The sequence below is a fragment of the Siniperca chuatsi genome, linkage group LG18 (assembly GCF_020085105.1).
Source record: "Siniperca chuatsi isolate FFG_IHB_CAS linkage group LG18, ASM2008510v1, whole genome shotgun sequence".
NCBI lineage: Eukaryota > Metazoa > Chordata > Actinopteri > Centrarchiformes > Sinipercidae > Siniperca > Siniperca chuatsi.
In genome coordinates, this window is record NC_058059.1 from 7,460,014 (window position 1) to 7,573,073 (window position 113,060).

The 113,060-nt window shown below is 39.7% G+C and overlaps 4 protein-coding genes across 6 annotated transcripts; all 4 read left to right on the plus strand.

The window, feature by feature from the left end:
* The first annotated feature begins 9,769 nt into the window (after positions 1-9,769).
* On the plus strand, positions 9,770-31,155 carry map1b (microtubule-associated protein 1B). The gene is made up of 7 exons (XM_044175467.1): positions 9,770-10,160; positions 12,438-12,539; positions 20,951-21,033; positions 21,970-22,110; positions 22,535-27,755; positions 27,863-28,101; positions 28,687-31,155. The coding sequence occupies exons 1-7, from the start codon at positions 9,977-9,979 to the stop codon at positions 28,840-28,842; spliced, it is 6,126 nt and encodes a 2,041-aa protein (XP_044031402.1). The 5' UTR covers positions 9,770-9,976; the 3' UTR covers positions 28,843-31,155.
* A 4,594-nt stretch (positions 31,156-35,749) lies between these two features.
* On the plus strand, positions 35,750-39,211 carry ptcd2 (pentatricopeptide repeat domain 2). Of its 2 annotated transcripts, XM_044175469.1 has the most exons (11): positions 35,750-35,873; positions 35,984-36,104; positions 36,567-36,659; positions 36,750-36,879; positions 37,072-37,189; positions 37,307-37,385; positions 37,470-37,561; positions 37,706-37,819; positions 37,921-37,995; positions 38,101-38,214; positions 38,591-39,211. In XM_044175469.1, exons 2-11 carry the CDS (start codon positions 35,996-35,998, stop codon positions 38,810-38,812), a joined length of 1,146 nt encoding a protein of 381 aa, XP_044031404.1. In that variant the 5' UTR covers positions 35,750-35,873; positions 35,984-35,995; the 3' UTR covers positions 38,813-39,211. The 2 variants fall into 2 exon arrangements, with proteins under 2 accessions (XP_044031404.1, XP_044031403.1); XM_044175468.1 differs by lacking the exon at positions 35,750-35,873 and having other exon boundaries at positions 35,954-36,104.
* Positions 39,212-40,281: 1,070 nt separating this feature from the next.
* cacfd1 (calcium channel flower domain containing 1) lies at positions 40,282-48,257 on the plus strand. The gene is made up of 5 exons (XM_044175470.1): positions 40,282-40,904; positions 43,558-43,630; positions 44,695-44,820; positions 45,051-45,158; positions 45,628-48,257. The coding sequence occupies exons 1-5, from the start codon at positions 40,796-40,798 to the stop codon at positions 45,716-45,718; spliced, it is 507 nt and encodes a 168-aa protein (XP_044031405.1). The 5' UTR covers positions 40,282-40,795; the 3' UTR covers positions 45,719-48,257.
* A 7,643-nt stretch (positions 48,258-55,900) lies between these two features.
* si:dkey-34e4.1 (carboxyl-terminal PDZ ligand of neuronal nitric oxide synthase protein) lies at positions 55,901-112,801 on the plus strand. 2 transcript variants are annotated; one of them, XR_006375625.1, is made up of 12 exons: positions 55,901-56,445; positions 57,623-57,694; positions 79,675-79,767; positions 79,942-80,000; positions 86,201-86,309; positions 88,488-88,629; positions 90,866-91,038; positions 95,521-95,682; positions 96,730-96,934; positions 98,923-99,250; positions 106,060-106,380; positions 110,510-110,648. XR_006375625.1 is itself a non-coding variant. In XM_044175471.1 (11 exons), exons 1-11 carry the CDS (start codon positions 56,341-56,343, stop codon positions 111,072-111,074), a joined length of 2,013 nt encoding a protein of 670 aa, XP_044031406.1. In that variant the 5' UTR covers positions 55,903-56,340; the 3' UTR covers positions 111,075-112,801. The 2 variants fall into 2 exon arrangements, 1 of the variants encoding a protein (XP_044031406.1); XM_044175471.1 differs by lacking the exon at positions 106,060-106,380 and having other exon boundaries at positions 55,903-56,445; positions 110,510-112,801.
* Positions 112,802-113,060: the final 259 nt, after the last annotated feature.

A 113,060-nucleotide genomic window follows, 5' to 3' on the forward strand; every position in this document is an offset into this window, starting at 1 on the left:
AAGACTCCAGGAAGCCATGTGCCTGTCCAAGAAACAGTCTTGTGCATAACCCCCCATAAAACTTGTTTTTTACACTTCAGTTTTTGTAGGGATTAAACAAATGTGATTTAACGTGTTAATTAATTCACTAGAAGGCAGATTTTGTTACCTTTGGACAGAGCTAGTCTAGCTGTTTCCCCGTTTCCAGTCTTAATGCTAAGCTAAGCTAACCTGCTGCTAGCTTTATATTTACGTATATTATGTATTATGTAGTGGTATTGATCTTCTTGTCCAAGCAGTGACTACCTGGGGTCTTGTTGCACATTAGCTCCCGTAAAACAGTTGTTTTTTTGTAAAAATTGAACGAACATAATGTAACATGCTAAATAGTGAGCTTTAGAGGTGCTGATGTTATTATTTTACTGCTGGACAGAGCCAGGCTAACTTTTTCCCCCTGTTTCCAGTCTTTATGCTAAGCTAAACTAACTGGCTGCTGGCTGTAGCAGCAGACATTAGAGTGGTATCAATCTTCTCATCTAACGAAGCAATTAAGCATATTTCCTAAAATGTTAAACTACTCCTTTAAGGTAAAAATTAAGATTAAAATCAGATCTGATTAAATTATGCATTTAGTGCTGATGATTAAGCTTTGTAGGATGTAGGGAATGAATGTACTCATGCTCGTCTACATCAACACACATGTGCTAAGCTAACTGGCTGCTTAGCTGTAGCTTCATATTAACCATACAGATGTGAGAGTGGTATCACTTCTCTCAGCTAACTCTTTGCAAGACAGTGAATAAGCGTATTTCCCAAAATGTCCCAAAACTATTCCTTTAACTCCCTTTACCCTTAACGGTAAACTCAAATTCTAAAATTTTACTTTCCCAAACTGTGAGGATCAGTTTGAGATTTTGTCATTTATAGGGAGCACAAAGATAGATGTACAGAAATACACACACCCTTACAGGATATAGTAGTTTCCTTTCCTTCTGCAGGTGTCATTTCTTCATGTTATGGTACCACAGCTCCACACTCTGGTTGTATCTTAATTACAAATAACCTCAGAAATTCAGATAATTAGCAGGCTGACTTTGCAGTTAGCCTCCCTCAAATTGCTCCTTTGGAAAAACAGCTGACATATGGTTGGCTGATAATAAAAGCCTAGTGCAGTGCAAAAACAAGACCTCACAGATTGTACTCCTCTGTGCTTTCTGTAATTTAGGTAAAGGGCATTGCCAAACCTTCTACACTACAGGAAGTGCATGTTGTAATAATGGTCAAGGTTGTATCAGGGTGAAGTCAATAGTATATTTGTGACTCAGAGAGTCAAGCATATAGATAGTAAACTGAGCTCGCGGGGGCGGCCATGAAATGTATTAGCTGTAATTTCTTAAATTAATAAATAAAAACATTGTAAAATAAAATGTGTAAAAATGACATACTGTAGCAAAACAACAACATAACATAGTGGCCTCCTTTTACTAAACATGAAAAATGCATTTCTTCCGTAAACCTGTGGTTAAATAATGAGCTAACTATCATTTTTTTCATTCTTAATCAAATATAGTTTCACTAGGAATAAAGTTAGACAGGGTTTGTGTACATTTACTTAAAGCCAGTTTATACACTGGTTTATACACAAGTACAAATTTTAGGTACTTGTATTTGAGTATTTCAATTTCATCCCACTTTATACAGTTCAGAGCAAAATACTGTACTTGTTACTCCACTTCCTATATTTGAAAGCCATAATTACTACCTACTTTACAAATTAAGATTTTTCATACAAAATATGGGTTTATAAAATATAAAACAGCATACAAAGTATTCAAAGTTGGCTACACCTCAACCAACCACAACAGTAAAGGGCAACTTACACATTCATTCAGCAGCAATAATAATCTAATAATCTAATATAAAATATTATAACACTTACAGGGATAATTTTTCAGTATAATGAGTACTTTTGATACTTTTAGTACATTTTGCTGATAATACTTACATAGTTTTAGAAGTTTTTCAATGTAAGAATTTTAGTTGTAATGGAGTATTATTTCAGTGTGGTATTGCTACTTTGACTTAAGTAAAGGATCTTGATACTTTCTTCACCACTGCTTGAAATAAGCTCCAGCAGTATTTAATCTGCTACAAGAATGGGCTTAAAAATATTCAAAATGCAAGGTATAAGATTGTTTATCATCATTCTTTTGTGCTAAAGAGAACATAATATTATTTACTCTGGGACCAAAGTGCCAGAAATATAATAATTTAAAATAAGTGCAATAAAAATAAAAATATATTTTAAAAACCCCACAAAAATTCAAATCTGTATTCACATAGTAAGGTGGCTGTGGATAAAGAGAGTAGCAGTGATGTGTCCATAAAGTGACCCAGTGGCAGTATTACAGTAAAGAAAATACTAAGCAATAACTGAGACCAACTAAATAAATTCTTACCAGAAAATGTAAACTCTAACAACTGAAATTCTTTGTAGTAATTGTAGTAGGACCAGAATGTCGTTCTCTATCCTTGTCATGTTATCCCCACAAGAGGGAGCTGTCAGTCTAATTATGGCAAGGCCTCTCCTGCAACTCTCATCTGCAAGACACTGAACAGCTGCCCATATAGTCTAAACTTAAAACAATCTCCTATATATTAAAAACAGATGACATTATAAAACATGACTCCATATTTTTCTGCTGCATCATCCTAGAATTTCACAGCAATTTTGCACCACCGCAATGCACAGATTTTTTGTTAATTTAAGTTGTGAAACCTCTGTGGCATCTGGATATTGCTCTGCTCCTTAAATCAGAGCTAATGCGTCCTGGGATCGTTACCAAAAAGCCATTTCACCTCGCTACAGCCAATAATACCTTTCCTTTCTCAGTCTCGGCAGGAGATCACTTAGTAAAGTGCAGATTAAAGGGTCATGGAGGGATGCTATTGACTTTGCAATGACTTTGTCTCTGTTCCCCTGTGAGTGCCAGCCTAAAAAATATGACATGCTTTATCCTGAACTAACAAAGAAAACAACATTGCCAATGGTGGGAACAATCTCTTCTTTTCATATGTATTCATTTTGAGCTTTTAGTCAGCTTCATTAACATGTACATTTTCTGCAAGTGGTTTAATTATTACAAGAATAAGAGTCTACAGCCACGCTAGTGGTTATGTGAGGCTGTACTTTGGCACAGCAGTGCTTTGAGCTAAATGCTTACATCAGCATGCCAACATGCTCACAATGACATGTTTAGCAGGTATGATGTTCACTATCTTAGTTTATTATGTTAGCATGCTAACATTTGCTAATTAGCACTAAACATAAAGTACAGCTGAGGATGGTGGGAATGCCATTAGTTTTGTAGGTATTTGGTCATTTGACAAATTAAAATTCTGACCTGATGATGGCCCTAGATGAAAAGTTAAGAGATGAGAAGTTATTACATCCTGAGAGGAGCATGAATGCGTAATCCATTAGATATTGAGATATTTCACTGGATAAGTGAAAATTTTTACCTGCTGGTGGTGCTAGAGGAAAGAGTCAGGGGATCACCAAAGTCATAAGTTTTGTCCTCAACACAAATATTTGTATCCATCCAATAGTTGTTGAGCTATTTCAGTCTGGACCAAAGTGGTGGACAGACTGACAGACCAACATTGCCATCCCTAGAGCCATGTCACTAGCATGGCTAATAATCTTCAATTAGCTGGCTGGTTAGCCAGTCAGAAATCTAGGCAACCATGTTTGTACCCAGCAGTCATCTAAAACAGACACAACAGGGTTCAACTGGTTCAGACAGACACATACTCATACACAAACAAACACACACGCACGCACGCACGCACACACACACACACACACCATTGCTGTGCACAGGGTTAGCTTGTCTTTGTGAGTCGTGTCCAGAAAAACAGGTCAGACACTATTATTTTCTGCCAGGCATTTTCAACAAATTCTATTCCTGGACACAATGCTGGACAGGACAAGGTCTGGTAATAATAGAAAGGTAAAACTTACTTCTGATGTACTGAATCCTGCATGTATACTGTATAGAATGTCATAACTGAGCATGCAAAACTCATTTGAACTTTGATTGATTGAACTCTGCCTCACTTCCCCTCTGTCTCTCCATTTCTGTCTCTCTCAGTCAATTGCATGTTCAGACACCCACGCACTCACACACACACACACACACACACACACACACAATGGGTTGACACATTGGTGTTGTCAGCTCAGCAGGGTGTAGGCTGGCCCAGAGAAATACCACAGAGATCCCAGGCAGGGCAGAGCGAGGGACTCCTCAGTGATGGAGGGTAGTCTGTGCACCTGTGCTTTCCTCTGTAGGAAAAATGTATTTTGTCCTTGTGTTTGCTTCAAGACCCATAGTCATTAATTAATGCAGTGTCTGCTGTAGAAAACCAGTTTTTCCTTCATTTTGTTGTTCTCTTTGGAGATGTGCACTAATTGCTGTAAAACACATTTATATGTTACTTTGTTTTTCACAGAACTTTGCAGTACCAGCATCAGTGTGTGTTTTTTGATTATAATTCACAATCCCCCACACCACACCATCCAAGATGTCAATGTTGAGTGGTCAGATCCTTTTCTAAAGTATCAGAATCAGAAATACTTTATTGATCCCTGAGGGGAAACTCTTTAAGTAGCAACTGTAGAAGTACTTCATTAAATAAGGGTTCTGCATTCCAATTCTTACTGAAGTAGAAGTACAGAAGTATTTGCAGCAAAATGTACATGTACTTAAAGTATCAAATGTAGGTGAGTAGAATTACAAAGTAGTATAAAATGTTACCTTTTTTTTCTTACAGTACTTGAGTTACTTTCCACCACTGGTAATTGATCCAAGTACTACCTTAATTTCCTTCATTAATATTAATGTTTAGGTGGTTTAAGTGCTCAAATTCAAACACTGATGTGATGTCTGTATTTTAAAGATGCATTGCATATCAACCTTTCTCAAGGTGAACAGTTTTACTTGTCAAACACATGGCGCCTGTTGGCTGTGTCACTGCTGGGCCTTGGTATTGTGAAGTTGGCACTCGTGTGACTTACTGGGACACCTAAATTAAATGTTTTTAGTTATACCTGTGCTTTTCCTGCTATGTTAAAGGTCTATAGTGATTTATAGCAATTAAAGTGTATGACTGAAACAAATGTATTTAATATTGCAATTAATATAAATGTCAATAACTGTCATGCACATATGTGCCATTATGAACATTGTGTGCCAACTCCGCACAGGAGGAGCCACCGAGATGCAGCCAGTGAAAAGATGTTTTACCCACAAAGCCACTCTCTCTCTTGAGCAGCACCATGGCAATAAGGTCTTAATTGTGGCCCCAAGCCAAGTCAGGGCAGATGGCTGTCCTTATGCCAACTAATCATGAAAATAAACCCTGTCATATCAGATGTTATTATGTTGCTTTACAGGTATTTGTCACTAATATATTTGATTTAGGGGTATCTTGTGCTAGTGCAAGTCTGGTAAGTATTGTGGGCATTTTTATGCAATATAATTATAATAAGAACTTTGTCTTCATTTTCATTTAAACAGAGTTTAGAAAAGAAAGTGTTTGACAATAAAACAAACAGTAAGCAAGAAAATATGCTAAAATAATCAGAATATTTTAAAGGTACAACATAGAAAAAAACATACACAAAAATGAGGAGCATACAAAAATTAACAGGTTAAAACAGTAAAATTTAAGAAAAGGCTTTCGGATTAAAGTGACTTTTTTTGAAGCAGTTTTTTAAAAAGTTAAAATTTAGCTAGCCTAAAATGGACAAATGACATATTTTGTTAGAGGTGGAAATCACAAATCACTTCATTCAATTCAGTTTAAAGATTTGTAGTCTCTGACTATGTAGTTTGTTCACTTTTTTCCTAAGCTAAGCAGTCACATCATGGTTCAAATGTACTTCAATACGCACTTCACTGAGTCAACATATCACTGTTCAAAGGCATTCCAGTACGTACAACAGTAAGTGAAAGCATCATACGCCGACCTTCAGTCAGACTGATTCAGACTGTCTTCAGATTAGTAGTACGTTCAGTCTGTTGCTAGTCCAAACTGTCACGTTCAGGGTCAGTACAAAACTAGCCTGTACAAGCACGGTACATGAGGTTAATAGCTCAGCAGCCTATTATTTACAATATATTTTAATGAAGAAGTAACATACTGTGAATTGGCCACCAGGGGGAGCTCCACTGTAAAAGCTACTGATTTGGTCTGTGACAATGGTGATTCAGTATAATCAGTTCACCTTGAAAATTCTTTGATAAAGATTTGGTGGTACATGTACTCAACACCTCTAATTTGAAGGAGTTGTTGAAAATAAAAGAGGACCTTAAATTGATCCTCGGGGGACACCACAGATGAGGAAGGCAGATGTGGCAGAGGCCCTCCCAATTTCAACAGTGTAATTTCTATCACAAAGGTAGGAGTGAAACCAGTCAAGAGCTATATCCTTAATGCTAACCCACTTTTACAAACAGTTACTTACAATTGAGTGGTCGATAGTATCAAACACAGAACTCAAATCAAGCAGGATTAATATCGAACACTGAACAAAATACAGTCACGTTGCTGAGTGGGGTTTCAGTGCTATGATAGGAACAAAAGCCACGCTGAGCAGTAGACAAAAAAAAGAAAAGAAAAGGATTAACTCTAAGGTAGTATCCACACAACATTTGTACTTTGCTAACACTGAAGCAACGCAATCAGACTTAAAAACACTGCTACCAAGGTGTGTCACATTAGGTTGAATGTCAATTAGCAGCATTTGCCAGCTGAAAGAGGTGTGGCAGGCAACACTTTGATATGTGAATTTTCAAAGCAACATGAGCCAACAAAGAGAGCTCCCACAGAGCAGGTGCATTGTTAAATAAAAATTATATGAAAAGGACAACATTTTCGAATACAAACAGACTAGAGACCAGACAGAATAATCAACAATGTGAAAGACATATAAAATGTAAAATCACTTTTTATTAAGCGTTCACATCATTTTGTCCTTACAAATACTGTTGTCTGTATATGTATACATTTCTTTCTCTGTATTGTATGTTGTCCTGTGTTTCTTTGCTGAATACATCTCTCTGGTTTCCAGACTCACCCAGTGCATTATACAGCAAATCTCATTTCTTTGTTGTTTTTATAAGTGACCTGAGGCATCACAGGATTTGATGTTTTGTAAGACCCATACGGGTTTAAGGTTTTTGAATTATTAAAATCCTTCCATGCTCATTTTTGAACTGCCTGTCTACACACGGACAGAGACACAAATGCATGTGCGCAAGCAAAATTCTATAGCGATCTTATCCATCAATCCTCCTCCTGAAAACAACACACACACACACACACACACACACACACATTCATTCCATCCTTATCTGTGTCTGGGAGACTTTTGGTGGCAGCCTGTTGTATTTTTAATGCCTTTCTTCTTTCCCAGCTGTGTATGATGAATGTTTGATTCGACCTCCCATGGCCGTAGGAGAATATGATCAAGCCCAGCCCACCAGGCCACAAAGGCCCTGAAATATTCACATCCAGGAGCTGCTGAGTGGACTCCTGTTCCTGATAGCCTTTTTAAATTCAATAACCCACCTGCAGTGACCCCATCCATGAGACCAAATCACATCAATGAGGCTTGCCAGAGGGAAATCCAGCGTGAAAGTCAGGGTTTGCATGTGTGTGCATGTGTTTATTCTTTTGTGCATCCTCTTGTATCTATGCATCCTGTGCTGTCTCTGTCAAATTTGTGACATTTGTTATTGCAACAGTTGGCTACAGTTCTGAAGTCTGTCTGCTTTCACAGAGGGTAAAGTTTTAGCTGCTTCTTTAGATTATCCTCCTGGGGAAACTGAGCATCTTTTATGTTTATATCATAAGATAGAATGGCTTATTATTCACTGCCAACTGCATTTAATATCGCCACACGCACACACACACACACACACACACACACACACAGTTTCCTTTCAAGTAAAATATGACTGGAATCCAGTGATCTCTGTTCTTTTCATTTGTTATCCATTTGTAGTTGTCCATCTTTAATCCCCTTCTGATTTGATATTTCTTTCATATTAAAACTTGCTTTTTGTTAGATGGAAGCTTTCCACAATCAAAAAGGGTTTTTTTCTCCCAAGGGAATCTCTTGAAACTCCATATTAGACTATGAGGGACCAACATGAGTAAGATCAAATATGGATACTGTGATCAGACATCTACATCCGTTATCTCTACATACTGTATGAAGGATACTGGTAGGGTAAGCAGCCAAACACTTTATGCATATATGGGGGTAAGTGAATATAGACAGAAACAATTGTTTGGACAATGGCAGCTATTAACCCCATCTCCTGGCTGTGAATTACTCTGAATACTCTTACTCTGAATGATTCTAAAACTAAAATTAAATTAGATTGGATTAAATAAAGATTTACACATAGGTCAGTTTAAGGGTTTGGCAATGACCATTTTCTGTCATCACTGGACTTGTTACTCTACTGTGAACTCTCTAATAAAGGCATTAAATGCCATATAAAAAACAACTTTTATTTTACTTTATTATATGTGACTACTACAACATTTTTATGTAATAATTACTTATTTTAATTGCACAATGGCACTGTATGTACAAAACTGTGGCATTAAAGTGGAGTAAAAAAGAAAACAGTATAGTATCACCCGGAATTATACTAAATCTCTTATGCTATGAACCTTTGTGTCCATATTATTAAAACAAAGCAATCATCACACCAGAGCATTGAGTTGTACACAGAGAATAAACCTCTGAGATCATATTTATAGGAGCATCACCTCTGATGCAAAAATGTCCTCAGAAAACTGATCTTAAACCATTTTTAACACCAATGACATAGAAAAATAGATCACAATGCTCAAAACCGATGTATAGCAGAGGCCAAGTACTCCTCATGATGAGTAAGCTACTCTTCATGTGTAAAATTGGTTGAGCGCTCCTTTAACAATTTCAGTTCAAAGTGCTTTATTCAGAAGACAATAACGACACAAAAATAGTGAGTAAAATCAATACAGAAAAACCTTGTCTAAAGTGATTTTCAATGTCAATGTCAAATTTATTTATATAGCACATTTAAAACAACCACTGTTGACTAAATGCTGAATAGGATAAAATACAAAATAAACAAACACACAAGTTAATAACAAATACATAAAATGAAAAGAAAACAATAAATATAATAAAAGAACAGCAGCACAATAGAAAATGAAGTCAAGGTGTCAAGCTCAACTAGAATTGAATGCCAACGACAGTGATTTCCAAGTGTCAGCAGTCTCACAACCCTTCTGCTCCCCCTCTTTTCAGAGCCTCACCCATATAATTTCTGTTTCAATCTTTGAGATAAAAAAAAACAAAGTCAAGAGTATCAGCATGAGAATCATCTATGAAGCCTTTCCTAAGCAGAGCATACTCAAGTGCAAACCCCTGAATACCTATTAAAACCATCAAATCAATCTTTAAATCAAGTCTCTTTTTTTGTAGAGGTTAAAGTGGTTTTAAAACCGCTTTTGATTTTATTTTGAAGAACTGCAGTGGTTAAACAAATACTCCCAGTATGAAAGTAGTCCTGTCTAATGGAGTATTTGTAATGATGAGTAACAAGTAATAAGGAGTGCAGCACTGATGAATATGTACAATACAAAGCATCAAACCTCAGTGACTTCCGGAGGCGTTTGATTCGTTGCGGATGACATCAGCTGTGGAGTGAGTGTGCGAAAAAACGCCGGCGCCCTCTTCTCTCCCCGGTTACCGAATATGACACAATGTCTGCTGGTATAAAAAGCTAGGGCCACTCCTATCAAGGCTCCACTTGCATGTCTGGAGACCACTCCGGTGCTCTGCAGCGAATAAAGGGAGGAGGCTGCTGTTGGGATCCTGCGCGCTTGTACTGGAGATACGAGAGAGAGAGAGACAGAGGAGAGGATGGCCACCCTGGTAGAATCTGCAGATATGGAGACTTTAGGCGGCCAAAGCAACACCGGGACATCTCCGACTTCCTCCAGTCCCTCGCAGCACTTCAACGACAGCAAATTTTACCTGCTGGTGGTTATCGGGGAGATCCTAACGGAGGATCACCTAAAGTGTGCCATTGCGGACATAGAGAAAGGTAAGATGGAGCTACGTGAGGTGGGTGTAGGCCACCGAGTACTGAACTTAACATCATCATAACAACTTGAAAAGAGATGTATAGCTTAGAAGTGGGTCTTACAGCTTTAAAAGTTATGTAGGCTGTCGATGCACCTGTTTGTAACGCCATATTTTACGCACGAACATTATGCCTGAACATATTACGCATATTAATGAGCCATTAACAGTATGTGAGCCTTATCTATCGGGTAACTCTTTGAACTAGAAGTGATGTTGTTCATAATAAGGATAATGAACAGCCCCTCCCAGTAACATCAACAGAAGCTGTCGCCAAAACGCTCCTCACATCTTTTAACCCACAGGTACCTGCCTTGCAACCCACCCACTGTGTTTAGGAGTAGTTTAGCTCTGTATAATTGTTTTTGTTCTCTGTCATATTAATGTCAGTAGGCCCAATTGTTGTCATCCACACACGTGGGACAGGTCCTCTAATGAAGCTGACAACAATGATTCAGCATTAAATCTGGTCTATGCGTCAATAATGCAGCGCATAGCATTTCTTTGGCTCCAGTGCAGCTGCGTTTTTCTACCACAGCACCTTGCCAGGCTTTATTCAGGTGCGTCAGGCTTTGTTCCAGGAGAACAGAGGGTCCCACGGATCAATTTACAGTCAGGAAGAGACAACGGGGTTTACAGCAGCTTTCTCTCTTTTTGTGTTGCTGTGGAAGAAAGCTTGTCTTTGCTGACAAAGCTGAATAAATGCGCTTTGTGTTTTGAGACTGAAATGATTGCTTGGCTATGATAACAGAATAGCAATACATTAATTCCCCGTTCATCCTGTGGGAATATCTCTCCATCATCATCATCATCATCATCATCATCATCACCCTGCATCCAGTTCTCTCATCCCTCACCGGCTGGTGGGCGTGGCTCGGTCCGCACTGCGGTCCCTACGGAAAGCCACAAGGAACGATTTTCAAACTGAGCAGGGCGTTTTAGAAATGCTACAGCTGCTGTGGTGGCCTGTCTCCCTGGCCTGAATGTACTGTTTGTGTGAGAGATGAGAGGGAAGGGGAGAATATGGCGCAGTTACTGTGTGGGTGTAAAATCAAGTGAGGTTTTTTTCTATAAGAAGAAGGACTTTGCTACACTGATGAAACCAAATACAGATCAGGTGTGATTAAAAAGCTGCTTTACAGAGATGAAAAAAGTGTTTACTTTTTTTTATCACCAGATATTAGGATCCCTCATTAACTACAGTTTAACCTGTCGGAGTCACAGTAGTCCATTTTGTTTTTCTATTATTTTATTAATGCAGTAGATTATTATGTTGGCCCTAACTATGTCAGATCTTGAGACTGAAAGTTTACTCTTGACCTTGGAAAAATCTAAACACGCTATCCTTTAGTAGCTGTTCTGGTTCATATAGCTTTTGGTTGTATCGCACAGCCTTCCTCTGCAGATGGAGTTTGCTCAGTTTTTATGGAATTGTAGATTTTTTTCTGAGCATTTTAAGGGCTTTTCTTTTATTCTTTTTTAAAATTTAGTTTTATTTACAATTTTCATTCTTCTAATCTATTTTGTATTAACATGTGACATTATTCTCGCTCCTTCTGTAGCTTAGTGATAGGACAAAGAAAAACTACATTTTATCATCTTCATCACTGTTGCTCATGTTAATCGATTAATGGTCTCATATTACTGCCACGCCCTTTGTTTTCCTACTGAAATAAATACAGTTTCAACAAATAATATTGTGAGTGAAATAAACATTTATATCCACCTTTCGTGTGCAGTTTGCCTCACAGAAAAACACTACATTCTCTGTTTTAAGTCATTTTGTCTTCATTCATGTCATCACCTAACTTTACAGAGGCCTTCAGTAGGCCTTTACTCTGCATAATTATGGAGAGAGGATGATAGCACCATGACTCAGCCAAGTGCGTCTGGCCCATGGCAAAACAGAAATGGGGCTATAGATATTTCCTATTATAGATTTATTTTCTCATGCCAAACCAGTAACAAGTCTATACATGTTCACTCTAAGATTTTCCAATGAACTGGAGGCAAAGGATCAGTGAAATAGATGTGTGGATGAGGGTGAGACTTTGCACATTTGTTAGACCTGTTGCCAAGTTCTTGGTGTAATATCTTGTGTGATTCATTTTCAGACAGCAGAGCTAACATATGTTTTTCTTCTCTGGTGTCCTTCCTTGTACTTACTCTTGTTTATTTTCTTGTTGATTTGTGTGTGTGTGTGTGTGTGTGTGTGTGTGTGTGTATGTTTATCTTGCAGGGATCCGCTCATGGGACACCAACCTTATTGACTGCAACCTGGACCAGGAACTCAAGCTGTTTGTCTCCAGACACTCAGCTCGTTTCTCTGCAGATGTCAGAGGTAAACTGATCATTTACACTAGCAGACTGATTAATGCCTACGTTTCTAATGTTATGACCCTGAAAAATGGGGAGAAATACAATGAGGAAAATACCGCGATTTCCTCAGGTATGTGGGTAGAGACCGAAGTAATCGATCTCCGGATCTTAGATCAAGACCACATTGTAGATTACAGATCACTTTTACATCTTAAATTTAATAATAAGGAATGAAGTCAACAATGTAATATATTTTTTAGCATTTTAACCCAAATTAAACATATGACAGATTTTGACTACATTACCCAATGTTATGGCTTTAGGAAATCATTATGAACTATGAATTAACATCACAGACCATGAACTTACTATACCTTTTAACTTACCAACAGGCTATCAGTGTATTATCATTTAACTAAAGTCCTGCTTTCAAAATCTTACTTAAGTAAAAGTACATGAGTATTAATAGTCAAATAAACAAAGTTTTAAAGTAAAAGTACTCATTACATAGAATATGTTATATATACTATAGTATATTTTGTTGTTGTTGGTTGAGGTGACCAGCAGTTTAATCTGCCGAACCTCCAAACTTGTAAATACTTTTCTATCTAAAACTGAATCCTAAAAACCTTATTTTGCAGTGCAGTCTGAATATTTCAATGTGTTTTTAATTCAAATGTTTAAAAAATGTCCTAGAAATGAGTGTCTGTTTCCTGAAACGAGACAAAATGCGGCAGGTTGTGGCACTAGAATTATGAAAAATTTGATATTAGAAAATGTTAGTAGTTAATTGAAATATTCCTACTAGATCTTTTTCATTTTTAATAAGAAAATGAAACTTAAATTACAGATTAAAATGACTTGATAAGAGGAAGATTTTCTTCTCTGAACAATGAATGCTGTTTTAAAAGCTATTGTTTAATATGAAAAATAATCTGCAAAATAAACATGGCGGAGTAAAAAGTACAATATTAAGTAGAAGCATAAAATTTAAATACTCAAGTAAAGTACAATAACCTGTACAATACTTGAGTAAATATACTTAGTTACATTCCACCGCTGCACCGCAGCGTATACTGTCACATCGCAGTCAGCTATAACTTCCATGCAGTACACTAAGCAGAGGGGTTTTATTACCTATCCCCGGAAAGGCCCTCTCAGCATTTTGTTGCATGGTGCTTTTATAGCTGTATCATTTGCAAGGTGAGGGAGAGGCTCTATAAAGATGGAACAGATCCAGTGTGGCAGGACATTTGGTCTATCAGTGGGCAGCATGGCCTTGACGGTCAGCAGCAGTTACAGTAAAGCCTCTGCTTGGCTCTGCTCCATATTGGATATGACCAGCAGGGCTTTATACTATCTACAATAGATTGATCCAGCCAACAACTGCTGCTACGGACTAAATCAGGTGATTTATTTTATCCAGCCAACAACTGCTGCTACGGACTAAATCAGGTGATTTATTTTAATTTTAATGGAATATTCCTGTATCAAATCTCAGAATTGGGCTTACAGAGGTGAATACAATAGGTTGAGAAGGAGGTGAAACAGGGTGATTTATCTATAATAGCATTCAAAGAGACTCTAAATCCCCACTCCCTTTCATCCCACCGTGTTTTTACCATTTCCCATTCTTCTCTCTTTCTTCCTCCATGTGTGCTGTTGCCTTGCAACCCAGTACTAGATGCACAGTTGATTTGGGAGTAATTAGTGTAGAATCCCCAGTGGCAAGTGTCTGTCCATGAAAATAAAGAAGGGAGGGGAACAGAGAGGACTCGGGCAATAGAGAGGGTGGGGGAAAAGAAAGAGGATGAGAGAAAAGCAAACAAGGGAGCAAAGGGGGGAGGGGGATGAGGGGGGTGAGGTACTGTAGGAAAGAGGAAAACAGAGTAGGTTAGTAAGAAAAAATAGGGTGACGATAGATGCCAGTGGTAAAAAAGCTGCGACGCAGAGACAGAAATGCAGTTCTGATCAGTGAATTAATGAAGCCAAGACTTTGAGAGTTAATGCTGCATAAGCAGTAAAACTGGAATAATATTGTTCTCTTATATTCCAGGCTTCAGGCTTTTTGCCAAGTCTCTTTCTCAAGGGGAGGATTTTCATTGTCTTTTAAACTTTTAATACATGAACTGCTTTGGGCTTCCTAGGAAACTATTATATTTAGCTTGACATTGACAGGACTTTTATGTTTATTAAGGACAGTTCCCATGCATAAAGTTATTATTTTTTCTGTACTTAAGTGTACTTTAAATCTAAACTTGTGAATTACCCTTGTATCACTGTGTGAAACACAAAATAAACAGCTTTAAAACAATAGTTCAACATTTTTGGCAAATGCGCTTATTTGCTTTCTTTTCCAAGAGTTAGACAAGAAGCTCAATATACCACTCTCATATCAGCCAACAGCAGGTTAGCTTATCTTAGCATAAAGACTGGAGACAGGAGAGCTAGTCTGGCTCTTTCCGAAGGTAACAAAATCTGCCTACCAGCATCTCCAAAGCTCACTAACACACAAAACACCAATCAAACGATAAGTGCATTTTTTAGGATAAAGATGGTTGATTAGGAAGCTAAGCTGCCGACTTAATGTAAGGTATAATTTGAACATTAGTTGTAGTAAAGACAAATCTATGAAATATCTGTATATGCATAGAGTTTTTTTTGTTTACTTTGTTAACTATCAGTGCTTACAGGAAAACATAAACCAGCAGGTGGAACTGTATCAGGCGAAGGAGGACGAATGCAATTATCTGTCTGCTTGATAGATGACATGCCATCAATCACACTGCATTAGTGCACGGGAAGCATGAACCCCACAGTGAGGAGGAGAAAGGAGGAAAAAATGGGCAAGACAGGAGACCCCCGGTGTCTCCCTGATGGATATATGATACTTCTGGTTACATATAGATTTCCCAGCACTCTGCATGCAGTGCAGACAGTACTGAAGCCTAAACAGCAACTGGAGAGTTAAAAGGCTGTCTCTAAACCGCAAATCCATTCACTGATCAATAGTTATAAAGAATTGTGTTGACTTTCATGAATGAATTTGTTCGAGATAAAGATCCTCCTGATATTTTTCACAAATACGATCCTGTTTTCTCTCGAGGTCTATTAAACAGCTGATCCTGACTGGTCGGTTCTGTAGCTGTAAATCAGCAGATTGATTGATCAGTCATGCATCTATCAAGCCATATTGCCCTTCATCTTCATAGATGGAAGAATTGGGGGAAAGTGGTGGGAAGACACAATAATGTTGTAATTATTGTCTTTCTCCTGCCAGGTTGTCATTTGTTTTGACATGCTAATTCTTAAGATAATGGCTGTAAAGGAGTTTAAAACTGAGGCATCAATACTGCGACACAGGTGATTGACTGTTCTGTGAATCAGACGGCTTAACATCAGTGGCAGTGTCATTAGCTCTATGCCCAGACATATTACATATATTAGTTCCCTTTTTAATCCAGTTATGCGGCGACACGGAAACAAGTAACCTTGAAAACTGTGCTCAGGGGGCACCCATCTTTGCTGCTGAAAGTCACCGTGGTCAATTATTCTGTTGTAGTGGAAAAGGAAATGACAGCAAGGAGAAAGGTGTTGACACATACAGGGAATCCAAAAGGAGAGGAGATCAAATTATAATACTTATGTGCTTTTTTTGATTCAAAAGGAAGGAGGCACTGAATTTAGTTGTTCCACTGATCTATTTTTGGTTTTTGCGATTCACACTGATGTCTGGCCCTGTCTGGTTTAGTCTGTGGCAGACAGGCTATACCAGTCTTGCACTTTCTATTCAGCCAGAAGGAGAATGCTCAGTGATGCATGTCACATTACCTTGCCTCCCACTGAGACAGAGACACGCTGAGCGTTAAGGAGTTTTATATCAATCAAGGTAATTGTCAGGGTCAATCAAGCTCCAGTGCATCATTTTATGACGAGGTAGCTTAGACACATGGCAATTTGGCACGGTGATTGTGGTGGTGATGGTGGCTGTCTTGTAGTTCGCTAGTCCTTAACATGTACAGACTACTGTATTTTCTGTTTCATCACATAAAAGGCCAGTAAGTGGGGCGAACCCCACAGAGAGACAAACAAAGGAAAATACGAAAAACAAGTTGCTCTTCTATTACATTAGCAATTACAGATATGGCTTGTGTACAGCATCATGAACAAGATAAACGATAGACCTCCATGATTGATTGTTCTCTCATTTCACAGACCACTGAAAACCATTTCCTCAGTCATTTGTTCTTATGGAGGAGCTCTGGACATCAGTTTAAGACTGCTGTCTCTTCAGAACAAAGCTGAGTGAAGCTGGTTTCTCCCAGTGTCAATTGGGATTTTGATGATGGTGGTATTAGGGTGACACAAATCTCTGCTTCAAACTGCTAATAAAATGCACATGCAAAGGGAGTAGGCTTCCATGAGGAGCTGTTTCAAAAATGTATGTATGTAAATCAAGACATGACGGCTCTTAGGATTTTCATCAGGTAGAACACTATGTAAATCACAAACACTATCTTTATATTTAAAGGACTCTGAACAGATGCAAAAAACTAAGATAGCACATATCAGATCTGAAATAAAACCATTATAATCTTAGCGTCAATCACTGTAATAAAAGTTCACCTTAATTACATCTTACACTTTTTCATGACACTATCACTTCAATCTAGAACTAGAATAACAGCCATGCTAGCTGCTCTATGAGGCTGTATTTATAGGTACAGCAGTGCTTTGAGCTAAGTGCTAATGCTAGCATGCAACATGCTCACAATGACAATGCTTACATTTTGATGTTTCAGGTGTAATGTTTACCATATTCACTATCTTGGTTTAGCATGTTAGCATGCAAACATTTGCTAATTAACACTAAACACAAAGTACAGCTGAGGCTGATGGGAATGCCATTAGTTTTGCAGGTATTTGGTCATAAACCAGAGTTTAGGACAGATTGAGATTTTGACCTGCTGATGATGCTAGAGGAAAAGTCAGGGAATCACCAAAGTAAGAGGGCTTCATCCGCTGGGGATCATAGATGTCCATATCAAATGTCATGGTAATTACCATGCAATAGTTGTCGAGACATTTCACTCAAAAGTACAAATGTCAACCTCCTGGTGGCGCTAGAGAAAAAGTCAGGGGATCGCCAAAAAACATCAGGATTCATCATCTGGGGACCATGAATGTCTGTACAAAATTTTCTGCCAATCCATCAAGTAAATCTCGAGGTATTTCTCAGGATAAGTGAAAACTTTCATCTACTGGTGGCACAGTCAGGGGATCACCAATGTAAGAGACTTCATCCACTGGGGATCATGCATGTCTGAACAAAATTTCAGTTTCATTTTAGTTTAAATTGCTTTTAAACTATGCTATCTTATACTTGAAGCAATAATTTGACTTTTCAATGTAAGCTAACAAAATATCAGTCACCGCTTGATTACCTCAGGTAACAATGTGTTACCTTATTTTTTTAGTCTTTCTTAAAACTGAGGTAGTCAGAAACCTTTACAGTCACTGGTTTATTTGTGTTGGCCTGTTCATTTACGTGAACTGACCTTCAGTTTATTGATTTTAAATAAATTTGATTAAATAATGACATTGTCATTCACTTTAAAAGAGACACAACAAGATCTTAAGACATTTTGATGTAAAACTTGCAGAAAATAATTACTTAAAAAAACAAACACTCCCCTTTCCCCCCACCCATCGCATCTACTTACGAATAAGTAGATGCGGCCATTTTTGTCATATAAGCATCTGTAATGAAATCAAATTTATAGGACAGCTCAAAGTCACACTAGGAATATTTTCCCCTCCAGACAACTAACTCCATTAAAAAAATAAGATGCCATATCAGAACTGCTAAAGGGTTGGCGAGTCCCAGGGAAATAAACAAACCAAGAGTCATTATTTCTACCTTCACTAAACTCCCCAGAATATTAGAGGCTAATAGTCATGTACTGTTTAGGAGCCACTATTAACAGCAGTGAATGAAAGAGTTCTTCCATATGGAGTGACGGCCCTCTGGGAGGAAGTGGCAGTCTTAATGGCTATGTGCTCCATAATGAGAATCTGCTATATGAAATATGTATGGAGGAATCGGCCCAGCAGCCAGATAGCTGCTGCAGTGTCACGTCTCTGGAGACGAGGCACACTCTGTCCTCGATACTATGCTGCTGAATTTAAAGCTTATAGCCAAATACTGCCCTCTGAAACTGACAGGGAACATAGTCTTGTTTGTCTTATTCTTAGAATGTTAGTGACAGCATTTCCTTTGGTTTTACCAGCAGAAATTGATCTAAATTAACTAAATAAAACCTGTGTCTCTCAGTTGGCTCTAGGGGAATTCATTGATTCCTGTATTTAAAAAGAAATGTGATAACAAGAAGAAGAAACAAAGACAGATTGTTGGGTTGAGTGAGTGAAGCCTGGTGTGTTGGGGTGAAAAATGATGCTAGAGATAACCTGTCCATGTCTCGTCAGCTGGACCAGAGGATAACCCCCTAAGACACTCAGTGAGATCAAAGTCATTATCATAATCAATCATCCAAAACCTAGGGAGATTGATTATGAGCCTGTCACACCCCATTGTTCATTTTCTATGTAACCGCTCTGTCTTATGAAGGGAAAATGTTACTTATGGCAAAGTGTGGTAGACTGAACCATGTTTAGTCCTCATTATACAGAGAGACCAAACAATTATCGGGTCTTGTCTATATTGTTTTTCATCTCAAAGGGGCTCAGTCCATAGAAAAGTCAAGTAGCACTGAAACGATTAGTTGATTGATTGAGTCGTCGATCGTCAGAAAATTAATCAGCAACTATTTTGAAAAAAGATTAATCATTTGAGTAATTTTTATAGCAAAACTGCCAAAACTTCCCTCCTTCTAGCTTTTTTTAGTCTTCTATGATAATAAATTGAATATTTTCAGGTTTTGGACTGTCAGACAAAACTAGACATTGGAAGATGTCATCATTAGTTCTAGGAAATTGTGATGACATTTTTACTACTTTTTGATATTTTATAGACCAAATAATTAAACGATTAATCTATAAACTAATCGTCAGAAAAATCAATAATGAAAATAACTGTTAGTTGCAGCCCTAAAGTCAAAGTTTATTTGTTTTTATTTCTAATGGCCTAAGCATGGTCATTTTGATTTATCACAATGCATAAACACTGAAAATACATGTTACAAAGATGTTAGTATCACAACTTTAAAGCTGCACTAATCAATTATTTTTATTATTAACAATGAATCAAATTACTATGTATAATGTGAAAGTTATTGCTCAGAGTGAAAAACCCACAGAGAATTCTCACCTGGCTCTGCTGTTCCCCTTAGCCCGATAGAGCATTTTAGTGTTTTTTAACTAATTGTTGTAATAAGTTAGCAACTAGCTGCTGAACATAGTGAAGCATTTATCAGCTAAAGGGACAGACATTTCCCTTAAGAGTGGATGGAGACCAAAACAGAGCTAAAAGTAGAGTGAATATTGTACTCCAAATGAAAGCTAATGTTGCTCCATATCTGCTGGATGTGTAAATAAGCCACTGTTTGCTACACGTTCAAAATCAACTTTATAAAGAGATAATATGTTAGTGTTGTGTTTACAGCTTGTTGCGCTGCCCCAAAGTTGTCAAAAAATCAATTATTGCAGGTTTAAGTACTGTTGATGAATAAGATTGAAATGTTCTGTGTTCTTGAATGAATTAATAATAAATAAATGAAAGGAACATAATGATGTGGTTTAATTACGCTACAAAAAATCCAGCACCACGGAGTTAAGCAAGATGATGTCTTATAACAAAGGGACAGAGAGAGACTTGTTGTGGTTTTATGTTTTCAAGCACATTTTAACAAATTTTCTATAGTTACTACACACTAGGGCTGCAACTAACGATTATTTTCACTATCAATTAATTTGCCCATTATTTTCTCAATTAATCGACTAATTGTTTGGTCTATAAAATGCCAGAATATAGTAAACACTGCCCCTCCCACTTTTCTGATCCCCAAGATGATGTCTTAAATGTCTCTTTTTATCCAACCGTCCAAAACCTGAAGATATTCAATTTACTATCGCATAAGACAAAGTAAAGCATCAAATCCTCATTTTTGAGAAGTTAGAAGTGAGGTATTTTTGGCATCTTTGCTAGAAATCTAAGCTGATAAATCAATTATGAAAACTGATTGAAAATTGTTTAGAAAATAAATGTTCTGTTGATCAACTAATCGAATAATCCTTTCATCTCTAATACGCACATTTAATTTGTGAGACATCTGATTAATTTATGACAGGGGAGTTAGTAGTGTTAGCACCATATCAAAAACAATCCCATTTCTTGGTATGATGAAATGAATTACATGACTATGAAATTTGTTGGGGTTTTTTCATTTGCAACAATTTTTCTATTTTGTTTTGCAGGGCAGAGAATTCTTCACCATAAAAGTAATGTCCTGGAGACGGTGGTGCTTATCAACCCTTCAGATGAAGCAGTCAGTACCGAGGTAAAATAAGCTGTAATTGTTGTTGACAATTTATTATATTATTATAACCTCTTCCTTATTCTTTCTGTAATTTGGAATTTCATCTTCCATCCTCCCATCAAGGAGGGATGATTCACAAATACATTTTAAAATGCACATTTACAAAGCAATTACAGCTCGAAAAGGATCATTATTCAGCCTTGACTGTCCACCATGTTTGGCCAATTACCCACCCTCTTAATATGAATTGCTGTGTGTTGCTGTTGGTTGGAATAAAAAATAGGAGCAATTAGGAGCTCAAGGGACAAGACTAATGTTGTGTTGTACTGCTAGAATAACAAGTACAGCCTTTTACCTTTTGCTATTGCAGTAAAGCTTTTTCTGAATTTTGATGGGAAGAAAGGCATAGGAGTGTTAGGACCATGGATGACACATGATTTTCTCTTGTGTCACTGCTCCTTTTCACTGTTGCCTCCACCCCCAAGCCAAGTCTGCAGTCAAACTGTGCAATAATAATATCTCACAGCACAGCAGGATTGACAAGGCCAGCCACCCATAACAGCTGATGTTGCTGAAGTAGAAAAAAAAAAGACCAACAGAAAGGGGAGAGGGAAGAGATAGAGGGATGAAAGGAAACATAGCAGAGTGGACAGCAAGAGAACAAGTCAGCTAATTAGATAACAGGTGATATTTTAAATGCACTAAATCATTAAGCTGATTGCTGCAGCAGCAAGGTTTTATATTCTTTGTCTCTGTTCCCAGTAATAGTATTACTGTATAGTATCATTTCTCTTTCTTAAGCAGTTGCAATAAATAAATTACTTGTTTCTTTTTTTTTAAGTGTGATACATGCTTTTCTCAATGTTTCTTTAACTTACTGTCCATTTACTTTCAACCAAAGTCAGTGGTACTCTATCATAGAAAATAATGATGAATAAATCTTCTTTTAATTTTCAGGTCCGTTTGATGATCTCAGACACTGCCAGACACAAGCTTCTGGTTCTCTCAGGGCAATGCTCTGAAAACACCGGGGAGCTGATTCTTCAGTCCGGATCTTTCTCTTTCTTCAACTTCATCGACATATTCACTGACCAAGAGGTGAGGTTTTTTTATAAGAACCCAAATTTCCCATATGACCTATGACACTGTATTATAATAGTTTTCCTCATGTTCATACCCATATGTTGTTGCCATGAAAAAACAACCTACAGTTTTGGCAATTTTGATTTTTTTTTACATTAATGGAAGGCTTCCATGGTCTTTTTATAGGATCAGAAAATGATATATTTTTGTCTACAAAACCTTTTCAATAAATTCACAAATGCATGGTGGTTGCCCTCTCTAAAAGCTGCCATTCTAGCATTACATAATAGTCTCAAAACTTACTAACATACATACTGTACAGGTATGTACACATATACACAGACACGTACACATACTGAAACTGCGATTGCAAAGCACTATTCGTTTCATTACTCCAGTATGTTAAAAATTAAAATCACTTAATTTTTCTCATGCACAGATTGGTGAATTGCTCAGCACCATTAACCCAGCAAACAAAGCCAACCTTACACTTTCCTGCCCTGAACAAGGCGAGTGGAAAAACTCCAACTTGGACAAACACAACCTGCAGGACTTCATTAATATGAAACTAAACTCCACTCTCATACTCCCTGAAATGGAGGGCCTCTCAGAGTTCACAGAGTATTTATCTGAATCAGTAGAGATCCCATCTCCTTTTGACATGTTAGAACCACCAACCTCAGGTGGATTCCTCAAACTCTCCAAACCATGCTGTTACATTTTCCCTGCTGGTCGTGGTGACTCTGCTCTCTTTGCTGTCAATGGCTTCAACATGCTCATTAACGGTGGCTCAGACAGGAAGTCATGCTTCTGGAAGCTGGTGAGACATCTGGACAGGGTGGACTCCATCCTCCTGACCCACATTGGTGACGACAACCTGCCAGGCATCAATAGCATGCTGCAGAGGAAGGTTGCAGAGCTTGAGGAGGAACAGTCACAGGGTTCGACAGCTAACAGTGACTGGGTGAAGAACATGATTTCTCCAGATATTGGTGTTGTGTTTGTGAATCTCCCTGAAAACCTGGATAACCCTGAACCTAATTACAGAGTGCGGAGGAATGTTGAGGAGGCAGCATTTACTCAGCAGTTCCTCACCAAGCTAAATTTGAGGATAGAGCCTTTGCAAAAGTCTGTTGGAAACACTATAGAACCAATCATACTTTTTCAGAAAATGGGCGTTGGGAAGCTTGAGATGTATGTGCTTAATCCATCAAAGAACAGCAAGGAGATGCAGCACTTTATGAAGCAGTGGACAGGTAGTGAAAAAGACACTGCTTCTATTCTGCTGCCAAATGGAAAAGAATCTGAGTTCCCTGTCTCTTACTTGACTTCGATCTCATCTCTCATTGTGTGGCACCCTGCAAATCCCTCAGATAAGGTTGTGCGTGTTCTCTTTCCTGGAAATGCCACCCAGCATCACATCTTTGAAGGTTTAGAAAAGCTAAAGCACTTGGACTTCCTGAAGCAGCCAGTTGTCACTCAAAAAGCAATGTCTTCTACTATGCCGTCAACACCAACACTAAAGCAACCTAAGATGAAACACAGAACAGACAGCAAAGAGAGCCTAAAGTCTACCCCAAAGCCATCACCAATCAAAAGCATCAGGAAAGATTCAAAGGAGGAAGCACCAGAAAAGGCAAAGACAGATGTAGAATCATTTCATGAAAAAACACAGAAGACAGAGAAAAAAGAAAAGGCCCCGCTGAAAAAGGACAAGGCAAAGGCATCTGAGAAAGAATCAAAAGCAAAGGCAGAGCAAACAGCCCAAAATGAAACTCCAGAGAAAAAGAAATCTGAAATAAAACCCAAAACTGAAAAGGAAAAGAACGTTAAAAAGGAGACCAAAGCCTCTGTGGAAAAGAAAAAGGAGGTTAAAAAAGAAGTTGTAAAGAAAGATGATACACCAAAACAAGATGGTAAAAAGGATGAGAAAGTAAAAAAAGAGGAGGCAAAGAAAGTTATTAAAAAGGATATCAGAAGAGACTCACCTATGAAGGAGAAGAAGGAAGAAAAGAAAGAGCAAAAGAAAGATGTCAAAAGGCCCTCTAAAGACATAAAAAAGACATCCACTGTGGGTGAAGAAAAGAATCTAGCTCCAAAACCAAAACCCCTGAAGAAAGACATAGCCTCAAAGAAAGATGCAGGAATCCCATCAAAGTTAAAAGAGAAAGGAAAGTCAAAGGTGACAAAGAAGGAGACAAAGGTGGATAGTGGCAAACTTGCAGCTAGTGCAGCTGCTGTTGCAGAGGATCCAGAAGCAGAAAGATCTCTGATGTCCTCACCAGAGGACCTCACTAAGGACTTTGAGGAGCTTAGATCTGACGAGTTGGTGGAGGATGATGCGACTGTGCAGCAAAATAAGGAAGAAGAGGCTGTGGAGGCAGTGATGATCCACCATGAAGAAATAATACAAACCAAAGAGTCACCTGAGGCATTAGAGTCTGTGGATGAGGGTATAACCACAACAGAGGTTGAAGGAGACAGTGGAGAGACTCCAGATGAACAAGTTCTTAAGGGAAAACTCAATGGCAGTGTAAGTGAGAAGTTTGAAGATGAAGGCACTGTGATGGAGGAGACATCTGAGGGAGGGGATTATGAAGAGAAGGGAGAGACAGAAGAAGTTTATGAACCACAGAAGGTGGAACCAGATAAAGACAAGCTTACTCCCTGTGAAGATGAAAACCAAGACATAAATGATGAAGTCAAACCAGGAGATAGTGTTGAAGACAATTATGATGTGACTAATAAAAATGTAGAAGGTCAGCATATAAGTGAGAGAGAAACAGATAAACATAATCTGTTTGTATCAGCCTCACCCAAAGTGTCCTCACCTGTTTCTCCAGCTGCATCTATCCATGATGAAATGCTTCCAGTTGGCTTTGAGAGCTCAACAGCCTCGGATGACGAGAACAGAGATGAACACCCTGAGGATTACACTGTCACCTCTGGTCACACTCAGTCCACCATTGAGATATCTAGTGTGCCTACTCCAATGGATGAGATGTTGACTCCTAGGGACATTATGAGCGACGAAACCATGAATGATGAGACTGAATCTCCTTCACAGGATGTTGGCAGGTTTGGGACATCAGCATCTGCAGAGTTTGATAGGAAGAGGCTGTCTCCACTTCAGGATATGCCAGGGTCAGATCACTCTCAGAGTGATGCCACAGAAGGCCAGGACTACAACCACTCAGCTTCCACAATATCTCCCCCTTCATCATTAGAAGAGGATAAATTCTGTAAGGAGTTTCCCTCTGCAGGGAAAGCTGAAGGGTTTGCCACAGCTCAAGAGTCATGTGAGAAGTATGACACAGACTCAGCAAGACTCAGCTCAACTTCCACATCACCTCTTGTACGTTCTCCCTCAGTGGACCGCAAGGACAAGTTTGATTCTCCATCAATATTTACTGCTCCAATAGAACTGTCCACCACACTGGCAGGGTGTGTCAGAGCAACAGTTGATTCCTCCATCAGCCCAGATGACAAGACATTGGAAGGAGCTAACTCGCCTCAGTCCTCTGGTCACACACCTTACTATCAGTCACCAGTAGATGAAAAAGCAGGAGCTCTACCACCTGTGTCAGAAGACAAAGCACTGGGTCCAATAATTGTGGAGATCACAAGTGATAAAGAGGATTCCTCCAATAGAGTTACCCCAGAGCCTTATGAGCCAGAACCAGAAAGTTCCTCCCCTGTAGAGAGGGTACTGTCATCTCCAAAAAGCCCACCTCCAGCTGAACCTGATTCCCCAACGACGAAGGAAAGGTCATCCTTTGAGATAGATCATAAGAAAAATGGAGAAAACAGCCATTCAGTCTTGTGCTCAGCACCAATGACCAAACTTGAATCAGACATTAATCCTTTCACAGCTTTCAAAGAAGAGAGTAAAATGTCCATTTCAGAGGGTACCACATCAGACAAGTCAGAAACCCCTCTGGAGGAAGTGGTAGCAGAAGATACATTTTCACATTTAGCTTCAGCATCCACCGCCTCTCTGGCCACCAGCTCCTTGCCAGAACCCACCACTGACTCTCCTTCCCTTCATGCTGAGGTAGGCTCTCCTCACTCAACAGAAGTAGATGACTCTTTGTCTGTCTCTGTGGTTCAGACCCCGACCACCTTCCAAGAGGCTGAGGGATCTCCATCCAAGGAAGATAGCCCGAGGCCCATGTCTATCTCCCCAGACATTTCACCAAAGATGAAAAGCAGAACACAGATGCAGGACACAAAATCCCCAGAGCACTCTACCATGTCAATAGAGTTTGGTCAGGAGTCCCCTGACCACTCCTTAGCTCTGGACTTTAGTAAGCAATCCCCAGAGCACCCATCTGTGGGAGGCAACTCACGTGCTACAGAGAATGGCCCAACTGAGGTTGATTACAGCCCCTCAGATGGAACAGATGGAAGACCATCTGGAGAGCACAGTTCTACAGTGGAGAAGTCTTTGCATTTTGACGAAAGCGATTCAGTCCTTGCCACTTCTGCAACCCCATCAGATGCATCTCAGTCCACTCCCTCTGTTACAACCCCATGCCAAATGACAGAGATGCCACATGCCGTGGCTGAGCAAACAGATAAGTCTCCAGTCACCCCAAAGGCATCCTCTCTCACTCACTCTCCCCATTCCAATGAGCCATCCCCAGTGCTAGGAGGTCCCCCGGCTAAAGACAGCACAAGCCCAATTTCACCATCTGTGGAGAGCATTTCTAATAAATCTGACACACAGCAGAAATATGACAAGTCACCCTCACCTCCCAAAGCTACTTCCCCGTCATCATCTTTTACCTTTTCAAAAGAAGAGACCTTTTCCCCGGCAAAGGAGACTAATCCCTTTAAATGTGAGGATTCTACACTTGAGGCAAAATCCCCTGTGAGCCCCAAAGTTCCCTTTCCATCATATCTACCTCTCTCCCCTGATCCGTGTAATTATAATTCTGCCTGTGGCTCCAGGGACCCAGACACCGCTAGGAAGAGCCCCTCTGCTCCATCTAAGACAGATGTCGACCTCTGCCTAGTCACTTCATGTGAGTACCGTCACCCCAAGACAGAACTATCCCCATCTTTCATCAACCCTAACCCTCTAGAATACTTCATCAGTGAAGAGAACGCATTGGATGAGGAGAAGCCACTGGCCAAGTTAGGAGGAGGGCCCCCACCCCCAGGTGGTAAGCTTTCTGCCAAGCAATGTGAGGAGACCCCACCCACATCCATCAGTGAATCTGCCCCCTCCCAGACAGATTCAGATGTTCCACCAGGGACAGAGGAGTGCCCCTCCATTACAGCAGATGCTAACATTGACTCTGAAGACGACTCTGAGACTCTACCTACTGACAGAACCCTGACCTACAGGCATGCCGATCCTCCTCCGGTGGCACTCAGGGACTCTGCTCCATCTTCAGGCCACCATGATGTCTGTATGGTGGACCCAGAGGCTCTCAAGGCTGAGGAAAATCTCCACAATGCTAATACAGATGGAGGTGAAAAGCCCAAGAAGAAAAAGCTCTTGAAAAAGTCTTCCTCACCAGCCAGGAAGACTGGTCTATCAAAAGTGAAGGACTCAAAGACTTCCTCTCCAAAGAAGACTGTCGGAGAAGGGAAAGATGCCAAAAATGCAACCAATACCTCTGCATCCAGAGGTGTAAAAAATGTCACATCAGGTGAGTACTATTTACTCATTGTCATCATTTCACTTTACTACTTCACATAATTTGCCCATATTTTTGAGAACCTTTATAAGAGAAAGGTATATTTTTTCCTCTTTCAGGTACTGGCAGTGGAAAGGTATCAGGTGGGGCATCTCTGCCCAACTGTCCTCCCATGTATATGGATTTGGTTTACATCCCCAATCACTGCAGTGCCAAGAATGCAGATGCTGAGTTCTTTAAGCGGGTGCGCTCCTCTTACTATGTGGTCAGTGGCAATGATCAGACAGCTCAGGAGCCCAGTAGGGCTGTCCTTGATGCTCTCCTGGAGGGAAAGGCCCAGTGGGGAAACAATTTGCAGGTAAGTATTAATATAACAATTATATGTCATAATGTAATAGTGTAAAAGTAACCGGAGTACCATATGCACTTGGCATCTTTGGCCATCAATATTATTTGTTTTGTTTTGTTTTATTTGACATAAAGACAGTGAAGTTACAATTTTGAGCTTCAATTTGAGATATTTAAAGTCCTTTTTGTTAATGCCCCTGCCCCAATTTCAGGGTGCTAGAAGGGTTTGAATGTATAAAGATTATATTCAATAGATTTATTAGTTATGAACAAATGTTGCAATGATTCATGAACTGAACTATGGCTGGTTCTTTGGTCCTCTTTTCATCACATTTGCATTTAGATTAGAATGTATATAGCAGGGGTAAATGAAAACAAATAAACCAGCCTCAAATCATTTTCCTGCCATTGATTGAAAAGACTGACTTATAGCATAACTCTGTTAAAACCCTGCTAGTAATACTAGTGAACTCGTGCATGCAAACATCAAAAGGGAAGAAGAGACAGAAAGACAAAGAATATTTTTGGTAGTAAGGATGATACTTGAATTATCTGAATGCTTGTGCTTAAAAACCTCCCTCCTCTCTGGTGTCAGGTCACTCTGATTCCAACCCATGACACTGATGTGATGAGGGAGTGGTACCAGGAGACCCACGACAAGCAGCAGGAGCTCAACATCATGGTCCTGGCCAGCAGCAGCACAGTCGTCATGCAGGATGAGTCTTTCCCAGCTTGTAAGATAGAGATGTAGGTGTGTTCACCAAGAGATCAGTGACTGATAATGAGAGGGACAATTATTTGAGGAAGAAAACAAATCCATGTAGCATAAAACCTAAGCAGACACTTAAACACTTATATGCTAAAATGATAGTTCCTGTGTACTAAACCCTAAAAAAATAAATGTCTGCAATGAGGACTAACACTAATCCAAATGAGGGGCTCCATGCAAAGGACAATGTTTTCTATATAAAGTAATACAGCCTTGACACCATCAAGGTGTTATCTAATTTTTAGGTATAAATAGAGTGTACTGGGAGGAAATTAGAAATCAAAAAACCAGCCAAGCCATTATTCCAATTCCAATTATGCTAACTCTAGTACAGATCAAGTAATTGTGTTGTTGATGTATTGTTTCTTCTGCATCCCCATATCAAAATATGAGAGCTTTTAATCAGTTTAACTGCTGTCAAGGAACAAAACATCCCTGCATATGGTATATTCTTGAATAATGGCTGTTATCCACACCAAAGGATAAAACAAGATGTTTTCTGTTATTGCCTTAGGGAGTCAAAATGAATGTATAAGAACTGGTGGAACTAGCAGAAGAGTAGGCAGGCAACTCTACACACCAGAGGTCAATCCCAAAAAAGACTGTTAATGGTTACATAGTTGAATGATGGTAAATATAAATTAACATATAAATTAAGTTAAAAGGAAACTCAACACTGATTAACATTAATATGATGTCTGATTTCATATTCATCACAAGCGAGACAAAGTGCCCCAACCATTGTGAAACTGTTCCTTATGTTTTTAAGTCGCCTGGGTTTTATTTAATTTGATTGGATGTTTGGGTTTGTTTGTTTTTGGTCAGGTTTATGTTGCTGCTGATGTATGAATATTAATTTATTATGATTAATTTAAGTCATTGTGCTTGAGGTTTAGGATTAGGGTTGTCGAGAGAGCCTTTTACACTGTGCAACAGGAAGTTGCTTCAGAATGCTCTCCGTTGCTTTTGTTACATCTATAAAATCTTATGATTTTCTACAATGTTAACACTTTTTAGAGGATTGCCTTCTATTTCGGATTGTTTGTTTTATTTACAGATTTTAAGGTAGTTCAAAAAGAGAAAATCAGATCTTATTTCTTATACCCGTTTTTTATGTAATCATTGTGCTATGGAGGAGCTAGCCTTTTCCCATTGTAAAGCTGGTACGGCAGGATATTTTCATAAACCTTAAAATGTCTTGTTTTTCTAAAGCATTGTACTATAATTATAAATAGCTTTGTGGCCGATGGAGTGGTTGGAAGACAAGTTATGATACATTAGGATTTTTTCTCTTTTTTAATGGGGATTTTGCTCAGACTTGCATTAAGAACAATGGGGCTATAGAGGCTAAATAAATAAATGTAAGCAGCATTTTCTGATTTTTGCAAGTTGTGCCATGACATTGTATGTTACTGTAATTCCAACGATTGCCAGTGGCACTGTATAGATATAAAACTTGATTTTGGGCGCAGTACAGTGTAGGCTTTCAGGTTGACGTGAGCATTTTGGAAGGCTGAAAATTTCTTGTGAAGAATTTCTCCTCTAGCCAGGATGAAAAGAAAACAGGTTCCGGTAGAGGCATAGTCTTGAGAGGGGCAGCACACAGAGTTGAGCGTGAGTGACTTGTGTGTATTGTAGAAGAAAGTTTGTAAAACAAAAACTAGACACTTTAAACACAAACATGACACATACCACTAACAGTACAGAGGCCACAGATCAACATTGACAGGCCAGCTTCTGGAGAAACATTTAACAAATCACTACTCAGTGATTACAGGCTTTGGTACTTTGGGCAATTCAATCGACTCACCAAGCTCACCAGATATTTCTGAAATTATGTCAGGTGTTCATGATACTACCATAGACCAGTTTTCCTGCAGGAAATCTCAAACTAACACCACGACCAACAACAAACCTATAAACTCTGAACTCACATTTCTCTTGAACTGACACTTTTCTCTGTCTTCTTTCTCTACACTTCCTCTATTTCTCTCTCTTTCTATTTATCTCTGCCTTTTTCTCCTTATCTTTCTCTTGGGAGAACTTTAATAATGTTTGTCTGCAGCTGTGTGGTATATTTGTCTTGTGATCTTGCATCCTCTCTGCCCCTTTCCCAAACTCATATGTAGGCTAACCTATAGCAATTAGTTTCAAGTGAAAGTATTCCTTAGTGCTTTCTGATGTTTGTGTGCAATATTTCCTCTACCCATATGGTGAATCTGATGTAAGAGGAACCACTACTAAAGAACAAACATTCAAAAACAAACCACAATAAAAATCTGTTGTGAAAAATAAGGATTTGTGTCTTTGTCTTTTTAAAATCTATGTATAGAGCCCAGTTGTGTTATCAAGTATTATAAAGCCAGTGTGTTATTTATTATAATGTTATATTTAGACTGTGATACTGAAAAAAAATTTGCTCCATTGCTTTGACAAATAGCTCCTTCCGCTGAGCCTGGCTCATTGCATAGGATCATTAACTTTACCAAATTCAAGGATATCACAAGTGCAAATCTCTCAGTTAGGAGTGAGTAATGACTTTATAAAGATAATTTTGCTGTTTACATGCCCAAAGAAGTTACACCTTTACAATTCTACTTATATAAACAAGACTAAGAGTCTACAGCCACGCAAAATCCACTTGTTGTTGCGATATTTCAGTCTGGACCAAAGTGGTGAACCGACTAGACTGAGTGACATTGCCATCATAGAGCTCAATATAGATTTGGAGAGAGATTGCAGTTCATTTAACAGCAGTTCTGCTGTTACAGTCAGTGTGACTGTAGGTTAACAGCATTTGTTCTCATGTCTCATCCATTTGTTGGTATTTTTCATCAAGTACATGATTAAAATGTGTTTAGTGGTCACTGAATCAACTGCGGTACTTGTGTTTGCTTTGTATACTTGTTAGTGGGCTCCCCAATCTCAGGGTAATCCTAAATCATACACATCATATACATCGCCCATATACAAACAGTACATGGCCTATGGTTTTCAATCAGAAGCAGACATTTCTAATTACAAAGTCCTCTGTTATGAGGATGGAGAAAAGAACATTGGCAGCCAAGTTCATGTCATGTGTACATAGGTGATTGGATTTAAGTGACAATGTGGCCCAGGAGGGAAGTCGTTTCTTTTGGCCGCCTTGGTGACAAATGTCCCTGAGAGCCAGACAGGATAGATGGGGGGTTTATGTTCCCTCAGAGAGATACAGTGTGGACAGAGACCAGAGGCTCAATTTTCTTGATTTAGTCTTAAGTAATGTAACAAAGCTAAGACAAAAGAGCTGTGTGTGACTGTTTTCTCTACTGTAAGTGAAGGTATTTGCCTGACTTTGCAGGTTAGATTTTGTAGTAGTGTATCATTCATGTATGGAAATTGTTTGACTGTTTAAGCCATGCTAGCAACATGACTCTAGGGATGGCAGTGTTAGCCGGTCGGTCGGTCCACCACTTTAGTCCAGACTATTGGATAGATTGTTACAAAATGTTGTACAGACACAACAACACTTGTAATCGAAAAATACATAAACTGGCTACAATCAGCACTAGTTTTAATCCAGGACTATGCCGTGAGGCTGAAGCACTGAGCCACCACTAACGCAAAGGAAAAGTAATAAAAAAAATATACCAAATTAATAAAATATATGCAGCTTATAACAAATTTACAGATCTAAAAATATATAAGGATATTTAGAACATGTCAGAAGGATATGAGAAAAATAACATCGATTTAGAGCACATTTAGCTACTCCAGTATGTTGTGAACTGAAGGACCTCTTAGATCAGACGCCCCAGGGATACTGACTGAGAGAGCAGAGCAGGATGAGAGGACATGTCTCCACAACTGAAGATCCATTTGTTGTACAGTGGGGGACCATGAATCCACATGTCTGAAGTCTCTAAGCAAGTCAACTCCAAGCTTGTGAGCCAGTCTCTCAGAGCTGTTTCAGCAAATATACTGCACACCAGTTAATGGAAAGCGTTTATATTTCCTTCCATATAGTGTTACATTATTATACACAAGTTATGCAAATGAGAGAACATCCTTACCATTTATCCAAACCCAACACGCAGCCACGGGCGTTTACGATTTAGTACAGTCAGTCACTGAGTGAATAGGCGTGCATATAAATGTATGTCATAAGTCTTACTGTGGATGGAAGCTAACCTATTTAATTGTCTTTCAAGGACAGTGACTTTAGAATTGTGGCACACAGTCTGACACAGTAATCAGTACCAGCTGTTTTTTTTCTGTGCCAAAACTGTTTCAGTGGGGACATTTATTAATGATGATGGGACGCCCCAGGCACTTTCCAGAACCAAAGGGAAGTGCACACAGGGATAAATCAAAGAAGACATAATAGCTGCTATCTGTCGGCAGAACCTGGTTGTTTGGGAAATCAAAGTCTGAGTGCTAAAATAGACCCCCTGACAAACAGTACTATATTTCCCTGTTGATTATTGCATTATCTGAGCAACCTAACATGAGCTGCCACCACACTAACACACTCAACCTGTAGCTATAGCTATATGTTGGAAAACCCGTTTTTAAATTCATGAAAACACATGCAGAGAGAGAGACCCACAGAGACACATACACCTTGCAGGATACCATAAATTATCCAAGGCCCTGTATCTGATTGGCTGAGCAAGCAATCTCAGCTGGATGGGCTGAGATGTTGTTGCCAAGGCAACAGTGGGGAACCTCCCTTTCCCAGCCCTGTTTTCTCTGTGCCAGATTGTCTATCTTAGGAGTTAATTTAAGAAGCACCTTAATCATTGTAATGATTTTTTTTTACAACTTACATTCTACTCACTTCATCAAATCGCTGCAAGTTTACCAATTATGTTTCCACTGCCTGCAGTGGAAAATCATATTTTACCATTAAATCTTGTATAAAGAAACAAGAAAAACATGCATAGTGCTCATTTGCGTATGATAAACAACTGGCTAAGAGTTTAGACTTTACTACTATCAGAGTTCTGATGCTATAAAAAATATCCAGCATAGTTACAAAGAGTCAAGATTAATCTGAGAAAATATTTCAATATGGAGCTGAATTTCAAATGTATGACCACAACATGACCATCACAGAAAAATGCAGCTGAACACCTTTGTAAGAATATAAGTCATTGGTCATGTAATGCTGTGTAGGTCAATGGGTGCACTAACTAGTGGTAGGGTTTGGTGCTCACCGAGGCCTCCTATACTAAAGTAGAGTGGAGATGAATGTAAATCGCTTTAAACAAAATGATCATTGTACTTGTAACTTGCATTTTTCCAATATAAAAGTTGGACCAAAAATAAGCATTATGCATTATTTGTTTTTATTTTTTGGACTGCTTACCTGTTGAGAGTTGCTTTTGCCAGCAATTCAGTGTAAGCCTTTTTTTTGTTAATAAATTTATTGATTGGCACCAGCTCTACCTGCTAGTCTGCGTTTGGGTCCTGTTCCCTGGCATTCCGTGTTTCCTGGCTTGACAAATCGTAACATAACTGTGGTATTTGTAACCATTATCAGATCTTTTATTATTATTTTTTTTTAAGAAACATTGTAAAAGTGTTTTTTTATATGTATTTAACTAGGAAGTCTCTTTAAGAGAGACTTGGGCAAAAAGGCAGTGTAGTAGATCACACAGTCACATAAACAATTTACATTGAGTGTGACTATTTAAAACAACAATATTATTCATAAAACATGTTTTGGATGTGGCGTTTGAATGTCTGACATAAAGTTTGTCTTGTAAATTTAATTTTCAAGGACAATGCACATCACTGTAAATGTGTCAGTGTTAACCAAAAGGCTCAACTGTTGTCCCTTGGCCAGATGTTAAATTAGCTGTTAAAGCAACAATAAAACACACAACATGTAAAATTAGAACACGAGAAAGCAAAACCTGAAGCAGATAAACAAAATAGAAATCTTAGAGGAGTATGGCAGCATCATGCAAATTAATAAAGGCAGCTACATATTGTATATAAATATTACACAAAGATACATATGAAGGTGCATATGAATCTTCCTCTGTGTACTTTAGCACTGTAATTTTTAAGGTTACATGACAAGGCCTGAAAAATTAATTTAATTTGAAAAAAGTCAGATTAATTGACTTAGCGTTAATAATGGAATTGTTATAAAACAAGACTGCCTTTCCCTGTTGTTTGCCTCATTTGCTACATTATCTTTCAGTGCAGTGTTCTAAGGGTATATCTTCAATTGGAGCAGAAATAAAGAATGTATAAAATCTAAAACAGAATATTAAGCATTCATTTGTGCATGTTAAGTATGAGCAGGAAGGTTTAAGAAGCGATTACTGCGAAACTTAAAGAATCAAAAGCTTTGGAAACCTGAGGTGAGCCTGGAAGTTCAATAAAACGTTTTAATAATAAATGTTTTCTGTTTATGTATGTTTGTTTGTTTTTTATTTCACACTTGCTTTGGCAATGTTAACATCTGTTTCCCATGACAATGAAGGTCCATTGAATTAATACACTGTATTTTGTAGCTAAATTTATGGTAACCAATACTACTAAAAGACCAAAAGTGCATATATTTGCATGAATGGCTGTGTCCCACAGATTTATTAGCCTATACGTTATTATTACACAGTACATATTATAGCCTACAGTGTGTTCCAAACTTCCTGACAGCCGCAAACTCATCAGGCATGTTTAAAGTGCAGTGCAACAGCACCACCTGTAGGTCAAAAGATGAATACCTTTTTTGGCTGCTGCTGTCAGTAATAACATTTCTGACGAAGAAAATATGTAGCACAAAAATGAACACAGCTTCGTGTAACAGAGTAAAAATAAATGACATAACATAAATACATAAAATGTTATGTTAAAACATGATTTAACATGAATGATGTAGAATTAAAACGTACTGTGCTACTGCGCCGGGTCGCAGGGCGCTGCCATATTGGATGATACCAACTGCTGACTGCATGTGACAAAATTAAAACAAATAGTTACACACGCTGTCCTACTCGAATTAAAATATTTACTGGGTATCCATGCATTTTAAAATATGGTTTACTATTGGGCAGCGTTTTAAAAATGCATAATATCTCCAATTGCAACCCCTTTGTTTTCTGAAGTTTTCTTTTCCATGGTACAGGCAGTGGGCACTATGGCGCTGGCGAGAATTGGTAAATGTTGTCGGTCGTTACTACGTGAGCCCTCCAAAGGAGTGTTTTGTGGTGTTTTACAGCCAGGTTGGATTGAAGGCTGCATAGGAGGTAAGACATGACAAAACAAAACTCTTCAACGTGTGTCCTGTCTGATAAACAGGTGACCATTAAAACGGGCTGGTTTACAGACAGAAAAGCTACATTAGCACCTTGTAAATAACCCACATGTGTACAAAGGTAACGTTACTGTACCTGACTGTTACTGGCTTTAACGGTTCATAAAAATCCACCAAAACTCGTTTTTAGCTAGATTGTTACATGCATGCTTGTAGTAACTGTATGCTGGCCTTTTTCTTTGACATTGTGGGGTGTGTGGCTTCAAGTATAAGCTATCCAGCTAGGCTAAGTTGTAATATGAGGGCTTCTCAAGGGAACAAGTTTTTCTTAAAATTTAGTTTATTTTTTGGTGGCTGCTGGCCCAATGGTGATTACTGACTTTACCTATTTTTATCACACAACACCACTGCATTTTTATAGTTATTGGCATCTGAAAAACTGTTGTCTCTGCAGCTAAAAGGCATCTGTTGTCAGAAGATGTTATCAAACTACAAGACTTCCAGCAAAGGAAGCTGGCTGTGGCTCACCTTGTCACTGGATCGAAAGGTGAAGTAGTTCCTTTCATTGGCTCTAAGCTGCAGTGTTATGTAATGTGTTATGATACATAAGAGCTCATATTTTCACCTCATTTTATAGGAAATTATATTGAGCTATTCAGCCAGAAGCTACAAAGGAATGAGCTAATATTGAGAGATGATTTGAAGCTTCTCCTTCACTTGTGCCAGTCTGCAGATGACATGGTGATAGCCAGAGATGCCATTTATAGGTATAGTACATCTGTTACTGACAGTTTTGTAAATCATAAACACACTTTTTGTAGCATAGTAGACCATTTCAGCACCAAAATATGTTCTCACCCTCTGCTCTTTCTCTCCATTGCCTTTCACAAACATTAGAAAGACGGGTGTATTAAGTATCTGAATTATGTATAAATGATCCTTTAATTTGCACTCACAAGATATCACGCAGAGAACCGGAACTTGGTGTACGGAGAGTTCAAGTTTGGTCCTCTCTTCATGAGACTGTGCTATGAGCTGGGCCTGGAGGACTTGGCTGCTGCTACACTTACAGATAAGGTTAAACATAACATTAACCCAAACCCTGACTATTGACAAAGTGCCATAAGCGGATACTTGATACTTTTCTAAGCGCCGACTAGGACTGCTAACATTTCCTCTCACTTGTCTGAACAGAGTATGAGAGGATTTTTCAACGATGCAACCTCCTTTAACATCGCCATAGACATGTTATTCACAAAAGACTCTTATGAAAGTAAGTGACAGATTAACAATCTGGGGGGGTTTTAATGAAATTACTATCATATGTTTATAATATTCCAAACTTTGGCTATTGCAGATGCCCTGGAGGTACTAAGAACCATGAGGAACCAAGGTGTACCATTCAACAAAGACACGTTGACACTGGCATCTGGCACCTGCTATAAACTGGTAACATTTAAATTAATTGATCTATACATTTTTAATACGTTTATTTTAACATTACAGTCCCAAGAGTTATATTTGTGGACAGTTAATGCTTTAAGGTGTAAAAACTCTTGGCAGTCAATTAATGTTGTGTTTTATGTTGGTCAGAACACTGCAGAGTCCTACAGGATCTGCACTGCTCTGATAGAGGAGGGACAGACCAAAGGGCACTTCATCCCCAGACATGCTTACTGCTTTGCTGTAGCATTAGCACTTCGACGGGTGAGTTATATCTTCGTCTTTTATTCTTTTCATTGCTGCAGAAAGAGGAGGAGATTATTAAAATATCAATAATATGTTTTCTGTTTTTATTTTTGTTGCAGAATGACATTGAAAAGGCACAGTCATTGTATTCACAAATAATGAGCACTGACAGTAAATTATGCCAAAATTTGAAGGTAAGGGCGTGTCATGTAACTGTAGTGTACATTGTTTGTTGTCATTGTTGTTCAGTGATTTAAAAAAAATTGTATTATTGTTTATTGTTTGTTTTATTTATTTAGGTTGTAATACTAGCAATGTCAGGAGCGGTGATAGATGCCATTTCCATCCTTTCTGCGGCCATGTTGCTTAAAAGCCCATCTTTTGTGAAGAGGCCGGAATTTTCTCAGGAGGTGGTAAGTCAAACACCTGACTGTTTGCTCAATAACACTGATGCTAATAATACTTAAAATAATAAATAAAACCACAATGGGATAGCTAAGAATGCAGTGATTAAATGTTTAAACATATTTCTGTATTTCTGCGATTAATATTTGAGCTTTCATTCTGGGGGAGGAATTTTTAACACAAATTTCTATACAGTTTTTCTGTGAACAGAATAATGGCAAACCTAAGGTAAAAATAAAAAGGTTTGAAGTATCCTTTACTGGGATTGTTGATCAGAGTTAGTGTGAGGAAATATTTCTCAAAATACAAGAGATGTTTATGTAAATCACTGAAAAACGTCTGTGAAAGAGTTTGCTAGCAGTGGCCTCTTGTGACCTGTTTCAGGTGGATTTGCTGCGCTTGCGGAGTGAGAGCGGACCGCACGTGATGAAAGTGGAGCAGATAGTGACTCAGCTTGAGCGAGCTGATCAGCTGACCCAGCATACCCTCGATGATATGCTCTGCCACACACCCACAGGGAAGAGGAAACCAGCGCCAATAATGGAGGAGAGGAGGATCAGCCGAAGGACTCTGAAGCCACTACAGTCCACTCTGCTGTCAGAGTGAGAGACGCTGTGTGCTGTCCCAAAGCCACCTTAGCTAAAGGGTCTGATGTGAGGCTGGACGGAATCAGTCAATAAACAATGACTCTGGTTAGAGTTGACTTTGTACATATTGCTTTATCTACCTCTCCTTAAATACAGACACGGTCGTCTCTCTGCAGATTGGACTCTTTTTTTTCTTTTTCTTTTTTGTCATCCCTACCCACAATTTGATAAAAAGGGTCACAGTTTGTGCAGAAGGCACTTCAATGGAAAGTTGCTGACAGAAAATTACTGAAGTAACACCATCTAAATGAGTATGAGTATTTCCTTGCAAGGATCTCATTTGGGAAGAATGTGTTGTGTATATGTAAAGTGTGAATGAGTGATTAAAGATGAATCGGATATTTAATAATGAAAAAAAGATTCTTTGTGTTGCTTTGATGTGTAGGGGTGCTTGTGAAATCAGGTTTGTTTTGCCATCTTTGAAGGATTGGATTATCTAGCTAAGCATCCGTTTATTTCAAAAAAATAAATAACCAGCGATCTTTGAAAAACCCAGAAGGTCGTTTAAAGGATAGGTTCACAATTTTTCAAGTCTAACCTAAAACAATAGTCAGATGCCCATATGTACCTTGAAACCTTGATAGGTTTTGCTTCTTGTAATCATTCCTCCTGATCATACTGGCCATTAAGAGATCTCTTCCTACAGCGCTTCCAAAATACATTCCTAAGTTTATCTGAAGTTAATATGAAGCTTCAGCAGTAAAATCAGGGGAGAGTTTTCCAATATTATAGCCTTTTTAGAGCAAAATTCCCTCTTTTTGTTACTATCCTTCCACTGCAGCTCAACAGGGAAACATTAGGAATTCTGTGCTAAAAAGAATAACTTTGGAAGATACTTGATTTGATTAACCCAGACCCAGAACCTCATATTAGCTTCAGTCCATTTTTTTATACATTTTTGCACAAAACGAGGACTGGGAATTTTGTTAAAATGAATTTAGTTTTCAATTTACTTAAGGGGAAAAAAGCTTTATGCTTGACAAACCTAGGATGTCGTGTAAAAACGCTTACCGTTCAATGGTTAGAAGAGTCAGAGGATTCACTGAGTGTTTCCCTGCTGAGCTGCAGTGGAAGGGTTGTAAAAATTGTAATCATGTTCATATGGGCACCTGACTGTTAGGACACTTTAGGACAGACTTGAAAAAATGTGAGCCTATTATTTAAACTATCTTCTGCCGGTTATTTATCTTTCCAAAATACGGATGCTTAGTTCTGTGACTCAAATGTAGCCTAATGGTAATAGGCACAAACTAGGGCCACACATGGCATGTCATACATTTCCATTGATATTAAAACATTAAAAGCTCAAACACTGGCCCTCCACGCATTTCATCTGTACACTGTGATGATAATAACAAATGTGTGGCAAAATATTCATTACAATCCGAAATCTGCTGTTCGAAACACCGATGTAAACAAACCACGACTCACATCAAATCCCTCCCACAATGCACCGCTTACATCGGCTGAGCAGACAGGGAGGAGAACAACGGAGCAGCCACTCGAACCAAAACAAACCGGGTAGATAGTGTCCAGTCATAATATAGTAGAAAGGGAGTTCAGGATAGTTTTTGTTCATTTATAAGATTACTTTAGGACGGATGCAGCGGTGATATCCACTCCTAGCGGCAGCTGGTGGCGGTGCTTTTTAGCATCAGCTAGCCGGTTAGCTGGTTTTGACTGACGGAGGAAGCTGTGTGAAAAGCTGCTGCTAACATCAGGCAACTGGCCCCAGCACGAACAGACAAAGGAAACAAGAGATAAATAATACAAAAAGATAAATTATATCTGATTTTACTGATAGGGACCGCTGTGTCGTAATAGTCGAGTCAGCAGTTAGTTTGTTGAGACTAGCTAACTTAGCTATTGTTAGGTGATCTCAGGCTGACATTTGTAAATACTGGCTTTGGGTAGCTTTAGTTAACATAGCTAGAAAACCACAATGAGCTCTGAAGAGACTGCAGCGTCCACTAAACCCACTCCGGAGGATGATGGCATGACATGGTGGTATCGATGGCTCTGCAAAATAGCTGGGGTTTTGGGAGGAATATGTAAGTAGTTGTAAAAGTCAATTTCTTGTGTCACTTGATAAGTAAATAAATGATAAGCCGACAGAAGCCTAAATCCTGCCATAGCTGCATGCATAGTGAATAGAGCTATAGAGTGCCTTGTGCCAGTTTACAATGACATTTAGTTTAAGTTTGTGCTATTTTCTTTGACAGGCAGGTCAATTTATTGTCTTGGCAGCATACCTGATACTGTTTATTGTGTGGACTCTTCAGCTCTGCATTAATATGAGGGTGAGAGCTGAGACAGGACAGAAAGGGCATCAGATTACTATTTGGGGGGAAAAAAACATGTTTTTGATTGTGTATAAACCTCACTTTAGCTCAGCCAGGCTAGACAAAAGCTGTGTCACAGCCTATTGTCCCTTCACTGCAGCAGCCACTGTTGGGCACCGCCTGTTTGCATGGCTTGCTCATTCCATAACAGCTTGTTATTCCTCAATTACCTATATGATATGGACACACATAGTCCACAGCAGGTACGTTGACTCTTTCCCTCAGGGGTTCAGTGTGAGACAGAATTGATTTTTACTGCTGGCTTTGCAGTTTTCCAGCAGCATTGCAGCCCTCCTGCCTCTCCCTCCATCCTTCTCTCCTTCACAGTGACACCAGAGTCACAGTGCATGTATCACATTAACCACCTGGGGCACTGCATATTCAATGCGCTCTGTATTATTAAGGAGGCTGGATGGTCCAAAGGAGCCGGATATGCTACGTTGTTCTTCCACTCTTTGTGACAGTGTGGGCTTGTTTGGCCTGATAGTTCACATAGAGAAGTATAAGTATATTTACCCTCTCTTCTCACTCTGGAGTTTCAGCCTGAAATTGTACTATATGGTACTGAGTCTCGAATACAAAAGATCATACTTAGCACTTAGTGGTGTTGGTGTATGGACCGGCAGTCAAAAGTTTTAAAACACCCTATGTTTAAGCATTTTGGTTGAATATCAAACAATGTGTCTCTTATTAATACCAAAGAATTATAAATGATAAATAATAGACATTGGTAAATTTAAGAAATGTTTGTGACCTATTGTGAAATGAAAGTGAGAAATGTTGATCTCCTTCTCAGCAGTGAAAACAATACACTTTAATGTGTTGATTGGGGAGGTGTGACTACCTTTGATAGATCTTTCTCACACTTGACATTTTGACTTCTTACAGCAGGAAAAGCACAGGTGTAAATAATAGCATTAATGATTGTTCTGTTCTAGATCTGAAAGGATTAATCGATTAGTCAATCAAAAGACAAAACAAACAATTGGGCTCTGGGGACCTGTGATGGTCACTATTTTCTGATGTTTTACTGACTAAGCAATGAATCCAGAAAATAACTGGCAGATTATTCACATAATGCACAGTACCAGGGCCCTGACACTAGCACACCTACATGCAATGTAACCATTATTAATCTTATTGGTTACACCTGTGTTTGACAAATCAAAATATCTGTTTGTACAGTGTGTTTGTTAGCTGCTGTCAGGCTCATTTACAACCTAAGCCTTTTATTGCCAAAATAATTGATTGCGTTGCACACACAGAAACACAGACACACAGCAATTTCTAATGATTAACCCCAAGCTGGCATGTTCTCATCTGTGTGTATTTATTTAAAATAAGCCATAAAGGCACTAGAGGCACTTTGTGGCTCAGGAGGTAGAGTGGGTCATCCATTAATCCCAGGGTTGGCGATTTGGCTCCTCATGTCCATGCATCGAAATGTGCTTGCGCAAGATACTGAACCCCGAGTTGGTCCCGATCGGCAGGTCAGCGCCTTGCATGGCAGCTCTGCTGTTAATGTTGTGTGTGTGAATGGGTAAATGAGAGGCATAATTGTAAAGCGCTTGGTCCGTTAAGGTACAAAAGCGCAATATAAATGCAGTCCATTTACCATTTTAGAGCAGATACACCTCACATGTTGTGTGATTGATTGCTTTATGTTAGTGTGAATACAACTGATAATTGTTTTTTCATACTTCTACGACTGACATCATTGATAGATTTGCTGCTGCTGTGTTAACTGCTTTAGCTGACACTTCTACAATGTGTGATGTTGCCATATCACACATCATTTCAGAGCCTAACAAAAATCCTCACATGTAGAACGTTGACATGGATTTTTCACAGCTTTTGCGCAACATATAAACACACCATCAGTGGTCTACTTACCAATGAACTTGTGCATGTTAATATACCTGTAGTTCATCTCATATTGCAGTACACATATTTCAGACCATGGATAGTCAGACACTGGATTTAGACATGTCCCATCCTAGTAGGTCCACGGTAATGGAACGTTTAAATCATAATCAAATCATAGCCATGGCAAAAGCTAAAAGAGGCCGATATTGAAAATACTCAGAATTATCATTAAAGGAATCAGTCTGAAACGGATTATCTGTAACATGAAAAATTTAGCCTGCTTTGATTTTGATACAGTGCTAATTAGTGTTTCAAATCTGCTATAATTAATTTTCTTAATATCTTTTACATCTAGATATGAGTGCTGGATTCCATCATTTTATTCAGTGTTTTTCAGATGTTTCCAAATTGAAAATATTTTCTGTGTGATCTGTCACATGCCTTATGTTAGTAATAGCCCTTTTGCTTTGTCTTTTGTCTTATCCACATCATGCAGCCTGTGCCATCTCAGGAGTGTGGAACTGTGTCACTGTGAACCCTTTAAACATTGCTGCTGGAGTATGGATGGTGTAAGTCTTTAACACTGTTACGCTTACTTTAATGTAGCATGCATTAATTAGCTCATTCATGTTCCATAAGCCAAGACATTTTTATATGCTGTTGGTATACAGGAGCAAACATACTATAAAACCTAGAAATAGAGATTGATTAATACAAATTACAATCAAGACATTCTGCCATTTGTATTCTTTACACCAGATCACACCAGAGTCAAAGGATTATTTTAGAGCTGAAATGATTAGTTGATGAATTAATTAGTTGATGAAAATTAATCAGCAACTATTTTGATAATCAATCAGTGATTTTTTTCAAGCAACAATCTCAAAAATGCAGTGGTTATAGCTTCTCAAATGTAAGAATTTGCTGCTGGTCTTTGTCAAATATGTTAGTTAACTAAATTGGGGTTTTAGACTGTTGGGTCAGACAAAACAAGACATGTGAACTCTCACCTTGGAGTCTGGGAAATGGGCAGTGAGCATTTTTCACAATTTTCTGACATTTCTTAGGCAATCAGATCAATTGAGAAAATAATCGTCAGGTTGAATGATAGTGAAAATAATCGTTTGTTGCAGCCCTAGAGCCTTTTTCAGTTTTCCTAGAAATAACATTTTGCTGAATAACAGGGATGAAAATGTCATGAATAAACACTGTCTAAACACTGACTCCCATTCATTTTTGAGTTTTATATGCTTTGTTTATGCTTTTCTCTGTCTGATGTGATAGTTAACTGAATATCTGTTAGTTGGACAAAACATTCCATTTTTGACAAGATGTCACCTAGGGCTTTGGGAAATTGTGAAAAACGATTAATCAAGAAATTAGTTGGCAGGTTAATCAATAATTAAAATAATTGTTAGTCGCAACCCCAATTCCTCTAACCAGCTCACTATAGAAACGTTCTTGCTGACGGTAAACATGTGAGTGCTCCAGCCCAATTTGAATATCTTGAATGATGACAATGACAGCACAATAGTTCTTTAATCCTTCAGACAGGGCCAGAGCTGTACAATATTTGTGTGAAGTGCGCAGGATGATTCACTGCTGTGTTTGTGTCCTCTCCTCCTGTCTCAAGATTGAATGCCTTCGTGTTGTTCCTATGTGAAGTCCCATTCTGTTGCCAGTTCATAGAGTTTGCTAATGCAGTAGCAGCCCGTGCAGACAAACTTAAACCTTGGCAGAAAGCCTTCTTCTACTGTGGGTGAGAACAACTATGCATCATACACGGTTTATGTCATTGGAGACTGTACTTCACTGTATGACAAATTCCATTTTTAGGAATGTGAATTTCTGATAGTTATTAACATTGCATAAGCTGTTGGACATACTGTTGGGAATGTGTTTTCTTTTATCTACAGCATGTACTTAATATGATTTACTGACTTTTGTTTTTGTCTCTTGCTGGCTGTCTCCTCCATTGCTAATTTTCAGGATGGCCCTGTTTCCTGTATTCTTGAGGTTCTCCTTTACAACCTTGTTTGGAAACGCCATCGCCTTTGCTACAGGAGTTCTGTACGGCCTTGCGTCTTTGGGCAAAAAGTAAGATGTCTGTTAGTAGCTAGTAACATGTAATGATGTAAAATATCAAAGCTCTTATGAAGCATCAGAAAAAATGTCAGCTATTCTATATTATTTATTTTTAGTATCTATTTGATTAAAAGCTGTACAATATGGGCATTTTGTAATTACTCATATCTCTCACTCTTTAAAACACTCTTCTAAAATGTCATATTAAAACAGGCTCTCATATTAAATGCAGTATTCCACAATATAATCAGTTAATAAGATTGTTATGTTATGCTTGGGAGTTTTAACAACCCTAATGAGCCTCTTTATTCATGCAAATTAACTTTTTGACAAGGTGAGCCGTGTAATAACCTCGCAATTAACATTGTCATCTTCTCCTGTCGTACCCGCTTTTCCTTTGTTTCTACCCACCTCTCTCTCATCATAACTTTTTATTACCCTCCTTCTCTCGCATCCTTTCTTCCCTTTCTTTCTGTCTCAGGGGAGACGCAGTGACTTACGCCAGACTGCAGCATCAGAAACAGGGGGATGAAGAGAGGATGACAGAAACGGCAAACGGGGCTCCAGAGTGAGGCATCTGCCTTTCCACCCTCCTCTTCCTCTCTTTTCTTCAGTTCTTACAGATGATTTTTTTCTCCCTGTCCTCCATCCATCCTACCTCTTCCTCCATGCTCCTTTCCTCTCTCACATTTCTGTCACTACATAACAATGGTACTGGGTTTATTTATTTACTTAAACTGCTGCATTCTTGTTGTCCTGACCTAATAGTATCCAAACAGGTTGACGTTGGATTATTTGGTAACTGGCGTGCAAATGGGATCTCTCATTGTGACTTGATAACTTAGATTGTAAGTTTTGTTTTTATGTTTTTAATTCTTCTTATGGGTTGTATTTATTATTTGTTTCTCTTTGTTGCTGCCATCACTTGTCAATGTGAGGTACGTCTTTTTAGCCCAGGAGCCTTTCAGGAAATCCGAATAGAAATTAATGTGACTGTAAAATGTACATAATTGACTTCAGGTTATTCACTATGACTTTGAGGCTGTGATTCAGAGTTGCCTGGTTTAGACAGCGCAGCGGGTAAAGATAAGTCAAATGATACACGGGGTTCAGACTTGAGCTGTGTGTGTCATCCAGTTCTTGGCAGCACACCCAAATATTGATATCAGCTCATCTGCAGCTCTAACCTCATTATCATTGCAAAGCTTTGGGCAGTGGGGTGTCCAAAGCCGTTTGCATGAACTCTCTGCATTTAATTCGAAGAACCTACTTTAAGCAGTGAATGTATGAATGGTTCATAGAAGAGAAAATCTGTAATTTTTTGCATTAGAAGTCAACTAAGGTAACAGTGAAAACTAGTGCTACAAAAGTTGTATTTCTATTTATCATGGATCTATTTATCACAGGCCTTTATTTATCACAAATAAAGGCCTGTGTGTGTGTTTGTTATATTTGTTTTGTTTTATTAATTGATCATTTTTAATTGCTTTAAAAAGGACTAGATTACAAATTTTATTGAAAGAGCCTGACTTTTTAAAATTATTTAGACTGACAGTTACACCACAGGTCTGTAAATAACCTGAAGTGTCTCCTTAGGTTTTTCCCCTGTATTTGAGTCCCATATTTTACCCTTATCGGACTATTTTAGTATAGTATACCAGCAGGCTATTTGTGTTGACAATGATGATGAGGATATGTGATGATGATTTCCATTGTATTATAGTAGGTTCAATTTAAGCACATGAAATATATGAGGAGGAAAATCTAATTTGTTTGTTGGTGAAGTGTGGCAGTTTGATTTCATAACCTTTGACCAACAATCTAGTTTCCTCTGAGTTGTTGTATTACTATGAGTCAACCAAACCCACATAAAGTATTGAGCATCCCAAAAGGAAAAAGAGGGATTTTGGTATTACAGTATTACACCCACTGTGCACACACAAAACTCTGAATTGCAGCCTGAATGCATTTTTAAACATAGGCATTAGGGATATTTTTAACATTGAGGAATGTATCAGGTATACCCAAAGATAAAGACAGTTTATCTTTACTTTTGTTTTATGCTTTCATATATTCATTTTTTTTTTCAGTTGGTTTAAGCACAGCTCAGGCATTCATGCACTAAATGTTCGGTAGCATGGACTATAGAGGGAATTTCATTAAAAGCTTTCAGTGCATGGGTAAGCTTGGGTATGGTTCCTCATGATCAAGCTGCCAGTAGCCAAGTTAATGCTGCAGATTTTGTGGTACATTATGTAATGAAAAAGCGGAATGTGCGCTTATTTGTTCTCCTTTTTAAAACACGTCACCGTTTTGGAATCTGTTACTGACTATCTACTGTATTTATTGTGAGTCTTAATTAGTACACTCTACCAAAACCCATTAAGATTTAATGAGGGGAAGTGTCTTGGTCTGTATTCCACACAATCATCAGAGCCATGGTTTGCCTTTGTCACTCAAATGAGGTATACAGTGGTCAGCAATGTACGGTTTGTGTTATTTTCTTGCCTTGTTGTGTCACCGGTAATAAGGATGCTTTGAGAATAATTGTTTACACATACCTCTTACAGCTGTTTCTGTCTTCAGTCTATTACTGGCTGCTAAGTGAGTGGATTATTCACACAGTACCACCAGCTCTCAGGTATCATACTTAATGCACAGCGTACAGATACAAAGTAGTTTATGCATAGATCATAGATATATGGTAACTAGCATAAGCATGACTCTATGAAATTACTATATATAATATATATAATTTGATGGAGAAGCATTTGTGAAAGATTTAAAATATGCACAACGAGCGTTCACAAGTGATTAAACACTACATACACACCAGCAATATGCTACAGTCTGACACTACACACTCTTACACTACAGTTTTAATAAGATGTAAAAACAAAAAACACTGCTTTCCTTGTCCACAGTCATCCAGCCACCCATCTATTTTTATTTTATTGCAGTGAAAGGCATCCAAGACTCCTGTGATTTGACTGATTTTACATCTGCAGGTGTTGAGTGTATATTTTGCTGTAAGGGATATGTGTATAATGTGTGTTGTGATGTGATTCTTGATCCTGTTAACAATTAGTGAATTAAACAAACTTGCTACTACTACCGTGGTGTTGGCTTCTAATGTTTAGTCTAATGTTTAGTTGGGCCACCCCCACCAACCTTTCCTCTAGCACCACCATGAGGTTAACACTTATGTTTTAGAGTGAAATTGATCTTGATAATTATTGGATGGATTGCCATGAAATTTGGTACAGACATTCATGGTCCACAGATTATGAACCGTGAAAACTTTGGCGATCCCTGACCTTTCATCTAGCCCCACCATCAGGTCAAAGTTTCAATTTGCTCAATACTTTGATTTATGACCAAATACCTAAATTCATTAGGCTGGGCTGGAAGTGCAATGACTGATAACAGATGACCTTCAAACTCAAATGCAATTTAAGTTTATTACAACTAGGTTGTTATTATTCATAGCTCTGTGATAAAATACTTGATTGTAAAGTTTTAGCTACTGTTAAAAGTGAAGACTTTAGCGTCATTTCGCTTAATGTTAGATTAACGAGCTAACAACCAAAAGACTTTGTAGGAAAAAAATGTTTAATTATATAACGTTACAGATATTTAATCTCATATATCCCTGAATAATTTTCATTTAGTTTGTTTGTGTGTATTTGTTAACCTAAATTAGACCTAACTGAAACTGATCCCGAGCTCAGTGCACGGTTGTTAAAACGGCCTGGACCGACCACGCAGTCGAGTCGTGTGCGACAGGTTGGCATTTCCAACAGCCCACAGTGGAATTATTTATTAATAACTTTAAAGTATGCATCTAATGCCAGTGCACAGTATTTCATTAAAGACGAAGCCTGTCTCTCTTGTGACCACTGTGACTCTGAGTGTGATATTAATCAAATAGGTATGTGTATTGATGTAAGCTTTAAAGGTGCTAGTGATAACACTGATAACATACAGCCACTAAATGACGCACGCCCCCTTCTCCTTCCCATTGGATTCCAGTGGTTGCCAGTTCGTGCATAACCTGCATATTTCATGGTCATGTGGAGTGAGACTCAGACAAACTCTGTCATATCAAGTGATGAATCTTTTGTGATAGAGTAATGAATTCATTTAGCAACATATATACATTAGCTATAGATTTAGGTTATTTTGTGCAGTGGTGTTTCATGTAGCGTTATCTATGGTAATTTTAGGATAAGGCTAGCTACCTTTTTCCCCCCATCATTTAATAATTATAGGGGCTCTATATTGCAGCACTTACCGTAAAAATTACATTTCAATCACCCTTACACTATAAGACATTAGGTAAATATTTACATTTTAATCCAATCAAAGAGTATAGTACATAGTAGGAACCAAACGTCAGACATCTCACACAGAGATAAACAAAACATTCATTTTGGACCTGTCAAAAAATTTTAAATGATTAATTCAAAAGCATAATTTTTTTTTTTGGAAAAGTGATACTTTTATTCTGCACCTTTCTAAAAACTCTGTGGATGATTTTTTTAAAATATATTTTCCTACAAAAATTGTTAGCATTATAACCTTTAAATATAAAGGTAAAACAAAGACATTTGATGCCAAGTTTAAGTGTGATGTTATAAAAGGAAAGAATGTTTTGGAATGGTATTATTCATCATGTTTACTTAGCAAAACATGTTCCCCCTGACATTTTAAAGATCCTCTCAAGACATGTTTTAATACATATTTAATACTCTGTATAGTAATTTGTGTCTGATATGGTTTATTTTCCACAAAAAAAGTTTAATTAACTAGTTATTTTTTTAAAGAAAATACATCTATTCCTTCTCCATCATTGAAAAATTCAGAATCTATGAATATGCTACTACTACTTACCCCCTTCAGCAGATGAATGTGAAAACATCTAGTCATCTAGTGTCAAACTCTACATATAAATCATTCTGCACTAACATCCAAGTTACATTAAGTAAAACATATTTTTGAGTGGAGGGGGACTTTAAATAATGTGGTTTTTAAAAACCAATGCACCTGTGTTTTGGGCACTGAGCACTAGCTCTCTTTGTTAGCTGTCTTGTGTTGCTTTGAAAACTTGCATATCAAAGTGATGATTGTTAGATCTCGCTTATAGCTTATAAATGCCACTAATTGGCATTCAACCTAATGTGACCCACAGTGTTTGTAAATGTGATTAAGCTACTTCAGAGGTAGTCATTTTTCAATGAGATGCTTTCATTATATTGTCTTCCCCCAGTACATGAAACAGTGTTTGTGATGTGAATGGCACTTGAAACCAGACCTGTGATTACTGTGACTGGATTGCTGTTGGAGCAAATAAAAAAAAAGCATTCCATTTATCTGTATTTGTTCAGAGGACACAATTAGTACTACCATTTGAATTCATCAAATTTCCTTTTTTCAGAGGGTACTTTGGCTTAGCCTTGCTACTTTCGTTCAGCTCTGACAGTGCATTTTGGACTGAGACAACAAAAGAAAATATATATGAGAGTAATTCCTTTATTGATGTTGTGCATAGGACAAATACTAATAATGTATGAGTAATTACACCTAAGAACTGTGTTTTCTAGTGATGTTTGTGTACAGGACTGTTATGTGCAGATAAATATTCACTGTGGTAGATTCATTAAAATTGCTTATTTATTTAGATCTATTTACCAGGGATAAACCACTTATAGATGAAAGCTATGTATGCGTTATTGTAACAGTACATATTATTTGGAACATATCACCAAGCATACAAAAATACCAACTTCTTAAAAGTAAGTGTAACATTTCACAAGTCTGAGCACCTTCAAAATCTTCTTTAAAGGTTTATACTTCTGGGTGTCAAGAATTTTCTTTCATTTTTTCTTTTATTAAGGATCAAAGTACAACATCTGAAAGAGAATTTCAGGTCGTGGGTTCTGAAGAATTCTTCATAATATGTCAGTCTCATCAGAAATCCAGGTTACCCTAGGGCTGCCACTTTTCATAAATTATTTATATACAGTGGTGTGAAAAAGTGTTTACCCCCTTCCTGAATTCTTTTTTTTTTTTTTTTGCATTTTTGTCACACTTAAATGTTTCAGATCATCAAACAAATTTTAATATTAGTCAAAGATAACACAAGTAATCACAAAATGCAGTTTTTAAATGAAGGTTGTTATTATTAAGGGAAAACCTACATGGCCCTGTGTGAAATAGTGATTGCCCCCTAAACCTAATAACTGGTTGGGCCACCCTTAGCAGCAACAACTGCAATCAAGCGTTTGCGATAACTTGCAATGACTCTTTTACAGCGCTGTGGAGGAATTTTGGCCCACTCATCTTTGCAGAATTGTTGTAATTCAGCCACGTTGGAGGTTTGGGCAAAAAAACAGCCCCAGACCGTCACACTACCACCACCATATTTTACTGTTGGTATGATGTTCTTTTTCTGAAATGCGGTGTTACTTTTACGCCAGATTTAATGGGACACACACCTTCCAAAAAGTTCAACTTTTGTCTTGTCAGTCCACAGAGTATTTTCCTAAAAGTCTTGGGGATCATCAAGATGTTTTCTGGCAAAAATGAGACGAGCCTTTATGTTCTTTTTGCTCAGCAGTGGTTTTCGTCTTGGAACTCTGCCATGCAGGCCATTTTTGCCCAGTCTCTTTCTTATGGTGGAGTCATGAACACTGATCTTAACTGAGGCAAGTGAGGCCTGCAGTTCTTTGGATGTTGTTGTGGGGTCTCTGAATGGCTGAAGAAGAACAAAATGAAGACTTTGGAGTGGCCTAGTCAAAGTGCTGACCTGAATCCTATTGAGATGCTGTGGCATGACCTTAAAAAGGCAGTTCATGCTCGAAAACCCTCCAATGTGGCTGAATTACAACAATTCTGCAAAGACGAGTGGGCCAAAATTCCTCCACAGCGCTGTAAAAGAGTCATTGCAAGTTATCGCAAACGCTTGATTGCAGTTGTTGCTGCTAAGGGTGGCCCAACCAGTTATTAGGTTTAGGGGGCAATCACTATTTCACACAGGGCCATGTAGGTTTGGATTTTGTTTCCCCTTAATAATAACAACCTTCATTTAAAAACTGCATTTTGTGTTTACTTGTGTTATCTTTGACTAATATTTAAATTTGTTTGATGATCTGAAACATTTAAGTGTGACAAACGTGCAAAAAAAATTAGAAATCAGGAAGGGGACACTTTTTCACACCACTGTACTGTATTGCATCCTTTTGTTTTGTGTTGAGAGTATTCACATGTCTTAGCCAGATTCTGCTAAATGTTGTTCTGTGTCTGTCACTTTCTTTGTGGGCTCAACATATGACACGTGCAGTAATGCCGTCCTCTCCACTACAGACCTACTCCCATCACATCGCTCTCAATGTCTCTTCTAATTATTTTCTTTGGCTGTCCAGTCACAGTTTTGTAGATTAAGACAATTCTGTCTCGATGAGCCACTGGATGTGTTCCTTCACACTTTCCCAGAATCTGCCTGTGTGAGACTGATGGTGTTCTTAAAAATGTCTTCATTTGTTACTTTAAATGCTGTTGAACTCTCTGACTCATAAAAGGCTGGCTTTTCTTTGTGAATTGTCTTTATAGCAGCTGTAAAAATCAGATGGCGATACTGATAGCCATCTGACTTCACTTAAATGTAACATAATATTGAGAATCTCAATTAATCAATTAATCAAAGCTGTAGTGGGGAGTAAACTCTCCTACTGTGTCCATGTTTTTATTTGCAGAAAAGTGGATACCAAACTTTGGTTTTGACATAACATTAATGTAGTCAAATTTGAGCTTGATTCATCATTTGTCTATTTTGCCTTCAACAGGGTGGTTTCTGAAGTGGTTTCCGGTCTCCCAATATACAGTCCATTGGTCATGTGACTTATAGATCACCATGGAGTTTACATTACATTACAAAACATTACTGTTTTTAAAATGCTTTTTGCAAAATACAACATTTACTCCTAATGGATACAGACATTTACAAGAGACATAAATGACAGATATAACACAGAATACAAACCGTACAATATTACATTCAACTTTTAAAAATATTCTTTAATAAAAAGGTTCAATTGTCATTTTTCGGTACAAAACAGCAAATTCTACAGTTGTTCTTTTTCAAAACACAGTATTTTCAAATCCCTTCTTTTAGCCTAATATGGATAACCCAAACAAATTTTAAAGTTAATGTGGTTGACCTTAAAGAATAGTTCTACATTTTGGGAAAGAAGCTTATTTGCTTTCTCCAGTCTCCACTGGTTGCCTGGCAACTGCTCAGAGCTAAGAAATAGTCTGGCGTGTAACCCCCCTGTAAAAACAGCAAATTTTCATATTTACCTTTCGGTTTTTGTACGGATTAAAGCAGCAAGATAAAACATGTAAATTAGTGAGCTTTAGAGATTCCGAGAGGTGGATATTGTAACTGTTAGACAGAACCAGGCTAGTTGTTTCCCCCAATTTCTGTCTTTATGCTAAGCTAAGCTAAGCTAACTGGCTTCTCATGGTAGCTTCGTATTTACTGCACAGACATGAGAGAGGTATCTCTCTGTCAGAAAGTGAAAAGGCATTTTTCCCAAAATGTCAAACAGCAAAATATTCCTGTTCTTTGAGACAAATATAATCCAGTGGACTGGACTACAAAAATGGCTTCAAGTCTAGTTCTTGATTGAACCCTCTCAGGCTTAAAATGCCCAATTTAGAAATCCAGTGTGCCTCCCTGTTAGAGAGTGTGTATTTTAGACACATTTTAAGAGACAGTATGATTAATTTCCATGAAATGTGCTGCAACTGGATAGATCATTTTTATATCTTATAGTACTTTTATGTTCTGCTATTCTTTGAGTTCTCTTGATGTTTTTTCTACATATCCTTTTCCACATGGACATGTTAATAAATAAACCATACCCTTTGTGTTACACTCCTCTCACTTGGATTCTTTAATGTGGATGGATGAAGTTTGTTTAGTTGTATTGTTACATTGCACGCAAGTCAAATAGATTGCAAACATCACAGCAAGCAGTAATAAAACCAGTGCCTATCTGTGACACTGACCTTACATGTGGATAGGATGTTTAGGTTATTTAAAGGTTGTTTAATTAAGTAAATGATCACCACCTCTCATCATTAAAGCTGCATTATGTCAGCATTATCCCTCCCTTGTCAGGCATCTTCTCTCACCTATGAATCTTATTATTTTTCAATCTTAATATTGTGCCCTTTGAGTGCAGATTAGTGAGATTACGTTGTGGCACCTGGCCTCTTTCTCATATTAATAGATCGTAATTCATTTGATTTTCAAGGATTAGTCCATATGAGTGCATCTGCTGCCTCTGATCTGTAAAGTTACCAACTTTAGACAAAGACTTTTCTTGTACTATTAATCTTAAAACATACCTGGAAACATTGTATTCTGACTTCAGTAACTTATAGTGAGTAGTCAACAGAGGGCGCCATTGCAGTATTTCATTAATATGGCTTAGTTTTAATCAAGCATTTAACCTAGTATTTAATTAATTATTGAATATATTACTATTAATACTAGTAGTAAAAAGGGAGGACACACTTTTTATGGGAAGTGAACCTGTGATGCTCCACTTGCAGGTTTATTATCGGCCTGGACATAAATGATAGTTTTAATGTTAATACCAGCAGCTGCAGTGGCAGCAGTAATATGACAACAACATGGTATAAGAGGTGGAGGCTTGATAAAGGCTGAGCATCAGGAGAATCAACCCTACCTCATTTCCACTTTATGAGCAGCAAATAGCCATTTATTGTCTAAACAGAGATGTCATTGTGTAGTCATTATAACGATTTGTCATGCAGGTAATAATGGCTATTTAGTGACTGAACTGTTGTTATCTACTAAAAGACTAATTTGGGCTCCTGTGGGGAAACTCCAAGGATGATGAAAACAACCAAATGAGGTTTTGTGATGATGAATCTCAGCCATTTGATCAGCATCCTGACTGTAATGCAGTTATGAATAGCAAAATATAATGTGAAAGATGCCTTTTATATTGAGAAGAATAGCCTAAGGCTCATGGCCTACAGTAGAATCACTGCACGAGGAAATAAGGAAAAAAGTAGCCTAGATCTGAAAATGAAAAGTAAGTTGTTTAATTTAGGGGAATGTTATATGACAAGACCAAATATTCATCTATCCAGACCTTTTTTTGGAGATAGTGGTGGAATAAAAACAGTAATGGCACAGTGTAGAAATACTCAATTACTAGTAAACGTCTTGCATTCAAAACTTAATAAGTAAAAATGCAGATGTATTGACAACAAAATGTAGCCTACTTAAAGTGTCAAAGTAAAGGCAGAATGGTCCCTGTCAGTATTATATTATTGGATTGTTATTGATGCTTTAACATGTAAACAGTAGGCTACTTTAATGTTGCAGTACTTTAAGGTGGAGTTCATTTTAACTGCTTTACGTAGGCTACTTTTGGGTAGTTTAATCTATAACTGCACATTTTATATATTATGTGTAGTATATAAATCTTACTATGATAAGTAACTAACTTGTCAAATAGCCTAAATGTACTGGAGTAAAAAGTACAATATTTCGTATAATGTCAAGTAGCAGAAAATGGAAATAGTCATGTAAAGTACAAGCACCTCATGTACTTGAGTGAATGCCCCGAGGGGGGGGAACTAACTAACTTGCCGGTTTTCCTCCCTGCTCCTGGTTGCATCATGCTTCGGAACTTTGCTCCAATGAGCTGCTTGCTTTGTGCGTTGTGGAGGGAGAGAGAGAGAGAGACGCGAATAAAAAAAAAAATCCCCACAGCGAGCAACATCACCTGCGGAGAGACACGCCAGCTTCTTACGCTGGATTCCTCCCGTGGCGTTGGGAACAGACATCATCCACGTTGCTGTGTGGTTTGTTTGTTGTTGTTTTTTTACGAGAGGCGTTATCAGGAAGGAAATCTTTAAGTGTCTCTCGGTGTATTGTCACAGGAGAAGGGGCACCCAAATCTGTCCCTCTTGAGGACGGGACCTTTGAAGCTCAAAGCAACAACAATGGACTACGCTTCCACAGGGAACTCACTCTTGGAGCCGTGCTGTACACACACATGGGATTGTAGCGTTTCAAACCCAGACGACATTTGTCTGTTGAGTTGTTAAACTGTGTTTCCGTGTCGGGGGTCGTCAGTCGGAGCCCGTGATGCCCGCGAGGAACAGGTACAACCTGGTGGACGATGTGGCGGACTCGAGGGTGCCGCTCCATAATGAAGAGGCTTATCAGCATGGGATTCATTTCCAAGCCAAGGTGAAAGGAACATAGTTTTTTTCTCCTTATTTTGACACTGTTTAACCACACGGTCAGTTCAGAGTTGTGTTGTGTTGGAGTGGCAGGTGCACTGGACCCTTTCAGTTGGGATCCATCATGAAGTTTGAACACATGGCAGTGTGGGCTATTCAACTACACACGTGGATTAATGCCGCAAGTCTGATGGAGTGTGTAGTTTATTTGTCTCATATTTCATTTGTCTAACATAATCCTTTAAAACTGGTGTGGATGTCCTTATTTTTCATGCTCTAAGGTGAACTTAGTGTATTTTCAGGTTTCCCATTGAATTATTAAGTTCCCAGGGAAGCAGTATTCATATTTTTGTGGCCCTATTCATACAAGCCAATCTGTAACTTTGTCCTGGGCTGTCTGAGCTGATTTGCACCATAGACTATAGCTCTTAATTCATTTTAGGGGTTGAACAGCAAACAGAGCACAGAGGTAGAAAGGGTTAAAACAAGGGAGTGTAATTGGTCCAAAGTTCAATCACAAGGCTGCTTGTGTCTTATATTTAGTATCTTAGTATTAGGCTTCCTCATTAAGCAGCATTCTCATCTCTGTCTTTCTTTCTTAATATTTATTTATTTCATTGAGTGTTGTGAACACAATCACGTAGTAAATCCATGACAGACAATTTCTCACTGTGGATATTCAACACTTTTCAACAAAACAAATAGGAGTAAGAATCTGATGGAAGGTGGGACAGAGAACACTCACAGAAAGATACACGCAGCCACATAAACACACATGCATCCTTCCTCATATAGCAGCATGAACATATTGTACAAATTGTATTTGATACGAAAAAACTATCTCAGTGAATTACTAAATTCACCAATACACCTTGAGTTGAGGTAGTTTCAGTTTGTCTTTCTGTTTTGTTTTTGTATTATGTAGTCTGTAGGGTGAGCATCACCACATATTGTAGACAGTGAGCAGGCAATTTTTGTCTGTATAAAAGTCTACTTTTGCTTTGGGAGCTGTTGGAGTTGAATAAGCTGATGGCTGTGATCAGTCCCAGCGCTTAGTGAGAATAGAGATTGATTTAATAAGTAACATCAATGAGTTTGTTACGTGTGATTATGGAAGATTAATTGTACAGCCGTAGTGTGTGGGATAATATCTTCTAATGTGTGTGTGTGATTGTTTACTACAGTACGTGGGGAGTCTTGACGTTCCCAGGCCCAACAGTCGGATGGAGATCGTGGCAGCCATGAGAAGAATCAGGGTAAGATGAAATCATTATCTCATGAGTGTTTAAGAGCAGAAGCACACACATACTCTTCTTCAGTCCTGTGGTGATTGTTCCATCATGGAGGACAGAAACTATCTTTACAGTAACACAGTAATCACACACACAATGCACACAAAAAAAGTGTGCGGCTGTCAGGGTAAATTTGTATTGAGAATGTAGTGACGCATGTACTGGCTGGAAACAGAACACGACTTCTGAAAGCAATGCAGGGATGAATTTAGTAGAAAGAAAAAGCAATAAGAGAGAGGTGGATTGCATGGCTTTCTTTGCTGAATAGTACATTGCCCTTTTCTAGATAGAGAGTTTGTGAGAGTTGAAGGGCACAGTGTGTGTGTGTGCATGTTATTGCTGCCTTTGACTGAAGACAGACTGTGGCTTATTATTATTGTCCTGAGCTGATAGTTTATTAAAATTTCACCAATCAACCTTTTTTGAGCTTTATTTGTTTTCTCTTTGTCACCCTGCATTCACTCTTTCCTTATTGTTAATCACACTATCATATCATAGTCAGGCTTGGTGGGGGTTTTCTTCCCCATAAAGCTATATCAGTAATGTTACTATGGGGATCATGTAATCATTTTTCCCTCTCATTGTCCCAGTAGGCCAGCATTTTCCTCCAGAAGCTAACACAGAGCCGTATCAGACAGCCGGGGTGGTTCTGTAATTTAAGTGTGACTCACTAGCCCAGCTTGGTTCAGACACGACAAGGCTCTTAAGCTTAGCTGAGTGAATATATGCAGGAAAGAAATGTGTGATTTCATTTTTTGAGCTACTAAAAAGCCGTAATGTGCATTTATCCTCTGAAAAATGCATCACTTCTGACTTTTTTTTACTGTTTTGGGGAATCCTCCTATGTATCTTTTTTAAGACTCTTACTTTTTTTGGCTCTTGTAGTGTAAAATATTGGGTCTGTAGGTGGCTGCTGTGTTGCTTTAAATGTGAAACTGTGCATATGTGTATAAAATCAGAGGAACCCCACTGTTTAAAAGAGATATTTTAGGCACACTAAACCCATCTACAGAAGTAGGTCTATGGAACAGAGAGAAAGCCAAACTGATGTCAGTAAACATGTAAAGTAAACATGATCATCTGGGTGATATATCACAGGCTGAGGCAGAATATAAACCAGCAGCTGAGCAGGTATAGGCAGGCAGGGAAGATGCTTTTGATTGCCACAAGAAAAAGATTATCTTTCTGAAGAAAATACACAAGACCTAGTTGTTTTTACATCAAATCTAGATCTGTTTACCAGCATCTATTTATATAATGTTCCTATTTAAAAATACACACAGTGCGTCATTAGTGCTTATTTATGTCTGAGTGTGTGCTCACATGTGGATGCATACATGTTGGGTTTCCCTTGAGGTCCAAAGAAAGACTTAAATGAATAATGAATGAGTTAGTGTATTTAGGTTGTAACTCTTAGCCTATTGTATAGAATATCTTTGTTTTTGAATGGCTAATGAATGAAACAGAACACTGCTTTATAGAGTCCCCGGTGACAACTGTAAACAGGAGAGTGCAGCTGATAGGAAGGACCAATCTATAAAAAACAACCTCTCATTTATTAATGTGTCATGTGTGTTTAATGTAATCTCTGCTGACAGTTACTATTTATAGACTTGTGTTATTACTCTGACCGGTGGATGATGCTTAGTTCTTACCGTCATGTCATCGTTTCAGTTGGAAATGGTCCAGGAAATGGTTAGCTTAGCTCAGCATAAAAACTGGACAAAAACCAGGCCCCGGTAGTTCACCTGGTAGAGCACGTGCCCCATGTACGAGTCCTTACTGCAGCAGCCCAGGTTCACATCCAACCTGTCGCCCTTTGCTGCATGTCATCCTCTTTCTCTCTCCCACATTTCCTGTCTCTCTTCAGCTGTTCCTATCGAATAAAGGCAAAAAGCCCATAAAAATAATCTTCCAAAAAAAAAAAAAAAACTGGACAAAAACTAAAGTCAAAAAATGGTCTATTTCTTTCTGGTGTCGCCGCTGGTTTCTTGGTAACCTCACATTGAGGACAAGACTTCAGGAAGTCACTGCACCCAGCCAAGAAATAGTCCCACACATAACCTCCTGTAAAACCTGTAAAAATAGATTTTTTTTCTCTGAAGTTTTTGTATGGATTAAACAAATATATAACGTGTTAATTAGTGAGCTTAAGATGTGCTGGTGGGTGAATTTTTTTTACTTTTGGGCAGAACCAGGCTAACTGTTTTCAGTTTTTATGCTAAGCTAAGCTAATCATCTCTTGCCAGTAGCTTCACATTTAATAGCCAGACCTGAGAGAGTGGTATTGATCTTTTCATCTAACGCTTGTCAAGAAAGAGAATAAGCATGTTTCCCAAAATGTCTCAAATTAAACACAAAAAAGACATCATCATTACAACAACTGGAATAGGACCACAAGCAGGAAAAACAAGCATGCCGTCTGTGACATGCTAATATGTAGTGTATAGTCATTTAATCAGGGCACTGTCTCAGTAATGTTAGTTACACAGCAGCAATATCTATCTAAAGTTTGCTAACTAAAGCTCGCTAACATCATAAGCTACTGGTCATACTAGACCAAGTAAGACTGGAGCAGAAAAACCTGTGTTTCAGTTGACCAACGGTAAATGTGTTTTACTACTTATAAGTTCAACTTTTCATTTATAAAAGGAAGATTTTGTTTCTTTTTTCTTTCAAATTTGTCTTTGTTTTAAAGTAGGTCTTATGGAATTGTTACTGCACCTGCTGTTTGTGTTGCCTCAGTTTCAAACACATGGGAAAGCAAAGACTGTACTTTGTGCTGAGCACTTCTTTTTTTGGGTGAACCCTCTCACACTGTGACTACACTGTGTGACTGCAAACACATGAGCGTTTTAGAGGGCAGGCGCGCATGTTTAGGAATGGTTGCCAAGTCAAATGTAATTAGCTTTGTGTAGAGTAATATTGACTGGCCTTCCTGACTTTCTCCTCATCTCCTCTCACAAAAGCAAAGGCCCTGTCTTTAATTTAAAAGCCCAAGCCTTTAGCTGAGAGACAGACTCTGCGTTTGAGTGTGATTAAAGAGAGTGAGGAATGAACTGACGGCAGTGGGAGAAAGACTTGAGAGGAAGTCCTGGAATCGAGAGGGCTTGCATGGTGGCTGGCAGAGCCGTAGTCGTTTCATCTCCCTCGGCTAATCTCTTTAGTCTCAGTCGATGTGAGAAAACAGGACTTGTCCTACTGTGTTGGTTTATAAGAATTTGTTTCATTCAGTTTGACCAGTAGCGTAGAAACCACCCCAGCGGTGTGCAAGTGCGTTCACACACGTGTTTGTCTGTGTGTGTGAGCTCCAGTGCTCCGTAATAGCGAGACCCCTTGCATTCTAACAACCTCCGCAATTGATTAACTAGGCTGAATGACAAAGGCTGCCGTTGCTGCTTCCCACATGGAGAGATTTGGTGTAGTCGCCCACAGCTCACCGCCTCAGAAAAGGACGTCTGTATATACTGGAATTTCCGTTGGGAAACAAACGTGCACCATTTACAGGAGGCCACTATCTCTCTACAAAAGGACACACGTTTAAGGTTATTCCCCTCTCTCTTACTCCCTCATTTCCCACCCTCCTTCCACCACTGCTGTTTTCTTTCCATCCCCTCACTCTCCACCTACCAAAATAGACTGTCTCAATATAGCCCATCTCTGCCATCTACTCAGTGCTGACAGGAATAGATTTTAGGCTGAGGGCAGGCTATGCATCCTTCCCTTTGAATTTTGATCGGCTCTAATGGGATTTTAAGCCTCGCTCACATGTCCGTCAGGATGCAGCCTCCTTCCTCAGACTCCCAAGAGTCTCGCTGAAAATGACATGGCTCCCTTCTTTCTGCATTTGTCCCCCTGTCTGTCTGGAACATCTCATGAGAAGAACTCTATCTGCTGTGCAAGAAATAAGCAAACCTTCTGTTTTTTTTTTTTTTTTTGGTTCCTCCATTTCAATATGGGTCGGTTGAGTCATGTCAGTCTTTTTAGAGCACGCTGAGCTGTCATGACTCAGTCAGGAGCAGATGTTTGGCTGTCAACAGGGATGTAGTGGGAAAACAGGCACTCCGGACCTGTCGGAGAATGCAAAAGAAATGTTTACACTACCTTAGTTTTACTTTGTGTCCTTTTGTGTCTCTAGGCTTCAGACTCTACTCAAAGTGTGGACAGAAAAACAGTTTTAGATTGTGAGAAGCAATGACAGTTACATAATGGTAGTAAAAGTAAGTAAAAATTGGCACACAAATATGGCATTACATTTTTCAGTTGTGGGTTTTGTCAACAAAAACCCATCAGATTTTTACAACTGCTAAATCATCAAGCACGGTTAAGGCACCAGTGTTGCAAAGCATGAGTGTTCGTTATTAACCATCTTGTTTCTTTTCTCTATGCTCATGTGATCACCTGTCAATCATTCATACAACACTGTGCCTGCACTCAACTCATTTGGCAGCAGCCAAAATAAATAACTTCCTCCAGAGAAACAGAGAAATGCCCATATTTCACTTCCTCTTGCTATCCTTTCTCTTTTTCTCTCTCTCTTTCACTTGCTTACCACATGCCTGGAGGCTGCAGAAAACACACAAACACACACAGATTAGTGATATCATTGCATATGACTATGCATGAGTGTGAAATTCACAAATGAGGCATTTCACTCTAAACCTACAGTAGGTAGGGTTAGACTCAAACACAGATGACGATCAAACATGACCATGGGGAAAACTGAACAGGAGTCAGGTCCTAACATAAACAATTCCTAATTGTCAGGGAATCACATTTTTGCATAACAATTACACACCCTGCATGTCCCAGAAAACCCGGAGAGAAATGAGAGCACAGCTTAACTCCGGGGGTGGGGGGTGGGGGGTGGGGGTTACAGATCTATAGCGAAGTGGGGGTGGTTGGTTGGGTTCTGTGTGCACTCACATGTGTGAATGTGGGATATGCAGTATTTAGGGAGGCATGCCACAAATTGGAGGGGGCATTGTTTTCACTTTGTATTCATACTGGCTTAATGGCAGATGTACAGTAGCATAGTAGGTGACCTATATGTGTACTGGATTAGATGTGATTTCAGCTTTGAAAGGATGCAGTTACCTTTTGTTTATCCAAACCCCTAGAGAACGGGGGTCCCATTCTTCTTGAATAATAATTCACAATCTGTGATGTTTAAACGTATATTTCTGCATGATCTGTTCTGTTAAGGCCAGGTCACATCAAAAAGTGGCACAGTGAAATTTGTCTAGGTGTCTTCGCAAAATATGTGGTTCTAGAAGCTCAGTGACTACTCGCAGGGCTAGTTGGTGAGCTACTGTAGCTGCCGAGCTAGTCGCTAACAGCTGCTTGTTAACTGACAGTTAGAAAGCTCCATCGCTAAACGGGACAATAGGTTCACACAGTTTATTCATAAGGCGTATTTGTACCATCACGGCCTGACTCATAACTGTATAACTGCATTTTATAATCCGACAGAAGAGGTTAAATAATAGTGAATCATGCAGCACAGCTAATAAGCTACGATAGCTTCCTCTATTTTGAACTCTGTTGCCGTAAAGCTCAGCACTGTCAAGACAGCTTGTTATTGGTTAATGGCGCAAATTCACGCAGTTCAAAGTTCACATGCAATGATTGCAGCGATTCCGTTGAAATTAACAGAGAGATTTAGCCATTTGAAACGCTAGTGTGACCAAGCCCTTAGTTATGACTCTGCTGTAAAACCTGATGCTCCACACTGGAAGTGAGCTGACACCCAGACTCCGAGAAACACCTGAATCATATTTTATCAGCAGAGCTCTGGGTCACAAAAGCATTACCACAGTGAAATGATTTTCTCTTCATGCTCAGGTGGAACACTTTATTTTTCCTTTTAAAACAAAGTGTATGTGATCATTTTCATGACTTTACACTTGAGTTGATTTGAGGTTTGTGTATTGCTTTTTAGTATTTCTTCCCCCCCCCCTGTATTTATGCTTTTTATTTCCTGCTGTTTTTCGACACTGGTGTGTGAGGTGGATAAATATAATGAAGGGACAGCTGGTCTTTGCTCACATGGATGGACAGACAGGTGGTGAGTGGTCCCTGTTCAACAACTAGCATCATGTCGCAAACATACACAAACGTACAGGCTTCTGCTTTCATCATCTTCCCTGAGGCTATGCCATGTCTTTCAGCGCCACAATTAGTCAAATCTTATTTACTCTGAGCTCCCCACACTCACCCAAAACAAGTCCTATCCTAAGGAAAAGACATTTCTAAAGCCATGAACTCAATCCTGCTGCAGAGCCTGAAGGCACATTTTCTTCAAAGAGAGTCCCTGACCATTGCTCTCTGCAGCCTTAGTATGCAAAGTTGGGGTAGTTGTGGTTGTGGGTTTTCAGTTTCCTATATGTATAGGATAAATGAATATAGAGTGTGTTTGTAGTATTTCACGACCTGAAAATCATTATTTTCTAAAATTAAAATTATGAGTCTACTATATGACAAAATTTCAAATGTCATATAGTAGACTTATATGACATTTTGACAAAATAAAGTCAGATAGGACTGTAAAATTCAAATGTCACAAAAACTAATCAGGGTTAGCATTTTCAACCAGGTCAGCTGTATAAAGGCAGTGTTATTTTTACTCTATTTGGGGATATTGCTATATGTCAGCAAGTCCAAGCTTATAGTTACATTACATCAGTCCTAAAACCTTCTTGCTACTGTTGCCTGCTGCAAAGCCTTCTGTAGCTAAGCTCACGTTCAAATACAACTAAAGTCAACAGACCAGAAACTGGACACGTGTGTCTGTATGTGGGTGTTTGCCTGCACCTGCATATCAGCAGTCTTGTGAGCGCTTTTGCATTGGTGTGCTCATATGCATAGAATACAATGAGAGTTGTAAAGGTCAAAAAGTCCTGTATATTTACAAAGGGTGGAAGAAATAACAGGGACATTTGCAATATGATGCAATATAATACAAGAGCAACACAAACTAGCTTCAGAAATGACCACAGTGATGAGTCATGATATGATAGGTAGATGTAGCTGCTGTTAATTTCTTCTCTTTTGTCAGCAACATGCACAGTAAGCTATAGAGATAATTGCAACTTAATTGTTGTCAAGTTAAGTTGAGCCTACTCCTGATATGACTGAGGGAACTTCAGCCACTCCACATCAGCTTCCCTTGCATTTCATAATATGAAAACAATTAAAATGACACAATTAAACGAGCTTCAGCTAACTTGGTTAATTTAGGTTAGGTCAGCAGTATATTTGCTTATGTTTAGCCACACTAGCAGCGTGGCTGTAAGGATGGCAATGTCGATCAGTTGGTCAGTCCACCACTTTGGCCCAGACTGAAATATCTTGACAACTCTGTGACGAATTACCGAATTATGTACGGACGTTCATGGTCCCCAGAGGATGAATCCTACCTACTTTGGTGATCCCCTGACTTTTCCTCTAGCACCACCATGAGGTTGACATTTTTGGTTTTGAGTGAAATATCTTGACAACTATTGGATGGATTCCTGTGAAATTTGTTACAAACATTCATGTTCCCCTCGGTAACATCATCATCAGGTCGAAATTTCAATTTGGTCAATACATTATTGTGAAGGAATTTCCTTAGGCTCGCTATGCAGGTAAGAGGTATTCAGGTACAGGGTAACACACATGTCACATACAGGTCACTTGCAAAGCTAAAAGCAGAAAGTCATGGCCTGTCTATTTCAGAGCCATAGTTGATAAGGTTGAGCTGTCTCCGTCTCCCAGGGAGGCCAAGGTCGCATGAGATAGGCTATTCTCTGCTTAGACCAAACAGACTGGCTGACTGTCTCCTTAGAGTGTGCTGTATGTGACATAAAACGTGACTTATATTAACTTAGGTAAGCACATGCAGTTCCTTGTTTAGGATCCAATACCCAATAGAATCATCACACATGTATAGCTGGGTGAAGAATAGCCTTATTTGGACAGATAGTGAATCTCTCCTTGGCCAAGCTTCATTATACAATACTGTGTAAGACATGTCGAGTTTCCTGAATCCTTCTTCATCAATAGAGTTGACCAGCTCACAAAAATTTTCTTCATAATTATGACCAAATACTTGCAAAATAAATGACATTCCCATCAGCCTCAGCTGTACTTTGTGTTTAGTGCTGATTAGTAAATGTAAATGCTAAACTTCAGCATGTTTGCATTGTCATTTTGAGCATGTTAGCATACTGATGTTAGCATTTAGCTCAAAGCTCTTCCTAAGTACAGTCTCAAAGAGCTGCCAGCGTGGCTGTAGACTCTTAGTCTTGTTAAAGTGTATTTTTGCTTTCGAGCATCTTTTGTAGTGAAAGTGGAAGTGAGGTCAGTGCTTCACATGCTTCCATAAGATCCATAACTGTTTGTGTCTTCTTTCTCTTTCTCTTTTCCTTTTGCTGGTCACTGTGTCTATATTTGGTCAAAGTAATTTTCTGGTCTGTAAATTTACAAATTTGGTTTGGTCATCCTGATTGTCCCAACAGAATGATTCGATTTGAATTAGATTAGAATTTAAATTGCATGGTTTGCCTCAGTTCGTCTTTTGATGAATGGTACTGTTGAGCTCTCACTCCCTCTCGCTATTATTCTGCAGATCTGAATTAACCACAAATGTCAGGCCGCTCCTCAGGTCTCCCTGGCAACCAGCTCTGCCGCCAAAACATGTCTTTCTCAACTCCTCTTCAGGTTTGGGATGGGCTCAAAGTTTGGTGCAGATGGAGAAACTAACCCTGTTCGATTTGTCATGAATGTATGTTATGACAGTTGCACAGGCATATATATGTAGCCTTTATATTCAGATTTTTTTTTTTTTACCAGAAACCCATTCTCCATAACACTTAAAATAAACATGTCTCAAGTTTGCAAGTTGTGCTTCTCTGCCTGGAAGCCTTCTTTCTTAGCATGAGTAGGCAGATAAACTAGGCCTATTGTGCTATGGTATCGTTTGTTGGATAATGATTGAGGAAAGTGCTGCAGGCTTTTGAGCTGGCAGATAGGCTGCCCTACTTCTAAATGTTATTTGGAGTCATGTGTGTGCGGTCGTGTATGTGCGTGTGCGCATTCATCTCACTTCTCTCATCTTGTTCCAGCGTGCGACATAGAAAGCCTCAAGGTCTCATTCTCCTGCTCTTATCGTTCAACCTCCTCCGTACACTCTGATTTTCTTTTTGTTTCACTACCTTCATCTCTCTTTCATTGTAGCTACATTTACTCTGCACTCCCCTTCTCTTGTCTCAATTTGTGTTGTGTGTGTTGATTTAAGCATGCAAGAAGCAGTTGGGCTTTAAAAGCTCTGAGATCAAGTGGACGTTAAATTGCTACTGTCTTCCTGGTTTAAACACCGCCATTAACCAGTACACAATTCACTGTATATAGTAAATATATGGACCCTCTCATACATTGGGTACATTTCCACAGTGTACTCTACATCTACAATTTACCACTTTATCTGTTGAATTTGACTGATGTGTGGTTCATAGATGTTTTTAGGAATCAAAGACTTGTCAATGGGATTGTGTTTTTTGCTTTAGTCCTGATAACACAATGGTTGCTCCCTGTTATACTCTAATTGGACAAATGATGTGAGCAAACTGCTGCTGCTCATCCTAAGGACTCTAAACTGCTTCAGCACTGCCATCCACACAGCCACTAACAAGATAACGTATTCTCTGCTGTCCAAGTGACAAGGCTAATGTGACTGGCACTCAGATTAACAACATCTCAGTCCGACAGAGGACCATGTCCCTGGCTGTCAATCTCCATCCATTTGTTAATGTCTGCCACTTAGGCAGCATAGGTTTTTAAGTGATCAAATAAATTGAAGCTGTATATTCAGTTATTGATCAAACAGAAAATAAATTATGCTGTGTCATTTGCTTTAGTATTGTTTATATAACACACCGCTCTGCAGAGAAAGTTTGAGAAACTGTTTTGCTGCATTCATTGTTATCTCCACTTGCATCAACCCATCAGGGCAGAAAAACTGAATGGATAATGAGGGAGGAGACAGCCCATAAGCCGTGTTATCATATGCACTGGAGGCATTAGCATATTTTTGGAGCAGAATCTCAATTTCCCAAACTCTGTACTTTTTTCATTTTTTTCTTGTGCTTCCTTTGAATAATTTGATCCCAACTGGATTTCAGTGTAATCTTTGCCTTTGACTGGTCTGGTTTCTAACTTTCTGTGTGTGTTTGGGTATTATGATAAAGCCTGCGCTCCTCAGATCTTTCTGTCTTGTTGTCTCTGTCTCCCCTTGCCATCACCTACATTAGATACATGAAACAACTACAGGAGTGTGTCGTGACTTCCCAACATTATCCGGGCTCCATTGTCCCAGCTGAAAGTATTACTGAACTGACCTTCTCTAACAGCCTTTGGTCATAGTTACAGTGGATATCAGACAAAGAGATCTCTGACAGTATTACACCAGCCAAACATCCCTGAAGGTTTCTCTTTTATATGATATATATGAAGGTTTATATGTATCAGAATCAGAATCACATTTTAAGTGAAAAATGTTGACAACTATTGATTGCCATGAAATTTGGTACAGACATTCATGTTACCCTCAGGATGATTGGTAATAACTTTGGCGATCCATTAACATTTCATGCGCTCTTATTACAGCCAAAATTTAAGTTATAACCAAATACCTGGAAAACTAATGATGTTCTCATCAGCCTCTGCTGTACTTTGTGTTGCTAATTAGCAAATGTTAGCATGCTAAGACGCTAACCTAAGATGGTGTCCATGGTAGCATTACCTGCTAAACATCAGCATGTTAACATTGTCATTGTGAGCATGTTAGCATGCTGACGTTAGCAAGTACAGCCTCACAGAGCTGCTAGCGTGGCTGCAGACTTTTAGTCTTGTTTTTGGGTGATATCTGAAAGATCATGTTGGTTATCACACTGTGTACTGAACACTGCTCATCTCTGGTAAGTCCTTTGTTTCTGCACAAAAGGCATTCAGTGCTTTTGATCCATTTGATTACCTCTAATCTGCTGCAGTGCATTACCGATGGTGAACCTCGGAAATAGGGGCCACCAAATGAAAACATTAACTTTGCTGTTTTGTTTTATTTTTGTCAGATATTTTGTGAATTGTACCATGATTTAAGCACTTCTCTCAGGTGTGAAAGTCATATTTACTTTGACAAGTGGAAGGAAGCAGTAAGGGAGGGGGGAAAAGTGCAGACAGCAATAATTAGAGTGGAGGTGACTGTCATCAATCAGTGCCATGTGGTGGCACACTTTGCCCAACCTTCTGTTGTCAGACAAGTTGGTTTAGTGGCCTGCATGAGGATCTGTCTCAGTCCTCTCAGACAAGGATTTAAGCTACTCATGATTGAGCTTTATGAAAGCTCTCACACACTCTTAAAGCCTCTTCCAAGGGGCTTTTTGAAACATGTTTGCATGTAAGGCACAGATGGCGCCCCTGATTCACACCGCCACGTTTACCCCCCTAAAACAGGGTTAACAGTTGCATTTGGCCTCAAACCTGACATTGTTTTATTAAACGGTTCGTCACCTACTTTCTTTTGTTCTCCCTGGTTTCCTTTCATCATGTACCTCCTTCACACCAGCTGTAGGCCCCCCAGTGTCCTGTCCATTCACATTTGTGTTTTCTCTTTGTGACGGCAGACATATAGAGCTACAATTTGGCAACAGATATGTGTGCCAATATGTCCAGGTTAATTATACACAAAAGCCACTCCTAATGGATTCTAGGTTATCATTAATCTCACTTCTTTGCACTGGTAGAATTAAATGGTTAATCCTCATAATTTAAGACATTTGGAAAATATAAACATTTTTAGATGTAGTGTAGGGCTGCAACTAACTATTATTTTCTTCATTAATTGAATAATCGTTTAGTCTGTGAAATGAAAATGAAAAATATGTCCATTGCAATGCCTTCAGATATTCTGTTTACAGTGATATAAATCAGGAGAAAACAGCAAATATCAATAGATTATCAAAATTGACTAATCAGTTAATCGGCTAATCATTTCAGCGATCAAGTAATTTTATCATTGTCTTTATTAACTGGAAATGATATATCAAACAAGCCCTTTAACAAACCCTCAAAGTGCAGAATCTGCTGCTGCCCTAACTATAAATCGTCATGTTGACTATATAGCAGCATAAACGTTGTAACTGTTACAGTATATGGATGTAGATCGTGATGGATGCCCCCCTGCACTGGTTGCTGGGATTTTAGGGCCTGTGGTCTGACAGTGTTCACCCCAGTAATCCTATTACTCTGACTGCTGCTTTGCCAGACTACTGCATTGGACACAGCCACACTCAGCATCTGTGTATCACCATAGTCCCTATGTTAACCTCTTGCTGCAGGATGCTCTGTTGCCCCAGTGCCTAACCTTATCCCGTAACCTGCAATCATGTCTAACTGCCAACCAACTTGGCTGGATGAATCCTGAATGATACCCACACAGCCTCGCTTGTTGAGCCAGTGAAGTACTTTATAAATGATATGCAACTATTTACATACTCTAGAAAGCAGTGGCATGCGTCACTGTTGCGGACCAAGATCACTGGCCTGATGTTACAGTGTAAATTATTCTTGTTGAGTTTAAAGAAATAATTCTAGTCATTTGTGTAAACAGACGAGCACTGATTACGTAAGTGAACTGAACTAACACACACAAATTACAAGTCTACAAGACACATGCAGAGGTTACAGACAAAGCAAGAGAAACTAAATTATTTGTCAAAGACAATTACCTCATAATCACAGCACACATGAGATACTAGCACTAACTCTATTAAGATTCCAAATTCATTCCACAGGTCTACAAACCCTAAATCAATACTTGTACATTTTTTATTTGAGTAAAACCAAATTTTATTGAAGATCCCCTCCAGACACGTTTTAGACACATAAAATACTCTGCTTTACACGTGTTAAATGTGTTAAGGTGAGCACATAGAAACTTTCCTCCTTCAGCAGATGAATGTGAACACAGCCTGCTCATACATCATTCTGCATCAGTGAAGGTCAAACTTCCAAGTGAAGTTACAATAAGCAAAACACATTTTTAAGTGGAGGGGGACTTTGCCTTTGGAACATATGCCCTTATTAGGGTCCAGATGTCTGATTCTGGCAGGGCAGAAACTGCATGTTCCATCCTTTTCAAATATATATAGTCTTTTAAACGACCAAAAAACCCCAATTTTATTATATTTGTTAGTGTTTGTTAATATAAGAAAAGATAAAGCTATCAGTCGTTGTATCCCACAAAGTGGGATAGTTACACTTAATATGGAACATAACATTTCTTTGATGCAAACCCAAAATCTTCTTATTCTACTGCAGTACCACAGAAGATGTATAAGTGAGTCCCTCTCGCCACAACCACACCAACAATGATCTAATATATTGTGGCTCATTTTCTTTAATTTCAGTGGAGTTACTTTTGACTCAGATTTGCATTTAAAGGAGACGCTGCCACTGTCTCTCAATGTAATAAGCTGGAAGAGGATTAAGATGATGTTTTCAGTGTCAGACTGTCTGGAGAGACTGCAGGTGTAGTTATGCTTTTCCTCCGTCTTTCCTGACGTTAGGACATGTCTGCTTGATTCCCCCTTTTTTTAAAAACGCGTTGATGCCCAACTCAGTTATTTTATCTGAAACACAGATGAGATTATAACTCAGAATAACTCAGTGCATCACTTTGGATTGGGTTTTTTGTAAATTATGAAAGTAAATTATACTTTAAATTATAAAGTAAATAATTACCTTATGACTATATAAACATTCTAAGACAGCAAATCTATTTATTGTCTTCCAGAGTGCACATGTCGATGTACATACTTATATCTGTGTGCACCTTCTGCCCGTATGTCATTGAGAGTGAGTGTTTGGCATGCTCAGGTTGTTACTTTGTATTTCCTCCATTTCCCATGTGACTAACCCTGAGTAGCCGCCGTCAGCGCTCTGGGACTGGCTGTCCTTTCACTGTGCCTGTCAGCGATTCATTCAGGCGTGGGCTCATTCTCACTGCAAGGGCGCCGACACTTGAGGAGTGCCTGCCTGGGCCCGCATTGGGGCTTAGCTGTTTCCTCTGACAAGTCTGCTTCAAGTGTAGTTGATTCCTCTCCAAAGGTACGGGTTGAGTCATCCCACATCACGTTTACTGTTTTCATCCGTGGCAGCTTTTCTTCCTGACCTTGCCACTTTAATTTGAGATGAAAGGACATAATGATGATCAATCAAGTGTACCACATGGTCTGTTGTAATAGCTGCCCAGAGTTCAGGGGGCTTTGATTCCTTCCCTGCCTCAGTCCAGATGTATTAACACGGGCCAGAATTGATCAATTCTGTCTGTCAGCCACTATAAACACACTTGAAGTGTAAGTAATGAAAGTCATTTATCTATAGAAGTCACAGCTGTAGCTCCCAGATGGAGCGGGTGCAGTGTTAGTGCCAGCTGTTGTTGCTTATCTGTCTTCCAGGATTTTATCATTAAAATTATATAAACATGCGGAAAAAAAGAAAAAAATTACAGTTAAAGCACAACAGAAACAAACGCCCTTCAATCAAAACTGCTCCAAACTCTACTTGAAAAAAAATGTTTATTCCACAATAAAAGCCTCAGTTGTTGCTACACCTTGGCAGTAAATTCCAGTCTTGCGTGTAACCCCGCTGTCATGCAGAAGCCCCCGTTAAGCAGCCCTTTAAGTGGGCTGTTTCCTGTTAGCACCCTCTCTCCCTTAGGACCAGACTGCTGCTGCTCAGTGGAGGCTGCCAACAGACTGGAGCCCAGGAGTCAAATCCATAATATCTGCACTCAGGCGGAAACCACTCACGTAGGCACAGACAGGCACCAGCAAGCATCTAAATGCACGCAGACACACACATTTAAAATTTTTCCTGCCTATCTAACTCTTGTATCTTAATTTTTTTTTTCCATACATAACACTGCCAGCATGCACAAACACAAACTCTCGTCCGTTTCTGATCTAGGCCAAGGTCATCGTCCGTGGCGACTGTCGAGGTAATTGCTCCCTTATCACACTCCTGCTGACTAATGATGAGACGTGCCAGTTCACTCCGGAGGTTTGGGCCTCTCCGGCGTCATGGGAGTCACTCCGTCCTCCCTGTTTGGCTGCGAGCCTGAGAGGCCTGTCTGAAAATACCACTCACAGGGAGAGAGACTAGTTCAGCAGCAGTGATTAATGCTCCAGTTCTTTGTTAAACTAATGGGACATTGTAAGAAGCAGCTGCTTGATTGCCAAAACACGTGATTTCCTTCTCAAAAAAATTAGCACTCACAGTTGGAGTTAAAATAAATGTGCTAATTGTATTTCAAATTGTTTCTCGCTACTTTGATTTCCAAAAAGTCACTTCCCATTAAATAACAGGCTGCTGGGCAGCTGTTGTGTTTCTCAGCTCAGTTCTGCTCCCAACAGTCATCTCTTTGTATACCGAATTTGTGAAAAGCAGAGAAATTCCTTGGAAATCCTGAGAATTGTAATGAAGGGGTTGCTAGGTTGCGATCTATAGGGCCTATTGTGTACTCCTGTATGGATTCAATGGTACTACAGGGAGCATCAATGACCCACAATGCACCCCACATTCCACTGCTTTTCAGGCTCAACGAAGGGGAGTGGGGGGTTGCCCATCATTTCTTTTTCCATGATTTGGTTTGCAAAACCTAAATCCTGCTCATTAATTCTCTCTAAAAATATCCATGAACAGTGGGAGGGAAAAAATTGTCCTTTTCCAACTTTTCCTTTAAAATGTAAAAGTCAGACTTTAAAGCATAAACCAAATAACATTAACTGAAGGACTCAGAGGTCTTTCATTGAGAGGTTGTTGACAGGTGCCTTTTAGAGCCAGCAGGTTTACAGTACATGCAGTACAACTACTTCCACGTAATGACTGGGAGCCCTGTTTCTTAAACTGCAGTCCCTCTAAGAAAGAGAATATCAACACCATAACACTGGAGTTCAGTAGAGTCCTTAATGTTATCTGGGATGTCCTCTACTGTTTGCTCTGAGACTCAGGCCTCCTTATACCTCATGGTAAATGGACAGGGTTAGATCTTCATCTGTATCTTGTGCTTCACATATACATAGACCAAAAATTTGGATCTCGTGATCCCAAGATTACTAATCATACTCATAATCATACCTGTTGAATACACTGGAAGTGGGTAATAATAGCTTCTAAGTTCATATCTAGAGTAAATGTGTTTCTTCGAAAGTGGGTGTTGTGAATTTATGAAGTCTGCCTCCTAACAAAACATCACTCTTTACACTTGAAGGAATAGTTTAATATTTTGGGAAATACGCTTATTCATTGTATGTCCAAGAGTTAGATGAGAAGACCAAAATCAGTCTCGGCTTAGTTTAGCATAAAGACTGGAAACAGGGAGAAACAGCTGGCCTGGCTTGGTCCAAAGATAAAAACCTCTAAGACCCTACATAACTCCCTGTTGGTTTTTATAGGGATTAAAAAGGAGAGATATAACGTGTTAATTAGTGGGCTTTAGAGGTGCTGTTAGGCAAATTTTGTTTTATCTTTGGACAGAAGGCTGTTTCCCCCTCTTTTCAGTCTTTATGCTAAGCTAAGCTAGCTGTAGCTTCATAGTCAGTGTACAGATTTTAGAGTGGTATCGATCTTCTCATCTAACTCTCGACAAGCAAGCAAATATATATTTCCCAAAATATCAAACTATTCCTTTAAATTGAAACACATGTGCCCAGTGTTCATATCACAACTAAGGGGCCAATACATGTTGACAGAATATATTATGAACATAATCAAATTTTATTTTTTTAAAGTATGTGAAGTTAGCCCAAGTTATTACAATTCATCCTGAGGGGAACATGAATGTGTGCACCAAATTTCATGGCAATCCATCCAATAGCTGTTGAGATATTTAATTCAAAACCATAAATGTCAACCTCATGGTGATGCTAGAGGAAAAGTCAGGGAATCACCAAAGTCAGTGAGGTTCATTATCTGGGGACCATGAATGACAAGATTTCATGGTAATCCATCCAATAGTTGTTGAGATTTTTCAGTCTGGACCAAAGTGGTGGACCAACCAACATTGCCATTCTTAATAGAAACAAAACAAAACATAGAATTAATTTTCTCATTCTACAGACATCACAACTTATCTAATAATTATGTGTTAAGGTAAATACACAAAGATACTTAAAGCAACTGATTTGAAAGCCGTCATTCTCAGCTCTTGATGACTTTCAGATTTTATATAGTGATTATAGTTGGGCTTGGGCATAGCTGATTATTCATGCCAAAAAAATAATCTGCTCTGAAACTGTCACACAATATTCTATTATCTTGGCTTGCTCAGATATTGCTAATGAAAAGTGAATGGCCTCTTGTCTCCTCTGGTTTGATCTTGTAATATGTTTGTCGTGGTTTTAAAGCTGCAAAATGTATTAAACTAGGTTCAAAAATTCTAATGAGAGCCAGCTTTCCCTTCCTCATTTTGTGCACATCGCAACAGCCATCACTATTCTGTCTGACACTTTCATAATAGATTGCAGAGAGGAACGATGGCTGAAATTTGTTACGCTGTCTGGGAAGACTGATTAGTCTGACGGCTCAAATGCACACGTCCAGACTGAGAAAGATTTGAAATAAATGCTCCCACTCAGTTTGCTTTAAGCTTGAACATTGCTGTACTGCTGCAATATACTCACAGTCAGCATCGGAGGCCTAGTTTTAAGGTTTTAATCCAGATCTTTGAAGTGCATCTTAGAACTTAAAGACCATGTCCTTTGCATGCCTGTTCAATCCACATATTAGTCATACACTTTTCATTATAACTCATGTGTTATTCCTCAGATCTGTCTTCCTAAATTTCTCAAACATAATTCAGAAAGTTTCAGAATCCGTAACAGTGGACTAAAGTAAACTAAGCTCCTCTCTGGAATATTTTTATGCCCTGCTGAAAGTTTTCTAACCTGACATGCTGAGGCTTACGGGAACTTGTGTCATGAGCTTTTAATTGTTTGTTCCGATGTTGGTAACACGAAAACCATAACAATGCAAGTGCATTAAAAGCTTGAATATTTCAAAACACTTGGCACTTAAGCAAAGAAAATATAAAAAATTCATACTTTGAATGAAGTTGCAAAATCCCATTTTGCTTCACCAGAATCCTGGCATAAACTATGAATTATAAATGAGATGTGTGTGAGTGTTTTGACACTGATGTGTTAGTAAAGGTAGTAAGTTGCCTGGCTTTGCAGGTGTGTGTTAGACTTTGTAGTGTGTAGGTCATCTATATGCTTCGCAGCCACAAAACTGACAAAAGTTAGTCAATTAGTTTTGGGCCTCCGTAGCTAGCTAACTTTGTTGGTGTTAATTTGCCAGCTAAAATGCTTTAGCTATTGTTACAAGAGTGTATATGGTGATGCTTCAGCAGTAGTCCAGTCTGCCAAATAGAATGATATTTGGCAGCCTGGTCTTTCCCCCAAAATTTGATTCATTCAACCAATTTGTTATTGATCATGTCTGAGGGACACATCTTAAAAGACAGTGTTTCTTTACATTTCCACATTGTTAACAGACATTTTTCTGCAGCAATGAGGCAATAATTAACAAAGATCTGTTTAGGATTTGTTTGTGAAGTTCTTCAGATACATTAAAAATGACAGTTTGATGGTCTGGTTTGTAAAGTCACAGTGTGTAAAGTCACAGACATGATATCAAGTACCTAATACCAAAAGCTAACACGTAGCTGTAGGACAGGGGTAGATAAGTGATTAAACTTGTGCTAAGACCAAAAAAAAAATAAAAAAAAATCTGGGGTTGAAAAATAAAATGAGCTTGTTAGAGATAAATAGAAAAGTAAAATAAAGTTTTAATTTATTTTATCAATCAAAGAAGGCAAAGGAAGGAAAAGCATAACACTTTCTATTTGTTTCCTCACTCCATCCTTCCTCACCTTTCTTTGAATTGCCTGAACTCATTATTTGCCCCAGAGCAAATACTGTATTCTCAATATCAGTGGATTTTTCACAGGGTTCATAAGTTCATACAGCAATTGAGATAAGATAAGTTCAGCACCTGGTTTGTGGTTTCACACTTTGGGCGCTTTCATCTCACCATCATACCACTTCACTTTGCAGAATGAGCATTTCTCCATTCCTCCTCTTTAAACCCTGGCTAATGTCTCTCTCTGTCTCTGTGGTGTGTTTCCTCCTCTCCCTCTCTAAACCTATTCTCCACTTAATCAGCTCTCTCAGGACTCAGTTCTGTATAATTAGAGACTGAAACTTTAATCACCATGGATCCAGGCCAGGGAGAGCATGGCATTTCAGATAGACACAAGCAGAAAATTAACATGAAAGAAGGTATGGAAACGTAGAAACGAATGTGACCAAAATTGCTTAATTTAAGTCATGACATTGATTTACTGTCAGTCTATGCACACATTCACAAGACAAAAAAAAGCCAAACTGTCTATAATCATGTCTGGTAGGTCTTCACTTGTTCACAATGCTCAACTAATTGTTTCATCGCAGCATTGTGTAGCTGGATTAAAAGGTCACAATTTTCAGGAGGTCCTTACATAACAACAGCTGTGTCCTCACCTCCTCTCCTTCTGTCTCCTCCTATCTGCTCACCTCTCATCTTCTATTTTTCCATCTTTCTCTCCTCACTTTCCTTTACTAATTCATCTGGCTAAAGACCATTCACTTTTGCTGTAAATTAACTTTTTTTCAGAATGTGGTAAACAGCAGCCTGGACATTTATTGTTTCCTGGGAAAGTGCCAGCTCCAGTGGGACGTGTCACCTACTTTGTCCGCAGCAGCAGATTTGAGGGGGAAAAAAATGGGAAATTGTCCAAACTTTTACTGATTACCTCAATTTGTGTTCCTGGACGCAAGATGTAATTAAAAAGTGAAAATCTAGATGTTTGACTGACTATTTCATTTGAGTCTAAGGCTAAAGTTACTAGCTGGTTAACATAGTGGAGCATTTAGCGGTTAAAGAGCCAGATATGTCCCTCAGGAATTGGTAGAGACCAAAAACTGAGCTAATAGAGAGTGAATACTGGACTCATATTTGCCAGATGGCCAGAAACACGACTCCAAATGAATGATAATGTTGCTCCATAACTGCTGGATGTGTAAATAATGGATTGTTTTTGTTAAGTATATTAAAGGAATTGTTTGACATTTTGGCAAATATGCTTATTCACTTTCTCACCAAGAGTCAGATGAGAAGATTGATACTACACTTACGTCTGCATGCTAAACATGAAGCTACAGCCAGAAGACAATAAGTTTAACTTTGTATAAAGACTGGAAGCAGGAGGAAACAGCTAGCCTGGCTCTGACATATAATGTGTTTATTAGTGAGCTTTAGAGGTGCTGGCAGGCAGATTTTTTCACCTTCGGGCAGAGCCAGGCTAGCTGTTTCCACTTGTTTCCAGTCTTTATGCTAAGCTAACCGCCAGCTTCATATTTAATGGACCGATTAAAGAGTGTTATCAAGTGTTATCAATCATCAATTTCTCTGCAAGAAAACAAATTAGCTTATTTTCCAAAATGTCAAACTATTCCTTTTAATGTGTGTTAAATGGTTAAGCCAGAAAGCTGTTTTCCACTGCCATTGACTTGCACCCCACATTGTTTGTATATTTGACCTTGTATAGGCCACAGTATGAAACCAGCTTTATGGCTCAAAAGTCAAATACCTGCATTTTGTAACATGATAGATGGCTGTGGCCTGACAGTCCCACTGTAGGCCTTGACAGCTGGTAGCTAACAAGAGTTGAACCCTGCTTCATGTTTAAAAGTGACACTGATTTGAGTCGACAGGCCAGACTTGCTAAGTTCCTCAGCAGAGAGCCTGGCCAGCTGACGAGGTGGAAACATATTAGTCACTCAGTGCAGACACAGCTGTTGTGTACCACTCAGCAAACAGAATGGAGACAAAGCTATATCCGAGGCCTTTTACTTAAACTCTGAGAAGCAGACGTGGTTCAGCTGTACATTTATAACATGATACTTATCAGCCATGTGACAGGTCATCAGGAACTGTCCAGAATATTTTAGAGGATTAATGAGGTAAAACTGGCAACTTTGAATGCCATTAGCTGCATATAATAAGTCAGAATACACCTGAATTGAATATTTTGGCCTATTGGATGTCAGTGCTCATTATGCTAAAGGTGAAGTTAGGCACACTTTGTTGTTTGTGTATCTCTGTTACCCAACTTTTCAAGTGTCCTTTCTCTTTTCACTGGCATCGGAGCTACAGAGAATTCTTTTTATTTTTTAGTTGGCTTAGCTACAAATATTCAACAGGCTTTATCAGTGCTCCTATTGTGAGCTGCCAAGCTATTAAAGATGCTGATATATTAAAATGCACTGCAGATCATGTTTTAATGCTGACAGATTGTTCCCACTTATGCCCTTAATTCTGTAAGCATGCCAAAATGTGCAGCAGGACATACACTCTCACTGCAATGAAGAGGTAGAGAGTGGTGTGAGAATGAGTATCTGCAGTGTCACTGTATGTCGAAGCATATGTTTGCACTTTCAGTTGAAAAAATGTGTTAATTAATCAATTTGTCAATTAACAGAAAATTAGTATGCAACAATTTTGATCATTTCAAGTGTTTAATAATTAATTTAATATCATTTTTACAAGCCAAAATTCCTAACGTTTGCTGGTTGCAGTCTCTCCAGTTTTAAGATTTCTTGCTTTTCTTTGTCTTATATGATACTATACGCAATTTAATTGGGTTGAGAACTGTTCGGACAAAACAAGCATTTTGAATACGTCATTGTGGACTCTGGGAGCTTGTGATTTTAGATTTTGACTTATTTCATACAGGAAAGATAAGATACTTTTAACATGTAATACTACTATTCTTATGTACTTCCTTTTGTCTGTTTTCCTAGTATGAATTCAAGGCCAAGAACATCAAGAAGAAGAAGGTTAGCATTGTGGTGTCTGTGGACGGGGTCAAGGTGATGCTGAGGAAGAAACAGAAGGTAAGTCACTAGTGACAAACTCTAACAGGAGTCAGTAACAATGAACCAAAAAAAAAGACGTGTTTCATTTTTAAATGAGATTTAAAGCTGGTCAGTTTTAGCATATCAGTAATAATAAATGTATAACTTCTTTGATATGAGATGCTTAATCACAATCATCTGTCTCATACACAGAGAAAAGAATGGACATGGAATGAGAGCAAGATGATGATCATGCAAGATCCCATATACAGGTCAGTCACACCTCTCAACCTCTGACAGTTCAAAATGTTCATACTCTGTGTAAAACAAATATAAAATCTTGCTATTTTTGCTACTTGCTTTATACACTTAGGGGATTAAACAGTCTGATATTCAGTCTGTTCTTTGCACTCTGCATGTTCTCACTAGCTTTAACCTAAGTTAATTATTGTGAGTATACTGCAGATAATACATTCTGTATGTCTCTCAGTGCAAATTAGATCATTCAACTCGGCCTCTGTGGATGAAGCTGAGGCTTGCTTTATAAGCCATCCCATTTACTTTACCATGCAGGACTAATGTACTTGAATGTACTATACTGTATATGCCAAATGCAGTTAAAATCACGAGACAGCATAATGAATAATCTATAGCTTGTGCATGTAGTTTGTAGAGCATATGTTTGTGTACTTTAAAATATCCAATTTTTCCAGGGGAGGCATCCTACTCTCAGATTACATTCACACTAATCTGGTATTTAAGACCATCTGTACAATAAAGTTTTAGTTTGTTTGACAAAATATCTCAGCATTTGTGCCCAAAGAAAATGCAATTCATTAGAGCCTCAACATCCCTGTTACGAACAGACCAACCGGAGACAAGGGTAAGGATACTGAGAGTTTATTATACACACAGCAGGAATATGGTGGAGAGAAGATACTGTCCTTTTCCTTACTGATGGTAGTGGTGTGTGGCCACAGGGGCGCCACACACCGAAGACGGGGAACACACAGGAGCTCCGGACACAGGAGACAGACGGGAGCCAGGATCAGGAGCGGCCCACTCTGGTGAGACGAGACAGACTAGAGCCAGGAGTTTGAGTGGCACGATGTGGATACCGCAGATTGATCGAAGCTGGGGTTCGGAGTTCTTGGGGGTAAATTCCAATAATCGTTGTGGTGAGTCCGTGATGCATATACTTGTGTAGACCGCTAAGATCTGTTCTTAGTATAAACGAGACCGGACACTAACTGAGCTGAAGAGCTGGGTTTTATGGGGAGTAGAGTGACTGATTAAGTGCAGGTGTGTAATGGTTGACAGGTGTTGGGAATTAGTACTCCGGTGAGGGAGTGCGGTGTGGCTGTGATGAGGTGGAGCCTGGCGTGTCTGTAACAGTACCCCCTCACGGTCCGCTCCTGAGGACCGGGAACCCCGACGTCGCGGCGGCCGTCCTCTTCCTCGGGGCTGGGCGATCCGGATGATCTGCGTGGAAATTCCGTCAGAAGAGAAAGGGTCGAGAATGTCATGTCGGGGAACCCATGACCTCTCCTCTGGACCGTACCCCTCCCAATCCACCAGATATTCCAGAAGGCCACCACGGCGTCGGGAGTCCAAGACCTCGCGGACCTGGTAAGCAGTACCATCCTCTAAGAGATGCGGTAAGGGGGCATCTGTCGTTTCGCCAGGCTCTGTGGAGACAGGAACAGAAGGATAAAATGGTTTCAGTAATGAGACATGGAAAGTAGGATGGATTTTGTACTGGGCTGGTAACTGGAGTTTATATGTGACAGGGTTGATCTGTTCGATTATGGTAAAGGGGCCAATGAATCTGGGACTTAGCTTTCTGCAGGGCAGGCGCATCCTGATGTCGCGAGTGGATAACCAGACCTTCTGGCCGGGTAGGTATCTTGGAGTGGTGGATCTCCTAAGATCGGCCGTCAGCCTGCGCCTGCAGAGTGCTCTCCGTAGTTGATGATGAGCTGCGTCCCAGACCCTCTCGCTCTCTCGGAACCAGTGATCCACAGCTGGAACTTCTGAGGGTTCCCAGACCATGGGAAGAGAGGGGCTGGTAACCGAGCACGCACTGGAAGGGAGTGAGTCCAGTGGATGGTTGACGTAGGGAGTTCTGGGCGTGCTCGGCCCAGCCCAGGTACTGGTTCCAAGAGTCCTGGTGGTCATGGCAGAAGGTACGTAAGAAACGCCCAATGTCCTGAATCTTCCTCTCCGTCTGACCGTTGCTCTGAGGATGGTAGCCAGAGGAGAGGCTGACGGTCACACCCAGGAGGGAAAAGAAGGCTTTCCAGAACCGGGAGATGAATTGTGGCCCTCGATCAGAAACTATATCCTCCGGTAACCCGTAGTACCGAAAGACATGGTTAAAGATGCATTCGGCAGTCTCCATAGCCGTGGGCAGTCCTCGAAGTGGGATGAGGCGGCAGGACTTCGAGAACCGGTCCACGACTACAAGGACACAGGTGTGATTGTCTGAAGGAGGGAGATCTGTGATGAAGTCCACCCCCAGGTGTGACCAGGGTCTGTTGGGCGTCGCCAGGGGACAGAGTTTGCCTGCGGGAAAGATGACGTGGAGATTTAGATATGGCACATTCTGTACAACCCTGGACGTACCTTCTCACATCCCTCGCCATGCTTGGCCACCAGAAGCGTTCCCGTAGCAGCGAGAGGGTTCCATTGGCCCCTGGGTGACCAGTGCCCAACGAGGTATGAGAAGTATGGATGAGTTGATTACGCTGGAGTCTCGGACGTACTGTAGACCGGGGACAGCCCGGCGGAGTACTGGTGGAGACATTGGAGGAGGGAACTGAGTTCTCGGACCATAGTATGGGATTGACGAACACGTGCTGAGGTATAATGGGTTCAGGGTCATCTGTAGTGATCTCGGGAGCGTGTGGCCGGGACAAAGCATCTGCCTTGATGTTCTTTGAACCGGGACGGTAAGAGATCTGGAAATGGAATCTGGTAAAAAACAAAGCCCAACGTGCCTGGCGGGGGTTAAGACGTTTGGCCTGTTTAATATACTCCAGATTTTTATGATCAGTTAGAACCGTAAAGGGGTGCTGGGCGCCCTCCAACCAATGCCTCCATTCCTCTAAGGCCAACTTCACGGCCAGCAGTTCTCGGTCACCGATGTCGTAGTTCATCTCCGCCGGGCTGAGTTTCCGGGAAAAGAAAGCACACGGGTGGAGTTTAGCTGGATTACCATGAGGTTGGGATAGCACCGCTCCTACCTCAGTCGTAGAGGCGTCTACTTCGACTGTAAATGGTTTTTCTGGATCTGGATGAGTAAGGAGCGGTGCGCTGGAGAAGGTCCTCTTGAGGAGGTCAAAAGCTTCTTGAGCAGCTGGTGGCCAGGACAGAGACTTGGGCTTATTATGTAGGAGGTTGGTTAAGGGATGGACGATCCTGCTGTAATTGCGGATGAAGCGACGGTAAAAGTTTGCGAACCCCAGAAATCGTTGCAGTTCCTTTACCGTAGTTGGTGTGGGCCAATTCCGGATGGAATCCACCTTCCCCTCGTCCATCTGGATGCCACTACCACTGATGACATAACCAAGGAACTGCACAGTAGTCTGATGGAATTCGCACTTCTCAGCTTTGAGAAAGAGGTGATGACTTCTCAGGCGTTCTAGGACCTCCGCAACATGTAGGAGATGATCCTCTGGGCTCCGGGAGTAGATCAGTATGTCGTCTATGTACACGATTACGAATTTGTGAAGGAACTCCCGGAGTACCTCATGAATGAAGTCCTGGAAGACGGAGGGGGCGTTGGCCAGACCGTAGGGCATTACCAGGTACTCATAATGGCCCGTAGGTGTCACGAATGCCGTCTTCCATTCGTCCCCCTCACGTATTCGGATCAGGTTGTAGGCGCTGCGGAGGTCCAACTTGGTGTAGATAGTGGCACCGCGTAGTTGTTCCAGCGCAGCAGGGACAAGGGAAGTGGATACCGGAACTTGACTGTGATCTTGTTGAGGGCTCGATAATCCACACAGGGCCGCAAGCCTCCATCCTTTTTGGCCACGAAGAAGAAGCTTGAGGCTGCTGGAGAAGTGGGCGGTCTGATGTAACCCTGAGCGAGGGCTTCCTCGATGTACTCCCCATGGCTTTTGTTCCGGAATGGACAACGGATAGATCTTTCCATGGGGCACTGGTTCACCCGGGATGAGGTCTATTGCGCAGTCCCATGGCCGGTGCGGTGGTAACTGAGAGGCTCTCTTAGGGCAGAAGACATCCTTATAGGCGGAATAGCATGGCGGAATCTCCACTGACTGCTTCTCTCTGGGACTTTCGACGGATGTGGTGCACAAGTGGAGACTCTGAAGGCGGGCTGTCGATGGTTTGGGTCGGCGAGGGAAGCAGCCAGGGAAACAGGACAGACCCCATTTCAGGACTTCTCCTGTAGCCCAAGAAACGATGGGGTCATGGTGTTCCAACCATGGGCGCCCTAAGATTACCTCTACAGTTGAACCCTCCAGAACCATTAAACGCTGTTGTTCCTCATGCAGCAGGCCTACCCGGATGGTGACAGGATAGGTAGCCCTCTGTATGCCACGGCGACTGATGGATTTTCCAGTTATGGCTCGGACTTGGTAACTGGTGGGAGTGACGGACGTCTTGATGCCAAGCTGACGGCAGAGGGAACCGGAGATGAAATTGCCGGCTGACCCGGAATCAATGAGGGCTTGTACTGGAACGGACACATTATGGGTCACCAGAGTTATTTCAGTAGACAGGGGTTTACTGCAAGGGAGACTAGGAAGAATTACACTCACCATGGGACGTGGTGGTCTCACTGGACAGGTGGCCCTATTATGTCCAGAAGCTCCACAGTACAGGCACAGTCCTCGGGTCAGCCGTCTCTGCCGCTCCGTCGGGGTTAGATGATAGGAGTCCAACTGCATGGGTTCGGATTCAGGTTCTGGAGGGCGGAGTTTCTCTGGCTGACGGAGGTTGCGTGTGAGTGATGGCTGGTCCTGGTGTTCTGGGTAACACGTCTGCATACGAGTAGCCACCCGAATGGCTAACTGGATAAACCGTTCGAGGCCGATGGTGTCCTCGTATGCAGCGAGATGCAATCTGACCCGGGGTTCCAATCCCTGACGGAAGGTGGTAATAAGGGACTGCTCGTTCCATCCACTAGCTGCCGCGAGGGTTCGGAATTCCAGGGCGTAGTCCTGGATCGACCGCTGACCTTGTTTCAATTGATATAATTTCTCTCCGGCCGAGGAGTCTCCAGCTGGTCTTCCGAACACCTCGCGGAAGTGCTCCAGGAAACTCGTCAGGGATTGAGTGACTGAACCGTTCTGAGACCAGATAGATTCGGCCCACTGCAACGCTCTCCCTGTAGCTGAGAGATGATGAAAGCCACTTTTGAGCGTTCAGTGGGGTACAGGGAGGATTGCATCTCCAGGACCAGGAACATTGTAGAATGAATCCGTTGCAATCCTCCGCCAGGCCAGAGAATGGCGCTGGTTTGGCCATGGGACTGGGACATGGCGGAACTGCTGGAGTGACCGAGCGGAAGCGGAAGCATCGGAGGTGGAGGTAGATGGCGATGAAGCGATGAGACCCGGCGTAGAATCTCCAGTAACTCCTGTACTGGATCGGTGGTACTCATGCTGAGTATAGTTGTCTTTTGTGGTCCGGTCTTCTGTTACGAACAGACCAACCGGAGACAAGGGTAAGGATACTGAGAGTTTATTATACACACAGCAGGAATATGGTGGAGAGAAGATACTGTCCTTTTCCTTACTGATGGTAGTGGTGTGTGGCCACAGGGCGCCACACACCGAAGACGGGGAACACACAGGAGCTCCGGACACAGGAGACAGACGGGAGCCAGGATCAGGAGCGGCCCACTCTGGTGAGACGAGACAGACTAGAGCCAGGAGTTTGAGTGGCACGATGTGGATACCGCAGATTGATCGAAGCTGGGGTTCGGAGTTCTTGGGGGGTAAATTCCAATAATCGTTGTGGTGAGTCCGTGATGCATATACTTGTAGACCGCTAAGATCTGTTCTTAGTATAAACGAGACCGGACACTAACTGAGCTGAAGAGCTGGGTTTTATGGGGAGTAGAGTGACTGATTAAGTGCAGGTGTGTAATGGTTGACAGGTGTTGGGAATTAGTACTCCGGTGAGGGAGTGCGGTGTGGCTGTGATGAGGTGGAGCCTGGCGTGTCTGTAACAATCCCAGCACCTTCCCTGTTTACATGGTGATGGAGCCTGTCAACCAATCATCAACGTTTATATAAAGTGTTATACTATAAATATTCGCCTTTCATTTGACTTATATCTGCATTAGGTCCGCTCTTTCTCCCTGATTTCTATATTGGGTTTTAATGTAATTTGCCATTAGGAGGACAGTAACGGTGAAAAAAGGGGTGAATCATGTTAAAAAAAAAGAACTTCTTTCACATTTTGAGGTTTGTGTAACTTTTGTGCTGGTTTCCAGGATTTTCTACGTGTCTCACGACTCTCAGGACTTAAAGATCTTCAGCTACATTGCAAGAGATGGTTCCAGTAATTCCTTCAGATGTAATGTCTTCAAGTCAAAGAAGAAGGTACAACAAAAGTCCACCCATACACCTCCTGACTGTACACATGCACGGCTGATCTACATTATGATAATTAAAGCAACAGTTCGACATTTTGGAAAATACGCTTATTCATTTTCTTACTGAGGGTTAGATGGGAAGATTGATACCACTCTTATGTCTGTACGTTAAATATGAAGCTACATTCAACAGATGGTTAGCTTAGCTTATCATAAAGACTGGAAACATACTGTGGCCTATACATGGTCAAATAAAAATATGCAAGGAAAGTATGGTGCAAGTCAGAGTTAAAAGGTTAAACAAATCCTCCTACCAGCATCTCTAAAGCTCACAAATTAACACATTATATGTCAGAGCCAGGCTAGCTGTTTCCTCCTGCTTCTAGTGTTTATGCTAAGCTAAGCTAACCATCTCCTGACTGTAGCTTCATATTTAACGGACTTACATGAGAGTGGTATCGGTCTTCTCATCTCACTCTCGGCTAAAAAAAAAAAAAGAATAAGCATGTTTCCCAAAATGTCGAACTATTCCATTAACATCTAACCAATGATACAGAAGTGTTAAACATTAGATAACACTTTTCTGGGGAATAGGCTTCATGTACAACTACAGTGCTGCTCTTATGTTTCATCACCCTTGAGATTTCCCGTTTAAATAACTAAAAATGAAACCATCAGTCAGCAATCATACAGGGAGAAACCCATCATAGAGGAAGATGAGATAACAATTTAACTACAGCTACAGCAGCATCAGTAGGCCTTAATCTAATGCAGCCATTAGATTACTTAGATTTAAGGGTGCGCTGATTGATTGGCCACCGATCATTATTGGCCGATATTCGTTATAAATAGTTTGATCCGTGTCTCTATAAGTCTGATCAGAAGAGCCGATCAGATGACGCAATGCCCGCCAAGGTATATTAATGGCCGGTGAACCATTTTAGCGTTTTAGCTTTAGCGTGTACAAGAGAGAGACGTTAACTGATATTACGTTAGAAGACGCACACGTTGGATATTTTCTAAGCATGGACCAAGTAAAGCAACAGTGAACACACCGGTTGGTGCGGATGTCATTTGTTACCACATTGGTTTAAATCGTTTCGATAGGCTACGTCATTAACAACAAGCCTGTTGTTGTGCATACGGAATTGCAGGTGAAAAACTGACGGGAGTTTTTTGGGCGACTTTATAAAACATAGTGCTGACAAAGAAAGTCAGACACATAAAAAGACTGCCAATAAAAAGACAGTTGTCAACTTTAATACTTAATATACAATATTGTTAAGAATAGTTAAATAAATAAATAGATAAATAAATACACAATAAATAGAAGGCTTCAAATAGACCCCGTGATTGGAGATCCAGAGATCGGTGATCGGCCCCAAAAATCCTGTTTGGAGCACCCTTACTTATATTAGATTGCTTTTTCTTAACTGGAAAAACCTGTGCACTTTTTCCTCTTACCACCCAATTTGATTTTGATGTAAATCCCCCAGCTAAATACAGCAAGTGGTAAGTTCACTGTGGGACATAACGCATGCAGACTTAAATGTGATTTGTTTCAGTTTTCTGTGCCCAGCTACCTGTGACTGACTGTTGTTTGTTCAACTTTTATCTTTTATTTAAGAATTCATTTCCTTATTATATCAGCTCAGTTAATCAATTTTGGTTTTAAATTGTATCTTAAATTCAATTTCCGGTGGCTTAGCACTACATAGCCTGCAGTGAATACAGAATAGATGCACTCAAGGACAAGGCTACAACTGCATATTTCAGACAAGCATCTCTTTACCGTTGCTCAGTCTAAGCTGTTTTCATGCGTTTTGCTGCAGGTGTTGCAAGTTACTGCAGTCTTGGCTTAGAGGTCTGCTATTATCAGTCAACTGTAATGAGAATTGTTCCACAGAAGTGATATTATTAGTCTCTGAATTCAACTGCGTGCTTAGAGTGTGCATGTTTTCAGTCCATCCAAAGACTGCAGCAGGTGATTTCACTGGTTAACTCATCTTAAAGCAGACAGGGGGAACTGACCTGTGAAATTACTTTCTGTGTTGTTTAGTGGAGTGAAAAGCCTTATACACTCTGCTTATTGTTTATTTCCTCTGCTCTAAACATTGACCTTTTATCTAAAATTCTCCTCTCTGTCTATCTGTCTTTCTCTCTCCCTCTTCTCTTTCCCTGTCAGACGCAGGCCATGCGTATTGTGCGGACAGTAGGTCAGGCCTTTGAAGTGTGCCATAAGCTCAGTCTGCAGCATGCTGAGCAGGATGCAGACGGACAGGCGGATGGAGAGAGTGACAAGTCCACAGAGGAGCCCAGCAGTCATGGTGAGGACTACCTGAAAGGGTTTACTGTTATCTGCTTTGCACAGTATTGCCTTTGCAGAGTACATTCAAATACACAAATACACATTTTGGGTTATTATATTCTGGCTGATTTTTGTGATTACAAAGAAATATTTAAAATATAGTAAAATGTAAATGATTATTACAATATATTAAAAGAAGGCCTTCAAAGTTAGAAATAAAATCCTGAAAACTTTGTTAACAGTGACCTGATTCTTTGCCTTTGTTTGCATATATCTTTGTGAGCCAGAATCTGTTTGTACAGTTTAGTTTCTGTTTAGCAATGTGTAAACACCTGCTGCGTGTCTGAGCCTTCCAGCTGTTAGAGAGCAGAACAACTCTTTGTGGGCCAAACAGAAGGAACACAGCACAAAGATGCAAGCATTAAACTACTTTTTTAGTGAAATGATGTGCTGCATATACCAAGCTATGTTATTAGATAATTAATTGAGAAGTTTTTTTCACCCCCATTACAGTAAGTCAAATGCAAAATGCTGAAGCATTTTAGGTTTTTACTGTTCAGTTTATTAAATCTGAATCTAGTTTTGAATCTCTTATTTAATCCACATGTCTTCAACTTTAAACATATAAACAACATTTATACCAGAAGTAAAAAATAACAAATGAAAGATCAAAATTTGAAGTCTACTTACCTGAATGTTGTAATGTCCAAATGTGGTAGTATGCACTGCCAAATGCACCTTGCCTCCTTGCAATGGCTGTAAATAGATCTGATATCAGAAATAAGAAGAGTTGATTCACTGCACACTTCACTGGTGTTAAAGTGACTAAAGTCATCAGATTTATGACTTCAGTCTGAGTTAAAGTCATGTGATTCGAATGTTTAAAAATGTGAACCAACCAAATAATTGTGGAAACAAAAGCATACAAACATACAGAAAGCTTTGTGGTTACTGGGGTGCGTTTCACCAATGCCCTCTTCACTTTCTAGATGTTTTATAAAGTGAATGAGTACGATTATGGTTTCTTACAAAGAAATAATGCTCAAGATTCTTCACAGAGAAGCATGCTGTTATATTAAAACACACATTTTACCTTAAACATCTGGTTTGAACAATGGTATTGTGGAAAACATGGTGTTTATGAGCTTATATTGGTCATTTTGGTCACATGAGGACCATCTCTCTCCTGGTTAAAGCTTGACTTGTCCATTTAGTTTGATTACATGCCTCTTTATGGCCTAAACTGAACCATCAACCCTCACTGGCTCATTAATCCAGCACAGCAGTCAAACAGTAACCACACAAATGTCCGGTTACACTGGAATGTAAACAGATTTAAGGGACATGAAGCTAATCCAGATTTGAGTGTTCTCTGAGGCCTCATGCTGCCTGCATTCATTTCATGTGAGATGGAGGGTAAAGATTAAAGATGGGAAAGTTTCCCGTGATTACAACTGTCATGCCATTGAACAACACAAGAGGGTGATTGCCAGTGTTACCAGTAATGAGTGTAATTTGCACAGTGAATGAATAGTTGTCTAGCACTAAGCTACAGTTGTGTGACACTCAGAGTTGATCATGTGGGGGTAAAATACTGTGTATGTGCTCAAAATGGAATTAATTTAGGGTTTAGTTATCTAAATGCAGGCAACCATGATTGTTTGCTTTTTATAGATTCTTATGCATTATTTTACAGTGAAGATGGCTATATCAGAGCTTTCAGAAGGATATCAAATTACACAAATCTACTGTATAAGATGCATTTATATTTAAAGGAATAGTTGGACATTTTGGGAAAGATTTAGAAGAGAAGATTGATACCACCCAAAGCCAGTGTTATATATAAGGCTACGGCCAGCTGCCAGCTAACTTAGCTTAGCACAAATACTGGAATTGGGCGAATGAGGATATTTCCCTTTTTTTTTGCATTAAGTAACTCACATGGCTGGCCCCTGGCTCTGGAAGTATTTTTCCCTTCTCTAAATTCAAGTTTCAAATGTATTTAATAATAACCGCGATGTTAATCAACTCATAAAACCAGGAGTCTCACAGATATGCTATGTATAATGTAAACGTAATGTATGTATTTTGAATAACACTAAACATTAAAGTGCCCATGAGAGCATATTCTGAACACTTCTACACAGGAACAAAATGCTGAACAATAGTTGCGAAATTAATCCAAAAGTGAACAAACGTAAACCCCAGAGGTGATGGAAATGTTTTTCTTATTGTCTTTGTGTATTCCATTACAGATCGTAAACTAACAGGGGCAGAGCGAGGGGAGGAAGAGGAGGACAGCAAACATGGAGGAAGGCGAGGAGGAGAGGGTCCTTCAGCTGGCACTTCACTGTGTGAAAAGGCAGTCAATGAAATTCTGCAGAGTCTGGCTGAACTGAACGTGGTCAAACCTGGACAGACCATCATAGTAAGATACTGCAGGATGCACACACACCCAGATTGTAATGAGTATGCTGTATTGTGCTTGATATATTATAGTTGTCTACAGTACAGTAAAAAGGCAAACTGTCGTACTTTTTTATATTTAAGGTATGCTTATTTTTTCAAAAGAGGATAAAACTATTTTTTGACATATTTATGGAAACAGCATCTAAGATTCAAGCCTTTGTATTTGCATTTCCCATGGCAGTGGCTGACTGACATCTGAAGGCTAGCATTGGCTATACTTATCAACCTGTAACCCCACTTTTGTACTTTACAGTTATTTTAGCTTTATGCTTTATATCCACTTTTGTACTTAATTTTTCTTAGTTGTATTATAGTGTATTATATTTTGATATGCACATCTGTTATTTCTTACTAGAAATAATTGTCTCCTTGCGGACTTATTTTATTATTATTTCTATTTCTATTTTATTAGTCCTTCTATTCCTGTGTGCATTGACATGATAGTGAGCAGCTGTAATGAAAGAGTTTACCCTCAGGGATCAATAAAGTATTTCTGATTCTGATTGCTAGGAGATAAGTGCAGGTACTGCTGTGAGGCCCTTAACCCTGTACCCTACAAACATTGATACAAGACGTTTTTTCCCCTTTTTCGACAAGCCACATAGCGTTGGTTATGTACCGTTAACATTAAAGCAATTTGGGAGGACCCATCGTGCTGCTGAGTTTGTATTCTACTTGGAACGTAGAAGCTAGCAAGCTAGGCTAACTAGGTACCATTCGGACAGTGGAAGCTAGTTAGCCTAGCTTGCTAAAATTAGCACTGATTTCCACTAGACATTGCTTTTTGTTCATGATATTTCAGCCCCTGCTGAGTCATCGGCAGCTTTCACACACTCAGTGCTGTGTTTGTCGTGCATTATAGAAAGATAATGAGGCTAGTGTTAGCCGTCTCTTATTCATGGGTGCAATTGTGATGACAGCAAATAGCCAGACTGTTAAAACTCACAGTAACGAGTGGTTCTGTAACCACAGTGCTCCGTACTCGGTGATCAAATCACGACACAGGACTAAGCATCCGCTAACAACGTTGGTACCTCAACTGTTTAACTGCCTGTGTGACTGTTGGCACTCTGGCCAACAGTTTTCAATGGAAGGTAGCTAAAACTTTTAAAAAATCATAATGAAAAAATGAAAGTCAAACTAAACTTAAATGACTAACTTCTGACTAGTTTCATCATCAGCTATTATTATTCAAGGCTCCATCATCTCATCTCAGTACATTTAAATCTGCATATAATTTCAGAAGGACCCAGACACTGGAATAAACTGTTGTAAACTGTGTATTTTGTTAAATAGTCAGATTTAATCATTTAGAGCCAACACAAAGGAGTTCCCAGACAAACAATGGGGACTCGTGATTGCTCATTAGGAACACACATTCACAGGTCATTCACATTTCTGTCTGGCTGGTGATTGGTTGACTGAACATGCTGCTGCTCTGTCCCACTCACTGAAAACAGTTCATAAAGAGAGCCACCGCCAGTGTGAGCAAGGGTGAGTGCACATTTACTGAGAAATATTAGGGGCTGTCTTTAAGGGAGAGGAGGTAAGGTCTGCCAAAAAAGTTGCAAGATTTGTTGCTAGGGACATTTTTGGAAAAAAGGGGTCGTAAAAGTTGCTCAGTCTAGAGGTAGAAGTTGCCAAGTTGGCAACACTAACCGTTGGAATTGTTGTAATATTTCAAAAAATTTTAGTACCTGCCCCCACACAGATATTGCACCAGTCCAATTACTAACACCGACATTGTCAGTCAACACCAGAAGATTCACAGCCCCTGGAGACCGTTAATGTAGGGGGCACTATCATTTTGACTAAGTACACAAACAAACACCAAGGATATATATACTGATTTTCTAGAAAAACAGGAAGGACTTAGCCTCTGCTTTGATTCATTGCTTTGGCTTTAGTGGTGTTTTGATGCTATTATCTAGGCATAGTGCTGCCAAATGGCTCATTGAACTAAGGAAGTACAGTATAGTGCTTTGTCATCTACTGCAGTACCTGACCAGATCATTGAGTGCAGCTCTCCATGACTTACCACCGCTCTAAGTTGGCAGCAGATACTGTCGTTATGAAAAAACCTGGTCACTCTTGCATGAGGTAAAAAGACTACATTTGTGTTTCTCTGTGATTTAGCAGACTTTAAAATCCTTGTGAATTTAGGAACTGACGATTATCTTTCATGAATATGTTGACACTGACCGGATGAAAAGATGCAAACAAGCAGGCTTTGGTGTGTCATGATGTGTTCCTTTGGATTTGTGAGTGTGGTAGACATAGCTGTTATCATGCTGCTAAAAGAGAGAGTGGGATTGGAGTGGGGTACCTGAATATTCCTGCTGGCTGTGAAAGGGGGACACCTAATCCCAAAACCCCAGTCTGTTCCCTTTGATTTCTGAGAAACGCCACGATAATCCCGTTGAGGGGTTCGCGAACATCTGCTTTATGGAGATAAGCAAGGAGCAAGGGAAGGGAAAAGAGAGAGAAGGAAAGAAAGAGATGGAGGAAGGACTAATGGGAGATCAGGATAACGGAAAGGAAGACTGGTCAAAAGTTATAGACTACACAAGATGTTGGTTGTATTGGTGGTTGCAAACATGAAACACAGTGGTGGACAAAATAATAGGAACACCAAGACCATCTGAGGTGTTCAATCAACTTGTTTCTGAGGCCATAGTTTTTAGGGCTGCTACTAATGATTATTTTCAGTATCCATCAGCTACATGAGCACAACATTTTCTGCCAAAGTTAGAAGAGTTTCGGTTGTTTCACGTTTTGTTTTTGTGATTGTGTTTTCTCACTGGTTTGAAGTGGTCGGGGCTCAGTTTGAAAAAGGTGATGTCACGTGATTACATGCACCAATCACACTTGAGCAACATTTGGGTCTGATGGCAGTTGTGGGATTGTTTGCTCATGTTGTCAGGCCACTGTCAATCAAATCTGATCAAACCACACCCACACAGTACCGATAAAGCATATTAGCTGAGTTTTTGTGTAAAAAGCTAATAGATTATAACCAAGAAGGCTTTTTTTAACTTTAACTTTGATTTTTGCTTATTTAGTCACAAATAATTAAAGTTATAGAGCAATACTTACAATTTTAAACCAAGTTTTCAGGGGCTTTAATCTGCTCATTAGTTTGTTTAATTGTTTTGTTTATAAAATGGCAGAAAATAGTAAATGAAAAAGCCCATTACCGTTTCCCAGAGCCTAAGGTGACAGGTGTTTGTTTTTGTCTGACCAAAAGTCTAAAAAAAATTTGTTGTCAAATAATTATCTGGCAATTGACTAATCGATTAATCCGGGGGGGGGGGGGGATCAGCACCAGTAGTTTGTTGTGTTGTTAAAGCCCCGGAAAACTTCTCTATAACATTGTAAGTTATTATTTAGTAATAGTTTCACACTCACACACTCAGATAATCTGCCTCGTCACGACTTGTTCGTGTAGTCTCATCAGATTTGATTGATTTGATTAACCAAACAACTGTCATTACATTTTGATTAAAATGTTGCAAAAACATTTGTTACAAACTGTTGTTACTTTGTGTTAGCATATGCCTTGCAGTGTTTGTACCTGGCTGCAATCGTAGACATTGATAAGTACCTGAAAGACTGGATTGTCAAGATCAGAAATAGAATTTTATAGTGCCAAATTAAAATGTATTTTTCTTTTTACTTTTATTCCAAATGTCTTACTTATTTAAGGAAGCTGATGATATACTGAGGTAGAAGCCCTTCTCAGTAAGATGCACTCTCTGAGAACTTCAATTGAATGTGCTGTCCTTTACAGTGTGCTACCTCACCCTCTTGTGGTGTGATGTAGGAGTTACAGTATACCGTGTACCACTGTACCACAAAGACTTGACCATACTTTATCACTGAAGCCATTCGCACACACACACACACACACACACACACAAAATCCATCCTACTGTGTCAGAGAAGGGGGTGAAGTGAAAAGCTGCTTAGGGAACATCTTATTTCTCCAGGAAATATTTGTGCTACCAGAGATCATTTGGAAAATCATCTAAAAATCCATGTAGGAAGTAGACAGATAAATGGAGACAGAGGAAGCGAGTGTATGGTATGATAATGAGTTTAGAGATTATTCCACTTCTGATGAGGAGTAACAGTAGGGCTCCAGGGGGCTTCAGATCAGTGGGTCGCAGTCCTGGTCTCAGGGACACCGAAAACTGGGTGGTTTCTGTCCTACTGGTTCGTTAATTCATCTGGTGTCTAAGGTCTAAAAATAGGTTCAGTTTTGTAGCGAGGATGAAAAACTGGAGTCCATTGTGTCTTTGATGGTTTTTGTGGGTACAGCATGTGTATGTGGAATATGATGTCAGAGGAATTATACCCATCATTTCATCTTAAAGTATGTTGTTTTGACCATTTTCCTTCCATCAAAAAAATACATTTTTCTGTGTGTGTTTGTGGTCAGGACTTTGATCGAAGGTCCCTCTTCACTGTGACATCCCAAGGCATTACTCCCAGCAGCCCTTGCTCCCGATCTCTCACTCCGCTGGCATCACAGCACTACCTGCAGCTTCTTCAGCAGCAGCTACAGCAACAGCAGCAGCACACACAGGTGGCTGTCGCACAGGTAAGAAACAGACACAGACAATCATGCACAGTGTGCAGGTTGTGTAAAATACATCTGATGAGTAATGTTTTCGATTAATTGTTTAGTTTATGAAATATCAATTTTTCAACACTTTCGTTAATGAGATTACCATTTCTCATAGTCTTTGCTCTTTTTTATAATCTTCCATTGACAGGCTAATTTCAAATCAATAGTCTCTCTTTAGAGAATCAATATTGACAAATGGTGTAAAATGAAACTGGAATAATTTTATCAACTAGACAATGTAATGCTTTTCCTAATTAGACACACACACACGTCATTTTTGTTGCAGTTTTGTCATGATATTCACATTTATTCCACCCATACATCCCGAGGATGCACAGCACTCATGGTACACTTTTACTTCGACACTAATGGAGGTGATCTTCATCTTGGCAACCAGTTGATAGCTCACTCTGTCGAGTGTCAGTCTGTGTTCACAGTAAAGCCCCAATAACCTGTGTGAGCCTCATGGCACCACCATGTGATCTGTATACACTGTATGTCTTTTACTGATGCTCTCCCATTAGGGGGCAGCACCAGCGCAGTAATGGAAGGACAGTCAGTGCAGCATAATAAAAATCTCAAGTGATTCATCAAGCCTCCTATTTATAACATAATCTGAGGAACTGCAACACAAATGCATATTTACTTTAGTGTTTCATTTCTGATCCGGTTGATTGCATTGCCATAGCAAAATCGACCCACAAGTTAGAGACCCACCTAAATAGCCATCCCATCATTACTTTCAGTTTCAGTCTTGGTATTGTAGATATGAGCAGGATTATGACTCCAAGGTCATCCAAAATCCAATTTCATCCCCATAATATCATGGATCAAAAACACATGATGTGGGTGAGGTGGGTTGGTGAGTGGAATTGAGGCATGAGACAGAAAAAAAAACTATTCAAACAAACATTGTAATGGATAATGCATCTAGGTTTTGCATATAAACCAAATGAGAAAGTTCACACTTGTTTTGTTCACACACAAACAAACACACCTTGGCGTTTGTTTCCTCTACAGGTGCAGCTGTTGAAGGATCAGATGGCAGCGGAGACTGCTGCTCGTATGGAGGCCCAGGCCCGTGTCCACCAGCTGCTGCTGCAGAACAGGGACTTGCTGCAGCACCTGGCCCTGCTCGTGCAGCAGCTGAAAGAGCTGGAGGCCCGCTCCCCAAAAACAATACAGCCAGGGCAGCCACAACAGGAGCCTCAAGCTAATGGACACAGTAAGTGACTGGAGAGGTGACTGGTGGGAACAGTGTAATCCCTCAGATGAGCTCATGTCAGGTCAGGTTCCCCGTGTTCTGCAGTCCTTGTCATTGCTCACCCCCCTGTTGGCCCGGGGATGGTGTAGTCATGATCCCTCACTAGCTGACTGCCTGCAAATATCGTCACTTGTGTTTGATGGAGCAGAAGCACAGCTGCCAGGGATTGAACCCGCTCTGCAGGTGAACACGAGTGCTTTTCCCTTTGCGCCACCTGTCCTTTAATTTAGCATTTCGCTTTTGTCTGTACTGAGGAGAAAAAACGTTGTCCTCCATTTGCGAGCGAAACCAGATTAAAATATTCTTGTAGATACTAGTGAGGTTTTGTTTTTTAAATGTTGAAGATGCCTTGATCACAGTGTCAAAGGAGGCACTTAAGTCACGAACAATGAGGAGGAAAGGGAAAGAGAGCTAATAGATAGTAATAAAATAGTGCTCAACTTGTTTTCTGGTCATTTTAGGGGATCTTAATTTTACAAAAGCATCTGTGAATCTTCAAAAATCCATAAACAAATACAGTTTTCTGTTTTCATTTGGCTAATTTCAGATCTGATTGTCTAAATGTAATATGCTCATGTTTCATGATTTATACTTTACTCGTTTGTGGAAAACAAGTTGCATGCACTCAGTTAATGTATATTATAGTGACAAGACTAAGAGTCTACAGCCATGCTAGCGGCTCTGTGAGGTTGTACTTGGGCATAGCAGTGCTTTGACACAACACATGCAAACACATCTTAGTGTGTTAGCATACTAACATTTGCTAATTAGCACTAATGCAATCCAATACAACATATCTGCCAAAAATTCTTCATTTAGGAAGATTATAATATTCAGTTTTTGTTGACACTGTCAGGGAGGTGATAATTCAACTATATGTTTATTACTGAGGTCGTAGTTAGTGGTGGTTGTTGTAGTGGACTTAAATACATTGAAATTTTTTTAATTATATTCTTCCCCCCTCATGTTTGTAAATGTAATGGACAAAACATTAGAAACACCTCTCAATATAATCAGTCCAGTTCAACCACACTGCAAACTACAAACTCAATAATAAGCATATAGTTAAAGTAATACATCTCTGATAGTGACAATCAAAACTGAACATTAATATCTTTGTAAAGGTAGAATTTATGGCTGCTGTATTAGATTGCATTAGATTTTACAGGTGTACCTAATAAAATGGCCACTGAGTGTACATAAAAATGTATTTGCAACTGCAGTTGTGTTGATTACAGAATATATTTCAGAATGGGATTATTGAAATGATTGTTGAGATTTTACATGAGCCTAATAATTAAAATCGAGGGCCATGCATGAATCCCACATTGTGTTAAACACCGCGCTCACTCTGTGTAACACAATGTGTGTAAACAGTATATTTTTACACACAATAGCATCTTTATACTAAACTAATAGCAGATTATATAATCACAGTGGATTTAAAACCACATTCTGTCAGCATAATTGCATGCTCACGTTTATTTTGGTACAAACACACATACACACACTTTGTCCCAAAGGAGGATTTTTGGAGGAGGGATGTATTTACAGCAGCTAAAAGAACGGTCAGTCTTGCCAAATAATAATGAATAACCACACACACACACACACACACACAGTGGGCAGAGTTTATGTATGAATCTGTGTACATATTGAATGTGTTTTTACGTGTGTGTTTGTGTATATGTTTTGAAAATGACACATCGTGGTTAATGCTTTTATTAATCATATTAGTCCTTCTGATAGAAGATGCTAATGTTCCTAATCTCAGACATGGCTGGCATAAGTGCTGCCACTGGCACAGTGCCAACTCCTCCTTCCTGTAATGAGAGTCAGAAGAAAAAGCCAACAAGTTGGTTGTGGTTGACTCTTCTTGTTATCTTTACTTGTTGTTTTTAATGGTGGCATTTTGTTGATTTGTCTTCTGTGTTATCTGTCTATTCCAGATGGTCCACAGTCATGCAGCTCAGTTTCTACAGCAGCAAAGTCTCTGTCTCTGAATCTGAAGAAACACTACAGCCAGACCCTGGACCAGCTCATCACCTCCACACCTGCATGGCCACTCCAAACCTCCCCCCTCTCCCCCACCCAAGTGGACTGCGCTGAGTCCTACCTGAACCTGCTCAACCTGGAGAACAGCACCAAACCAGATGCAGCTGTCAATGGAGACCCGGACTCCTTTATCAGGGCCAATGGGACAGCAGATAACAAGGAGAGCCCATGCAATGAGATCGTCCCATTCACGTTGAGGAACTCTGCCAACATGGATGAAAAGTAAGACAACTGTCCTCGTGTTTATTAAACATGAGGACAGAAATAGCGTTTGTTAGTACTGTAACAACACACAGAAAGTCCACTGGCAGCTTGTAGTGTAAGCAGATCATTTTGTAATGAAGCCATTATACATTAAACGAATAGTTTGACATTTTGGGAAATACGATTATTCGCTTTCTGTATCTTACTTTTATTTGGGGGATAATCATGCTCCAAGTTTTTGAACTATAGTAGCATGATGCTTTGGGGGATGTTAACAGGAAGTGTAATGTTGCCATGGAGTCAGTTAGGTAGCTGTGGGCTACAACTTGAGCCCCATTTCTTTTGTGTGTGTGTGTGGGGGGGATTTGTTTACATTTTGGCAAACTGGCACCATTAAAAGTATGCTGAATTGGCAATTAGCAGTTCCTGTTTGCAGTGTACGCATGTACAGGAAACTGTCACCGGTTTACTTTGATACTGAAGAAAACTTAAAATCGTGATGATTCTCATGAGTTATAAGGATCGTTATAGGGTTCGTCTTTTTTTATATCATTTCATATTCGAGATGTTGATATCCTGAGTTATGACTCAAAGAAGGAGTACACATTTTGACAGTCAGGAGCTAAGGGTTTTAAAATACCTTAATTTCCTCCATCAACTGTGTGTAACACCCTCTGCTGTAGCTCTAAATGTTGACTGTGTTGGTAAGCAGAACCAATCAACGGGCCAAATACAGTAACTTCGTTATGTTGTTTTTTTAATAAGCTGTGTGCTAAGCTAGGCTAAGTGCCTGCTGGCTATAACTTACTATTTAATGGACACAGTCTATATCAATCTTTTCATCTAACTCTCTGCCAGAAAGCAAATATATCCCAAAATGTCAAACTACTCCTTTAATGTGCATACACATTCATAATGTGGTACCAGTCAGTTTGTGTTTGAGGTAACCAGGCTACACAGTGACATACACAGCCCATAGCTTTTAGTGTTATTAGTGGAGAACAGCTCAACTCAGCAGAAACAGCCTCCAGCTAATGAAAGTGTGACTGTAATCAGGGGATTACAGAACACAGAGAGAAAAGGGTTGGGGTTAGACAAACAAAGAGGGGATCAGGTTTGAGCTTGAAAGGGGGAATCAGAGACGCTTGTGAGAGAGAATGAGATTTAAGAGAAACACGGAAACTCCATCAGCTTTAACTCTGTCCCAGTGTTTTTATTTCATGAAATAACTCATTTTGAGAAGCCGTTAAAAGAAGTGTTGGGAGAGTAAATGGAATCACGTTCTTTGGAATAATTTAGGATGAATGTGTTTTGCTTTTCAGGGATGTTTGAGGTTCTATTTCTCGCTCTCTCATACATTTTATCTTGTGAAGTGCTTTCCCGACTGTACTTTTGACTTGATGTCTGAATGCTCTGGCATGCAGCTCATTGATACATAAGCAGCCCTTACATTGAATGCATATATGGAGCCACAGCATGTAATTACTGTTTAATGAGCTATTAATCTCCTTAAAGCCATCACAAAGACCAGCTATAGTAATAAAAAAAACATTTAGTACATAAGATCAAGCAGAGCCTTTTCCTTTTATCCCCCTCCTCTCTCTTATCCTCTCTTTTAATTTGCCTCTCCTCTTGCTGTTTTCTCTCTCTGTCTCTCTCTGAAAGCAATCCACAGCGAAATCCCCAAGGACAGCGTGTTAAAGTTGATTTCCAAACAGACAAGGAGAAAAATAAGGAGTTATAAGGAGAGGAATTGACTCGGCGGTGTAGTGTGTGTTTGGCGTGCTTGCTGATATTGTAATTTTGTATGTCTGCTTTTTGTTGTGTGTTTATGTGTGTGTCTATTTGTGTGTGTGTATGTGTGTTTGTCTGAGGCTGCAGCTTAGCTCCCTACAGCCAGACTCACATGCTGTGGTTTCCTGCAGCACAGACTCCCAGCCAATCCCAACTCTCATCCCTTCACAACTCGAAACTCTACCCCACTACATATGTCAGAATATGTTTTTCTTTTGCATGAGCGGGGGGGGGAAATAAAAGGAAAGACAAAAGGGAACTTTAAATCTCTTCCAAAGAGAGACATCTTGTTACTGTATATTTCCATCGGAACATTAGTTTCATCTGGTGTGGAGTGTGTTATGTGCCAGGCTGAAACCCCCCCTTTTCCCTTTATTTGTAATTATGTAACTCCTCTTTTCTGTCTGCTTCTCTTCCTCCTGAGCTTCTCTGTTCCACCATATTTTCTGTCTCAAAGGCTTAAAAAAAGGTGCAGTAGCTTAGAAAAATACCACTAGGACGTTTTTTTTTTTTTTTTTAAAGTGACTTTCCCCTCTCTGCCATCCTCCTACTCTTTTATTGGCTTTTGTTTGCCTCAAATGGCAATGGAACAAATGGCATATAAAACTAATGAAAATTCAGGTTATTACTGCACAGAAAACAACACTAATAATTATTTTCCTGCTGAACAGAAACGTGCAGAAACTTTGCAAAGAAACCTAGTTTATGATATGAAAACAACTATGACCTTTCAATGTTTAGAGTTGGTAGGGTTATGCAGCTTATTTGACTCTAAATTATTTTTTCACTAAAGCATAGGAAAAATAAGACAAAATTGAGTTTTGGAGAAATGGAAACTTCAGCTCCTTTGTGTTATTGTGTTTCCCCTGCCAAACTCCTTTGCATTACCTTTGGTGCAGTCAGACTCCTGTACCAACCCTCCCCCATTGCACGGCAAATTTTATTGCTTCCATTTGCTTTTGTTTTCTGGATTTCCCCAGCGAATCAATGTTTACAGCCTGAGTGGCCTTATTTTATGTTCTGCGAACTAGCAGACAGATACTCCTCTGCCATCCTCTCTCACCGTCCCTCCTCCTCCTCCTCCCTTTCTTCGTTCTGCCTAAGCTGACCTCTTCCTGGGTCCAGTGCTGGTCATGCAGAGCGATGGAATCTGTTCACTTCACTTTATTAGTGCAATTTAGCTTTAAATCACACAGGAATTATCATCCAACATGGACCATATCTAAGTGTGCTCTCCAGTTGGCCCACTGACTTGAGTACTTTATGATCACTGCATATGGTATGTTGGAATACCATACCAACATTATATCTAACCATGTAGTGAGTCACACTTTACACAACAAACAGCAAAATCGAAGCAGTATCAAATAGTAATGTAATAGTAGACTTATAATACACTTTGTGGGCGTAACATTGAATTGTGTTATTTGCAACTTTTTGAGTCATCAGCCTCTTTACTATATCTGACACACATGAAAACAATAGTCAACAGCCATGCTAGGGGCTCTGTGAGGCTGCACTTAGGCACAATGCTGCTTTTAGCTAAATGCTAACATGTTTACAATAACAACGCTAACATGCTGATGTTAAGTAGGTAAATAATTTATCATGTTCACCATGTTAGGTTAGTGTGTTAGCATGCTAACATTTGCTAATTAGCACTAAACACAAAGTACAGCTGAGGCTGATGGGCAGATAATTAGTTTTGTGGGTATTTGGTCATAAACAAAAGTATTGTAGTTCACTCAGATCCGCAAACAACAACCTCATGATGCCACTAGAGGAAAATTCAGGGGATCACCAAAGTCATTAGGACACATTGTCTGTGAAGACGTAATATCTGTACAAAATTTTGTACCAATCCATCCAGTAGATGTTGAGATATTTCACTGAATAAGTGAAAGTTTTGGCCAGCAGGAGGCACCAGAGGAAAAGTGTGGGGATCACCAAAGTCAGTAAGATTCATTGTCTGGGAAACATGAATGTCTGCACAAAATTTCATAGCAATCTATCCAGTAGTTGCTGAGATATTTCAGTCATGACCAACCAACAGACCAACACTGCCATCGCTAGAGCCACGCCGCTAGAAACTGCATTATGCCCCACAGAGCAAAAACAGACACATATGGTGACCAGCTTATGTTAACACCCAACTATATATTATTCACAAATGAGTCATGCTTTCCTCTGGCATGGTATAGACTGCTCACTCTCACTCTTTCTCTCTGACAGTATTGTATGTTGCATAATCACATTTCCTGACCTATCCGGTGATCTTCCCTCCCCCTCCATCCTTTTGTTTTCCCTCTTCATCATTAACATCGTCGTCCGTGTTGCAGCGATGTGATCAGAGTGTAATGGATGATGTTTCCACGCGTTTGGGTGGAGCCGGTTCTGTCTGTCTGTTTAAACACTGCTACACGCCGTTGTTCAGATGTAGAAACTGTCGTTTTTAAGAGGTTTGCTGCAAGATTCATCTCAGACTCACGTGGGGCTGAATGTGATATCGGGAGAGCTGGACAGTCGGGCTGTCAGTCACTGAATAACATTTGACAGGGACTGTGAGGCAGGGATGGTCTTTAGAATACAATTGCTTGAATTTTTAAGTTCTGCAGACACTTGGCGGTTCTCATCATACTCTTGCAGACTGCCACATTCATCCACCTACATGCTTAAACATCCCACACAGACATCTCTCACACACACTCAGCTGGGTGTTGTGTGTTAATTACTTTACAAAAGCAAGATGCTTTTACAAAGGCCCAGTGTCCCTTCTCTGAGTTTCAACCTCCTACTTGTTCTTTCAGTTGCTTTTGTGTATGTCTGTCTATCTGTCTGTCTCAAAGGCTGAAGTGTAACGCATTTTACTGGTAACCCTTCTTTTTAGAGATATGACTAAATAGGAAGATAGAGGAGTTTTTACAGATTACTTTTATTTGTCTCCACCTGTTGATCTGCAGAGCTTCTACTGGGTGTTTTTGAAATATGAAAGTGTTGCTATTTGTTCATGCTATTCTCCTGATTACCTGCTTTGTTCCTGTTTATTGAATGGTGACGTAAATATGCATGCTATGCTTATGAATCATATGTATTGCAGACACCGTTTCTAAAACGGTGCTTTGGTGTCTATATTGATTTTCATGTGACATTTAATTAGCCTAAGAATAAACAAGACATACTAAAAAGTGAAACATTTAAGGACCATCCCAGTGGTTCTCTGTTTTCATCCACTAACTACAAACTACCCTCTAGTGACCATTTCCCAAAGAATAGACTTTTTCAGATTTATCTTACTTTTCAGGCAAACATTGGTTTGCATTCATTTTAATGAAATGTACAGTAACTCGCAAAGTTAAATAACCCATCACATTGTTGCAGTAAGTTCCGTTACCATCTTGTGGTGATAATGCAGTAAGAAGTAGGGACTTTTTTCATCCACCTCAGTGTTCCTGGGGTCGGTGAGAGGAGCAGACAGTGGAGAAGATATTTCGGGCACCTCTGGTTCCAGATGTAAAAGTCCCATTAATTTTCTCCATAGATGTTAGGTGAATCACAGTTGGAGCGCTTCCATGGCTTTGATGGGCATGAAACTCTCCCAGCTGAATCATCAGTACAAAAGATTTGAGCTAAAATATATCTGGTTCTTTGATAAAAAGTTGAAAGTACAAGTCTGTGTACATAAAAAAAGTAAGGTGAGAAGTTAACTACGACTCCCAATGTTCCCTTCAATAAAAAACCATCCACATAAAAATTGTGTTTCGTGCACCACTCTCGGGGCGGTAGCTAAATATTTTGCTGTTGGGAAAACAATAAGACAATACTACAATTTGCAGCTTAAAGGGGACCTATTATGCTTTTCCTTATTATCTGTCATATATATAATGTTACAGTGTCGGATGTTCATATCAAACGTGGCCAAAATTTCACGTAATGAGGTAAACATATGTAAAAGTAATCCCTGTGAGCAAAAAGCTCAGGCTTCAGACTGCTCGGAATTCTAGGTTTCTTACTACGTGTTTTTCTTCTTTCAAGCCTAGTTGACGTCAACTTGGCTTATGCTTGTTCATGATGATCAAGTTATAAAGGTTTTTTGTTTTTGCACAGTAATCGGTGAGGCCCAGCCCCTAGATACAGTGCGCTCCAGTGGCATCGATCATTTTTCCAACCTAATTCTTGTCTTGTTAAGCTCACCAGCAAGAGAACTGGATACAGCGACTCACAAGCCCCTCGGCAGGGTTCTGGGAAGTTGGCACTCAGAAGAAAGTAGGATTTTAGGGAAGGGGTTTTAAAGAGACAGGAGCTAAAACGGCTTGTTTCAGGTAGTGGATGATCTGAGGGTCATAAAGGGCCAGTATAAGATAAAAAAGGATTTTCTTTAACTGGGAATCATGCAAAGCTACTCTAGTGGAAACCCAGAATAAAAATATAGAGCTGGAAATGAGCATAATAGGTCCCCTTTAAATCAAGTCATTTTCGGATTCTGGTTCAATTTTGGTTGAATTTTTGTAACAAGTGCAAGGTGGGTTTTTCACAACTTCAAAGATGAAACATTTTGAATCTGCTAGCGCTCTGATTTGCGCCTCTGGCTGGCTTTTTTTCCATGGCAACTTTGGCCAAGTCTCATGGGTTTTGTAGTATTCAGAGCCTTGCCGAACTCTCAGAAACTAAGTTGAAATAATTAAAACTGGTGGTCATAACATATAAGCTATAAGATTGTTACTCTATCTTGGAGACTCATGTGTTTCTATTTTGAGTAACACTGAGGATATCATTAAAAGAAAAATTTGAATCGGGAAGAAATACTTGGGAAACCAGCAGCTCCTCCCACTTCACAACTAAATTGCTATCTGTCACAGTGTCTTTTTGCATACTACCACTGGGGGCGCCAAAGTTGGGAATGCTCAAATCCTACACATAGTGGCTTTAATGGGCTAAAACATGCAAAATCACTAGTGTGGGCTTTTAAATTCAATAGTCCCTTACATACAGTAGTTGATCCTCTGTAGTCTAACTTTTGCCTCTCTTTGGTACAGGTGCGAGGACCCTCTCCTGCTCATCCTCTTCCTCATCTAACCATCCCTCATTTTCCCGTCAGTCTGCTCAAACAAACAAACTGAACCCCAGAATAACACCCAACGAGCAGCCGCTGCCTAAAAATCCCACAGCTCATGCGTTCCATCGCCCCGTCCTCATCCCTGTCCCTCTCATCGTTTGCTGCACCAGCCTGCCTCTCCCTGGGTGCCTGGGGAGCTCTCTGCCACTGCCTAAGCCCCCTTCCTCTCTTCCTCCTCCTCCTCCTCCTCCTCCTCCTCATTATCTTCTTCTCCTCTCTGCCCCTCTTCTTCTCCCTCTATGTGAGTATTACTCATGACTACCAGCATGTGGAACCAGTGTCTGTGGCACAAGCATGGGACTGGGCATGTGGTGGATGAACAGTGTGGGTGTTTGCTGGCTCGTGTGTAGGTCTCACCAGTGATTTCTCTGCTAATGACCAGAGCATAATAACCTCCATTTACATGCGGATGTGGTTCTGCAAATTCATAGCCACATTAGCATTGAGGCAATCAGTGAGTCACACATGTCTTATGCATGGTAGCACTGTCTGTGTTTTTTCCACACTTTGCTGGACTTTGAGCGCTTGTTTTGTCTCTCGTACTTTTGCCAAAATACACGAAATGTTCTTGTCAAGATTTGGTATTATATTGTCAGTGAGGGTTGCACCTAAGTGGTAAAGCTGTCAGAGCAGAGGCAGAAGTAACTCTTAATGTACCTGTCGTACACTCACTGTGTTACAGTGGAGTTTGTGATATATTTGTGTGTGTGTGTGTGTGTGTGTGTGTGTGTGTGTTTTGTCATGTGCATGTTTTGCTTTACTGAGTCTTACCAAATCACCATCTTCCAGGTAGAGAATGTAATAAGCCCAGCCTCAGACACACAGCATCAGAGGTCTCACATACTGTACTGTTGCATGTTGTACCAGGAGCCAGTAGAAGAGCAGCATAAGGAAATAAAATCATCTAATTTTGTGGCTAGCAATAACTGACAAAAATAGTTCCTACATCAGATCCGACCAGAATTGTATTCAATAAACCCAGATAACAAACAATAAGCAAATAACGATCATGTAAATTTTGTGGCCTTTGTTGCTTTCCGGCAGCTTATTCTCTGAGCGTTCCATCCGCAATTAAATGCACCAATTTACAAGACGTGAAATAATCTTTTTTTCAACTGAATTACTACAAAATGCTAATCTTACTTTGAAAAAGAAAGCCCAATAAATTGCCCGCTGTGATAGACAATATCCCAAGTAAATTTCTCTGGAAGTTCATTTTCATTCCAGACTTAAATTAACTGAAACCAGTGGCTGCATAAATGGTGCAGCTGGATGAAAGCATTCAGATATTCCTCTTTAGCAGTAATATGAAGTATACTTGAGCAGCCATAAATGGTCTGACTTGGACAATCTCCTTTAGTATGACAACTGTTGTACAACATCATGGTATAATGAGCACTGGATGATTTGAGTACTGTGGGCCAAATCATTGTCAAAAGTAGGATCCCAGTCCTTAGCTTGTCTTTCGGTCTGTGCACCAACACCTACAGTAGGAATTTTGTGCTGATAAGTTTAGTGTGGAATAATTCTGTTTTGACAGAAGATTGGGATTTTATAAATTCTTTGGTCTGTAGGCAACATAAAATCCCCATTTTCTAGTCAAAGCAAGTAATCTAATATCTCTAGTATTGTACTGCTGTAAAGATAATACACACAGAAAATGTAGCTGTTGAAGTTCAAAATAACATCCAGTTGTTACAAGTTTTGCATGGCATAGGCAGATTTTGTCATCTGATTCTCATAATTACAAATATTGATGTCCAAAATTACATAAATATGGTATGAATTATTACATTAAGTGGATGTAATCGACCTTCATGTCAGTAATTCTGTCCTTGCTTGTTATGAGGCTATGTGAGACTGAATTTCCAAATAAAATAGACTAGAAAAGAAAAAAAAGACAACAGCAGCTGATATGGCTGGCAGGTAGGCTGAATGAGACTAGAGTGAGAAGAAAGGAGAGACAAAGATGGAGTAATAAAGGGAGAGGTAGAAAAATGTAAAGAAAAGATGCAGTAGACAGAGATAGGGCAGTGAGGTAGAGAGGGGTGTCAATGTGACAGAAAAGAGGAGTGCTGAGTCAAAGTTATGATAATGAGACCAGGGAGGGAGAGAGGCAGCCTACTCCTTGATCCAGCTGCAAATTCATCTCACCAGCTTGGTGAGATGAAGAAACAGCACAAGAAACCACAGCTGAATCAAACTTTAAATTGGGCTGTTAATCTTCATAAGCCACAAAGAAACTGTTACCCAGGGGGAGAAAACATTACAAGTATTCAAGTATCCAAGGGTTTCATTTTGCTTTAGGAGCACTATATGAGCTACTCTATCACTCATTGCCACATCCCTAATGTAATTTCCTCAGATTAAACAGAACTTTTCAGAACATAGCATTAATAATAATAAACCACCCAAAACACATTTTTGCCATTCATTGGTTTTTATCATTTATAGATTCCAAAAATGTTTTTTTGTTTTTTTTATATAATTTTTAATGTAACCTATTATATTTACACATTGACTACTGTAACTGCTCAATGACTAGCAATTACCAAACACACATTAGTCAGCACAGTAATCACAAATCATGCAAGCACTAAAGAGCCATAAACCTTTTAGAGGAAAAGATCAGAAAAACATAGATTTTCAACAGTCTTGTCACTTTGACACCATAGCATTGTTAAATAATGTGAGGGAGTAGAAGGGACTTGAGGTATTAACTGAATAAAATGAAGACCAGAGGAATGCTTGTAGGGTAAATAATTGGCTGCTGCATTCTATTGCAGTGTTGAAGCTGCGAGGTCCAGGTTCTGTGCATGGTTCCTCTTTGGCATGGCTTACTGGGACATTTGAATGGAATGTAGCCATCATTAATGTCACTGGTTGTGCCTTTTCTTTTCTTGCAGCAGCTCTGTGAGGCTGTACTTGTAGGCACAACGGTGAGCTAAATGCTAATGTCAGCATGGTAACATGTTCACAATGACAATGCTATTCATACATATACAATTCATCCTGAGGGGAACGTGAATGTCTGTACCAAATTTCATGGCAAGTTTTCCAATAATTGTTGAGACATTTCACTCAAAACCACACATGTGAACCTGGTGGTGCTAAAGGAAAAGTCAGGGAATCAAGAAAGTTATCAGGATTTGTCCTCTGGGAAGCATGAATGTCTGTACCATATGTTGTGCCAGTCCGTCTAGTAGATGTTGAGATATTTCACTGGATATGGGTAAACTTTGGCCTGCTGGTGGCACTAGAGGAAAAATCAGGGGAATCATCAAAGTCATTAGGATTCACCCTCTGGGCACCATTCATATATGTACCATATTTCATGTCAATCCATCCAATAGTTTTCAAAACATTTCATTAAGAATCAGAAACATCAGCTTCATGGTGTTGCTTGAGGATAGGTTACTTTTGTCTGGACCAAAGTGGTGTACCCACCAAATGACCACATTGCCATCCCTAGAGCCATGCTGCTACAATGGCTAATAATAACTGATGATACCGCTTGTGACATTGGACTCAGTGGAGTTCAGCTTGACTTTACCCCACAGGGCTGTGTGTGCTTCTCCATTTGTTAGTAGGGGAAACAGTGAATAATTATCTCTCGAGATTGTTTCCCTGCACCATTACCACAAGTCTGTCGTTACTGAAGCTATCAACACTAACCTCGTACAGAAGCAGAGACAGTAAATACATCAGCAAGTCGCGTAAGTTCATTACTGAGACCAGGATTCAACCACAGGCCGGATTTCACAGGCGAACGAAATTAGCAGCCACCAGTATAATGCAGATGGGAGGAGTCAGGGAGGAAGCAAGGCTTGTTAGCGGGTGTGTGTCAGGACTCATTTTCCAAGAGAATGACTGTGATTGTGTGTGGTTGTGCGCACTGGTGCTTGTCGTGACATTTCTGTGGTACAATCAGAGACTGCAGTGTAGCTATTTCTGGTGTGTGTATGAGGAGGGGGGAAAGCCTGCAGCTCTTTCCTCGCTTCCTTACCCCCCACGCTCTTTTTTCTTTGGCTCCCTTTCTTTCCCTGTCCTTCTATTTTCTCAACAGGGGAGCTGTGGGGTGTAGATAAGTCCCTAGACAGCCAAAACAATGGGAAGCCAGAGAGAAAGAGAGAGTTACTGTCTTGTCTAGTAACAGCGTACGTCACAGTACACTCAGGTTAATGGGGTATAATGTGGCTGATGGAGAGGAAAACTGGCTTGAGGCTTATTCTCATACACCTGCTTGGTAGAGAGAAATGATTATGTTGAATCTGAATTAGCAAAATGAGGACAATGAAAATATGTTCATGTACATCTCTCAGCATGTTAACCAACTTCACTAACCAGTTCCTCTTTTCACTCACTGGCAGGTGTAAACAGATGATCCCCAAACTTGACCCCCCTCCACCCTCCATGAACCGCAAGCGGGCCAGCAGGACCTTGTCTCCGGGGTCAGAGGTCACAGCTGTGTCCACGCCTGTAGAGGTCACTGCGAATGATGCGGCCCCCAGCCACAGCGGCAGCCTCTCATTCCCAGACATCACCCCCAGCTCCTTGTCATCCGCTGATTTCCACTCCCTCAGCAACGGCGAGAGCAGCTCATGTTCGGCCAGTGAAGACTCGGGCGTCCGTTCCGAGACCAAGTCCCTGCTGTCACCGCCGCGTGATGACGATGACCTGTTCGGAGACCACGGGACATTTTTAACAGCCTCGAGCAGCTGTGACAGTCCCCTGGAGGAGAGATGTGAAGCGGTTCTCTCTTCCTCTGAGTCGTATCCTTCTGAGCCCCCCACCCTCGTCTCACATTCGGACAACTATGAGCACTCACTGCCCTTGTCCTCTCCTATGAATGATACCTGCCTTCACATCAGTTTCTCTGAGGATGAGCTGCTGGAGAGTAACCAGGAAGACCCTAATGTCCCACAGCGGAGTTAGGAGGATGAGCTGATGGGCCCCTGGAGACCTTTCACAATATCAGCTTTTAATGCAATACTTACTGTCAGACCCTCCTATGTTTGCACTGGGCTCCATTTCAGGACCTTTAATTATTCCGTCCACTTGTGACACAGTACAGACATAGCATATACCAGTTACTGAAAAATAATCTGTCATATAAATTATTAGCCAGTGGACAGATTTAGTATTTTTGTAATGAAATTAATGATCTAATTTACTTTTTAGTGAATAGAACGTTAAGCAGAATACATGTAGCAATTCTTGCACTGTTAAGGTCAGACATAATTTACCGTAGAAGTCAAAGCCAATGAGGGAACACATTTTATTTTTGCTAGTAGTCAACATTAAAACATTATTTTCTATGATGCTTCGCTGTGGTGCAAACTATTGTGGGAAATACAATTTTCTGCAGAATTCAGAGTGATACGCGATGATCATGCAAATGTTAGTGATGTTGGGAAAAGCCTCGCCTGTAAAGCACCTGACTGGATGATGGGTGGAAAGAAAAGAACAAGAAAGTCAGATGAAGGCAAAAGGGAGGATAGAAGTGAGCAGATCTAGTTGTTTTTTGGTTTCTGCACATCCATTTGTGGCTGTGTAGTATGTTTTGTTGTTTTTTTAATTATCAGGGTTGAGTGGGTTTTAGAATATTTTGTGCTACTTGTATTTTGGGTTTTTCAGATTTGTAGGCTTTAAAGCAGTGCTGAATAAATGAGTGGAATAGCCGAATAGGTTTTTTTATTCTGTATTGCATTGATTCTGTAGATAGCATGCTTGTAATCCTTCAAAACAAAGGGATTTCCACATTGAATTGAAAATATTTTAGGTTTGCGAAACAGCACAGGAAATGAAAGCTTTGTGCGAGTGGGGAGTCTGTTATAAAATGAGACCTCAGTCTCAATGGGAAGATAATTGGAGAAAGACAGCTTGGCAAATGGATTTTATTTGTTCTGCCTCTCACTCTGTGAAATCCTGAATAGCTAGCAAATCTGTTTCATTTAGAGCTCTCAGGATAAATTAAGCTGACATTGTATATATGTTGTCTTCTTGTGTGTGTATCTTTATCTAAACGTTGGGAACATTTAATTGTTTTAACTTCATTGATGTATATCAGTATAGAGCTACAACGATTAATCAATTAGTTGATCAACAGAAAATTCATCTGCAACAATTTTTATAATTGATTAATAATTTAAGTCAGTTTGCCAAGAAATTTACTGGTTCCAGATTCTGAAATGTGAATATTTGCTTTCAGTTTTGGACTGACTATTCTGACATTTTTCTATCTTTCATAGATTAAGCGATATATCAGTGGAGAAAATGATCGAGAAAATAATCGGCAGATTAATTGTTATTGCAAATAATCATTTGTTGCCACCCTACAGCTGAAAAGCAGCTGTTCAAATTCGCATTATTTATTTTTTTACACGCATGAGGCAAGACTTTGCTGTGTTGTTAATAGTGTTTTATTCAATTGAGCACGCTGGGTTAAACTTTGACAGGTAGAAGTGACAATAAATGGATGCGAGAGGAAAAGCAGCTGAGGTGTGAGAAGATGGGTGGTGTAAAGGTGCAGGTGTAAAATGCCCTCAGGCAAAGCTTTTAACACCCAGAAACGAGACTTTTCTCAACATCACATGTGGCAGGGAGCTATAACAGCAATAACACATGGAAGAAAAAAATAATAAAGAGGAATAGTTGAAGAACTTCAGCACTTACCTGTGTTTTTTTCCCACACATTTTTATCCAGAGTATGTTTGTATTATATGCTGAAAACCAGAAGATCAAACTGTTATTTATGTGATCTTGCACACAGGATAATAACAGAAAGAAAAGTGATATATGAACCTCTGCTCACTTTGCTGATACACGTCTTCTATGTAATTTCCCATAACTGCACCACTGTAAACATATTTTTATCCACTTACTGAGGTTAGTTCACTGTGGGAAGACTTCACACTGTAA

Excerpts from the sequence above, each read along its gene's own strand:
- map1b (XM_044175467.1), top strand. The coding sequence starts at position 9,977 with ATGGCCACCCTGGTAGAATCTGCAGATATGGAGACTTTAGGCGGCCAA. Across the intron at positions 21,034-21,969 it reads ATGAAGCAGTCAGTACCGAG|GTCCGTTTGATGATCTCAGA; the intron begins GTAAAATAAGCT and ends TTTAATTTTCAG. Across the intron at positions 27,756-27,862 it reads TGTAAAAAATGTCACATCAG|GTACTGGCAGTGGAAAGGTA; the intron begins GTGAGTACTATT and ends TTCCTCTTTCAG.
- ptcd2 (XM_044175468.1), top strand. The coding sequence starts at position 35,975 with ATGGTACAGGCAGTGGGCACTATGGCGCTGGCGAGAATTGGTAAATGT. Across the intron at positions 36,660-36,749 it reads CCTTGTCACTGGATCGAAAG|GAAATTATATTGAGCTATTC; the intron begins GTGAAGTAGTTC and ends CTCATTTTATAG. Across the intron at positions 37,562-37,705 it reads CTGGCACCTGCTATAAACTG|AACACTGCAGAGTCCTACAG; the intron begins GTAACATTTAAA and ends TATGTTGGTCAG.
- cacfd1 (XM_044175470.1), top strand. The coding sequence starts at position 40,796 with ATGAGCTCTGAAGAGACTGCAGCGTCCACTAAACCCACTCCGGAGGAT. Across the intron at positions 40,905-43,557 it reads TGGGGTTTTGGGAGGAATAT|CCTGTGCCATCTCAGGAGTG; the intron begins GTAAGTAGTTGT and ends CACATCATGCAG. Across the intron at positions 43,631-44,694 it reads GCTGCTGGAGTATGGATGGT|ATTGAATGCCTTCGTGTTGT; the intron begins GTAAGTCTTTAA and ends TCCTGTCTCAAG.
- si:dkey-34e4.1 (XM_044175471.1), top strand. The coding sequence starts at position 56,341 with ATGCCCGCGAGGAACAGGTACAACCTGGTGGACGATGTGGCGGACTCG. Across the intron at positions 57,695-79,674 it reads CAGCCATGAGAAGAATCAGG|TATGAATTCAAGGCCAAGAA; the intron begins GTAAGATGAAAT and ends CTGTTTTCCTAG. Across the intron at positions 95,683-96,729 it reads CACAGGTGGCTGTCGCACAG|GTGCAGCTGTTGAAGGATCA; the intron begins GTAAGAAACAGA and ends TTTCCTCTACAG.